The 113,976-nt window shown below is 31.9% G+C and overlaps 1 protein-coding gene across 4 annotated transcripts; it reads right to left on the bottom strand.

The window, feature by feature from the left end:
• Window positions 1-527: 527 nt before the first annotated feature.
• On the bottom strand, window positions 528-75,143 carry LOC128203428 (transmembrane protein 26-like). 4 transcript variants are annotated; one of them, XM_052904837.1, is made up of 5 exons: window positions 75,060-75,143; window positions 4,966-5,171; window positions 4,108-4,306; window positions 1,831-2,040; window positions 528-1,474 (listed from the first exon to the last, which is right to left on the bottom strand). In XM_052904837.1, the coding sequence occupies exons 2-5, from the start codon at window positions 5,154-5,156 to the stop codon at window positions 884-886; spliced, it is 1,191 nt and encodes a 396-aa protein (XP_052760797.1). In that variant the 5' UTR covers window positions 5,157-5,171; window positions 75,060-75,143; the 3' UTR covers window positions 528-883. The 4 variants fall into 4 exon arrangements, with proteins under 4 accessions (XP_052760797.1, XP_052760800.1, XP_052760798.1 ...); XM_052904840.1 differs by lacking the exon at window positions 75,060-75,143 and adding an exon at window positions 53,014-53,034 and having other exon boundaries at window positions 4,966-5,168; XM_052904838.1 differs by lacking the exon at window positions 75,060-75,143 and adding an exon at window positions 27,310-27,447 and having other exon boundaries at window positions 4,966-5,168.
• Window positions 75,144-113,976: the final 38,833 nt, after the last annotated feature.

Below are 113,976 nucleotides of genomic sequence, written 5' to 3'. Positions count from 1 at the left end.
TAAGAGTTCAGCGGATTAGAACGAATTTAATTAATTAGTTAGCATTCAGTTGATTAGGTAGGATTCATTTGAATACATATATATTCATTTGAGTAGTTAAAGTTCAGTGGAGTAGTTAGAGTTAAGTAAAGTAGTTTGAGTTCAGTAGAGCGGTTAGAGATGTGTTGATTAGTTAAATATCAGAAAAAAGTTAGAGTTAAGTGGATACTTTACAATTAAGTGAATGATATTTTTCAGGATACTAGTAAGAATTGAGTGGACTAGTTAGTATTGAGTGGACTAGTAGGCACTGGATGGACTAGTTAGAATCAAGTGGACTAGATAGAATCGAGTGGACTAGTTAGCATTGAGTGAACTATTAAGCATTGAGTGGACTAGTTAGAATTGAGTGGACTAGTTAGAATTGAGTGGACTAGTTAGCATTGAGTGGACTATTAAGCATTGAGTGGATTAGTTAGCATTGAGTGGACTAGTTAGCATTGAGTGGACTAGATAGAATTCAAGAGTATTTTCTATCAATTTAATGTAAATGAAATGCAGATAAAACACACACTTTATAAAGAAATTTACATTGCATACGATACATATTAATACCGAACATAAGAAAACCGAGACGTAACTGTGTTTAATCACACTATACAATTTATTTGATTAAGTGCATAAAATCAAACCCAGACAAATTATCTTTTTAAAGTCACGACAAAGCATTATCAATCTGCGATACATTGGTAATTCAAAATATAAAAGGCATGTATAAAAATCGTTTCAATCGTATACATAATAAACAACGTCAGCATTGTGGTTTGGAAAGCAATTTCCGGTCTCTGAGAATTGTGTCTATTCTGTAAACCGGCGTCCCATTAAATCAATACAAAACTCATTATCAACTTTCCATCATTTCAAAATAATAGGCCTTGCCATATTTATGTTTTTCCTCTTTCAGCATAAATATTTTCGAGTCACGATTACAATTGTAGTCCGTATGATTCATGTGATGAGACGTTTGTAATTCATACGCTTTCAGGAGAGTTTCCCGTATTTTTGAGGTTCTCCGAAATACATCAGGCTCCTGGATGGTATTAATCGGAATTTGATCGATTGCATTGTGGGTAACTGTATCATCTTCATGACGTTTACGTTCTAAAAATAGAACTATTAATCTATACATCATTAAAGCAATAACAACACTGTTTTTTGATGTGAAAAACATATTTGTGTAACTTAACACATTGAAATGAAAAATAAGCATCATCCGAAGCACGAGAAATGGTAAATCTTGCAGCAATATTGAAACGATTATCCCAAAAACGTCTGTGTGGCCAACCCCAGTGTTGACACCTTTAATTGGTCTCACGAGATGATATCTCAGGGACTCTCGCCTCCTACGAGACGCGGTGAGAACTAACGAGAACTGTACTAGGCTCAACGACCAGATGCCAAGGATAACAAGGCACAACACCTTGTGGTACTGTACCTGTAAGAAATAAGACAAACGAATCATTTCAGTACATATTGCTAGTTTCTACAACGGACTATTAAATCAGCCATTTCGGACAATATACGAATAAAACAGTTCCAGAATTAAAGCCAGTGTAGAAGGATGAAAAAGTATGACACAGTTGTTAATGCGCCATTTAAACATCATATAGTAAGTAACTGTCAAACATTTATTTAGAATATAAGAGACTGATTGGTGAATGTATTTTTGAACATATCAAATATTTGGACATTCTCAGAAAAAAAACGTAAGTATACACAATGATTTGTAGAAGCCTGAACACGCGCTAAATCATGACTTTAGCTTTGATTTATGAATTATACGGGCCGTACCTCTTGTTCATTAAATGCTTCAAAGAACTCCACAATGTCAGCTGCAGTGCCAATGTACACCAACAGCAACTGTGACAGCTGGTCATGCGTCAGTTTGCCTTTTGGTAAGAGCCAGCGACCCAGGATCAGAACAAGAAGAAGCATCTGTTCAAGCATTCGAATCCACTGGTCTGACGTCAACATGATGGGGATCCTCACCTCAAATCGAATCTAGGGTTCAAAAATAATTGCTCATTCAAATGTGAAAAACTTCTAAGTTCACAAGCTAACTTTAGGGGAATTAAAGTTATTTATCTATCTTTCGATCTGCTCAAGCATTCGAATCCATGGTCTGACGTCAGCGGATTATTGGAATCCTCACCTTAAATCAAATCTTGAGTTCCAAATTAATTACTGATTATCGGAGATGTAAGTATAGTTAAAGCGAAGTTGATCGGATTTCAAAGGATTCATCTATATGATTTATGCTTAAATATTAATAGAGAGATTATTATAGATAATTCTAAGACGAGCGGATTTTAAAGGATTTATTTATAGTATTTGATTTAGGCTTAAAGACTATTGGAGAAATATGTATAGCTATTGTGGAGCTATGAAGATTTTATGGAATTATGTATATGATTTATGCTTGAGGATTATTTTGAGGATTATTATAATAAGTGCGAAGAGGATCGTACTTCAAAGGATGCATGTATATGATGTAAGGTGAAGATTATTGGAGGGCTTATAACAGTTAGTGCGAAAATGAACGGAATTCAAAGGATTCATATATTTGATAAAAGTTTAAAGATTATTGGAGATATAAGTAAAGTTTGTGCGAAGATAAGCGTATTTCAAAGGAATCATCTACATTATATAAGCTTAAATAATATTGTATTGATTATTATAGTTAGTGCGAAGATAAGCGGATTCTAAATGATACATTTATATGATGTAAATGGTATGATTATTGGAAATATATAACTGACGTTAGGAAGATTGGATTCCACCTAATATGTGACAACAGTTGGTAATCCATGCCAGAGTGTTACGAGAAACTGACGCTAGGACATTATAGTTCGACATTATTTACTGTCAAAACATAACGAATAGCTCGCGATGGCAATGTGTAAAAATGTTTTTTGCAATAAGCATTGCCTACAGATTAACGATGGTTTTATAATACAAACATAATAAGAAGCATTTCTAGCACACCGGATAGGCATTTCCGGTGAATTCAGCCGTGCTGGAAAACTCAATCTGGCATCCCCCCCATGCCAGATGAGTCACGCGCTGTGACGTAATAATTTCAATTTCTTTTATAATACACTTTATGTAACCATGATTATGAGATTTAAATAGATGAGTTCCATTTGCATTTACTTTAAAAAAATAACATTTAAAAAACAAAACAAAATAACCTTTAAAAGACGTGATGTCGAAGGAACTTATTGACGTATGCAGTGAATACAAATTACTGCGCGCCATGACGTCAGTAAACATCATCGCACGCGCTTTTTGGTGATATGTACAAAAATGCGCTTTTTTATGTATTTTGTTCACAAAAAATGTAATTCAATGTATGCTAAAAAAATATCTATCGTGTGTGTCCGTTCCGGATAGAAATATCCGACCCTCGGGCACGCTGCGTAGCCAGTAACTCGGCAAGCCTCGTTACCTGGCAACGCAGGTGCCCTCGGGTCGAATGTTTCTATCCGGAACGGGAACACATGACAGATATTATTAATCATGTTTTGAGATATAAATAATTTTGAACAATTGCACTGCAAGCAACGTACAATTCTAGTTTTGCAAAAACGGCATGCTGCTTTAAAGCTGCACTTTCACAGGTAAATAGTTTTGTCATTTTTTGTCTAAGAAGCAGCCGATTTGGGCACCAATGTCTTTAATTCAGTCATAAAATATACCACACAATAGCAAGATAGGTCTCTGCCGCCTGGTCTGACGTAAACATGATGGGGATCCTCACCTCAAATCGAATCTAGGGTTCTAGATCTCAATTGTTAGAAAAACGTCTTAAGATTGCAATTTTCTTAAAGCGTTGGTAACGCGTTTAGCCATAAAACATCAATTGTCGATCATAAATATAAAAACTGCGATTTAATCTGTCAGCCTTCTAATATCACTGGTTTCGAGACATTTACTTAAAAATTGGCTCATTCAAAGACAAAAAACAACAACAAAAAAACGTCAAAACGGTCAGTATACAGTCAAGGTTGTTTTTTGTAATAGTGCAGCTTTAACATACTTATCAAAGGAGAAAAGAGTGATACCCACGCCTAGTACAGATCCGAGTGATGCACTCAGGTCCTCTAACCCATCTGGAGGGGTATCCGGGCCAATGGTGTCATTGTTCATCCGGGCTACTCGTACAGCACGTGTAAGGCGGCGCGCGCGCTTGTCGAACTCGTGTAGCTCAAGGAACCAAATGGCGGGAACTGACGTCAGCAAGTAGATGAACACACTCGGGCAAAATCTGAATAACACAATATAACGCAGAGATTCATGCTAGGTACAGGATAGTGTATTTATAGATTGACTTGAATATATTAAAGATGCACTCTTACTCCCTAATACAATTGTTTTAATCTACCACAAAGGATGAATAAATGTCGAAAGCAATGGTTCTTTTAAAGGATACCGAGTTTAATTTGAAAGAAAGGTGCAGAAACACGGTATTTTCACCTTACGAGACAATAGTAGATCACAGTAAATCACTCACCAACCATTTGTGCGTTTTCAGCTATGAACCAGACGGTAACAATCTTGTTATCAGTAATTAATATTTTCCATAAATGCATTATTTAGTAAGTAGTTAAAGGTTTATCACTCAATATTATGTTTGTTATACATGCGTATGTATTGCTTTTGAATAAGAGTGTCACTTTAAGAATGGCTTCACATAACGAACGCATGTCTTAACATAACAAGTGACTCCGGAACTAATTAATTGACATTTGTTCACTATCAGTCTGTGATATGCAATGTTATATTTAAAATCTACAGTAAGCCAATGCTACACACAGCAAGTGTGTTTAACTCACTGAACAACTTTATTTGAACTGTGTTGAAATATAATTAATAAGATGTCACAAGCATTGTATCAGACAAATCATCCGCACAAACTACATGTACCTTTTCCATTCCTTTCCTTGTCTTTTCACAACAATCACCATTGTTTCCAAAAATAGTAACACAAGCGTGGAAGACAAGTACCAATATCGGCGTTCCTTTGTGACGTCAGCAAGCCGCCATATTGAAATAACGCCGTGTGACGCAAATAGCAGTCGAACAGACAGAGCTCGTGATATGGAAATATATCCCATCTGACGTCACTTCTGCTGAAATTAAAGAAAGCATAAGAAACCATTTGCAAAACGTTTCTAACGGTTTAAACCATAAAACATTAAATTTGGAATGGTGATATGGAAATCTGCGATCTGATCTTTTGGTCAGCAGTCTTTCATGACTGTTTTTCAGATATTTCGCAAAAATTTGCTAATTCCAAGACAAAAAAGTAAAAAAAGCTGAACACCGGTAAATCTGTGAGAGTGCAGCTTTAAGGCATCTATCTCGATTTTTTTTCCATTAAAAAACCATGGATAAGACCGAACAATAAAAAAATATACACACAAAGTCACAAAACAACTAACAAGATAAAGACATATCAACACATGCCTCTAAATAAATGTTCGTGATTTCCTTTTTGCAATGTTATTTGTTGGAAAGAAATAAGTTCAGTTGCTACTACTGTATACATAAATTATGTAACTTATGATGAATAGAGGAATTTGAGAAAAAATAACTAAAACATTTTATCAGTATGCAGTGCAATGTGGTTTGTTTCAACCCAAATGCAAGGTTTAAAGGCAATCAAAGATGCATTGTAAGCAAACTATAAAAAAAACATGCTTTAATGCACCGGTGCGCAATAAAACTCCCTATGGAATGTATGTACGTTTACATGTTCCGTGTATTTATTTTCAGAAATGAAAGAATACTTGCATATTTATTATAACTAAAACAGTTTTCGGGATTAAGTTTGACGCTGCGTGTCTGTTTCAAGTATTATTTTCTTTTTATAGCTTAATTCCGTTAATTAGTTCTAAAAAGAATGAATAATTAATTGCTGGAAATCTCTAAGCATCATGTGAGAACTGTTACGTTTTAAAAGTTTTGCCGCAATAAATTGGAAAGATCTATCAGAAACAAACAGGAATAAAGAATTGTGACTACATTACCTATTTTTATATAAAGAAAGCATAGACAAAGTTGTATTTAATATAAATGGTTTGGAGTCTTATTTAAGGGGCACACTATATGTTGGACACGTAGCTTCTAATTAAAAATACACATTGAAAATATTAATATATTTTAATATGTACTAAAAACTTATGTTTTTTGTTTGTTTTGATCATTGAAATCAAATGAGTTAAACATAATTATGCATGGTAATAAAGATAAAAACATATTTAACCCATATTGTAAAAGCACAACTGATGACGTACTTAGCTAAGGACTATGAAAGCTTCAGTCATTAAAAAGAACAGTCCGATTGTTATAAAACAATACTGATACCAAATCATGAACATAACATTTCTGAATGTGTGCTCAAGACTTAATCTTGTACTTAATATCTCTAATGTATTTTTCTGCGCACGTGCACTTGTTTACATGTTAAACAGTTAGAATATAATGAGAATATTTTGAGTGGCAATAATTTGCCCAACATTCATTGATTTAGAAGCCAGGGAAAGTAAACATATTTTATTTGTTTTTATTTCTATAACAAATTTTTGGGCTTTACTTTGAACTTATCAGTATCCCACAGAACCAAAATACATATGATTAAAATGATTGAAGAATGGTTTTGGGGTTCTTTTAAGAAGGAAAATTGGCTATATTAGTTTGAAATAAAGCATTTTGATGTATGATATTATCGCCGATAATGACATAAAGATGTTACCTTGGACAACTTTAAATCTGTTGGTACAAGCATAAGAAGCAGACGTCGATAAAATTCTCATATTTTGAACCTTTAACTGCAGTATGAAAGCTGGAAATTATACATTTTACATTTAAAACATGAAAACATTTTTGATCGGCAGCACGGATTCACTAAATTGCAAAACGAGCTCGTCACCGCTGAACCAATAAAGTTATGTAACAATATAAAAACATTATGTACAATTTATGATCATATGTTAATTGTCAATGTTGCACATTTCAGGGCAATATAACGGAATCATCTTTAGTTGAAATTTTACCTTTCCTTAAACTCGACACTTCCCTGAACTGATTTATTTATTTTAAAGAAAGTGTTTAGCTAATTGTGTATACGGACACTTCAGTTTTTTAAATTGAAAACTACAATTTAAAGAACTATTTTTTAAAGAAATATAACAAGTCCAAATTTTACACTTAAGTTAAAATATGTTAAAAATTCTTAAGATTCTTCTGTAATATGGACTCAGGATATACTTGCTTATGGATGCGTTCCACTGGTTAGGTGAACTTACTTTTGAAGAAGTCATTTTTGTTGATGACATATTTCGTTATCAGGCAGTAGGTAAAGTACGATGCGTTTAAGAATTCAAATGCAACGAGTGAACATCACATATTTCTTTTAATTAAATTTGAATTTTGCAAGAATATGTCAACTAGTAGATAAACATGTTAACAAGATCAATATTTACGGTAAATATCTCCAACTTATTAAAAATGGATAAGGTGAACAATATTTCTGCGTTTGAAAATTTAAATTTCGTGTAATATCGGCAAAGAACTCTTTCAGTAAAACCATCGGTCATATTGTGAGTGGATGTTAAGCCTCCAAATGATAGCTCGCTGAACAGACATAGAAAAACAAGCATACGCATAAAAATTATGTCATATGTGCCATTAATGCATTTTATGATACCATTACATATAATTGTCCTTCTTTCGCTGAAGCATCTATTTTGCCGGCATGTTAGAAATCCCACAAGGCGGTTACCCCAATAATTTTAAACACGACTGTCCAAAGGCATATGATTGTTAATTACTTTGTGACAAACGTGTTGTCTGGTCGCTTGATAAAATTGTAAAATAACTGAAAATTCTAATGGATGCAGATTTTTTAGTTTAACTTCAAAGCAAAATGATTATGTTTAGTTAATCAGTTTACTAGTTTTATTATTAAGAAACTATGAGGAGCGTACTTTAATGCAATGATGCGCAATAAAACACCCTAAGGTATGTATGCATAATCGTTTACATGTTCCGTGTATTTTTCAGAAGTAAAAGAATACTTGCATAAGTATTATAACAACAAGTATCTTCGGGATTAAGCTTAACTCTGCGTTTCTTTAGCATTTTCTTTTTATAGTTTTATTCCGTTTATTAGTGCTATAAGAGTTAGATTTTTAGTTGCTGGAATTCTCTAAGCATCATGTGGAAACTGTTACATTTTCAAAGTACTACATTAAGATCTTTCAGAAACAAACAGAAATAAAGATTTGTGACTACATTACCTATTTTTATATACAGTAAGCATAAACAAAGTTGTATTCAATATAAGTTTTTGGTCGTCTTGTTTAAGTGGCACACTTTATGCTGGACACGTAGCTTATTATTAAAAATACACATTTAAAAGGTTAAGATGTGTAAATCTAGACTAAAAACACTTGTTTGTTTTGATCATTAAAGTCAAATGAACTGAACATAATAATGCATGGTAATAGAATAAAAACATATTTTCTCTGCATCATTCAAGTGATAACCCAGAGAAAGTAAACATATTTTATTTCTTTTTTGAAACAAGTTTTGGGGCTATTTAGGATTCGGCTTTACTTTAACTCCGTCTCCCACAGAACCGAAATATATCTGGTTACAATGTTTGAAGGACGTTGTTTTGCGTTCTTCCAAGATGAAAATTGGCTATTTTAGTCTGAAATAAAGCATGTTGATGTATGTTAATATTTCTGATAATGACATAAATATGTTGCCTTGGACAACTTTAAATCTGTTGGTGCAAGTTTAAGAAGCACAAGTTAATGAAATTCTCACATTTCGAACTTTAAACTGATGTACGAGAGCTGGAAATTATACGTTTAAAGCATGAAAACATATTTGATCGGCAGCACGGGTCACAACTACATTGCTAGAGAAAGTCGTCAACGCTAGACAACTGAAGTTATGTAACAATATATGTATAAACAATTCATGATCATATGTGAATGTTCAATATTGCACTGAAACATGTAAGGATATAAATACTTATGGTTGCGTTAAGTGAACGTACATTTAAAAAAAAAAAAAAAAAATTGTTGAAGATATATTTTGTTATCAGACAGTAGGTTACGTACGATGCGTTCCAGATTCCCAATGCAACGAGTGAACATCACATATTTCTTTGAATTAAATTGGCATCTCGCATGAATTATGTCTACCAGTAGATAGATATTTTAACAAGATCAATATATACGGTAAGTATCTTCCACTCATTACAAATGGATAAGGTAAACAATATTTCTGCGTTTAAATATTTAAATTTCGTGTAGGTTTGACGTCTTATAGTTTCTGAGTAGAAAATTCTTCTATTTTCGTGTGTTACTGAGCAAGTTTAAGAAACATATGTCATAAACGTCGTGTACAAAGGATACGCTTATATAAGTTCATCAAACGTTTATTTTTTTAAATATTTGATTCCTTTTGTTTTGACGATTAACCTTAGACCAATATCGTTAAAATTCCTTTCCATACATTGTCTTTCCTATGCCTATAAATATTAGAAAATAATACTTTAAATACTTATGTGAAAAACTACAGAAACAAGCTCAGTAGCAGAAAGTTTAAACATAAACCCGGTTTAATGGCCCTGGGTAAACGCCAAAGACATTGAACACAAAAACAAAAAAAAATCAAAAACAAGAAACATGGAAGACCAGCACAAAACTCCACAAACAGCACAGTGCATACATACTTCTTATAAAAAACTAGGTATGTTTATCAAGGATTGTTATAATAATAGTTAAATTTCCGAAAATGTTTCATAACATACTGAGGATTGTTTTTTTTGCATTGTTGTATTGTTGTTAAATCTGTTCAGTGGTAGGAATGTGAAAACATATACACAATGTTTTAAATTTATTGTATATGATTAAAGAAAATTCTGAGCATTTAAGTGTATACTTGGTGACCAACATTATTATTAACATATAAAACACATTTTTCCTTGAGTCGATAAAGCTTAACATTATGATGTTATGTCATTCTTTCAACTATTTTACTATTAAATTTAATGCTTTTTTAACAAGTTTTAAATTAACAGGTATTATGCACTTATTCCTCAAGGGCTATAATTTTAAAATGCCCCATTTCCTCGGAACTCTTCAAAGAACAACATACAAAAAATGAGAACTCTTCAACACGAGAATAAGCATATTTCATAAGCATCTAATAATAATACATACCATTAGTAAAAGTTATAGAATTGTAACATCTCTTGGATACAGCTGTTTACATTAGTTCGGATGTGTATACACTTTTGGAATGGCGTGTCGATCAAGAGTCGAAACTATTTGCCTGACGTTGTGAGAGACCAAATGTAATATTGTTTGACATCTATAAGCCTCGGATGATTCTTTCCACGACAGAGAACAAGTGGTTTTGACTATTACTGACCAACACATCATTTAATATGTAAATTTTTACATAAAATTGCCTACCATTATAAAATAAGACAATAATTCAGGATTATGCAAATAACTATTTAAAATTTTGATGATCTGTGTTGTATTCACTCTTACCTTCGATGATAGAAGTTCCATGTTGGGGATATAAGTTAACCGAGCACCTGCATTTTGTACTGTGCATTTTATTTCTGAGTGATCTCTCTTGTCTCTTGGCAAACATGTAAACAAACAACTGTCTTTAACATAGAATATAAACTGCGATTTATTTTTAGGCCGTTTCTTTTTATTTATTTGATAACCGATCCACAGCCCATTTTTTTTTGAAAACTCAATAGATAAATCCGTTGTCCTTTTGTTTTTTTCTTCCTCCGACGTGGACATTTTTTATGTCTCAATGAAACTGAATGTGAAAACAGAATGTATCTAAATGTTTCTGCCACGCATTGATTGATCAGATGCCTTCACAAGTATTTGGTAATGACCACATTCCATATTCTAGGAATTGTTAAACGTTTTAATAAAGCTGAGATGTTTCGCAGCTTATCGATGAAGATGCGATTCACCATTAGTATAACATTTTAAAAACGCATTTAAAAGAAACATTTTTTTTTTATTTGAATTAATCAACAATCTAATGGCCAGTCGTGTTTTAAAACTATCGGGGTAGCATCCTAGGTGGGTTTTTATAAAGTAGCAAAAGAAGATGCTTCTATGCAAGAATAACAAATGTTGAATTATCCAAACAATGCTTTTATGGCACTTATGAAATATTGCGAGATTGACTAATAAACAAGATCAATATATATTATTTAAGTAGCTTCCCTAAGTTACAAATGGCTAAGGTAGACATTATTTCTGCGTTTAAATGTTTAAGGTCCGTGAAGGTTTGAGGTCTACTGAATTGTGAGTAGAGCATTCTTATATTTTCGTATGCTATCATATGGAGAAAGTAGTTAGAGGGATGTGTCATAAACGTCTTATTTAAAAGTAACACTTGCATAAGCACATCAAACGGAGTTTTAATATATATCCTTACTTTTATTTTGACGTTCAACGTTAGACCAACATAAAACAATGTCGGAAGAGTGATTATTCACAGAGGCTAAAGATAAACACACATTTCGAAAGTTTTATTGAAATACTTCATTGCCGATACTGTTTCATGGAACAATGTCTTTGTCCAGACCAACTGTACCACATATATATAGTGTATATCTAGACGCTCAACACCTAATGCCAGTCGTAGCAAGTAAAGTTCATGATATTGGCAAAACTCGTTTGGCCACTACTTTTATATAAATTGGTTTACAAAACCGGCGGGTCTATTTTTCCGAAAAGTACAAAAAAAATAAAAAATGAATTTCACTTTTTTTTCCAAATTATTTTCCCGACCGTATTGATTTTGGTGCGAAACGAAAGAAAACCGAACGGTAAGAGTACGAATGCAGTCGATTTTGACTGGTTTGTTGTTCCGTAGCCGTATTCGCCAATTTATGGTGATATTATGTGAGCCAGTCAACTGTTATGGCATCGCCGTTGGCAATGGCGGAATTGACGATAGCAGTCATTCTTTGTATGAAATAATTAATTAAAATATGCAGGAGCTGTTAAAATAACAATAGCAATAAACATTGGCAAATTTAACAGCCGACACAAACAATAGCTGTCACGTGATTGTTGTTTTTCCCCGCAAATTTAGGTCATGAAAATATTGTTGTTTATAGATAAAAAATAAAAGTGTCAGCGGCTGCCATCGAATTAGTAGACACAAATATCTGTAAATTATGTGTGAGAAAAACATTTTATAACATTTTATGGTTAAATATCAAATAAAAGTGCACTAAGTGGGAATGGTGAAATCGAAAGTTAATTTTCTAAGTTGACACCGGTGACCTAGATTCACAAGTTCGGTAGGTGGTGTTTATGGATTTTAAATCACAAAATGGTTTGGAAATACTTGTCATTGAGTCAATGTTAAGCTTGTGTTTATTTTAGATTACATGTTTATTCATGTTTGGGTTAATAGTAGAGTAAACACAATGAAAGAGTTGAACACATGTGTCAATGCCAGGAGTTTTGTGCAAAACCTTTAGATAAAACAACACGGAAAACTATTTTGAATAAGTCCATTTCAATTTGTAATGAACTTGATATTTCACTATAAATGAGATTTGTTGTTGTAACCAAGGAATACTCTTTAAAATGAAAAATAAACAAGCATGAAGTATAGATAGATGCACTGTGAACGCATGTTTACACAAAATGGCGGAGTTGGGAGAAGATGAAAATGTCCTATACATAATTATGGATTTCTCTGTTACTATCATTGGTACATAAAGTTAAGTCACATGCAAGATTTAATATTTTGCTATGTGTTTTTTTATGTACTGATGTGGTAATTTGCTGCAAGATTTGAATTCGAAATGGATTTGGTGAACATCCCATGGTAAATATCCCGGTCCGAAAATATCCGGACTTAGCATGGATCGGGTTACACACAACTAGGACCCCTCATGGTATAGGTTGTCTATACTCAAATCTAGGTCTAGTTTGGTTTTTAGTTTTTCAGGAATTGTTTTCGCAATATCAAAGCTCAAATGTCTTTATAAAATGCTACCTCCTTATTTACAAAATTGGTAATTATTTCACTTTATTGACAAAATCCAATATTAAAATAACTTAAACAATGTTTAGAAAATGTTATGTATTGTTTTAATACAGCGCAATTTTTGTGTATTTTAATGCGTTAAATTCGCCTCCTCTTTTTTTCGATTTAATATTGGTAAGTTTTTAAGTGTTCTGCATTCACTTTTGCTTTAGCATACTCTTAAAGCTAAACAAATGTCTTGCTGAGTGATATTCAATGTATCTTTGATTAAAAGTGTAGTTTATACATGTAAACATGTTTTATAGTCAATATCATTGATGTTTTATATGCACAGTATGTAAGATTTAAACTGTGTGTTTAATAAGAACTTTGAAACTTTGAGTGTATTAAAACATGCATTAATAGCAGTTTAAGGATTTAAAATGACAAGTAAATGATATAAATTTTGACTGTGTTTATGTTGTTTTCTGATTTTTACCCTTTAAGAGTATGTTTTGTGACTTTTTTCCTTTTTTTTTTTTTTTTTTTTTTTTTCGACCACCCAGTGGACATTTTTTCCAAAAATTCTTGTAAACCAAAAAATAAAAAAGGAGTGGCCTAAGGAGCTTTCCAAGATTTAGCTTCACTTAAGGGCGCTACTTGGTTATTATCCGCATCCGCGGGAGCCGAAATATATATGGTTAAAATGTTTAAAGGATGGTTTTTGGGTTCTTCTTTGATATAAACTTTTTTTTAGTTTGAAATGAAACATCTTCGTGTATGTTCAACTCTCTGATACTAACATAAAGTTGTTGCCTTGGACAACTTATGATCTACTTGTGAAAGTATAAGAAGAAAACGTTGATGAAATTTTCAGATATGATGATCTTTAAACTGCTGTATGATTGAAAGCTGGAAATTATAAACTAAACATTTACACACATGAAAATAGTTTTGATCGGCAGAGAGGGTCCATTACATTGCTAGACGAATTCGTTACCGCTGTACCATTTAAGTTATGAAGAATCATAAATAAAATTCATAATCATATCGGAACTGTTAATATTGCACCAACATCTGTAACGACATATTTGCTTTCACAGGTTAAGATAACTAACTTTCGAAAATTATATTTATTTATTTGTGATATTTTATCCGATAAATGTTTTACAAAATGTAACAAAACAAACATGCAATTAATCCACTATTTAAGCCCAAGAAAATATGAAAAGTTCAAGGAATACCGAACTTTTGATCGGCCATATTAAAAAAGACAGCAACAACATTTGATTGGTGATTGATATAAATTGCTAATCCATATAACACTATTTTATTGTAGTAACGCTCTATCAACTTCAGGTATATACTATTGGCAATGTCTACTCACATATTTACATTTCTAAACGTTATCCGGTTTTCATTATTTTGCTGAAATGCATCAAATAAGTAGAACACCTTTTAAATCCAGCAAAAAGTGCATGTGTTTTGCCAGACTATTTTCAAACACATTCTATTTTCCGAACAAACCTAATCATGTATGTTTGAATGAAGCAGAAAGTGAAAACTGGAAATATCTGAATGCGTCTGCCAAGAATTGATTTTCTATCAGATGCCTTCACAAGTTATTGGTAATGCCCGCATTCCCTATTCTAGGGATTGGATTCTTAAACGTTGTAATCAATTTTAGGTGTTTCACAGCTGATCGAAAAAAGGTACACCATTAATATAACATTTTATTGACAAATCTAAAATAAAAATATGTTTGCAATGTGTTTTGACAATTTAAAGAAAGAATATTGCTACAGTTGGCGTGAAGTGTTGAGTGGGGGCCGCAACAGGTCTTCCTACAGTCTAGATATACATTTTTGCATATGTAACAAGGTTTTAAATATTGAGTTATATTGAACAGTTGGTCTAGACGAAAACAGTATCTCATGTATAAATATCGGCCATGAAGTGTTGAAATATAAGCATTTGTCATATTCAAGATGGATGTTAAGCCTTTAAATGATAGCTTTTCCGATTTTGTTCTCAAAATCAATGGCACTGAAAGGTCGACGAAAAACAAGCAATATTTATATTCGTTAAGCATAAACAAAATTGTATTCAATATGGGGCGTTTGAGGGGCACACTAAGGTTGGCTACCAATATAATAATGATAATACATACATATTGATTAATGTTTTAATCTGTACTCAAATCTTCTGTTTTTATGTTTGTTTTGATAATTAAAGTCAATGAGTTAAACTTAATTATGGATTTAAAAGAAATATCAATGCTTCTGCATCTTTCAATTGAAAACGTATTTTATGGCCGTATTAAACACGATTGATGATTGTTTTTTGCTACAGACTGAAAGGCTTCTTTTATAGTAAAACTAGCAGCGCTGCATTTTACCTAAGTTACCAATAAATTCATTTATGGAACTCCGAAAGTACACTTTTCCTCTATGATCCTTTATGACAGCAAAACACTTAGTTTCCATACACATTTTCACACGAATCGTAGCTCGGTATCATTTAAGTAGTACCCTTATTTTTCGAAAACTTTCAGAAGATTCAATATTCAATATATATTGGGATGGACCTAAAAACCCCTACATGGATGATGCTAAAGTTTCTAAATTTTAACCAAAGTCTTGTTTAAAAGTGGAAAGTCTATATAAACACACAACTGAAATTAATCAACCTGAATGCCTTATTTTGTTTCACTCATTTGACTTTAAAGGTCAGACCAAAAAGCATATGATTTGTGCACTGATAAAAATATTAGCCGTTATAAATGTATTATTATTATTTAATTATTTGTGGATATAGCATGATTATGTGTGTTTTCTTGTTTTTATCATTAAAGTCAAATGAGTTGAATATAATAAGGCATCAAAACTAATGCGCTCCTTTTGTGCATCCAGTATTAAACTCCTTACGGAATGTATGCTCGTTTACATGTTCCGTGAATTTATTTTCAGAGGTGAAAGATTACTTGCATATTTTTTATAACTAAAACAGTTTTCGAGATAAAATTCGATTTTGCGTGTCTGTTTCAAGTAGCATTTTTTTATAGTTTAATTCCGTTAACAAGTGCAAAATGGAATATTTAATTACTTGCAGAAAATTTCTTAGAAGCACTCGCCATGTGGAAACTCTAACATTGTTGAAGGTTTTGCTGTAATGAATTCGGAAGAACAAACAGAAATAAAGATTTGTAACAAATTTACTTTCATCTATATATTTTTATATATTTATATGCGATAATCATAAACAAAGCTGTATTCTATATAACTGGGCTGGGTCATTTTTTAAGTGGCACACTTACCGGTTTGCCACGAATCTAATAAAACGCATTGATAGAGGTGCATATGTTTAAATCCCTACTCAAATCATGTTTTTTGGTTGTTTTTGATCATTTAAGTCAAATTAGTTAAACATAATAGTGCATTAGAATAAAAGAGTTTTCTGCACTATTTAAGTGATAACCTATATTGTGCAAAAAAACAACAATTGATGACGTATTCAGTTCAGGTGATAACCTATATTGTGCAAAAAAACAATTGATGACGTATTCAGTTCAGGTGATAACCTATATTGTGCAAAAAACCCAATTGATGACGTATTCAGTTCAGGTGATAACCTATATTGTGCAAAAAAACAATTGATGACGTATTCAGTTCAGGTGATAACCTATATTGTGCAAAAAAACACAATTGATGACGTATTCAGTTCAGGTGATAACCTTTATTGTGCAAAAAAACAATTGATGACGTATTCAGTTCAGGTGATAACCTATATTGTGCAAAAAAACCCCAATTGATGACGTATTCAGTTCAGGTGATAACCTATATTGTGCAAAAAAACAATTGATGACATATTTAGTTCAGGTGATAACCTATATTTTGCAAAAAAAACAATTGATGACGTATTCAGTTCAGGTGATAACCTATATTGTGCAAAAAAAAACAATTGATGACGTATTCAGTTCAGGTGATAACCTATATTGTGCAAAAAAATAATTGATGACGTATTCAGTTTAGGTGATAACCTATATTGTGCAAAAAATCAATTGATGACGTATTCAGTTCAGGTGATAACCTATATTGTGCAAAAATCAATTGATGACGTATTCAGTTCAGGTGATAACCTATATTGTGCAAAAAAAACAACAATTGATGACGTATTCAGTTCAGGTGATAACCTATATTGTGCAAAAAAAACAATTAATGACGTATTCAGTTCAGGACTATGAAAGCTGCAGTCATAAAAAGAAACAGGTCGATTGTTATAGAACGATACGAAATCATGAACATAACAATTTAGAAAGTGGGCTCAAGGACTTAATCACGAACGTAATCTCTATAATGTATTGTTTCTGCGCACGTGCACTTGTTTGCTATATTAAATAGTTTCAAAATAATGAGAACATCTTTAGTGCCGATAATATTGATTACGTTATTAAACTGTGGAACCTGGTGAAGTAAGCAATTTTTATTTTTATTCTAAAAACAAGTTTTTGGGCTATCCAGGATTCGGCTTTACTTTAAACTTAACGTATCAAACAGAACCGAAATACATGCGATTAAAATGTTTGAAGAATGGTTTTTGGCTCTTCCAAGAAGGAAAATTGGCTGTTTAGTTTGAAATAAAGCATGTTGATGTATGTTCGTCTCAACAAAAAAGACATAACAATGTTAAACATTTATAAATAGTAAAATTTTCAAAAATGTTTCATAACTAACGAAGGATGCTTTTCTTGCATTGATTTGTTGTTGTTAAATCTATTCAGTTAACTTTGTAGTATCTGATTTAATATTTTAATTTATACTTGGTGATCAACAATATAATATGTTTTAACACATTTTTTTTAATTTCCCTTGAGTCGATAAAGCATAACATTATGATGTTATGTCATTCCTTCAACTGGGAAAATGCTTAATTTAACTAGTTTCAAATCAACAGGTATTATGCACTCATTCCTCAAGGGCTATAATTTAAAAAAAAAGCTCCATTTCCCTTAAACCTTTCAAAGTACAAAATAAAATCATTTAGGAACTCGTCATTACGTCGAGTATAAGCATATGTCAAAGTGTCTAGGATAATATATACCATGAGTAAAAGTTATTTAATTTTAACACCTTTTGTAGACAGCTGTGTACAATAGTTCGGATGTGTATACACTTTCGGAGTGGCTTTCCGATCAAAGACGAAACTATTTCCCCGACGTTGGAAAAGACAAAATATAATATAAGAATATAATATTGTATAAGACCCAGAAGCCTCGGATGATTCAATCACCGGCAAAAAGGAAGTAGTTTTGAATATAACTGATCGACATGCCTTTTGATAGGTAAATTATTATATGACATTGCCTAAAAATGACATTGCCGGAATAATTCAGGGTGTTAACAAGAACATTCAATGTTTATTAACTGTTTTTATTAACTGTTTTTTCTTCACTCTAATCTTCTATGATAAAAGTTCCATGTTGAGGCTAAAACTTAACCGAGCACCGGTACTGTGCATTTCATTTCGGAGTGACCTCTCTTGTTTCTCGGCAATCATGTTAACAAACAACTATCTTATGAGATTAAAATTCATCCCCATTTTTTTCTTCGATCTTTACTAGTTTTTATTGAATAACGGATCCACCGCCCAATTATTTTGAAACTAAAAAAAATTCGTTATCCTTTTGTTTTTTCTTCCTCCTACGTGGACATTTTGGTCTACTCCTGTAAAAATGGTTGTCTGATCCTTTGTTACAGTAGGGTCTAGTTTAATATCTGTTTTCAAAATGGCGGCCTCAATAAAGCAAAGGCCGTTCATCAAATAAATTCTCGATTTCAAATCACCCTCTTCATCTTAATAAGAACTGACAACCAAAACTTTAAGTAATGTTATCGTTTCAGCTCCAGGTAAGGCAAAATTAGTCTCTATTTGAGCGTCAACCGATGAAAAAGACTAGACGGAGGCACCACTAAAAATGACCGGCCAAACGGTCCTTTATTTCGGAACCGGTTCCGCAAGGCCGATGTCTGTACCATTGGTAAGAATAAGTACCAATCAACTTAAAAGACACACTATTCATAATTAAAATGTTATGAAATCCTAGGTAGAATTGGCCAGATCCAGTGTTTAGCTTTAATGGACTTCAATGGTGATTTTTTATTGGCGAACCTGTAAACCAACGACCCATTTACTAGAACGCATGTTTCCCACTTGTAACACTCCTCCTCCTTTTAAACTAGGTATAAGTTTTTATAAATAATTATGATTTAATGGGCTTAAAGTGCGCCATCCCACGAATATGACGCAACAAACTAGAACTGAGCATTCCCAGCATCCACCAGTTATATAAAACTCTTAAAAATGTTTGAAATATTTAATTTTTAGAATTGTAGAGTCTAACGCTGGTGAAGCCAACGAGAATGAATCTATGAAGGCATCCATTGTGGAACATATACGGAGACCACCTTCTCTTCAAGTAATTATAGCAACGCGAGCATGCGATAAACAAGAAAACTATTTATTGTTAAAGGGATACGCAACTATTCGTCGACAAATAAACTTATAATTGGTGATTGATATATATATTGTGGAGCTCTGCTATAATACTTTATTACAGTACGCTCTAACAAAGTCACGTATTTACATAGTTTTCATTCTTTGCAGAAATTCCTCAAATGCGAAACACACGTTCATCATCATTATGTCCAACAAAATGCCCATGTAATTTGCCACAAAATGTTCAAGGTTAGTTTCAAACACATTCTTGTTTATAACTTAATCATGTATGTCCCAATGAAATTAAATCTAAAAACTGAAAGTTTCGAAATGCTTCTGCATAGATTTTCTATCAAATGCTTTTACAAAAAAATGTAAATGGCCGCATTCCCTATTCTAGGGATTGTTTTTGAACGTTTTAATAAAGCTGAAGTGTTTCGCAGCTTGCCAGTGAAGATCCACCATTAGTATAACATTTTAATAACGCATTTAAAACAAAAGCGTTTTTGAAACGTATTTTGCCAATTTCATGAACGGTAATTGCTACAGTTTGCATGAAGTATTGAGCGGAGGCCGCAAAACGTCTACAGTCTAGATAATACCATTGCATATGTGTAAGGTTTAAATAATGAGTTCAATTTAACAATTTGGACAAAGATAATGTTCCATGAAACAGTATCGTCAATAAAGTGTTCCATGAAACAGTATCGTCAATGAAGTGTTCCATGAAACAGTATCGTCAATGAAGTGTTCCATGAAACAGTATCGTCAATGAAGTGTTCCATGAAACAGTATCGTCAATGAAGTGTTCCATGAAACAGTATCGTCAATGAAGTGTTCCATGAAACAGTATCGTCAATAAAGTGTTCCATGAAACAGTATCGTCAATGAAGTGTTCCATGAAACAGTATCGTCAATGAAGTGTTTCAATATAAGTTTTGGTCATATTTTTAGTGTCTCAGTCCTCTGAATACTCAATCTTCCGACTTTGTTTTAGTTTGATCATAAGAAATGCATATATATATTAAAACTTCGTTTGAGGTACTTATGCAAGTGTTCTTTTTAAAAAGACGTTTATGACATATCTCGCTTACAACTTTCTCAATTCGATAGCGTATGAAAATATAAGAATGATCTACTAGTAGACCTCAATCCTACAGGGAACCTAATGCTAGATAATGTATATCTTACACATTTGTAACGTGGGGAAGCTACTTTAAAAATATATATTGATCTTGTTTGATAGTCAAATATGTTATATGTGCCATACAAAGCAATGTTTGAATAAGTAAACAATAAATTGTCTTTCTTGCATAAAAGCATCTTCTTTTTGTCCTTATTAACAATCCCACAAGATTGCTGTCCCGATCGTCTTAGAACACGACTGACCATAAGGTGGTTTATTACTTTGTGACGAATGTATTGTAGTATGGCTTGGTAAGATATAACTGATTATTCTAATGAGACCAGTATGTATGTTATGAATACTATTTTACTTGTTCCGTTTACATATTTCCAGACGTGAAAGAATCCTTGTATATTTAGTATAGCTACAACAGTTTTCTGCATTAATTTTGACTCTCCGTGTCGTTTTCAAAAAGCATTTTCTTTTATAGCTTAACTCCAATAATTAATGCAAAAAGGAATGAGTAATAAATTGCAGAAATTCTTTGTAAAGCACGCTTCATGTGGGAACCCTTATTCTTCCAAAGTGTTGCTGTAATAAATTGGGAAAATCTTTACGAAATAAACAGATATAAAGTTTTGTAACTATTTTACTACATTATCTCTATTTATAGAAGTATAAACAAAGTTGTATTCAATATGGGGAGTTTGCGTCTTTCTTTACAGGAACACAGGTTATTTTTGCATGATTATGTTAAATTTATAAGACTCTTAAGATCACAACAAAAAAGATCTGTGTACTGGTAAAAAACAATAATATAGCTATATTTTGGCATTTGTTTTTTACTGGAAATGTTTGACCTAGTAGGTATTAGCCATATGAATTGCTTTTATAAAGGCTTGTAAATTTTATCACACATCATTTTCTTATTGTTTTTAAATCATGAGTGTCAAACGAGATTAACACAAAAATGCATTCAAATAAAAACATTCTTTTTCGTTGATCAGGTGGGTTTTCTACCTAGATTATGCTAGTTTTGACAAATTTTTGATACCGTTTATAGCGAGAGACTATGACCTTGTTCACTAAACAAGGATAACTCCATGCATGGATACTTATACATTTAGTCAGACCGATACTAAACTAGCAGAGCTTTCGGAACAACGAATGTACGCATTCAGTCATAAAAAGGTACAAGCCGAATGTTATAGCACAAAATAATCAAAATCATGATTTTGCCCATGGACTAAATCTTAAACTTAATCTCCCTAATGTTCTCATTTTGCACACGTCCACTTGTTTTTTTGAATGCCGATAATTTGCTGCACATTGATACTACAATATGGCAAAGTAAAAATTTGATTCAAATAAATAGAATATTCTATTATTATGGCAACCAAGTAGGAATTAAAATGCTGAATACATTTTTTATGACACATATTTCTTAAATCTTGCTCGATAAAATAACATATTGAAACATAAAAAAACTCTGCTTACAAACTCTTTTACCTAAAACCAACACGAAACTCAAATATTTAAACGCAGAAATAATATCTACCTTAATAATTTGTAATGTTGGGATAGCTTTCTAAAATGTAATCTTATTTACTGGTCAATTTCGCAAAACGTCATTTGAGTCATAAAAGTAGTGTGTGATCATATAAATCATGTCAATTCCCTGCAAATTATGTGCGAAATGAGCCAATGGAGACAAACATTATGATGTTATGTCGTAATTCTTTCATCTCTCTTACTTTTAAAGAAAATGCTCAATTGAAATAGTTTTAAAAGAAAAAAAAGGTCTTATGCACTTATTACTCAAGGGCTGTACTATATTTTCCCCAAATGATTTAAAATGTAAAATAAAGTTCATTTGAGAACTCTAAATTACAAGTATAAGCATATGTTTTGAGCATATTCGTGTAGCAAGGGTAAACGTTATGACTTGTACTACATCTCGTGAATTCAGCTGTGTACAATAGCTCTGATGAGTATTCACTTTCGGAATAGGGGGTCTGTAAAAAATCAAAACTATTTGCCCCATATTGGGAAAGAACTAAAAACATATAATATGAGTCCCATCAGCCTCGGATAATTCATTCCACGACCAAAAAGCAAGTGGTTTTGACTATAACTGACCAACACGCAATTTAATAAGAAAATCATTGCATGCCATTGCATGACATTATACAATGAAGTAATAATTCGGGTTTTTAACAAGAATTTGTTTATTATCTGTTTTGTATTTACTCCAATATTTGATGCAAGAAGTTCCATTTTGGAGGCTAAAAGTAAACTAACACCGGAAATTTCTTCTGTACATTTTAGATTTGGATGGGCTCTCTTGTTATTAGGCAAAATGTAAACAAACTCATGTCAGATAACTTTGTGTATGAACCGCGTTTGAATTGTTACATATACAAAATACATTATCAACCATATACAAAAACTATTTATTAATGGTTGATATACATTGCTGATCCATCCAATAATGTATTATATAAGTAACTATCAAATTCCCGTATTTAAATATAATATTGACAATGTATATTGACATCTAAATACGATATCCAGTTTTCATTATTTTGTTGAAATTCATCAAATGCCCAAAACACGTTTTAAACAATCAGCTCTAACAAATAGCGCTTGTAGTTTGCCACAAACGTTCAAGGAAACTTTCCAAACACATTCTATTTTTCGAACATGTACGTCTCAATGAAGCTGAAAGAGACAACTTTACAAATTATATGAATGCGTTTGCCACGCATTTATTTTCTATCAGATGCCTACACAGGTAATTCGTTTGACAGCATCCTAACTTCTAGGGATTGGGATCTCTTATATGTTTTAATAAAAATAAGGTGATTCGAGTTAACCGATTAGGATGCACCATTAATATAACATTATAACAAATTAAGAATTAAAAATATAAGAAACGTGTTTGCTAATTTTATGAATAAGAATTGCTTCAGCTGGCGTGAAGTGTTGAGTGGGCGCCGCAAATCGTAAACAGTCTAGATATATACTACTGCATATGAAGCAAGTTTTAAAATTGAGCAATAAGAAACAGCTTGTCTGGACGAAAACAGTGTTTCACGTGAAAAAAATCGGCAAAGATATGTTTCAGTAAAACCATCTGTCATATTGGGAGTGTTTGTTAAGCCTCCAAATGATCGCTGTCCAGATGATGTTTTCAAAAGCAATGGTACTGAACAGACAAGTAAACAAGGATACGCATATGTCATATGTGCCATAAAAGCATTTTTGGGATAACAAAACAACAAAAAACAGTTAATTATCTGGAAAGCCACCAGCCCATGCAAACATCACACAAAACATACATGAAAACTACTTGTGCAAATTAATGAGCATTGATTAAATAATAGTATCTGTCAAACCATAGATAAAACACATTTTGATACAATGACATTGATAACTTATATATACAATACGATATACTAACAGTCAAAACTTGTAACGAGTATGTAATGTTTATTCCTGGAAAAGTGAATTTCTCTTTTCAAAAGCTGAGTACGAATAGTGTGCAGTTTTTTTCACAACATGCTCAATATTACAAGACATCAATATATTAAACTTAATTATATTTGGGTTCTCATAATATTTAACATTCATATATATTCTTGTCTAATAGTATCATATAAAGGACATGCCAAAAGAAAACGATATTCTGTCTCTACAACATCTTTACAACGAGGACAAAATCTTAACTGCCTTTCAACATTCGTATAACGGCCACGTTCGATTGCTAGCGTATGAGTTGAAGCTCGAAAACGAGCATACACGGGATAACATAACATATAGTTGTCCTTATTCCGCTGAAGCATCTGTTTTGCCGGCTTGTTAGAAACGCCACAAGGTCATTTCCTCAATAGTTTTAATAAGATTTACCTTTTGCGTTTTATCTTTATTAAGGATTGTTGGGATAAGAGTGAGCTTTGTGCACATAAAATGGTTTAAACCCCCAGTAAATTTACATTTTACTGACCGTTACAAGGCGGTACCAACAATTTTTGATAAAAATACCTATCTTTTATAAATAGTATGTATGCACTGTGCTGTTTGTGGAGTTTTGTGCTGTTCTTCTATGTTTCTTGTTTGTGTTTAATTTTTTTGCTACTGAGCTTGTTTCTGTAGCTTTTTGCTAAATATTTAACTGCAATGGCATATAATTGTTTATTTCTGTGTGACAAATTTGTTTCCAGGTCGATTGACAAAATAGTAATGGAACTGTAATTCCCATTGGAAGCAGTTTTTCAGTTTAACATCATAGCACAATGAATGTGTAATGTATATTCGTTTAAAAGTTCCATCATTAGAAAACTATGAAAAGCATACTTTTATGCAATGATGTGTTATAAAACAGCCTACTGTATCTATGTATAATCGTTAACATGTTCCGTGTAAATTTCTTTAGAAGTGAAAGAATACTTGCATATGTATTATAACTACAAGATTTTTCGGGATTAAGTCGAATAATTAGTGGAGAAAAGAATGAACAATTAGTTGGAGGAATTCTCATAAGAAGCACGCTGTTGAAACTCTTTCATTTTCAAACGTTTTGCTGTAATAAATTGGGAAGATCTTTCAGAAACAAACAGAAATAAAGGTGTGAAAAACATTATTTTGATTTATATTTGTTTAGCATAAACAAAATTGTTTTTATTTTAAGTGATTTTGGGTCTTATTTAATTGGCACACGTTGCTAATGATAAAAATACAAATGTTAAAAGTAAATATGGTTTAATGCGTGCTCAAAAATCTATTTATTCTTTTTGTTTGTTGTGATCATGAAAGTCAATTGAGTTCACCATAATAATGCATTAAAAACATTACTTTTTTGCATCATTTAGTAATAACATTCATTGTAAAAACACAATTAATGATATATTCAGCTAAGAGCTATGAAAGCTTCAGTCATTAAAAGGAAAACAAGCCGATTGTTATAGAACAAAACTGATACCAAAGCACGCACATAATAATATTTAAAGTGTGCTCAAGAACTTAATCTTGATCTTAATCTCTAAAATGTAATGTTTATTTGCACGTGCACTTGTTTGTAATATTAAATAGTTTGAAAAAAATGAGAACAATATGCCCTACATTCCTTGATTTTGAAGCGAGGGAAAGTAAACATAATTTATTTTTTATTTCTAGAAACAAGTTTTGTGTTTATCCAGGATTCGGCTTTTCTTTGAACTTATCCACACTGAACCGAAATACATACTGTTAAAATTTTTGAAAAATTATTTTTGTGGTTTACCTAGAAGAAAAATAGGCTGTTTTAGTTTGAAATAAAAGTATTTTTTCAAATAATTAATTCATTTTGTTTTGACGCTTAACATTAGATCAAAGACGTTAAAATTCCTTATTATACAATGTCTTTCCTATGCCTTAAATATATTTTCGTTATAAGAAAGTAATGCTCTGAAAACCTTGTTATAATAATTAAATTTCCGAAAATGTTTCATAACTAACATTCTGAGCATTTACATGTATACTTGGTGACCAACGTGATAACATGTTTTAACATATAAAACACATTTTTCCCTTAAATCGATAAAGTCTAAAATTATTATATTATTAACTGTTTTACTTTTAAATGCCAGGGTTCGTTTCACTAGTTTTAAATAAACAAGTGCACTTATTCCTCAAGTGCTATAATTTTTAAATGCCTTATTTCCCCAAAACTTTTCAAAGAACAAAAAAGAATCATTAATTTTGAGAACTTTTCATCAAGAGTATAAGGCATAATCAAAAACTTTATATAAAATAATCATAATATTTATCCATCAGTAAAAGTTAAAGAATTGTTACAACTCTTGGATACAGCTGTGTGCACTAGTTGGTATGTGTATACACTTTAAGAATGGCGTGTCGATCAAGAGTCGAATTGTTTTCTCCGATGTTGGTAAAAAACAAATATTTTATTGTTTGAGACCCATAAGCCTCTGATGATTCCTTCCACGACAAAACGAAAGTGGTTTGACTATAACTTATCGACACGCAATTTAATAAGTAAATTATTACCATACATTTTATGACATAATTAAGGTATTTTACAATTATATTTGATATGTTAAAAAAGATTTTCACTCGGTTCTTCGTAAATAGAGAAAACAAACATTTTTGGGCTAAAAATTAACGAGCACTTGCAATTTATACTGTACATTCATTTCGCATGACCTTTTTTGTTTTAGAGGAAAAATGTAATCAAACACCTGCAGAATATCGTAATGTTCGAACCGTGTTGGTATTGTTATATATACGATTTTCTTTAATTTTCGATCATATGTTTTAATGAACTGAATATAAATTATATATTCTTATTGTAACATTATCAGATAAATGAACTGCGAAACATAGCAAAATGAACTCGCAATTAATCAACTACAAAGCCAAAAGAAAACGATAAATTGTTAGACCTATACCGTATATATATATGTATCATCGGTCATATACAAAAAAAACTATTAAGTAGTAATTGCTATATTGCTGAGTCATGTAACAAAGTTTTGTGATGGTAACGCTTCATCAAAATCAGTTATTTATATATAATGCTGGCACCGTCTACTCACATTTTCACATTTCAATACGTTATCCGGTTTTCATTATTTTGCTGAAATTCATCAAAAGTGCAACACTCGTTTTAAATCATTATGTCCAATAAAATGTGCTTGTAAGTTGCCACAAAGTTTTCCACACTAAATTTTAACCACATTCTATTTGCCGAGCAAACCAAATTATAAATGTTTCAATGAAGCTGAATGAGAAAACTGGAAATATCTGAATGCATCTGCCAAGCATTGATTTTCTATCAGATACCTACACAAGTATTTGGTAACGACAGCATTTCCTATTCCAAGGATAGGGATCTTAAATGTTTAAACACCGAGAAGATGTTTCGAGTTTATTGATAAAGATGCATCCTTAATATTACATTTTAATAACAAACTTAGAAACTTATAAGAAGATGGTTTTGGTAATTTATGTTAAATGCTTCAGCTTGCGTGAAGTGTTGAGTGGGTGCCGAAAAAAAACGTGATTCTACAGTTTATATATATGATATTGCATAGAGAGCAAGTTATAAAAAGGGACTTACATTAAACAGCTGGTCTAGACGAAGACAACAGTACGTGTGACAGTTTTGGAAATAAACTGTTTCACTGAAACCATCGGTCATTTTGTGAGTGTATGTTAAACTGATCGCTCATTCGATTTTGTTTTCAAATCAATGGCGCTGAACAGACATAGAAAATCAAGCATACGCCATGTGTCATATGTGCCATGAATGCAGGTTGGGGAAAACATAACGAATTGTTTTCCGTCCCAATTATTTTAAAATACAACTTTCAATATGATGTTCCATTACTTTATTACGAATGTGTTGTATGGTCGACGGATAGTACAGTAAAATATGTATATTATAATGAAATCAGATTTTCCGTTTAAGCAAAATCATTATCGTATGTATATAAGTTTACTTATTCCGTTTATTATCTTTTTAAAGTGAAATAATACTTGCATATTTATTATAACTACAATGGTTCCGGATTAAGTTCGGCTCTGCTAGTCTGTTTCAAGTAGCTTTTTTCTTTTATAGTTTAATTCCAATTGATGAACCTTCAGCTACTTTAAGCTAAATTATGGATTTATGGAAAATATAACCTAATGATAACACTATTATAATCGTGTATTTAATAGCTGAAAACGCAAATATTAAAAGATTGGTAAGTGATAAAATATTTACTGAGATCTACTTTTGTCTCATGGGGTAGAAATACCGTGTTTTCTGCACGCTTCTTTTAAATTAATCTCGATATCCTTCATAATAACCATTGTTTTCGACATTTATTCTTCCTTTTTGGTATATAACATTCGATTTAATTGTGGTAAATCCTATTGTGGAGTAAGAGAGCATATATAAGCATTAACATAATAGTTTTTCAATATGATAGCGTTGGAGTCTTTTGTGAAAGCTGAACACTATACGTTGATGCGAATTTTCAATGCATGATTATGCTTAACTCATAAGACTCTAATGTTAAAAATAAAACATAATGTGATTTGTGGACTATAAAAATAAAAGTAGTGCTGTTTTGGCGAACTTGTGACCACACAGCTATTAATTAAAAAACAAAACATTGATACAGGTAAATATTTTATATCTGTTCTAAAAAAATATGTTTATTGTTTGTATTCATTCTTAGAGTGATATAATTTGTTTGTATTCATTATTAAAGTGATATAATTCAACATAATAATGCATTAAAAACTAAACAAACACACACGTAAACATTTATTGTTTGCAATTTTGAACCTTTAAAACACTATTGATGACTATGACGTTGTTCATTGAGCAAACCCAGCTTTATTCAAACAGCACCGACATACCTATATAATCAGGCAAACCAATAGCCAGGGATGTCTTGTTTTAAAACACACAGCGCCGCATTTTTACATTTATGTAATATTTAATATGAATTTGGAACGACGACAATTCACCTTCAGTCATAAAAAGGATCAGGGCTATTTTTTTTAAACAAAAATCATAAACATAAGAGAACCAATAGTAAACGTTATAGTACTATATCATTTCGTGAATTCAGCTTTGTACCAAAGTATGGATGTTTATACACTTAAATAATGAATTGTCGATCAAGAGTCAGAACTATTTGCCCGACGTTGGGAAAGAACCAATACAATATTGTCTGAGGCCCATAAGCCTTTGGTTATATCCTCCACGACCAAAATGCAGATGGTTTTGCCTATAACTGACCGACAAGCCATTCACACAGTAAAATAATAAAACTCAGCATGACTATACATGACATTAGAAAATGAAGTATTAACAATTCTTTTTAACAAAAATATTTAATTTGTTTAATTTGTTTTATAGTCACTTTATTCTTCAATGATAGAAGATCCATGTTCAGGCGAAATGATAACCGAGCACCGGCAATTAGTACTGTGAATTGTATTTCGGAGTGACCTTTCTTGTTTCTAGGCAATATGTAATTTTTGACACCGAACTGTTCATTGGCCATATACAAGTTGACAGATGATCTATACATTGCTAAGCAATGGAACCCTAGTTCATAAAAGTACTCCCTATCGAAACCACGTATTTACATATAATATTGACAATTCCTATTCACATTTTGACATTTACATACGTTATCCGGTTTTTATTGAAATTCATCAAATGCGCACGAGACGTTTTAAAACATAAGGTCTTACAAATGGCGCATGTAGTTTGTCACCGAATGTTCAAGGAAACTTTCCAAACACATTTTATTTTTTGGAAAAAAAACAACAACACACTTATCATGTACGTCTCAATGAAGCTAAACGAGAAAACTTGAAGTATATGAATGCGTCTGCCACGCATTGATTTTCTATCAGATGCCTACACAAGTATATGGTACTAACAGCATTCTAACTTCTAGGGATTGTATGTTTTAATAAAGCTAAGGTGTTTCAAATTTACCGATTAAGATGCACCATTAATATACATATAAATAACAAATGTAGAATTAAATATTTAAGAAACGTGTTTGCTAATTTCATGAAAGTTTATTGTTTCAGTGGCGTGAAGTGTTCTGTGGGGGCCGCAAAACGTCGTTCTTGAGTCTAGATATCTACTATTGCCTTTGCAGCAAGTTTTAAAAATTGAGTTATATTAAACAGTTGGTCTGGACGTTGACAGTATCGGCAAAAATGTTTCAGTAAAACCATCGGTCATATTGGGAGTGTTTGTTAAGCCTCCGAATGATCGCTGTTCCGGTGATGTTTGCAAAACCAATGGCGCTGAACAGACAAAGAAAAACAAGCATACTCATATGTCATATGTGCCATAAAAGCATTTTTGGGATTACATAACATATAGTTGTGCTTCTTCCGCTGAAGCATCCTTTTTGAGATTCCTAATTAGAAAAATCCCACAATATCATTTCCTCAATAGTTTTAAACACGACTGTCCAATGGCATAAAATTGTATATAACTGTGTGACAAATTCCTTGTCTGGTCGCTTGAAAAAAATGGTAAAGGAACTGTAATTTCTAAACAGCCTACTGTATGCATGCTTACTCGTAAACATGTTCCGTTTACATTTCTCCAGAAGTGAAACAATACTTGCTTATTTATTAAAACTACATCAGTTTTTGGGATTAAGTTCGACTCTGCGTCTGTTTAAAGTAGCATTTTTACAGTCTAATTCCGCTGATTAGTGGAGGAAAGAATAAATAATTAGTTTCAGGAATTCTCTAAAGAAGCATGCGTCATGTTGAAACTCTTTCATTTGTAAATGTGATGCTGTAATAAAATTAAAATACCTTGCAGAAACAAACAGAAATAAAGATGTCTAACAATTTTACAACATTATCTTCATTTATTTGCGTTAAGCATAAACACTGTTGTATTCATTATAAGTGTTTTGGAGTCTTTTGTTAAGTGGCACTCTAAAGGTTGGAAATGTAGCTTATAATAAAATTACACATTTATAATTTTGTACTAAAAAAAGAGAAGTGTTTTTGTTTATTTTGAGCATTAAAGTCAAATGAGTAAAGCATATTAATGCATTAAATATAATCAGAAAAAACATCATTTTTTTCTACATCTCTTAAAAACTTATTATGTGGCCCTTTTAAACGCAAATGATGACGTATTTAGCGAAGAACTATAAGAGTTCACCTTCAGTCATAAATTGGAACAGGCCGATTGTTATAGAACAAATTGATAACAAATCATGAACACAACCATTTAGTGTGCTGAACGACATAATCTGGAACTTAAACTCTATAACGTTCATGCGCACGTGCACTTGTTTGCAATTTAAAATAGTTTAAAATAATGGAAAAAAAATTAGTGCCGATAATAGGCCATTCATTCCTTGATTTTGAAGCCTGGGAAAGTAAACATATTTTTTCTATAAAAAAACGTTTTTTGGCTATCCAGGATTCGAAATATATATAGTTAAAATGTTAGAATGATGGTATTTTGGTTCTTCCTAGATGGAAAATTGGCTATTTTATTTTGAATAACAGCATGTATGTTCATCTCTCCGATAATGACATAAAGCTTTTGGAGTGGACTACTTTAAATCTGCTGGTGCAAGCATAAAATGCTAACGTGGATTTAATTATCTTTGATTTGTTACCCAGTTTTCATTACTTCGTTGGAATTGCGCAAATGCGCAACACACGTTTTACATATTTGTGTCCAGCACATAGTGCATGCAATTTGCTATATAATGTCCAAGACTATATTTAAAACACCAATTTATTTTTCGAGCAATCCTAATCATGTATGTCGCAAAGAAGTTAAAAAAAAAAAATGAAGTATCTTAATGCGTCTGCCACGCTTTGATTTTCTATCAGGTACCTACACAAATATTTGGTTATAACCGCATTCCCGATTCTAAGGATTATGATCTGATGTTTTAATAAAGCTAAGGTGTTTCTAGATTATCGATAAAGATGCGCCATTTTTATTACATTTTAATAACAAATTTAAAATTAAAGATGTTTGAAACGCATTTCGCCAATTTCATGAATGTTAATAGATACAGCTGGCGTAAAGTGTTGAGTGGTTTGGTGGGGGTGTAAAACATCGTTATACAGTGTATATATACACCATGCTATATGTTGCAAGTTTTAAATATTGGATCCTATCAAACAGTTTGGTCTGGACGAATATAGTGTTCCATGCTATAACATCGGCAATTTCAATAAAAGCAATGGTCAAATTGAGAGTGTATCTAAAGCCACCAAATAATTGCTTTTATTTTTAAAATCAATGGAACTGAACGGACGAAAACAAACGTATAGCATACGATATTACGTTATCATTTGTTTGTTTGTGTCATAAATACCATAAAACCAGTCATGCAAAATTATGAAAAAAAATTGTTCTTCTTGAGCTGAAGCATCTTATGTTGGACCTTGTTAAAATGCCCACAAGATGGTAACCCCAATAGTTTTTTTTACATCACTATTCACTTGAATGTTCTACAATTAAAGACATATGCGTTGTATGGTCGCTTGTCAAAATGGTGAAATAATTGTACATTATTATGTAATCAGTATTTCAAATTAATATAAAAGCAGAATAAACATGTTATGTTTCTTAGTTTACTAATTCCGTCTATATATTATCAGAAGAGAAAGAATACTTGGCAATGCATATATATTTATCATAACACCAACAGTTTTTGGGATAAAGTTCGACTCTGCGTGTCTGTTTCAAGTAGCATTCTCTTTTGTAGTTTAATTCCAATAATTCGCGCAAAAATGTAATGTTTAATTAATTGCAGTAATTCTCTAAGAAGTACGCGTCATGTGGGAACCCTTACATTTTTTTGCTGTAATAAATAGGGAAGATCTCTCATAAATAAACAGATATGAAGATTTGTAAAAAATAAATACTACATTATACATTTATATATTATATTTTTTTTACGCAAAAACAAAGTTGTATTCAATAAAAGTGGGTTGGAGACTTTTGTTTAAGGGGCACTCTGTAAGTTGGCCAAGTAGCAAATATTTATAAATGTATATTGGTAAATGGTAATATGTTTAATCTGACCTCAAAACTCTAATTTCTGTTTGTTTTGATCATTAAAGTCAAATGAGTTGTACATGAAAATGCATTAGAATAATAAAATAAACCCCATCATTTTTGACTTCATCATTAAATTGATAACCCAAAGACCAGTCAGATGGTTAAGGAACAAAACTGGTACTAAATCATGAACATGAAAGTGTGCTCAAGGACTTAATCTTTAATTTAATCAGTATTATACGACTCAACCCTCAATATAGCTTTCTTAAAAGTGTCTTTTGTAAGAGGACCGTGCACGAGAATTTTGAGTAATCCCACAATGTATTTAGGAAGCCATGATAAAAATCTAATGTGTATCTTTCGGAAAAATGTGACATAAAGATGTTGACTTGGGCGAATTAAGAGCTGCTTGTGCAAATACAAAAACAAACGTTGATGAAATACTCATATATTGAACTTTAAAAACTAATGTATGAAAGTTGGATTTTATACAATACTGTACAGTATTATACATTTACAAACATTAAAACAGTTTTGATCGGCCGCACGGGACCACTACATTGCTAGACGAAGTCGTTTCTGCTGGACCACTGAAGTTATGTCAAAATAAATATACTGTAAATCATCATATCGGAATATATTTTCAATGATTAACCGACATGTGTAAGGATATAAATGCTAATGGTTACTATTTTATTTGTTGTTTCTGTTGTTGTTTGTTTTGTTGACACATTTTTCTATATGGCGGTAGGTTATGTACAAAGCGTTCACGATGACTAATGCAACAAGTGAACATCAAGATTAATGAAACACACTTTTATCAAACCATATTACAGATAATACCGTAATAACATTTTCTTACTTCAATGCAATTTAAAGTTTAGACTTCCATACTTATATGTTTAAACTAGCATTTTTCAAATAATGTGTTAACCAACTTAGGTCTCTTATTAAGAGGCTTAAGCTAAGCTAACTATTTTTGTTATACATGTAAATAGCATAACATTGAATTTCTTAAGAGTTTTTGTACTTTAGATGGGAATTATCTTCATGTAAATTACAATAACTTACTCGTTTTTGATTTAACAAAATCCATTTAAAATACATTTTTTTGACTTTTGAAATAAGCTACTTAAGTCTGTAAAGCTTAAGAAGTTTCGAGAAATCGGGGCCAACAGATTGACATGTTTAAAAGTTTAAAACTTGTTACTGAGCTTTTTAATTTTTACTTGTCGACTAACATTAGAATATGTTTTGACGTATAAAACAACACACTCTCTATTTTCCTTGAGTCGATAAAGATAAACCTTATGATGTTATAATGTCAGAAAAGTTTCAGAAAAGGTTATATGCACTTATTCCTCAAGGGCTATAACATATGTTTATTGTAGGCGCTGGTCCGTGCTGCAGAAGAATTAAGTTATTCGTGTGGAGTTGCCCTTTTCTCAGACCCAAGCCCATACATTGACACGGTGTTTGTCCGAGAAGGCATTAATAACGGAGACCGTCCAGTAATCAACTAGGTCTATCATATATTGCTTAGAATGGAGAAAAATATCTTAACATCAAAGAAGCATTGCTAAATATAATTTTATTTCAAGATTAAAAACTAAGATATTTCCTTATTCAATTTAACAACAAAAATGAACTTGGGTGCAAAGAAATGTTTATATTTTATGCGTTTCTTTCAATATGAAGAAATAGTGCACAACAATGTGGAGCCAATTACTCATCTGACACAGGCATATTTGATCTTAGGCCGATATGTGGCAACTGTGTTGCAAATGGAAAACCTCCTGCGGTCAGGAATGTTTTAAAATTAGCAACAACAAAATGTGATACAAAACCTTGAATTTTGTAACAGCAATAATTTTATGTGACATAAATTCAACATGAAGTGAGAAATGCTTCATTCGTGATAAGAATAATTAAAAATTGAAATTGATAAAAGGAAACATCGGACTGTAAAGCCAAGCCATTCAAATGGCAATACGAGAATTTATATATTAATATTGGGGCCTTGCAAAATAGTGTTACATGATTAACAAAACACATTTCAGCATCATTCATATGTTTTATAAGTATGTTTACATTTTGAAATTGGATTTGTGGGATTTTCCACCGACACTATGAAAATTACATATATTTAAAAAAATATGACATGAGTGGATTCCTTTTTTTCTCACAACCCATCCAACAGTTTTTAAAAAAAAAAAAAATGTCAGCCAATTAGTAATATATTAAATATTTAGAGGATATTAGTTTTTTTCAGTGTTGGAACGTATACACCACTCATGAAAATATGTTTTTCTAAGACATTCGTTAAACAAACGATCTTTCACTGAAATCAACAAATTTCAGTTTCTTTTATGCTTATTTTTGAAGTTTTATTATATTTTTTTTTCTTTCTAATAACCCCCTTTTTTATAAGGGTGGTTTCTACGCTGCTACCCGTGGGACGCCCCCAACACATAATTATAGCTGATGACGTAGCTTTCAATTCTTTATGTCCGGTTCTAGGACTTTTTGCTCGATGAAATTTTCTTCCAAAAGTTTATTATAAACACGTTTTATTATAAATACACATTTTATGAGCAATAATCATTCCACTTTTATTAAGGCATCGTTGTTCCAAATGATAACAGTTAATGTACGAAAGCACTTTTTATGAAAGAGGACATGAATACATACAGAATTACTAAGCCGCTTTTTATTGAATGAAAATTTGAAAGGTCAAACGTTTTAGCAAAACAAATGCGGATATCCATTGGATTAAACATTGTTGTTAGTTTGTTTAATGATACATTGGTATTCAGTCATACGTCAATGGCAGTGAATACATGTCATGAAATATCTGAATGCGTTTGCCACGCATTGATTTTCTATCAGATATCAACACAAGCATTTGACAATGCCCGCATTAGGGATTGAGATCTCATATGTTTAAATAAAGCTAAGGTGTTTCGCAGTTTGTTTATAAAGATGAACCAATAATCTAACATTTTAAAAACACATTTAAAATTAAAAATTTTGAAATGTGTTTTGCCATATTCATGATCGTAAATTGCTACAGCTGGTGTGAAGTGTTGAGTGGGATGCATACTTTTGGATGTTTTACAAATGTTTAATATTGAGTTCTATCGCACAATTACTCAAGTTTTTCATGTAACAGTATTAGCAATGAACTGTTTCAATAAGATGACTGGTTGTACTCATGCATGTGTTTCATTTCAAGAATATGTTTATGACATATTCTCATTAAAAATTGCTTAATATCAAATCATATGAAAATAAAAAAATGTATTAGAATGCGCTGCTCACAAACTATTAGACCTCAATCATACACGACACAATTAATATTCAAACAAAGAAATAATGTCTACCAACACTATTATATTATTGGCAATGTTTACTCACATTTTAAAATATCAATGCGTTATCTGCCTTTTATCATTTTGCTGAAATTCATCAAACGCCCAAGACATTGTTTTAATCACAATGACCAAGACAAAGGGCATGTTATTGGTAATCATACCTTAAAGCTATTTCTCAAACATATTCTATACTGCTTACACATCTCTCAGTATATGTCCCACTCAGGCTGTAAGAGAACTACTGGAAATGTCTGAATGCGCTTGCTATACAATGATTTTCTATCAGATTCCTACTCAAATATTTGGTAATGATTGAATTGTCTATTTTAGGGATTGCGTTTTTGGCTGTTTAAATAAAAAAATAATTAGATTCTGAGGTAAAGGAAATTGATGCTCTATTGAAAGTAAATTAAACAACAAAAATAAATTCACATAAATCCCAATCAAACTGTAAGAGAAATACTGAGAATATCTTTTTGCGCCTGCTTCGATTTGGTATTCTTTTGGATGCCTACACAAATATTTAGTAATAACGGCATTCCAAGGATTGCGTTCTTACCTGCTTTGATAACGCTAAATTTATCGAAAAACAACAACTGATTATTCCATTTATAATACATTTAATAACAGTATAAAAAGAAGATATCAAACGTGTTTACCAATTTCATAAATGATATTTCCTACAGCTGGCGTGAAGTGCTAAGTCGAGGCCTTCATCGTTCAAAATATATATTATTGCACTTTATTTAGCAAGTTTTCAGAATCAATGGCACTTCAATAATTAAAGCAAAGTCAATTCGCATAGTTGTTCGTTGTCTTTTAAAGTAGTTCTCTGAATATTTATTATTCACAAAACATATTTGCAGCATCTCAACTTCAACAGTGACTAAAATTATGTTATTGCTATCAAGGGATCGATTTGGCACTATAAAATAGACGGATGCTACATATTGTTAATTACGAGAGTGACACACGACTCTTGCACCGACCTACTTAATAACCAGCTTGACATGTAACTATCGAACTTTAGAAATACGGACCTATTTCTTTTTTGTTATCATAGTCTCAAAATATGTTTATTTTGTGACATTACATTTACAAAAATGATTGCGTTACTTATTTGCAAAAAAACCCTATCCTATTTCGACATTGACGCCAAGGCTATGACTCTATCTCTACTTTTCCCCAGAAGTGAAAGAATACGTGCATGGCTATTATAATTACGACATGTCGGAAATAAAATTGTATGTGCGTGCTTAATGCAAGTGGTAATTTCTTTTATAGTTCAATTCCATTAATAAGCGCCAAACAGAACAAAAAGAGCTGCATGAACTATTTTAGAATTCAGTGTCATTGTTCAACCCCATACCAAACGTTCTGCTGTGATGAATTTTGAAGCTCTTTCAAAAACAAACAAACACACATAAACTTGTGTACCAATTGTACCACAATATCTATACTTACCCACGTTATGCATAGGCAAATTGTTTAAAGAAGGTAGGTTTTGAGTTTTTAATCATATAAATCTGTGGAAAAATACGTTTTAGGTTAGATATATTAACAATCCATGACATATTTTATTCAAAGTCTTGATTGCGTTTGTATTGTCAAAACATTTACAAAAACACCTTCATGCGGATATACAATACCATTGGCCATATAGGCAGACACATTCATATAAAACTAGCAGTGCCGCTGCCTCACCCTAAGATTACAATAGAAACCATATTTTTAATTTGGAACTGGATAATGTTTAAATTTAGTCGTTAACAGGTATACACCCATCGTTATAAGGCAAAATTGGTACCAAATCATGAAGATTATCATTTAGAAGGTATGTTCAAGAACTTATTATCTTACTCCTTTTAAAAGTTTGGTTCTGCGCACGTGCACTTGTTCGCTTATTTAATATAACAGGAATGGATTAAGTGCAGGTAAATGGCCACACTTTCTTTGATTTTGAAATCTAGTAAAGAAAACTGATGAATTTTTTTTCAAATAAGCAATAGTGGCAAATTTATTACAGTTCTCAGATATTCAATTAGGAACAGCTCGCTGAAAACCTATCGAATTACCATGCACCAACACATTTAGTGCCTAAGGAAATAATATGTCTCGTATAAATGTGAGGCAATGATGGTGTTTCGTGTATCTAAGAATATAAGAATATTTTTGATTCTTGGGCTATTAAGAACTCAAACCATTCCAGTTCAAAGGATTCTATATTTCGGTATATATGTAATCAATCAATTTCGAAAATTATATAAGCTTAGAATAAATTAAATTCTCTAAAATACAAAAACAAATCAAAATAAATATTTATTTTTGTATTTTGGCAGCATGTTTCGATCACTGAATATTTAAATGGTCATGTTTGTGTTTCGCAAGTTAAGTGAATTAAAAATTGAAAATATTTTTGTCGACACCTTTCGCAATCAGACAGAGGGTTTCTACAAAGCGTTCAGATGGTCTAATGCAAAAAGTTAACATCAAGTTTATCTAAAACTTAAAAACACTTGGAAAACAGTAACACGATAAAAAACTACTTTTTGCAATATAAAGTTTAAACTTGCAGAGAAATAGCTTTACTCGAGTAGGCGACTACTCTGTCAGAAAGTAGTTTGATATGTAAATAAGGGAATTTAAATTAAGTTAGTTTCCTGACATAAAAAATGGGCTGGGAGGGCAAGTTTTAAAAATTAAATTTCGTGTTGGTTTGTATTATATTTTTGTAAGCCGAGCATATTATATATGATATTGGATAATTAGATATGCAATAGCAGGTTTTAAGATAAGTATTTGATAACAAATCTTTGTACTTAGCTAAGGATACTTAAGGACAAATGTTTGTCAAAGACTTTTCATATTATCGTTTTTAGTACCAAGGGAAAATAATTATAATTCTATTTATGTTTTGGCAAGAAATATTTTGAATTATACCAGTTGTAATCAGAGCGCATACGTTATGTATGATAACTAATGGAATTACACAATAGACTCCACAATTTGTTAAATATGAACTTTATGTAAACGTGTTCCAAAGGATACCGCAATACAAACATGAGGCGGCCATTAGACATTTCTACGCGGAAATGAAATGCATAAAGTAAGAAGGACCTTGAATATTAATAAACACAATATACTATGTCTCTGACGGTAATTCGGCATGTTGAAAAGATTTTCATGCATCCATGTCCAAAACAATGACCTAAAACATTAAGTAAAACGTATTACAAATTGTAAATATAATCATGAAAATACTGAATGTTTTATGAATATCTGCAATGAATATTTACATACAAAAGATTCAGATTGTTCACCTTTAAAACATGGTCAGCAAATACACACTAACACAATAACTTTCGGCAAAACAACTACGCAAGATAAGGAAATTGTTTGTTTGTTATTGTTAATAGACACATTATTATTTTATTTTGCATAATTAGCTGTAACCATAAGTAGCATGAAACAAAAACAAACCTTGTTGAACTATTTTGCTTTCAAACATTCTTGAGATGCTTGGAGATTTAGACACATTGAATTGCATTATTTGATAAAGAAACATTCAGTAAATATCCGGGATAATAATTTATTAGATTGCTCTGAACGAAGGAGTAATAAATTTGTAAGGTAACCTTGCTATTGTAAACGTTTAATGCCAGATAACGTAACGGAAGCAGTCAAAATATTTCATATTTGCTGCTTTGTTCTGTTGTTAATAATATTCAAATGTAGATATTTGGAACGACAGCAAGACAAGTTTAAGCGTTCTAACATTATAGAAATTAATATGGGAAATTTTCGATATAATATTTGGTTAGAAGTTTGTTCATGAATGATTTGAACTAAGGAATACTCAGTGTGTAAATTGTTTCCGAAAATGTCCAATATTACTTTAAATCTAACGATTTGTTTATTTCTTGCTACTTATACCGTTGTCCAATGTGTGCAGTTTGAACTTTTGTTTTTTAGCATGTTAGTTCCCACTTGATGGCCAAAAAAGGTAATATTTTAATAACTTACTTGAAAAAGAAGCATAGCAGCGATAACGACTTCTTAAAATGAAACAGTCGAGTAAACATAAAAAACACGACAAGTTTCTGCATGACAATTAAGGGCTCATTATCAAGCAAATTTTATATAATGCAATACTATACGTTTCCGACAAAACACAAACTAAACAGAAAAAAAATATCGAGGTGATTAGGTAAGTCATGGAAATAATTTTATATAAATGAATTATTAGAAAATAACAGGGAAAAATAATGATTAGTAAAATATTATAAAGGCCAGAAGTATTCCATGATTTTTTCGAACTCCGGACAGGCAACATCGGTCATAGATTATTCCAAATTACAATGTCACATATCAACAACATTTATAATGTGGAGGTCTTTGTCAAAATCACAAAAGTTTTGAAATTAACACACTTAAGAACAAAGCTCACGCTTTGTCGTAAGTTTATTTTCAAAGCGTGTTGATGTAAGAGGCGTTTTGTCGTTTATTGCTTTATTCGCAAATATAGACAAATACACAGGCCAGGACTAAGCGTGGGGTTTATTACAAAAGAAAATCGATGTTTTCACATCCCTTACGTTCAATGAGTCGATTAAGTTAAACCTTATAATTACTTTCTTCCAAATACTGAATATGAATGTGAATGATAGATTGAAAAGGTTTTAAAAGAAAAAAAAAACATGTTAACTCATGTCATAAGACTATTATCAATAAATGACCATTTCAAAATGATTTTTCCGAACATTTTCAAATAATAACCAGCTCATGTATATAGCTGCTTTCCATTATGTATTCCCTTTTTAAAGGCTTATGGTTCACAGTGTATTATTGTCATTCAAAGGTCCGAGATTGGGAAATGGTAAGGGAACATTTGCCCGAGACCTAGATCAAATTCTCTTGACTGTAATTGACCGCCAAGCCTTTAAACCATGTTTTATTACATGTGATCAGAAAGTAATATTTGCTAATATATTTGGTTTTACTTCACACTTACATTCGATCATAAACGTTCTGATTTGCGTCCATTATTATATCCGAAAAACTTTGCTCGTTACCGGCTTCCGAACTGGTGACCGGCTATATACAAAAAAACTTAGGAGAGGTGATTGCTGAAACATGTCAAAATATTTAAAGATAGTAACACTCTTCAAATGTTTAAATAGTTTATATATTTGGCAATGTCAATTCACATGTTTATATATCAATACGTAATTTTTGAAAATGCATTTTTCTTGTGTCTTGTAAAACGTTCCTCTTGCTTGATTTGCCTTTGTGGATTTTCAAGGCGCACCATGAACAATCATTGGATATTCAAAAGTTCTTATTTCAAATAGAGATTTACTTTAAAAAATATACTTATCCGTACACATCTTCGTTATCAAGTTTGAATAAAAAATATCATCATCAAATATAAGTCGAAAGCTTAGAGTAATATTTCGTGTTTACAGTTGTACAAATATATTCCGGAGTAAACATACTAAATAAATATACCATGTGTATCTATTTATTGATGGACAGGCCGTCAACAGTAAAATAGAGTATTAAGTATACAAGACGTAGGATTATTCCAGAAACAAGACATTAACCCTAATGGTTTTGAAAAGTGATATCAGTAACCTCAATATTAAAAAAAAACTGTTCTCATTATGATCACTATTTTGTTTTGTGATATAAACAGTTATTCCAAGGCTAATTGAATCAATAATAACTTGAAAACCTGTCTAAAGTTTGATACATAACATTACCTAACTCTTCTCACGACACCAGCAGTATGTAATATCCATGATATTCAAAGATACATGACGATGATGAGCACGAAGCTAAGAACACTTCAGAGATATGTAGTCAACTGTTAGCCAATTCAAAGATGAAGTATGTTAACATAACCATTACCATGAGCAGCTCGCAAATACGAAATGGCAAACGAATTCGCTTCATCGATAGTAATAGCAATTAACTCATGAACTCCGCTCAGTTCTGCATATAATGAGCGTCAAACAGTCCTACAAACATTCACTTTCCACCATTTTGTTAGAAGTTGCCGCGTTACGTCTTCAGGAAATAAAAATATGTGTATCTGCATATAATGATCGTCAAAACATCCTATGAACCTTCACTATCGACCGTATTGTTAAAAGTGACGCGTTTCGTTTTCGGGAAACTTGTTCAGTACCGTTAAAAAGATAGTGACGTTTATGGTAATTTTGTGCTATGACATTTAACAGTTGTTTTCTTATCATTTGGTGTGAAATTTCTTGTTATTTTGTTCACAAAATGAATTCTGTAACTGCTTACTTGTTTTGCTGCAGTGGCTTCCAATGATTTCAATACACTAAAGTACATAACATATTCAATTGCGCCAGCTATTCCATATATATAAAGTAAATTCAAATCAAATTGAATCCGAAAAATACAAAGGAATAAATAAAAAAAGTATATGATAAATAAACTTTACGAAAGGATGATTTTCTGTTGACCTGCATCACATCTCGTTCGGTGAAATCGAACCTATGCCATAGTTCGTTAAGTGGTACTCAGATAATAATTAGACGATCCGAACTATCAATAGCAAAAATATATTTGCACCATTTTAACTTCTAAATTGTTTCAAGTCATGCTATTGATTTGAAGGTACATATAGTCAGATGCATTGTTGTCAATTCATTCTTTTAGAAAAAGAAAAAAAAACTAGAAGTCATATTGTCCAAAATTATTTTTCTATTCTAACTGTCTGACACGACTTAGATTTATTCTGTGATTTGCCATACTAAGCAACCCGTCTGGTCTGAATTGCCTCGGTGGATTTAGAAGGTCAATGACCATCAACAATCCAGCTACGGCAGATGGGTATATTACACGTAATATGCAAATGATATATCGAATTTAGAATTTCCTTCTCATTTCAACTGTGTTTTTCAGATATATTGGTTATATTTTATGAACATACTATATGAATGTAGAGTACAATTATATAAAATAGTACAGATTAGAACAGCTTTTGGCGACAACACACCTTAAAAGAATGTTGCTGTCGACAAGGCGATGGTAGATGAAGATGAGCGATAATGGTTTCAGTGTTCACACACGGGGATCGACAACGAAACAAAGGCTATGACAATACCGTTCGTTTCGTTAAAAATGAAAAAAAAATACATAGAGTTTATCTTTAACAGTTCGGAAATATATTTGGCTGTGCATGCCTGTTGCAAGTATATTCTTTTTTAAATAACAAATTACCAATAATTAGCACCAAAGAGAATACATAATAAGCTGCAGGAATTATCGTAGAAGCAACGTCATGTGGAAACGCTTAGAATTTCAAAATATTTGCTGTAATAAATTGTTATTATTATGATCTTTTTGAAGCATCAATTAATAAAGATGCGGAACAATTTTACCATATTATCTATATTTATCAACATTAGGAACAAACAAGTTGTATTTAGTTCGAATAAGTTAAAATTCTTTACACAATGTATTACAAAATTAAAAATACATCCATGTGCATTAGGATGTTTATAACGACGTGCGAATAACCAGTAGTAAAAACGCACATTATTCCAGCTAAAAGGCCCAAATGTTGCGGTATTTAAGTAATTGCATATAAAATATTTTGGAAAATTATATAATCGTAAGAATTAAAATAAATTCTAAAAAAAACCTTAAAATAGCAATGAGTAAGATATACAAAAAAATAATCGGCATTAAGTAACGTACACTAGACCTCCGCATGGCTAGACGAAGTCTTTACAACTGGAACACACGTTATGTACAAGTATAAACACACTTCATTCACAGTTACATCGGAATTATCCACCTTGCACCGAAAACTGTCAAGATTATGATGTCTATGTTTGTGATTAACAGGATCGCTTGAAGTAAGGTCTATACAAATATCAATGCACATCGACTATGGATATATTCGTAACTGTTACAGTTACTTTTTCAATATTATTAAATTTTTCAGATTGTTTTCCTTAAAAGCGTGGTAAGCAAAATAACAAACACTTACACCATATTTGGTTAAAAAAATCGCAAGATCAGATAATTGTTTGATAACGGTTTTCCAAACACACACTTTTATTTTTCACGTAATTTGTTTTTATTATTATATTTTTATTATAATTATTTGTTACCATAAGTTACATTGAACTTAAACAAACCTTGCGATAATCTTGTCTTGTATGTATCAGACGAAGTTTATTGTTAAATAGTTCGTTTATTATGAAGGAAAAGTTTAGACCAACATCTTTTAATTCGCTTTCATACGTTTTCACGTTAAAGGGGCTAGGCACCAGATGGTCCCAAAATCGGCAAATACATTATCTCAACAAAAGCGCCTAGAATTGTCAATACGAGCTAATGTGAGCCCTTTAATATTTTTATTTTCATCTTGGTGAAAAAGGTAATATTTAATGGCAAACATGAATATTCGTCGGCATCCTTTCAACAACAAAATCTCTTTGTTTGTATTATGTTTTCGACTTTGAACTTTTCCAGATTCTTCTAGTAGCTCACTCAAGGTAGAAATATACTTACGAAAACGATTTGTTTTATTGACACATTCTGGTAAAAATAAAAAAGTATAACAAGTAAGTGCTTGACTATTAAAGGCCATTTAATTAGCTGACTTATTACATTGACATTAAACAATATTTCGAAAAAGATAACAAAAACAACAAGCCAGTTGATAAGGTAAATTCATGAAATTTGTATTCAAATTTATATTGAATAAAAGATACACACCTTTTTAGATTCTTTCTTAGATCACTAAGGGCATGATCATGCCTGAGGCAACTCTGTGCAAAATTATAATGACGCAATTCACGTATGTACATATAATATGTCTACTCACATTTTTACATATCAATCTATTTTCTGGCTTACATCATTTCCCTGAAATTCCTTAAACATTCTACATACTTTCTGAATCATGATTTCCAATAAAGAGTGCATGTTATAGGCAACAACTCTTTCAAGTTCTCTTACAAACTCATTTAACTTCATTAACTAAGTCCCAATTAATCTGTTAGGGAAATACTGGGAATATCTGATTACGCCTACCACGAATTGGTTTTCTATCTAATGCCTACACAAATATTTGGCGCTTTTCGCTTTTCTTATTGGAGGGATGGTGCTTTACGTGCTTTAAAAACTCTCAAGGCGTTTCTCATTCGATCGAAAAAAAATGTATCATTAATTATTCGTTTAAATAACTAAAATGAAATTAAAAAACAAACAAACACTGAACACCCTTTCAATATCATGAATGTTAATCCTAACAGATGGAGTGAAGTGTTGAGTGCAGGCAGCAACATGTTCTACAGTTCGTGAAAATACTTACCTGTACTTTTGGATTCTTTTATATTACTTTGTAAATTACAATTATTCTATCCGTGTGAACAGGTTGTACGGTTGTTGACAGTGCTCTTTTTACAAGTATCGTAAATGACCGGATTTAAGGTATGCTGCAAAACGTAGGATGTAACTGTTACCTCCGACTGATTTCCTTTCGATTAGGATTTTAAGATCAATGGAAATTGCGAGGGTAAAACAAAAGCAAACGCATAGATGTCACTTTACATTTTTGTCTTATATATGCCATGTGCCTCATACGCATTGTGGTTAAGCATAATATATTGGCGTCTAACTCTCCTTGTTTCGCTTAAGCAATGTGTACGATGTCATACAATTCATCAGATCAATGACAAGGCATACGATTATTCGAGAAATTTTGTTAGCCCTATAAAGTAACAATTTCTAGTCTAAAATGGTGCATTTTGGGCGTATTAATTTTTTCTTCCATATTGAAATAAAAAGTATATTTTTATTCGTAAAGTGTGTGGGGGGTGGGGTGGCGGTGGGAGGCGCTATTGGCATGTTGCAGAAATCGATGTTAGAGAAGGTATTACTTATAGGCACTTTTCTTTGGAACATGCCTCCATCCTGAAACCAAAACTGATATGGCTACGAATTCGAGCATTTTGGTGTTTTAAAAACTTTTCCCCTGTCATATACACAAGGATATTATCCTCTACGATGATTAAACTTAACTAACTGGTCAATTAGGGGCAGGGTGGTTGTTGTTCCTACGTGTCCCTCTCCCGATAAATCCACCACTCAAAGACAAGACTTATAGTAGCTTTAGCAACTGACAATGGAAGAATCAGCCTACAAGAGCGAATACATTAAGCTGATGTATTAGATGTATTCTTTGAGACAGAATTATTTGTGTCACATAAAATTTAGTAGTAAAATTATACAACAATTTAGAATGTTAATAATAGACCTAATGCTTATTCAGTATTGGGTTGTCTGCTAGACCTCCTTTTGCAAACTGTGTCATTAAGTTTTTATACATTGCTTTCTTGATCACAAATAGCGTTTTATCATGTTTGTTCTATTAACCGAAGTATTACCTTTTTAATTAATTTAAATCCATTTATCTACAATGGTAATTCTATTGAATAGAAGACTTTGTGCATAATTCAACTATTACAATCAACTTATATATCATTTATCTTGAACTGTGGCCTATTCCGTCCAAAATCTTTTCCTTGCAATTTAAAAAAAATCATGAGCACGAAAAATATAAAAGAAAATACACGTGGATAAAAGGAAAGTTTTATCTAGATTTTAACACTGTGTTATGGATATGGTGAAAGGTACAATCATCACCAGATATTCAGATATTCTATTGTAAAGGGTACTCTTTTTGCATAACATATACATACGGTACTGTTTTTCAAGTCATTACATAGATCAAGAATCGCAATTTTTCAATTCAACTGCTGCACTTCTCTGTAACCTTGATAATACGAAAGTATTCCGTTGGTTAAATTTTACATTTAGAAAGTACACCATATCTGATTGTAAATATAACCAGAATTAATACAAAGGGTTAATGGAAGATCCATGTGTGTGATGCTTTAACTTCAAATTGTGTGGGATATAGATTGGGTGAGGACAAAATTAAAAGTAGATCTCATTAATATATTGTTATCTTGGCCAAGATATCTGTAAATGCCATTAATCGCACATGGTATCTACCGTGAATTGCGTCCATTAATTATTTTTATTTATCTTCCGGACAAAACTGCTCAGATGAATGATTACAATAACACTCAAATATTGTAAGCTTTGGTAATACTATGATATATATTTCCCCCTTCATAGAACGGAGTTTCAAAACAATGATATGTTACCTTTGATAACAACTTAAACGAAAATGTAATGGGTCTGCTTCATGTGTAACTGGGTCAGACATCTTTGTTTTATAAATGTGAGCAAAGAGCTAATGGTAAAACAGTATTGAAATTTCAAAAAAGAGCACTGATACTATTCTAAATGCACATTTTTATGTGACATAAAAAACTATTCGCGCAAATAAAACGTTACACCATTGCTACCGATGAATAAATTATTATTGGTTAAATATTACACAAGTCTGCATAAATTAGTATGTGCCTGTAACTTTTTGTGTCAGTTAATTAAAGTATGTAAAATACATCAATACATTTTTTAAATGGAAGGAGATGCAAGCAGTTTGTTTTCTATCATAGTTAAATTTCAACAAATAGCGCAATAAAGTTTATCTGTTGTAAGAACTATTTTAGAAGCACTTATTATATGCGAATCCTTTGTTTTTCAAACGTTTTACAATAATAAATTTGAATAATCTTTCCGAAACAAAAATCAATGAAGAGAACAACAATTTTACCACAATATCTATATTTATCTACTTTAACTGTGAAAGTGTTGTTTTTGACATGAGTGGTTTTGATAGGTTTAAAGCATGCATTTCTTATATGAACATTTTGATATCTGAAAATATAGCATCATTAGTTATAGACAAAATGTTGGTGGTTTAGGATTTTCCTTCTACCAATATGGTCGAAATTGACGGGGGCTTAACCAATTGTAACCGCTTAAAATATTTGAGTTAAAAGACAAAAAAGGTAGTGGGGTTTTAAAACAAAACAAATATATGTTTTTTTTTGCATAATGTCAGAAAAGTTAAATTTATAATTTATTCATCCAATTATTTTATGATACCAAAATGCTCAATTTAGATAGTTTTAAGATAAACAGGCATCATATTCACCGCTAAAGATTTATTGTTATTAAGTTCTCAATTCATATTGTATTTGATTTCTTTTCCAACCTTTCGCTATGCAAGATAAAATCGTTAAAGAACTCCTCATCATGAGTATACATGCATACAGCTTATTGATATAATATATATCAAGCCTGCGGATTTATTGAATATTAATGATTTAGTAAGTGTTAAACGAATAGTTGGTACGGACTTTTGCAGTGCTCCAAGTCACAGTAACGTCAATGAACTGTCATATTATGGTCGTATCTCGTGCCTTCGAATGATCTCTATTCTTACTGTTCGTTTCTTCTTGAAAACCAATAGCACGGCAAGGGCTAGCCCAAACAAGTACACGCAAAGACGTCATTTTTCGCGTTGGTGTCAGATTTGCCAAAAACATAGTGGGTGTCCTCGGCCTTTTACGCTGAAGCATATGCTGCTTCGGATTTATTTTTATTATTCGGATGAGTAAGTATACCAGGGTTTGGATATTTCCAGAAACGGACATAAGCCAATGTAGCAACGCCAACAGTTTTTATGATATTATGTTGTCATTGTGCGTTGTCTTTTCATTTGTATATAAATATTACGCAGAACATCAGAACATTCATTTTTCCTAAAATATATGTGGCAATGATTCAAGTTATGCTTTTGCAATCGAGGAAACAATTTGACACTTTAATATTGACAGACGCAATGTTATCAATTATTCACCGAGAGTGACAAACGACCCTTTTACCGGCCTCATTGACAACCTCAGTGGAAAAATCGGGGAACTCGAAACTTACGAGCTATAAACACATTTACCATTATTCTTTTGTTTGTTTTCATGGTTTAAAAGTAAGATTGATTTTATAAGATGAACTAATAAAATGTTTGCGTTATATCAGAAGTTGACATATTTTTATTTCTTTTGCGATGTTTTATTTACAATATCAACCTTGTTTGACTTGTTTAATTGGATTTAGATGGTGAACAATGAACAATCCAACCATTGGTGCTCAACTCAAATTGTGCTCGATTTCTTGTCCACCAAAATCAAACACATTATAAAAAGCATTTGTATAAGCCTACCATTAGCCTGTTGGTATATCATATAAATAAAGGTTGAAGGTTCGAAGTAACATATCGTGTAAAGAGCTGTTTAAAAAAATCGATATTAACAAACTGTTTTTTTATAAAATAACATATTGAATAACCTTTCGGTCAATAATACAAAAGTAAGTATTCTAGTAAAAAATATTTGAACGAGACATTAACCCAATCATTTTCGAAAATTCATATCAGTTAAACATAAATATTTTTAAAACAAGAACGTCCTAATGCCTGTTCATTACTTTGTCATGCTATTCAACAATTATATTGTATATGGCGAAAAGCAACAGCAGTTCCGTGTTTGTTAATTAGGATAGGAAGATTTTAAGTTGTCATTCGTGTTCGTTATCTTTTAAGTAGTACTTTTATTTTACGTAGACGTTCCGAACAATATCTGACAACAACATTTAGTTGCAACAGAGCAACTACTATATTGATCCAGGAATAGCTAATGCTATCGAGGTAACTATTTGACACTTTGATATAGACTAATTAAAATTTGTCAATTCATAACTGAGAAAATGACACATCGCTGTTGCATGGACATCATTGACAACCTGCTTGAAAATAAAGAACTATAAATCATTTTGCTCCATATTCTTTTCTATCTACATGTATAGCCTTAAATATATATTTTTTTCAACATAACCTGACACCATTTGCGCTTTGTCATGTTAAACGTATATATATATATATATATATATATATATATATATATATATGGAACGCCTCAACCGTATTATGTTGTAATATCTAATCTACGTTTTGTCTAACGCACTTATTATGAAGTAAAACAGACATTTGATAAAGGCTAAATTAAAAGTTGTCATATCTAGCCGACATGTGATTATTTCTTACTGACATGTTATTCTCTTTAACGTACATGTTAGTATGTTTAATGAGTTTTTGTATGACTAGTATGCTTTTATGTCTAAATGAAGTTAAATAATGTCTAATGGTGTTGTGGATCGGTGTCTAAATCTTTAATCGATTAATCGGAGGAAATTTCTGACTAAATAACAATGTGGCCATGAAAGGAAATTATAACTGTATACAGATCTAATTAACTAAATAACACATAATTCATTCTATTGAATTCCTTAATACATAAAATGAAAACTTTACATAAAATCTGATTCTAAGTAATAACCTTATCCCACTCTTTGTCAGTAATTTATTTAAAGCTGAATAACTTTCACAATTCTACAACAAATTAGTAGTACAAAGCTTACAATAACACGGTAACAAAACTACTGGATACTTCCAAGTCTAAAACATTTTAATTGTCAACAAAAAACTGTTAAAACTTCAACAATTACTCATAATGTTTTTAAGAAAGCACTCAAAATACACAAATTCTTGATCAATAGTGTTGGCATCTGCAATTAATTTTGGGGTTTAAACAAACAGAATAGTGTCGCCAATTTGTTTTTGCTTTTTTTACGTTTTGCCTGGAATTGGCACCATTGTGTAATTACTTGCGGAGGCTGCCATTTTGAACAGCAAAACGAACGTAATTTTTGAATAGGCTATTGAATGGCCGAGCGAATGCTGTTGTCAAATCAGATAGCACGTAACTAATAGTTGTTTTAAATTAAGGGGAAGTCACTGTTGTACAATTATTTGACGAATTGTTTTTTTCGTCAACGAAAAGTTTTGCCGATATCGTCAACGATTAACTGACGCTCTGATTAATCAGCTCACCACTTATGTCTAACTGACATACTATTTTGTCAGACTGACGTGCTATTATATCTAATTAGCATGATATTATGTCTAACCGAAATGTGATTATGTCTAACGGACATGTTGGTAGGTCAGATCGACTTGTTTTAGTATATTTGACATGTTATTATGCCTTTGTGATATGTTACTATGTCTTAATGACATGCTTTTATATTAATCAGATTCGTTTTTTTCGATTTTTGATTCATCATGTTAAAAAACGATTTGTTGTTTTGAAAAAATACCAATTATGACTCATCGATATTCTTTTATGTCGGATTACCATGCTGACTGATCTGATTGGTATGGGAACTTGTCAAATTGATAACATCATAGTTAAAAATTTAGAAAAAAACATTTTTTAGACAAATTTTAGAAAGCACAAGTCATATCTGTTATGTTTTATATAAGTAGTTGAAGTATGGGCTTAGGCCTTTTTTTCAAAGTTGAAACTTGAAACTTTTTATTAATGCTCGTCTTGAATTGACAAGATATTATTATTTAAAAAAAAATGAAACAATAGCAATTGTAGTTTAACCCGCAAGTTACAATACAATGTACGGTAATTCAGCGAAAAGTTCATGCCTGTTGCAGGTAGTTTTATTTCTTTTATCATTCAACTCCAATAATGTTCATCAAATGGGGTAAATGTTTACTCTCGCTAAACTCATATAACATATAAACACTATCATGATTATGTCAACATTGCGCCGATAATACTGATCATTGAATGACTAACGTTTGATTGTCACAGTCTAAAGGAGCATATCTTGCTTGTCCACAATGTTTGCTATCAGGCAGAATGGTAATATGAGACGTCCAAGAAGCCCAATGCAGCAACTACACATCACGTTCAATGCAACACATTTATGTCGAAACATTTTGGAATGGTTATACGGTAATAACTATTTGTTTGTTTTTAAAACATTCGTATTATCGATTGTGCTTAATAGAGTTTTTGCGAACTACATGTAAACAAGAGAAACTGAAAATAAAGCAGCTTCCTCATATTCAAATTGTGTGAGAATGAAACAGTCTGAGTCTAAAAAAAATGTTTCCTGTAGGTTTGAGGTATTTACATTGATTTCAATTTTGATAATAACACTCTTCCTATAAAGAACACAAAAAATACAACAAAAATACATGAAACTATTTGTTTAGGTTATACTAAGAAAAAAGTGAAAAGACAATAAAACAATGTTTTCAAAGTAATTTGAAAACAGATTTTGTATTATCATTTGGAATAAGGGCCAAATGTTGGTCCGAAATAGGTACGATAAGTAAACACAATATCCTAGATTATTCTAATTATTCGGTAAAGGTAGAAAAATGCCAGTGACAAAGAAGGGTATGACTTACACGTATGATTATCCCGTAATATGTACATATAATATTTGCAATGTTTACTCACATCTTTACGTATCAAAACATTTTCAGGCTTTCATCAATTCGCTGAAATTCTTTAAACATCCAACACACTTTTTAAATCATGATTTTCAATACATAGTGCATGTCGAACCGCAATACTTTAAAGTCCCTTTTTAAACACATTCTTCTTTATCATCTAAGTCCCAATCAATCTGTAACGGAACTACTGGGAATATCTGAATGCGCCTACCACGCATTGATTAATCTATCAAATGCCTACACAAATATTTGGCAATGACCGAATTGCTAATTGGTTAGATTGGGATTTTACGTGCTTTTTAACACTCAAGGCGTTTCTATTTTATCGAAAAAAAGTAAGATTAATAATATATTTTAATATCCAAAATGAAATTAAAACAAAATCAAATTAATAACATCCTTCCCATTTCATGAATGTTAAACCCAACAGATGAAGCGAATTGGTGAGTATCAAGGCATCAATGAGTTCTTGCACTTAATACTGTCCACTTACAGTCATTAAAAGAAACACATGAATTCTTATAGAGCAAAGCTGATACCAAATCATGAGCATTACAGTTGTAAAAGTATGCTTAATTACCTTATGGACTTACTTACCCTTAATATTGGTTCTGCACACGTGCACTTATTCATTAATTTAATATATTGAGATAATTTTACACGCAGATAATTGGCCACATTTTCTTTGATTTTGAAAGCTGGTAAAGTAAACACATGATTTTAATTTCATGCAACAAGTATTAGAAGCGAATGATGTTGGAATTTACAGATATTGAACATGGATCAGCTTGGTGAAAGCAGGATATCTGGCTACCATAAGTCAACGGATTTACTGCCTTTGGAAATAATCTGTCATGTTTTAATGTGACGATTTGATGGTGATCTGTGTATCCATGGTGACTAAAATGAATGGAACTGCAATAGCTATATCAGCCTTAACACCTTTTAAGGGGAAACACTGCGGTATTAAAGTAATCATTGTGAAGTAATAGTAAATGTTATTTCATACGTTTGCTATATATGTCCATATGTAGAAATTTGAAAGTTGGAACGCAAGCGATTTAACTATATTGTTTCATTTTCAAGAACACTTTGAGCATTTTATTTCCTATTTGGCGACCAAAATAGTAATAATGTATTGTAAGACATGAACATTCATCGACAACATAAACTGTTTGTTTGCTTGATGTCAACGATTCTATACTTGTTAACACAATAAAAACACATTTTTTCTTCTTATTTCACTCTTAAATTTAGAATTATACAAGTGACGTCGACGTCGACGTGCATAAATTATACAGTCGATGAAATTTGTGGAGAACTTCGTGTTTGTGCATGACTATTCAAGGCCCATTTATCAGCTGATTTCACGGCGAAAAGAATTCGAACTTTGATATTCTTGATCTGAAGTCACAGATCTCACAGATCACGTAGTAAGTCCAAAGTTACCCATAATTTACAGTTATAATTGGAGCGGCTCTGACAACGTAGCTTCTTAACAATAAAATAGTACGTGTGTATGTTATAGTTATAGCGAACGCACTTTTAGAACAAAGGAAACATTGTTCGACGGTTGATGTCTCCAGCTAGTAAGTAAATGTGAATCCGTTCAAAAGGGGTCAGTATTCAAACTGTTGTTTATTTCCTTATTCGTTAATATAAACAAACACACAGGCCAACTCAGAGAATGTCGTTTTAATACAACTTTTATACAACATTTTCACATATAAAACAAGCATTACTTCCATTAAGTCGATAAAGTTCATTCTTATGAATTATAACTAAAGTAATATTATTCAAAAATGCCTATTCGAATTGAGTTCAGTTTCATTTCCAACCTTTTGCAATGTAGCTGTGTAAAAAGTTTGGTATTAACCAAATCTTTGAGCATACATTTGTCGAATGGCTTGTTGGACAGTTGTCAAACTATTTTCCCGATTTTGGGAAATAAACAGTTAACTATTGCCCAAAGCCCAAAGGCCGATGACAATAACTTTCTTAGCCTTACGCGAAGAGATACGTTAATGGAGGTCGAAAAAGGCCGTTCTCCAGTTGATATATAAATATATATTCTCGTTCTTCCTGATCATTGAATATTATTTATCAAGTTAAATATTTCAAGTAAAATCGTGTCCATTTGAACAGTATAGTTGGTCTGGTACGTAGACAGTGTTCAAAGTAACTTTATCGTCAATGACCTGTTTTAATAAAACCATTCTGGCAAACGGTGTCTCTTACCTCCGAAAGATCGCTCATCCGAATCAATGACAATGCACGAGCAAACAAAAACGAGCACACGCTGAGTTGTCGTTTCCTGTTTTTGTCATATGTGCCATAAAGGTTGTGTGGTATTACTCTGATATACTGTTTTCTAGACGCTTAAGCATACTCTTTGGCGGCTTGCGACTGTTTAATTATTATCCGAATGAGTTAGTATATTAATAGGAGAAATGAGAAATAAACTACTTTTTTCAAAGAGCAAAGCCAGTAACTTTTACATTACTTTGTCTTTTGACATATTATTATCATTATTTCTTTCGTTACTAATGGCATCAGTTTTTCCATTGAATCTCAAATCTGTAATCTCTCTTCCATTATGATATGAAAGTTTCATTGTTAATTGTCTTTGAAGGTGGGACACGTATATTACGTAGACGTTCAGAACATTCATTGTCCACAAAATACATTTGCAGAAGCGCAACTACCACATTATTACATGTTCTGATATTGCTATCAAGGGAATTTCCTACACATTGATATAAGCAGATGTAAAGCTGCCAATGAATTACCTAGAATGACAAAGGACTCTTGTACTGACCTCTTTGACATCTTGCATGGAAACATCGAAGAACACGTAACTTACGAACTGGAAGGCATACTTTCCGATACTCTTATTTACAATTATTGTCCCAAATTGGTTAATTATTCACAATGGGTGACAATATTTTTGCGGGGTTTTCTTGTAAATGCCACATATTATATTTTTTGCGCAGTGCCATTTAAGGCATTCGTCTGGTACAACACGTCAATCTGTCATTCACAAAACTAGTGTACTTCAAAGGTATATGTAAACAGTTTATACATTTTTACAAAGATTGTGAGAATAGTTATTACAACATTATATTAATCACTCTCGTTGGCACGATTTTACGCGAGAGTGTGGCCTTGCGTTGTAAGGGAAACTAGAGTACCCGAAGGAAACCCACTCGTCAAGCTGACCACAAAATAAATTCACATGCGGCTAGGCCGGGTATTGAACCAAGGTCGCCTAGTTGAGAAGCGAGTTCGCTAGCCGGACTAACTTAATATGTATTTAAGAAATAATATTCAATACAATTCAATTTGCCATTTTTCTTCAAAGAATATATACAGACATATTGCTTATGTTTAACTTACATGAAATTTGTAGATATAATACATGATGTTTTTATAGGTTTTTTTTAATGCAAAACATATGAGTTACATTGATTTATTTCCTATAGAATACATGTACTTTTGATACATGATATTGGTCCTGATCAACTACTGCTGCATTACTCTGTCACCTTGATAAAAAGAGAGTATTCCAATGGTTTAGTTTTTACATGTAGAAAGTACACCGTTGTAAACTACTTCCAAGCTTTATTTAGCTGTTTGAACCACATATATGTTTGTAAATAGAACCAGCATTAATAAAAATGGTTAATGGAAGATCCATGTGTGTGATGCTTAAACTTGAAATTTTGTGGGATATAGCTTAGGTGTGGACACAATTACTAGTAGATCTCATTAAGATATTTTTTCTTGGCCAATATATCTGTAAATATCATTTATCTTACATGGTATCTACCGTGAATTGCGTCCATTAATTATTTTTATTTATCTTCCTAACAATACTGCTCAGACGAATGATTACAATTACACTCAAATATTACAAAGTTTGGGAATACTATGAACGGTGTTTCGTAACAATGATATGTTATCTTTGATAACATTTTAAACTTAAAATTAAAGGGACTCCTTCATGTGTCAGACAACAAGGATTAAAATTCGACATGTTGTTCATTGGGGTATGGTATGCAATGGGGCTGTTCAAAATGGGTGGAGTCCGAACTTCACCAACATTTTGAACTGCGCCATTGCATACCATACCCCCAATGAAATGCAACATGTCGAATTCTAATACTTATATTTACATTTATTTAAATCTACATTTCTGCTAAAATAAATTGATCATTCAAGAGCATGTTCTCTTTTTTCTTTCTCTCGTCGTTCTCAACGGTGGGTAAATTAGAACAGCTATCGTAACCTAATTTTATTCGACAATGAATGCACAGATAAAATAGTTCCTTATTTATATGTTTATTTTCTATTCGTTCATGGTCAAGAATATCATAAATACGTATTATTGCATAAAATGTGTGTTTTCGGTCCGTTATCGTGGTGTATTAAAACGTAAAAACCCGGGCGTTATCGGTAGAAAACGTGCATTATTTAGTAAATTCACGTGCCGTTAATGCCCGGTTTTTTGTTTTACATATGCGCTTTCAGGGCCCGCATCATAACAATGAAGGCTGAGCGACCTGGTTTCTGACCGAAAGTTGGTCAACGATGCAAACTTTTGCACAAAAACATACTTTAGAATATATAATGTAGCTGCATACAAATACCAAAACATGAAATAAACCACATATAACTTACATATTTTCTGCTGAGTTGTCTTTTCCTGGCAAGCTGATGTGTTTACTAAATAGTTTTTTCTGCAGTTGTTTTAACTATTAAAAGCACTAAATTATGTCTAAAACGACTAACTCCTCCGAACTTAAGTTATTTCTGTCGATTTTATTCAGAAGATACGACTTATATGGACATGATTCCATTACGTCGTATGCAACGAACAAAGAAATTTCAAATATTTTTTTCTCTGATGCTGAAAATGCTGTACATTTTATCAAGAACATGTTTACAACATTTTCAGGCTTAAATAAGTTATCAAAACAAATAATGGTTAAAGTAGGACTGTATAGGTAATAAGTTGATTACTGTATTGTGTGTAAATAATCCCAGTAATCCAGTCAATTTTCGAAAAAAAACAACACTTTAAAAACGAATAAACACTTCAAATAATGGCGTCGAAACAAAAATGCAGCTGCCGAGTTATGTTGCGGTCCGAATCGAGCTTAATGTAAAACTTTTTAAATGACATCACTCATGACGTCATACAAGCACCCGTTATTTAGGTTATTTTGAACTAACTGTTTTTGCATTTTCGTGACATTTAACAGCATTTTAAAACACAAACGTTTCGATTGTTCCATCCATCATGAAATTATCTACATTAAAATCAATCAAATTATCGTTGCTTATTTTGTTTTAACTGCTTTACTGCAGATTACAGTTGCATGTTGCCAATAATTTTACTACGATTTCATTGAAAAAAAAATAGTTTCGTAGTAAATTTGCCCCGCCCCTTGGTATTATTACGCCCAATGACAGGACAGAAGTATCGAACAAACGCACGCTATATCGATGGGAAATGCCATTGCACTTTATACAGAAATAAAGTGCAATTGATAAACAACAACCATCGTTAAGGAATGAAGTGTGAATGTAAATATTTATAAATGTGAGCAAAGAGCTTGTGACAATGTGAATGGTAAAACAGTATTGCAAGTTCAAAAAAAAAAGTTATAGTATTCTAAATTCACATTTATATGTGACATAAAAAACTATTTGCGCAAACAAAACGATACAGCATTGGTTACGATGAATAAATTATAATTAGATTAATATTACACAAGTCTTTATGAATTAGTATTTGCCTGTTGCTATGTGTCATTTGAAGTAAAGTATGTAAAATACATCAGTACATTGTTTGAAATATTAAAAACTGCAAGTACGGCAAATGTGGACTAGTCCATTTAAAGGAATCGTTTATAGCTTGTAAAATGCACTTTTTTATTACGAACATAAGTGTGGTAAATCATAACGAGTGTTGGAACAACAAAGATATTGACAGCTGGAACCCTTCAACAAATGTTGATATTTGCTCAACTATTTGCTCACCACACTATTTAAAAACATTCCTCATATCAAAAGATATCATTTTTCGACAAACTTTCGTTTGTAAAATCTTTAAAAAATGCATTGTGTAATGTCCGTATCCATAAACGTTCGCTTTCCGTGTAAATGAGTAATCTACAGAAAATGAGGGGCATTTTGAAGTAGAAGTTGAAGTATTTGGTCATTTTAGACGGAATACTGGCAACATTTCCTCAAATTAAGTAAATTTGATCATGTTTTTCTCATTGATATCTATTTATAATACTTACGTACTTATGAAGTTCCAGCTAGCAATAAGACTAATTTCTGCTTGGTGACCAAAAAGGTTAAAAGTAATTGTAAACATGAACATTCTTCAGCTGCCTTTAAACAACATAAACTTGTTGTTTGTTTGATGTTAACGACTTTGAATTTTTATCACGAAGTAAATACAGTTTTCCAGATTCTTCCAGTAACTCACTAAAAGTAAAAATATGCTTGCGAAAACGATTTGAATAGATAAAATCTTTTGGTAAATTTAAAGAGTAGAACAAGAAAGTGACTATTAAAGACCCTTTAATAAGCTGACTTAAAACAATGACCTGAAAAAGAAAAAGATAAAAAAAACTAGCAAGGTGATAAGGTAAATTCATGAAATTAGTTTTATTAATTATATTGATAAAAAAATAAGTAAAAAGGTAATATAAAAATGCTGGGAAAATTGTTTTGTAATAGCATTGAAAATTGGTCCAAAATTAAAACGAGTCTGATCAAAAACTAAACTTTTTTTAAGTTATTCTTATATTTCACTTCAGGCAGAAATATGCCAGTGAGACCGACATGTATAAATTAATTATATTCAAGTCATGTATGTACATATTATATTCGCATTGTCTATCCACATATTTACATATCAAAACTTTTTGTGGCTTGCATCATTTCTCTGATTTTTTTTAAACATCCAAAACACTCTTTAAATCATGATTTCCAATATGGCAACAATACTTTCAAGCCCTTTTATCGACTCATTTTAATTTATCATCTAAGTCTCAATAAATCTGTAAGGGAACTACTGGGAAAATCTGAACACGCCTACCACGCATTAGTTTATCAACAAATGCCTACACAAATATTTGGCGCTGGCCGCATTTCTTATTGGAGAGATTGCGTTTAACGTTCTTTAATAACTATCAAGGCATTTCTCAGTTTATCAAAAAAAAAAAAAAAAACATAAATAATACCTTTTAATAACTAATTAAAAATAGAATTTAAAGAAAAAAAAATCAACACCCTTTCAATGTCATGCATGTTAATCACAGCAGCTTGAGTGAAGTCTAGAGTGCAAGCCGAAACATGTTCTACAGTTCGTGGAAATATTTTCTCGTTCTTCTGAATTAATTCATATTACTTTATAAGCTTTAGATATTCTTTTATAGCGGACAGGTTGTACGGTTGTTGACAGTGTTCCATTTAGTAGTATCGTCAATGACCAGTTTTAAGGTCTACTGCAAAACGTAGGGTGTATCTGTTACCTCGGACTGATCGCTTTCCGATTAGGTTTTTAAAATCAATGGAAATAGCAAACGCATATGTGTTATTTTACGTTTTTGTTCTATATATGCCATGTAAGCATTGTGGTTAAGTATAATATATTGTCGTCTAACTCTCCTTGTTGCGAGTAGTAGTTTAGGGTGTCATACAAATCATCGGATCAATGACTAGGCTTAACATCATTTGAGAAAAGTAAGCTTAGTTTCATGAAGCCATATAATAAGCAATATTTTAACACAGGACAATTGCCATGCTTGTTCATTACTGTTCGTGACATATATTTGTTATATGGAAGATTAGTCAAATACCATACGTCGTTGTTGCTAATTTTCGCTTTGCCTTTTACTATCAAAGCAGAATACTTTCATAAGGATATTATCAATGCCCGGTGTCTTTTCAAATATAGTTCTTTTTATTATTTTGTTGACGGCCAGGACATTCGATATCCATAAAATATATTTGCATCAGTGTAGCTGTACAAAAGGTACTATCAATGGAAATATTTGACACCTTGACAAATGCGCATTTCTCAAAAAAAAATGAGTGAATGTAAAACGGCTTTTGCACCATACGCCATGAAAATCAACATTTTGAAAATCGTGACTAAAAAACTAAACTGACATTGTCCAGTTGTCATCATAAAATAATTTTCTTAAGAGATTTTTTTTTTTAATCTAGAATGACTAAATATTGCATTATTGTGGCAAATGACGCCACTTAGATTACTTTTGCGCTAAGGCATTTAAAGCATCCGTCTATTTTGATTTGCCATTATGGATTTAGAAAGCCCACTACCATCAATAATACAAATAAAACTTGAGGATAATTTACACATTATGTTTAAATCACATTCCGATTTTTTTATTTTATAATTTTTATTAAAGATTGCATTGGCACATGTTGGCCAGGTTTGATTTATAAAATGCTGTTCAAGTTTTCAAGATAATTAATGGTTTTTGCGGCAAAACACAATGGCCTGTACAAGATATCTGCGTCTTGGATAGATATGCTAGTAGTGTGCTTTAGCTAATAGTTTGTTTTCTTTTATAGTTAAATTGCAATAATTAACGCAACAAAGTTTATCAGCTGCAGAAAATGTTTTTGAAGCACGCGCCATTTGTAAACCCTTTGATTTTCAAATATTTTACTATAATAAATTTGAATGATCTTTATGTAAAAAACATCAATGAAGAGACGTAACAATTAACCACAATATCTATATTTATATACTTCAAGTATTAACCAAATGTATTTGATTTGAGTGGGTTTGGATGATTTTAAGCATGCATTTCTTGTATTTATATTTTGATATCTCACCATTTGGCATAATTATTTATATACTGTACTGTTCTTTTTTTAAAAGGCGTTCAAAGACATTCTTCATGCATATATTACCAATAAAACAACCCTCAGAGAGCCAGGAACATTCTTTTGAAACAGGCAATGAAACTTACTCAAATTACCGTATCAATAAAACACTTAGTTTAAATTTGAAACCGAGTTATACTCAGTCATAAAAAGAAACACATCAATCTCGATAGAGAAAAACTGATACCAAATCGTAAACATCGTAAAAAAGAAGGTGTGCTGACGAACATACTGAACGTACTCTCCTTGAAATATTACGTATGTGTATGTGCACTTGTTTGCGAATTTAAGTGTACACTTTAAGTGTAGTAAATTGGCCGCACTTGCTTTGGTTTTTTAATCTTGTAAAACATATGCTTTCTATTTCTTTATACAAGTATTAGAAAAAAAGCTGTTGAAATCCTCAGATATTGAACATGGAACTGATGATTGAAAGGTTGAAATATAGCTACAATTCATCATCAGATGAAGTGTCTTATATTTTTTATATACTCTTTGAAGGTCGGATCGTCTTGTGTGTAGAAATGTTTGTGGTTTGTGATATTCCATGTAGTAGTATAGTCGAAACAACTAAGGCTTAACCAATTGTTACTGCTTTGACACTTGGAGTTAAAAGGTACATAAGCTGCGATATTGAAGTCATCAAATATAGAACATTTTCTTAAGGTATTGCATTATACATTAACAAGCAAAAAAGTAAAACGAACCAAATACCATATCCTTCAAATAAATGTTTCAAATGTTAAGTCATAATATATTTTTGTCCATACTTAGGTCGCTATCAGGCATTGTGTAAATACGAAGCGTCCAAGAAACTCAATGCAACAAAATACTTATCAAGTTCAATAAAACAACTTGTCATCAACATATTTAGCACGATTGACCCGTTATAACGAATGGCGTCTTAACTGCAATATATTGACTGTCCAAACTTCCGAAATAGTTGGGATCTATAATCATTGAAGTACTTGGGGTTTACCTTTTCGTTTTTTATTATTATTTGTTTTATTGATAAGTTTCTTCAAGTTAATGCATACTTTGATAAGATTTACCTTTTGCGTTTTATCTTAAGAATTGTTGGGATAAGAGTGAGGTTTGTGCACATAAACTGGTTTAAACCCCCAGTAAATTTACATTTTACTGACCGTTCCAAGGCGGTACCTAACAATTCTTGATAAACATACCAATTATATATATATATATAGTATTTATGCACTGTGCTGTTTGTAGAGTTTTGTGCTGTTCTATGTTTCTTGTTTGTGAATTTGTGTTCTATGTCTTTGGCGTTTGCCCATTGCCACTAAACCGGGTTTATGTTTAAATATTTTGCTACTGAGCATGTTTCTGTAGCTTTTTGCATATACATTGGGCAAGGAATCATATATTTAACAATATGTAAACGAGAAAAAAGAATGAAACATTTTTTAAAATAACAGATGAGAGGGGATGCACTATTTATTCGTTTTAAAATTTAGGTTTGAGGTACAATTGTTTGCAGACAGAGCACATCAAAATGACCACATGTTATGAATGATTTCTTAAAAGGAATCTCCAAAAGTAACAATTACATACATACATACATACATACATACATACATACAAAACAAAATGTCGGCGGCTTAACGTTTTCATATAGTTTTTGCCAAATGCGTTCAAAGTAAGATGCATAGCATTGGATTCATGTATGTGTATATAATATAATAAAAAAACGGGAATTATTCGGTGTAATATTAAGATAAAAACAATTGTATTCATAATTTTAGAATAAACTAAGAAGTGATCCATATGTCAGATAAACTTGTTTTTGCATCCGTCAATTCCCAACAATATAAAAAATGTGTTTACTACTACTTTGTGAACCAAAAAAGTATTATTGTAAAATATTGGCGGACTGTCAGCAACAAAAACAGTTTGTCTGTTTGAAGTCCAGGATTCTGAACACTTGTAAATACTTAGGTAAATACAAGTGTTCATATTCGTCTCAAATAAGGTAGAAATATGCCAGTAACAACGACTTTTATCAATGACACACTGGTAAATGTAATCACGACATGTTTTAATATGACCATAAAAGGCTCATTTATTAGCTAATTTGATATAATTAGATAAAAGACTCTACCAAAAGAAACGAAAAATCAAGGCGATGAGTTAAAGTCATATTGTCATTTAAACCGCGGTTTACAATACCAAAATTAACTATAATTATCGTCAAAACATAACCATAATTAAACGTTGTGCAAAATTAGAGGACATGATTCTCCTGCAATGTCTTGATTTTACTAGATATAACAAACATGTTTTTTTTTCTCAATGAACGCATATTTGTGTATGTACGTATGCACATATTGACCTCATATCATTTGTTATCATAAAATGAGTTTGTCTTGTTATTACTTTCTAATGACTTAAAAATGCATGTTCATGTGTTCAAAATGTCCCAGTGTGAAAAAGGTATAAAAGTATAAATAATTGTTTTAATATTTCAGGAATAAAACTTAATAGCCGATATATCAGATTGTCAACCATCTTATCAAATACAATATCACTGAATGAGTTGAGATAATGTAATATCATTATCCTTATAATACTTGATTAAATGAAAATAATATTTAATTCTATTATTTTTTTAATATGAAATGATAAAAGAGAAAGTGGAATTGCTTCACTGTAGCAAATTCTTAAATACATTTGTTTGCAATGTACAATAGTATAGAACATATTGGTTTTACCAGAAAGGATGATAATTTCTCTATCCCTACAATTTGTAAAATGAATTGTTTTCTATCAGTTAGATGAATACGTTTTATATCATACATAGTTATTCTGTGCAATGTTCATTGAATTATTTACAGGCTGTTAATAATGAGGAACAAGAGGCAATACGTCATCCTTATGACACAACGAAGGCATCCATGTGGAATGTGGGAAGGAGTGGCATCGGATGTATCCCATTCACTTAACGTGCAAATTGCCTTTCTAAGTGAACTATTGATGTTTGTATTTAGAGAAAAGACTTGAAACCACTTTAAAAAAATGTTTTGTTTTCTGGAAATAATAATTGCACTCCTATCTAGGTTTGACCATTTTAAGTTGCTGGCAGCAAAATTTGATAAAATATATCATGTAAATTATACACAGCGTAGGATCCTTGAATGGGGCTGGGGGCAAGTTGAACACTTGGTTTTACTGAATTAATTTAATGACACGTTTGTTCATATCAACCAATTCGAGAATACTCTTTGATACATTATATATTAGACAAACTAGCATCATATTTGGTTTTAAATCTATGTTTGAATTGTTTCTTTTTGAATTTGAGCAGCAAATTCGCAAAATAGTAGATTCAACATGGTGGAAGTGACATATGGTGAATCTCACTCAATTAAGGGGGTTTCCGAGGGCGGATCCAATATTTGACGTTCGGGGGTGGGGCGTAACATTTTTATATTTCTATTCTGAAATGGTGCATTTTAGTGGGCGTATTACTTTTTTCTTATATTGAAATAAATAGTTACTTGGATTCGTTTTTTTGTTGGGGGGGGGGGGCGCCACTATTTGCATGTTGGCAGAAATCGATGAAAGAGGAGGAATAACTTACAAGCACAGCTCTTTGGAAGAAAACCCCGCCCTTTAACAAAAATTGGTGTTTTTCGAACTTTTTCCCTGTCATATCGACAAAGATATTCACCTCTAATATAATTTACCTTTACCTGCCGGTCAATTAGGGGCGGGTGTAGTCTCTACGTGTACCGGACCCGATAAATACGCCAATCAAAGACTTTCAGTAGCTTCAGGTAACTAAAAATTAGATAATCAGCCAGCAAGAGCGAAAACGTTAGGCTGTTGTTTTGTGTTGGTTTCTTTGGGACAATTTTTTTGGTGTCACATGAAATTTAATAGTAAAATTCTAAATCAACCTAGAAAGTTTTACATATAGGCCTAATGCTTATTGAGTATTGGGTTGTCTGCTGTACCTCCTTTTGTAAACTGTATCATTAAGTTTTAGTACATTGTTTTCCTGATCACAAAGAACACGTTTTGCCATTTTTATTCTGTTAATTGAAGTATTACCTTTTTGATAATTTTAAATCCATATATCTACTTTATTTATTCTTTTGAATAGAAGTGTATTATTCAAATATCTTACTCAACTGATAGATCATTTACCTTGAACTTTGTTCTTTTTCAGTCCAAAATCTTGGCCTTACAATTTAAAAAGAACAAGAAAATACACGTGAATAAAAAGACAGTGTTATCTAGATTTTTACACTGTGTTATGGATATGATGAAAAGTGCAGTCATTACCAGACATTCAGATATTCTATTGAAAAAAGGTACACTTTTAGCATAACCATAAACATACAGTACTGTTTTCAAGTCATTGCATCGTTCAAGAATTGCAATTATTAAAAGATATTTTTAGAACATATTTATCATACATTTACACGAGTGTACACCATACAATGCCAGAGGGAGAACTCCGCCTCTCATCCAATATCTCGTAGGTTCGAACCCAACCAGGAGTATTTTCTCATAACCCCTCTTTAAAATGGTCTATAAAGCAGGAATTAGATATGAGAGTAATTGATATCAGCTTTTAGCTGTCTTCTCTATGAAACTGTCTGTCAAAATGCATTATTATTATATCATAGATATACATATTAAAGTTTAAGCCCAACAATGCTGTAAATCCTTTTTGCAGTGTTAGTGACAACCATCTGGCAACGACTATTCATATACATGATGTTTTATTATGGGTTTCTTTTATGTAATACATATGAATTATTTCCAGTAGAATACATGTATTTTTTGCATGATTTTGGTCCTGATTAACTACTTGGTCGTCTTCATCAAACAATCTAAAATGATCCAAATCAAAACACTCAAGTCAACTGCTGCACTACTCTGTTACCTTGATTATATGAGAGCATTCCGATAGTTTAAATTTTACATTTAGAAAGTACACCATATCTGATTGTAAATATAACCTGCATTAATACAAATGGTTAATGGAAGATCCATGTGTGTGATGCTTGAACTTCAAATTGTGTGGGATATAGATTGGGTGTGGACAAAATTACAAGTAGATCTCATTAAGATATTGTTATCTTGGCCAAGATATCTGTAAATGCCATAATTCGTACATGGTATCTACCGTGAATTGCGTCCATTAATTATTTTTATTTATCTTCCTAACAAAACTGCTCAGATGAATGATTACAATAACACTCAAATATTGTAAACTTTGGTTATAGTATAATATATATTTCTCCCTTCATAGAACGGAGTTTCATACCAATGATATATTATTTTTGATAACATCTTAAACGTAAATTCAAAGGGTCTCCTTCATGTGTCACTGTGTCGGACATCTTTGTTATATAAATGTGAGCAAAGATCTTGTAACAATGTGAATGGTAAAACAGTATTGCAAGTTCAGATAAGAAAACTTATATTATTCTAAATGCACATTTATATGTGACATAAAAACTTTTTGTGCAAATAAAACGCTACAGCGTTGGTACCGATGAATAGACTATTATTGGCTAAATAATACACTTTATAGTCTGTATAAATTAGTTTTTTGCCGGTACCTGTCTGTGTCAGTTTATTAAAGTATGTAAAATACATCAAAACTTTTTATTAAATATTAAAAAATGCAAGTGGAGCATATGTGGACTAGTCCATTAAAAGGGAATCGTTCATAGTAAAATGCACTTTTTTACGAAAACATGTATGTTCATGTTATATTAACAATGTCTACTCACATATTTACATATCAAAATGTTTTCTGGCTTTCATCATTTCTCTGAAAATCCTTAAACATGCAACACACTTTCTATATCATGATTTATAATAAATAGAGCAAAACTCTTTCAATTCTCTATAATAACTCATTTTACTTTATCATCTTAGTCCCAATTAGCATGCAAAGGAAATACTGAAAATATCTAAATACGCCTACCACGAATTGGTTTTCTATCAAATGCCGACACAAATAGTTGGCGCCTTTCTTTTTGGAGGAATTGTGCTTTACGTGCTTTAATAACTCTCAATGCGTTTCTCATTTGATCGAAAAAATGTACGATTAATAATTCATTTAAATAACTAAAATGAAATTTAAAAAAAACATCAAATCCTTACATCCTTTCAATTTCATGAATGTTAATCGCAACAGCTGGCGTGAAGTGCTGAGTACAGGCCGCAACATGTTCAACAGTTCGTGGAAATATTTTACTCGTTCTTTTGGATTATTGCATATTATTTTGTAAACTTTGAATATTCTATCCGACCTAACAGGTTGTACGTTTGTTGACAATGTTCCATTTACCACTATCGTAAATGACCTGTTTCAATAGAGTCTACTGCACAATTTAGGGTGTATCTGGTACCTCCGATTGATAGCTCTTCGATTAGGTTTTTAAAATCAATGGAAATTGCGAGGTTAAAAAGGGCAAGCCTTTGCACAAAACGCCTTAAAAACCTGTTTGATAACATCTTCGAAATCGTGACAAAAGAACTAAACTGACCTTGTCCATGTTTTTCGTACACTAATTTTCTTAAGGTAGGTTTATTTAAAATTTAGTATGAATAAATGTTTTAAATATTCGGCAAAAAACGCCACTAAGATTTCTTTTGCACTATGCCATTTAAAGCATCCGTCTATTTTTATTTGCTATGGTGAATTAAGAAACCCCACTGCCATCAATAATTTAAATAATACAGGAATATAATGTACAAATTACGTTGAATTGACATTCCGAATTTAAATTTGCCATTTAACTTTGATGATTTTATTGACACATATTGGTCAGATTTAATTAATATATTGCTTCTGAAGTATTCAAGATAAGCACGGTTATGTAAGGCACAAACACCATTACCTGTACAGGATATTAGCGTCTAGGAAGGAGATGCTAGAAGTAACATCATGCCAGTAGTTTGTTTTCTTTTATATCTAAAGTGACACTCTTATTCAAAATCAGTACATACACATGCATAACAAACATCAATTTTGACTAATAAAACTTTAAATACTTACTAAATAATGCATTTATGGAAAATATTAATTTATGATAACAAGATTGTAGCCGTGTATTTAATAGCAGAAAGCGCAAAAATATTAAATGATTGGTGAATGCTAAAAGATTTACTGTGGTGTAATATAGTCTCATAAGGTATGAATACCGTGTTTTATGCTAATTTCTTTCAAATTAAGCTCAGTTTCCCTCATAAGAACCACTGTTTTCGACATTTATTCATCCTTTTTGGAATATTAAAACAATAACATTAATTGTGGTAATCTTATCTGGGAGTAAGAGTGCATCTTTAAATTTCAACAATTAGCGCAAAAAAGTTTATCAGCTGCAAGAACTGTTTTAGAAGCACGTGTTATATACAAACATCAATGAAGAGGCGTAAAAATTTTACCACAACATCTATATTTATCTGCTTTAAGTATGAACATGTTGTTTTTGATGTGAGTGGTTTTGATTAATTGAAAGCATGCATTTCTTATATAGATATATTGATCTTAACATATGGCATAATTAGTTACAGACTTTACTGTTCTTATTTTAGGAAGCGTATGTTCAAAGATAGCTTCATGCATATATTACCAATATAACAGCAGCCAGATAGCTAGGAACAATCATTTGAATCAGGCAATACAACATACTCAAATTAACGTATCAATACAACATGTAGTATAAATTTGAAACCGAGCTATATGCACCTAGACTCAGTCATAACAAGAAACGCATCAATTTTAATATAGCAAAACTGATATCAAACCCTGAACATTATAATATTGAAGGAGTGCTGAAAAACATTCTAACTTACTCTCCTTGGAATATTGCTTCTGTGCATGAGCACTTGTTTACTAATTTAATATAATGAGACCACTTTAAGTGTAGTAGATTGGCCGCACTTGCTTTCAATTTTAAATATGGTAAAAACATATTATTTCTGTTTCTTGAAATAAGCATAAGAAACAATGTTGTTGGAATCCTAAGATATTGAACATGGAACTGATGATAATTATATGGTTAAAATGCATCATCCAATGAACTCTCTAATAGAACAATATTTGTTATAATGTGGCAAACTGGTTTGGGAATTTCCATCAACTAGTATGGTCGAAAAAAACTGGCGTTTAACCAATTGTAACCGTTTAAAATATTTGAGTTAAAAGGTCCACAAACTGCGACATTGAAGTTATAAGATATAGAACATTTTCTATAACTACTGCATTATACATAAACAAGCAAGAAAGTAAAAAAAAAAATCAAATTGAATAACCAAACTTAAAGAAATCAAAGTCAAAGGTTATTTAGTCAGAATATATTTATGCCCATAAATTTCACTATCAGGCCTTTTGTAAATACAAAGCGTGCAAGAAACATATTTGGGAATGGTTATACGGTAATAACGATTGGCATCTGAACTGCAATATATAGTCTAAACTTCCAAAATATTAAAGTTCCCTTATGACTGGAGATGCATTTTTTATTCGTTTGAATTCTTATGTAAAAGATACAACTGCTTACAAACAGAGTACATCAAAATGTTCATGTGTGTTAAGGATATTTCATAAAAGACTTGTAATAATTACAAACGCATACATACATCACAAAAGGGTCATTTAGACTTTATTCTTAACGTGTTTATAAATTATTTGACGACTTATGCTTTGGGATTAAAATACATCACATAAGGTTTTTTATGAATACTCTGAACGAAGAAACGATAAAAAAAATGTGTCATATAAATTTGTTGTTGCATCCGTTAATCAATATTTGATTTGTTGCTGCTATTTGTAAAACGTATTAAATTTTGTTTTCTTTCAACTTTGTGAACAGACATGTATTTTTTTTTGTTTTTGTAAAATTTGCACAATCCTGAAAACTGTTTGTCTGTTTGTCGGTTTGATTTCCACAGTTCTGATATTTGTTAACACAGAAATGAAACACCCAGTAACTAGGACTTGTATACATGACACAGTCTGGTAAACATAAAGAGTACGACATACTTTTAAATGACTATAAAAGTCTCACTAATTAGCTGATCTGATGCCTAGCAATATAATACCCTAGCGTAAAACAAATGATATTAATAACAGTTTAGCTTCAGTCCAAAGGATTCGAACCAGGATTGTCTTGATCTCAGGTCATCCGATGCATCATGCTTCAAATATATCCTTAAGTTTCAATTTAAATAAAACATACAATTGCCTCAACATTGAAGCGGAGGTTATCTCTTTTTAAATTTAAACTTTTTTGTGTTGTTTCTGTCGTAAATAGGAACAAATACACAGGTCAAAAGAGGTAGTGGGATTAAAACAAAACAAATAGGTGTTTTCTCATACAATACACATGGCATATTTACATGATTTTTTCATCCAAAAAAATAATATTAGAATAATGCGTCTTTTGAATAGTTTTAAAATAAACAGGCATAATATACTCACCGCTAAAGGTTCATTACCAAAACGTTCTCAATTCTTATTGTTTTTGGTTTCTGTTCTAACCTTACGATAGTCAAGATAAAATCGTTGGAGAACTCCTCATGAAGAGTATACATGCATAGTCATTAGTTTAATGATGCAATATATATAAAGCCTTAATGTAAAATAGTTAAGAAATCACATGTCGAGAAACATATTACATTTTTCTGCGGATTTATTAAATATTAATGATATAATAAGTTTTTAATGCTAAGTCCGACTGCATAGGTTGTAGGGACTTTGGCAGTGCTCTATGTAACTATAACGTAAATGAACTGTTATAATATGGTCGTATCTTGTGCCTTCGAATGATCGCTCTTCCGACTGTTCGTTTCTTCTTAAAAAAAATGATAAAACGGAATGGGCTAATCCACGAAGCAAACGCAAAAGCGTAATCTTTTGTGTTGGTGTCAAATATGCCAAAACATAGCGGGTGTCCTTGGCCTTAAACGCTGAAGCATATGCTGCCTTTGTTTTTTTATTTGGATGAGTTAGTAGACTAGATTTTGGATTTTTCCAGAAACCGACATAAGCCAATACTTATTAAACACGACTATCCTTATCGTGTTTTATTGTTTCATTACTTTGTCCTTTGATTCATTTGCTTTATGGTCACTTTATCATACAACTTAAAATTTGTTTTACGAAAATAAATCAGTATTTGCGTTTAATATAAAACAAGAATTTTCAGTTTCATTCTGATATTATGTTGTAATTGTGCGTTGTCTTTTCATCTGTATATACAAATTACGTAGAACATCAGAACATTCATTTTTCCTAAAATATATGTGGCATTGATTCAAGTTATGCTTTTGCAACCGAGAAAACAATTTGACACTTTAATATTGACAGACGCAATGTTATCAATTATTTACAGCGAGTGACAAATTACCCTTTTACCGACCTCATTGACAACCTCAGTGGAAAAATCGGGGAACTCGAAACTTACGAACTAAAAATAACATTTACCACTATTGTTTTGTTTGTTTTCATGGTTTAAAAGTAAGATTAATTTTATAAGATGACCTTATAAAATGTTTTCGTTATATCAGAAGTTTTTATTTCTTTTGCGATGTCTCATTTTCAATTTCAACCTTGTTTGACTTGTTTTATTGAGTTTAGATGGTGAACAATGAACAATCCAACCATTGGTGCTCACTTCAAATAGTTCTCGATTTATTGTCCACCCAATTCAAATACATAAAAAAGCATGCATATAAGCCTATCATTAGCCTGCTGGTATATCATTTAAATCAAGCTTGAATGTTCAAAGTAACATATCGTGTAAACAGCTGTGTAAAATTGGAATTAACATACTTTTTTTTATAAAAAAAACTTATTGAATAACCTTTCGGTCCATAATAAAAAAGTAAGTATTCTAGTAAAAACATATTAGAAATGAGACATTAACCCTATCATTTTCGAAATTCATATCAGTTAAACATAACTATTTTTGAAACAAGAACGTCCTAATGCCTGTTCATTACATTGTTATGTAATATAACAATTATATCTCAAATGTCGAAAAGCAACAGTAGTTCCGTTTAGTTACAATGATCACTACTCAGTTTCATTAGAATTCAAAGTTCGTTATCTTTTAAGCAGTACTCATGTTTAACGTAGACGTTCCGAACAATCTCTGACAACATTTAGTTGTAGCAGCGCAAATACTATACCGTTTCAAGTAATGCTCCTGCCATCGAGGGAACTATTTGACACTTTGAAAGAGACTGATTAAAGTAAGGAACTATAAATATGTTGTCCAGGCTTCTTTTCAATCTACATTTTTTGCCTTGAAATAGATTTTTGACATGACATGACACCATTTGCGATTTGCCATGATAAACGTACAAAAGTCTGGAACGCCTTAACTTTATTATGGTGTGACATATAATGCCTTTTTGTCTAACTGACATGCTATGAAGTCTAACAGACAATCAATAAAGGATAAATGAAATTTTCTCATATCTAGCTAGCCGACATGTGATTATGTCTAACTGACATGTTATTTTGTTTTATATACATGTAAGTATGTATAAATATAATGCGATTTTGTCTTACTAGCATGCTTTTATGTCAAAATGAAATGATATTATGTTTAACTTACGCAAACTTATGTAAAAAATCGTGTTACTATGTCTAACTAACATGTTATCATGTTCATATCGAAGAAATGTGATAAATGTCGTACTGACATACTATTTTGTCAGACTGACGTTCTATTGTTTCTATTTAGCATGTAATTAAGTCTAACCGTTATGTGATTTCGTCAAACAGACATATTGTTATTTCAGATCGACATGTTTTTAGTCTATTTGACATAATAGTATGCCTTTGTGAAAAGTTATGTCTAAGTGGCATGCTACTATATCAATCCGACGTTTTTTTTTCTATTTCTGATTCATCATGTAAAAAGACAATATGATGTTGTTGAAAGATACCAATTATGTCTCATCAATATTATATATAGTCCGATTACCATGTTGACTTTTCTCATGGATACGTGAACTTGTCAATTTGATAACATCCTAGTACGGAATGAAGACATTGTATTAAGACAAAGTTTAGAAAGCACAACACATATTTGATTACGTTTTATATAGTTATGATGAAGTATGGGACGGAGGCCTTTTGTACAAAGTTAAATCTTGAAACTTTTGGTTCATGTTCGTCTTTAAATGAAAACATCACCATTTGAAAAATAAAACAATACCAGTAGTAGATTGACAAACCAAATTACAATACAATGCACAAAAGGTAAGCGAAAAATTCGTGAGAGCAAGTTCGTAGGTTCGCTGTTGCAAGTAGTTTTATTTCTTTTATAGTAAATTCCAATAATTTGCACCAAATGGACTAAGTTATTACACTGAACTTATGTAACTCTATAAACACTACAATGATAAATTCATTATTGCACCGATAATAATCATCATTGAATGTCTAACGTTTAGTTGTCACAGGATACGGAGCATAACTTTTTTGTCCACATTTTTCACTATAGGACAGAATGGTATTATAAAACGTTCAAGAAGTCAAAATGCAGCAAATACACATCAGGTTCAATGCAACACCAAATTGTCAAAACATTTTGATATTGTTATACGGTAATAACGCTTATAAAAAAAACTACATCCGTATTATTAATTGTGCTCAATAAAAAATTTGCGAACTACATGTAAACGAGAGAAACTGAAAGTAAAGCAGCTTTCTCGTATTCAAATTGTGCGGGAATGAAAAAATCTGAGTCTGATAAAAAAAGGTTTCTGTAGGTTCAGGTATTAACATTGATTTGAATTATGATATAACAATCTTTCAATGAAGAACATGAAAATTACAAAAAAATACATGAAACTATTTGTTTAAGTTATACTAAGAAAAAGGTAAAAAGACAATAAAACAAGTAATTTGTGAAAAACAATTTTGCATAAGCATTTGGAATAGAGGCCAAATGTTGGTCCGAAACAGGTCCGATAAGTAACCACAATGTCCTAGATTATTCTAATTATTTGGTAAAGGTAGAAAAATGTCAGTGACAAAGAAGCGTTTGAATTACACGTATTCAATTCCTGTAATATGTACATATATTATTTGCAATGTTTACTCACATCTTTACGTATCAAAACATTTTCAGGCTTTCATCATTTCGCTAAAATTCCTCAAACATCCAACACTTTTTAAATCATGATGTTCAATAAATAGTTCATGTCGAAGTCCACAATACTGTCAAGTCCTTTTTCACACACATTCTTCTTAATCATCTAAGTCTCAATCAATCTGTTACGGAACTACTGGGAATATCCTCTACCACGCATTGATTATTATATCAAATGCCTACACAAATATTTGGCAATGACCGAATTGCTAATTGGTGGGATCGGGATATTGCGGGCTTCAATAATACTCAAGGCATTTCTCATTTATCGAAAAAATATAGGATTAATAATACATTTTAATAACTAAAATGAAATTATACAATATCAAATTCATAACATCCTTCCAACTTAATGAATGTTAAACCCAACAGATGAAGCGAAGTGGTGAGTATCAAGGTATCAATGAGTTCTTACACTTAAAACTGTCCACTTACAGTCATTCAAAGAAACACATAAATTCTTATAGAGCAAAATCTATACCAAATCATGAACACTATAATTTAAAGATGTGCTTAAGAACCTGGACTTACTCACCCTTAATATTGGTTCTGCGCACGTGCACTTGTTCAGTAATTTAATATAATGAAAGAAGCTTACATGCAGGTAATTGGCCACATTTTCTTTGATTTTGAAATCTGGTAAAGTAAACACACGATTTTAATTTCTTGCAACAAGTATTTGAAGCCAATGTTGATGGAAAGTACAGATATTGAACCTGGATCAGCTTGGTGAAAGCAGGATATCTGGCTATAACATGAACTGTTTGTTTGCTTTATGTCCACGATTCTGATACTTGTTAACACAATAATAATACAATGTTCCAGATTCTTTTTATATCACACTTAAGTTTAGAATTATGCAAGTGACGTCGACGTGCATAAATTATACAGTCTATGAAATTTGTAGGGAAATACACGTTTGTGCATGACTATTAAAGACCCTTTTATCAGCTGATTTCACCGCCAAAAGAATTCGAACTTTGATATTCTTGATCTGAAGCCACAGATCTCACAGTTAACGCAGTAAATACAAAGTTACCCATAATTTACAGTTTTTATTGGGGCGGCTCTGGCATCAATGAAACGTAGCTTCTTAACATTCAAATCGTGTTTGTGTTTGTAATAGTTATAGCAAACGCACTTTAGAACAAAGGAAACATTGTTGGACAGTTCATGACTCCAGTTAGTAAGTGAATGAGAATCCGTTCAGAAGGGGGTCGTATTCAAAGTGTTGTATATTTCCTAATTCGTAAATACAAACAAAAATACAGGCCAAATCAGAGAATGCCGTTTTAATACAATTGTAATACAGTGTGTTCACATATAAAACACGCATAAATTTCATTGTATCAATAAAGTTTAATCTTATGATTTAATTTATTCAACTATATTAAACTAAAGATAAAGTTGATACTCGATTTAAACAGTTAATTAAAATACCTAATTCACTCAATGCTAAAGTACTATTATTCAAAAATGACTAAATTCAAATTGCGTTCATTTCCAACATTTTAAAGTATAGCTGTGTAAAAAGTTAGCTATTAACAAATTTAAATCTTTGAGCATACATTTGTCGAAAGGCTTGTTGGACAGTTGTCAAACCATTTTCCCGATTTTGGGAAATAAACAGTTAACTGTTGCCCAAAGCCCGATGACAATAGCTTTCTTAGCCTGACGTGAAGAGCTAAGTCCATGGAAGTCGAAACATGCCGCTCTACAGTTGATATATAAATTTGTTTTCTCGTTCTTCCTGATCATTGAATGTCATTTATTAAGTATAATATTTCAAATAAAATCGAGTCCCATCGAACAGATTAGTCGGTCTCGGTTGTAGAAAGTAATATTATTATCAATAACCTGTTTTATTAAAACCATACTCTCAAACGGTGTCTCCTACCTTCGAATGATCGGTCATCTAAAACAATTTCCATGCACGAGCAAACAAAACAAAAGCAAGCACACACAGAGTTGTCGTTTCCTGTTTTTGTCATATGTGCCATAAAGGCGGTGTGGGATTACTATGATTATACAGTTTTCTAGATGCTGAAGCATACATAATGGCGGCTTAAGACTTTTTATTCATTATCCAAATGAGTTAGTATATTACAAGGAGAAACGAGAAAAAAGCCTATTGTTTTCAAAGAGCAAAGGTAGAAACCTTTTCATTACTTTGTTTTTTGACATATTATTATCGTTATGTCTTTCGTGACTAATGGAATCAGTATTTCCGTTGCATCTGAAAGCTGAACTCTATCTTCCATCATCATTATAAAATGAAAGTTCCATTTTTCATGGTCTTTGAAGGTGGTACTCTAATATAACTTTGACGTTCAGAACATTTAATGTCCACAAAATACATTTGCAGAAGCGCAACTACTACATTATTTCATGTTCTGATATTGCTATCAAGGGAACTTCCTACACTTTGATAAAAGCAGATGTAAAGTTTCCAATTAATTACTGAGAGTGACAAACGACTCTTGCACCGACCTCTTTGACAACCCGCATGAACACATCGAGGAACTCGTAACTTACGAACTATAATTCATACTTTCCGATACACTTTTCAACAAAGTCACAAATTGGTTTATTATTCAAAATGGCATAACAAAATGTTTGTGGTGTTTTCTTTGAAAGGACACGATTTATTGTTTTTCCGCATTACCATTTAAAGCATTCTACTGGTACAGCAAGTCAATATGTCATTCACAAAACAAGTGTAGGTATATGTATACAGTTTAAACTCTTACATTTTAACACATATTGTGAAACAAGTTATTACATTGTATTAACATTATATTAATCACTCTCTTTGGTAAGATTTTACGCGGGTGTGTGGTCGTGTGTTTAAAGAGAAACCGGAGTACCCGGAGAAAACCCACTCGTCAAGCTGCTTTGTGACCGCCAACCAAACTCAGATGCGGCTAGGCCGGGTATTGAACCCATGTCGCCTAGTAGAGAAGCGAGTTCGCTAACTGGAAAACCTTAATACATATGTAAGAAATGAAATACAATAGTATTCAATTTGCCATTTTTCTTCAAAGAATATATTCAGACATATTGGTTATGTTTAAGACATGAAACTTATGCAAAAAGAAATGAGTAACATTGAGTTATTTCCAATAAAATACATGTATTTGTCCATTATATTGGTCCAAATCAACTCATTTGTCTTCTTTATAAAACAATCTTAAATGATCCAAATCCAAACACTATGAAATCAACTGCTGCACTACAATGCCACCTTGATAAAAAGATAGTAATAAAATGGTTAAAACTTTACATGTAGAAAGTACATTCATTTGGCTGTTTGAACCACGTGTGTTTGTAAATAGAACTAGCATTTATTAAAATGGTTAATGGAAGAGCCATGTGTTTGATGGCTGAACTTGAAATTGTGTGGGATATAGTTTAGGTGTGGACACAATTTCAAGTAGATCTCATTAAGATAGTGTTATCTTGGCCAAGATATCTGTAAATGTCATTAATCTAACATGGTATCTACCGAAAATTGCGTCCATTAATACTTTTATTTATCTTTCTAACAAAACTGCTCAGATGAATGATTACAATAACACTCAAATATTGTAAACTTTGGTAATATTATGATATACATTTCCCCTTTCATAGAACGGAGTTTCATAACAATGATATGTTATTTTTGATAACATCTTAAACGTAAATTTAAAGGGACTCCTTCATGTGTCACTGTGTCTGACAACTTTGTTTTATAAATGTGAACAGAGAGCTTGTAACAATGTAAATGGTTAAACAGTATTGCAAGTTCAAATAAGAGCACTTATAGTATTCTAAATGCACATTTTATGTGACATAAAAAACTGTTTGCACAAACAAAAAGTTAAACCATTGGTACCGACATATAAATTATTATTGGCTAAATATTACACAAGTCTGTAAAATTAGTTTTTGCCATTAACTGTTTGTGTCAGTTAATTAAAATTTGTAAAATATATCAATACATTTTTTTTAATATTGAAAAGTATTATGTGGACTAGTCCACATTAAATGGACATGTTCATATTTTGTAAAATGCACTTTGTTATTACGCACACAAGTTTGTCAAATCATAACGAGTTTTTCAACAATTAAGATACTGACAGCTGGAACCCTTCCACTATGTTGATATTTGCTCAAATATTGTCTTTGAAAAACACACTTTTAAAAAACATTTCTCATATCATTAGATATCATTTTTCGACAAATTTTCGTTTGTAAAAGCTTTAAAAATGCATAATGGAAAGTATGTGTCCATGAATGCTCGCTTTCCGTGTACATGTGGCGTTTTACATTCCAGCATCTCGGTATATATTATGCAAATGAGTAAACTGCTGAGAGTGGAGAGCGTTTTGTAATAGAAGTTATTGGTCATCCTAGTATCAGAGAACAATGATTTTTGGCGAAATATTGGCAACTTTTTTTCAAATAAAGTAAAAGTAACCATGTTTCTTCCCCATTGACTTCAATGTATACTACTAAACGTACTTAAGAAGTTCCCGCTGGCAATATGAATTTCCCGCTGGCAATATGACAAATGTTTTACTTGTTGACCAAAAAGGTTATAATATATTGTTTTCTCCAGCTGCCTTTCAACAACATAAATTTTTTTGATGTTTACGACTGTGAATGATTATCAGGAAGTGAATACAGTTTTCAGAATTCTTCTAGTAACTCACTAAAATCGATATCGTAAAAATATATTTTGATCAGCGCAACTGCTAGCATGATTCAAATGATACTATTGGTATCATTAGAAATAGTTGACACTTTGAGACGGATAAATGCACAGTTCTGTTGCAAATTGGAAATGAAAAACGGCTTTTGCATGAAACACCTTGAAAATCTGTATGATAACATCATGGTCATCAAGTTTGACTAATGTCTTAAACCGACATTGTCCGGTTTTCTTCGTAAAATACTATTCTTAATATATGATTATTTTAAAATCTAGTGTGACTAAATTTTTTTCATTTTTGTGGCAAATAAGCGACTCTTAGAATTATTTTGCACTATGGCATTTAAAGCATCCGTCTACTTTGATATATGTTGGATTTAGAAAGCCCACTACCATCAATAATCCAAATAAAACAGGATGATAATTTACACGTTATGTTTAAATGACATTCTGTATTTAAATTTGCCATTTTACTCCGATGATGTTATTGACACATATTGGGGTCAGGTTTTATGAATATAAATATTGCTTTTCAAGTATTAAAGATAAGCTCTGTTAGGTAAGGCACAAACACCATTGCCTGTAAAGGATTTTCATATGCGTCTGGGAAGGAGATGCTAGGAGTAACCTCATGCTAGTAGTCTGTTCCTTATTAGAGTTAAATTTCAACAATAAGCGCAAGAAAGTTTATCAGCTACAAGAACTGTTTCAAAAGCATTTGTCATATGTAAATCCTTTGCTACTGAAACGTTTTCCTAAAATAATTTTGAATGATTTTTCCGGAACAAACATCAATGAAGAGGTGTAACAATTTTTCTAAAGTATCTATATTTATCTACTTAAAATGCATTATCCGACGAACTGTCAAATGACAAATTTTTTGTTATAGCGTGACAAAATGTTTGTGTTTTGGGATTTTCCATCTACCAATAAAGTCAAATTTAGCTCAGACTTAACCGCTTTAACTATATTTAATACTTGAGTTTAAAGGCCAAAACACATGGCATATTTTCATTATCCAATTATTTGACTTAAAGTAATGCTCAATTTAAATAGTTTTAAAATAAACAGGCATAACGAACTCATTCGTAAAAGGTAAAAGGTAAAAGGTAAAGGTAAAAATAAATCTGAATTCATATTGTTTTTGATTTTTTTTCTAATCTTTTGATAGTCAAGTCAGAATCATTGGAGAACTCTTCATCATGAGTATATTTCCCTTAAATGTATATGGCATTGATTCAATTTATGTTTTTGCAACCGAGAGAACAATTTGACACTTTAATATTGACAGACGCAATCTTATCAATTATTTATCAAGAGTGACAAATGACCCTTTTACCGACCTCCTTGACAACCTCAGTGGAAAAATCGGGGAACTCGAAACTTACTTATAAGTAAAATTGATTTTATAAGATGACCTAAATAAAATGTTTGCGTTGTATCAGAAGTTGACATATTTTTATTTCTTTTGCGATGTTTCAGTTACAATGTCAGTCTTGTTTGATTTGTTACATTGGCTTTAGATGGTGAACCATGAACAATCCAACCTAAAGTGCTCACTTCAAATTGTGCTCGATTTTTGTCCACCCATTTCAAATACAAAATAAAAGCATGCGTATAAGCCTATCATTAGCCTGCTGGTATAACATATACATCAAGGTTAAAGCTTTAAAGTAACAGATGTGTAAAAAATCGGAATTAACATACTTTTTTTATAAAAATACTTATTGAATTACCTTTCGGTCCATAATAAAAAAGCAAGGAATCTAGTAAAATAATATTCGCAACGAGACATTAACCGTATCATTTTCGAAAATTCATATCAGTTCAACATAGATATTTTTAAAACAAGAACGTCCTAATGCCTGTTCATTGCTTTGTGAAGCTATTCAATAATCACATGGTATATGGCGAAAAAGCAACAGTAGTTCCGTTTAGTTACAAGAATCACTACTCAGTTTCATTAGGATTCTAAGTTGTCATACGTGTTTGTTATCTTTTAAGCAGTACTCATTTTTAACGTAGACGTTCCGAACAATCTCTGACAGCATTAAGTTGAAGCAGCGCAAATACTATATCGATTCAAGTAATGTTCCTGCTATCGAGGGAACTATTTGACACTTTGATATAAACTGATTAAAAGTTGTCAATTCATTACTGAGAAAATGACACATCGCTCCTGCACGGATCTCATTGACATATTGCTTGTAAATAAGGAACTATAAATATGTTGTCCATACTTCTTTTCAATCTATCTTTTTTCCAACATGACATGACACCATTTGCGATTTGCCATGATAAACGTACAAAAGTCTGGAACGCCTCAACTTTATTATGACATCTAATGCCTGATTTGTCTAACTGACATGCAATGAAGTCTAACAGACATTTGATAAAGGATAAATGTTTTCATATCCAGCTGGCATGTAATTATGTCTAACTCACATGTTCTTTTGTTTTATATATATCTGAGTATGTATAAATATAATGTCATTTTGTCTTACTAACATGCTTTTATGTCTAAATGAAATTTATTAAGTCTAACATACGCGAACTTATGTCAAACAATCGTGTTACTATGTCTAACTAACATGTTATCATGTTCATATCGAAATGTGATAACGCCTTACTGACAAACTATTTTGTCAGACTGACGTTCAATAGTTTCTCATTAGCATTTAATAAAGTCTAACCGACATTCGATTATGTCTAACAGACATGTTGATATTTCAGATCGACATGATTTTAGTCTATTTGACATATCATTATGCATTTGTGATATGTAATTATGTCTAAGTGGCATGCTATAATATAAAGCCGAGGTTTGTTTTTATATTTCTGATACAACAAGCATTCATGAAACTATTTGTTTAAGTTATACTAAGAAAAAAGTGAAAAGTCAATAAAACAAGGTTTTCAAAGTAATTTGTGCAAAACGATTTTGCATTAGCATTTTGAATATGGGCCAACTGTTGGTCCGAAACAGGTCCGATAAGTAAACACAATGTCCTAGATTATTCCAATTATTCGGTAAAAGTAGAACATGAATGACAAAGAAACGTATGAATTACACGTATTCGTATCCCGTAATATGTACATATAATATTATCAATGTTTACTCACATCTTTACGTATCAAAATATTTTCGGGCTTTCATCATTTTGCTGAAATTCCTCAAACATTCAACACACTTTTTAAATCATGATGTTCAATAAATAGTGCATGTCGAAGTCCACAATACTTTCAACTCCTTTTGTCACACACATTCTTCTTTATCATCTAAGTCCAAATCAATCTGTAACGGAACTACTGGGAATATCTAAATGCGCCTACCTTGCATTGGTTATTCTATCAAATGCCTACACAAATATTTGGCAATGACCGAATTGCTAATTGGTGGTATCGGGATTTTACATGCTTAAATAACTCTCAAGGCGTTTCTCAATTATCGAAAAAATGTAGGCTTAATAAAACATTTCAATAACCTAAATGAAATTAAAACAAAATCAAATTCATAACATCCTTCCCATTTCATGAATGTTAAACCCAACAGATGGAGCGAAGTGGTGAGTATCATGGTATCATTGAGTTTTTGCACTTAATACTGTTCACTTACAGTCATTAAAAGAAACACATAAATTCTTATAGAGCAAAGCTGATACCAAATCATGAGAATTATATAGGTGTGCTTTAGTACCTTTGAACTTACTCACCCTTAATATATTGGTTCTGCACTTGTTCACTAATTTAATATAATGAGAGAAGTTTATATGCAGGTAATTGGCCACATTTTCTTTGATTTTGAAATCTGGTAAACACATGATTTTAATTTCTTGCAACAAGTATTAGAAGCGAATGATGTTGGAATTTACAGATATTGAACCTGGATCAGCTTGGTGAAAGCCGGATATCTGGCTACCATAAGTCAACGGGTTTACTGCCTTTGGAAATAATCTGTCACGTTTAATGTGGCAATCGATGGTAATCTGTGTATCCATGGTGACTAGAATGATAGAAACTGCAATAGCTATATCAGTATTAACACCTTTAAATGAGAAAACACTGCAGTAATGAAGTAATCATTGTGAAATTATATTAAATGATTTTGTATATATATCCAGATGTAGAGATTTGAAAGCTGGAACGTAAGCGAATTAGCTATATTGTTTCTTGCAAAATAGTGATAATTTATTATAAGACATGAATATCCATCGGCAACATAGACTTTTTGTTTGCTTGTTGTTCACGATTCTAATATTTGTAAACACAATTATAACACAATTTTTCAGATTCTTCTTATATCACAATTAAGTTTAGAATTAAAAAAAGTGACGTCGACGTGCATAAATTATACAGTCGATGAAATTTGTGGAGAACTACGTGTTTGTGCATGACTATTCAAGGCCCATTTATCAGCTGATTTCACGGCCAAAAGAATTCGAGCTTTGATATTCTTGATCTGAATTCATAGATCTCACAGATCACGTAGTAAGTCCAAAGTTACCCATAGTTCACAATTATAATTGGAGCGGCTCCGGCAACATTGAAACAAAGCTTCTTAACATTCAAATAGTTTTTTGTGTTTGTTATGGTTATAGCTAACGCACTTTAGAACAAAGGAAACATTGTTTTACAAGTTTTATTCTCCATTTTATTCTCCAGCTAGTAAGTGAATGAGAATCCGATCAAAAGGGGGCCCTATACAAAGTGTTGTTTATTTCCTAATTCGTAAATACAAACAAACCGTTTTAATACAATTGTTATACTTCTGATTTAATTTATCCATATTTTTAAAATAGAAGTTAATACTCCGTTTAAACAATAAATTAAAATGCCTAATTAAGTCATTGCTAAAGTAACATTATTCAAAAATGCCTAATTCAAATTGCGTTCAAAATCATTTCCAACCTTTTAAAATATAGCTGTGTAATAAGTTAGGTATAAACAAAATCTTTGAGCATACATTTGTCGAATGGCTTGTCTGACAGTTGTCAAGCCTTTTATCTTATTTTGGGAAATAACTAGTAAACTATTGCCTAATGCCCAAAGGCCGATGGCATTACCTTTCTAAGCCTAACATGAAGAGCTGAGTCCATGGAGGTCGAAAAAAGCCGTTCTACAGTTGATATATAAATATATATTCTCGTTCTTCCTGATCATTGAATGATATATATTAAGTTTTATATTTCAAGTACAATTGAGTCCGATCGAACAGTTTAGTTGGTCTAGGACGTATACAGTAATCAAAGTAACATTATCGACAATGACCTGTTTTTAAAAAAAAGCCAAACTGTCAAACAGTGTATCTTATCTCCGAATAATCGCACATCGAAATCAATGACAATGCACTAGCAAACAAAAACAAGCACACGCAGAGTTGTCGTTTTCTGTTTCTGTCATAAAGGCGTTGTAAGACTACTATTATTATATACTGTTTTTAGACGCAAAAGCATACTCTATGGCGGCTTAAGACTTTTTATTCCTTATCCGAATGAGTTCGTTTACTACCAGGAGAAACGAGAAAAAAACACTATTGTTTTCCAAGAGCAAAGCCAGAAACTTTTCATTTCTTTGTCTGTTGATATATTATTATCATTATTTCTTTCGTGACTAATGGAAAAAGTTTTTCCATTGAATCTCAAATCTGTACTCTCTCTTCCATTATGATATGAAAGTTTCATTGTTCATTGTCTTTGAAGGTGATACTCGTATATTACGTAGACGTTCAGAGCATTCAATGTCCACAAAATACATTTGCAGAAGCGCAACTACCACATTATTACATGTTCTGATATTGCTATCAAGGGAACTTCCTACACTTTGATATAACCAGATGTAAAGTTTCCAATCAATTACCGAGATTGACAAACGACTCTTGCACTGACCTCTTTGACAACCTGCATGGAAACATCGAGGAACACGTAACTTATGAACTAGAAGGCATTCTTTTCGATACTCTTTTCTACAATTATTGTCCCAAATTGGTCAATTATTCAAAATGGCATGACAAAATGTTTGTGGGGTTTTCTTGCAAATGAAACATTTGATAGTTTTTGTGCATTGCCATTCAAAGCATTGTACTGGTACAGCAAGTCAATCTGTCATTTACAAAACGAGTGTTGTCCAAAGGTATAAGTAAACAGTTTAATTTACAAAGATAGTGAAAAAGTGAAAATTATTACAACATTATATTAATCACTCTCGTTGGCAAGACTTTACGCGAAAGTGTGTTCAAGTGTTGTAAGGGGAACCGGAGTACCCGGTTGAAACCCACTCGTCAAGCTGCTTTGGGACCACAAACCAAACTCACATGCGCCCAGGCAGGATATTGGACCCAGGTCGCCTAGTTGAGAAGCGAGTTCGCGTAAAGGACACTCTAAATGTAAATGATTTTCAATACAATTTAATTTGCCTTTTTTTCAAAGAATATAGTCAGAGATATTGGTTATGTTTAATGTACATGAAATTTGTAGGTAAGTTTAAGAGATGTTTAAGTTTTTAATCTGACCACGTAATTGACGGTTAAAACGCTTTGAATGTGACCAACGTTGCTGATGTGCAATTATAATGGTTGACAAAGATGGACGTCAAATTGTTCGAGATATTTACGTAAACAAATACAGAAACAAGTCGAATGGTCGAAAGCGTTAACTTCAATCCCGTTTAATAACACAAGGGCAAAGTGCGACACACAGAAAACGCACATCCACAAGGACAGTATATAAATTGTAAAAAAATAGGGAGGGTGGTGTTATGAAGGATTTTCGGGGTAACGCTTATGAGCGTTCAGCAAAATGTATTTTTAAGTGTTTTTAACCACGTTTCCATGCACAACTTGTAAATGTTAACTCCAATCTTAGTATGAAAAAACAACAACTTAAAATGATTTTCTCGTTGTTGTAATCACGTAAGGGTTGACGCTGGTGAAATAAAACAAGACGTTGTCCATATAGAGCACAAATCCACAGTTTTAAGCATCATTGTTAAGTACTTATTTTGTGAAACAAATTTTACAAAGAGAGAGAAATAAACAGGAAGTGCAGTTGTTCGAAAGTATATTCAAACTCAATATTGAATACAATGTTGTTTACAATGGTTACATATTTATACACTGCTTGCGCTAAATATTTTACCGATGGAAAAACCATGCTCAATAATACTCCCTGGGCAATACATCTCGTTTCGTTTATTGTTCATTTGGCGTTTTAAACCTGTTAGAATAAATGTTTTAACGTCTTTGTGTTTTATTTTATTTGATTATGTTAAATATGTTACAACAGTGAAATAAATGAGATATTAAAGCGATTAAAATTCAATAAAAGTACGGTCAGGTATTATAGGAAAATAATTCATACGTGCCTTACTCCATTTAATACTGAGGAGATTTTACCTGATAAAATCAAAACGCGTTTAAGAAGTGGGCTTTTAAAGAAAACACTAAAACCATGAACAGTTCACTTGCTTAAACCCTTCCCACACATTTTCAGAGATGCTTATTTTTTCTGAATCGTACAACTACATCCAGATCTCACTTTGATAGAAGTCCATCCAATTTCATTGTTTTGAACAACTCGAGCGTAGGTAAAACTGTACGTGGTTTCGCACGAAGATTTGAACATGTCTGCTTGAATCCCGACACAGTGACATTTTTCTATGACACAGTATGATTCATAAAAGTACTGAGGGATATTGATTCTTCCGATTTGAATTTCTGGATGAATGCGAACTGTATGTCCAAATATATCTTTTGCTTCCGTTTTAAGTTCGAACGTATTTTGTGTAGGGCAGATTTTCCTTTTATACCTTCGAGCTAATCCTCTGCTGAGTCGGAAACGACCTTGACCCTTGTAACGATGTTGGGGATTTGATTTTTTTGAAGCAAATATCGAAGAATGCATAGCGACAACATCGGACGTATTGTCTGTAATATCGGCTTCGTTTGGGTCAGCAATTAGCAAATCGTCTTTAGTTGCCTCAAATAAGGTTTTGGTCTCAAACTTTGCATCGTGCAGCCCAATCACATCGCAAAACGTCGATATAACTGTCACAAGGAAGAAAACTCTTAAAACTATGTTAACCATTGTCGAAGGAGTCTTCGATTGAACCTGAAAATTTGGAACTTTATATCAGTTCATGTTTTCTTGAAGATTTTATTCTATATAAATATAATGTCAATCAGAAAACTAAATAAACATAATTGAGAAACTTTAAATCGATTACGAGTTATACCTTACAAATACACCGCTTTTTCCATAGTATTATAAACACTCATCTGCTTCTAATGTTTCGCTTATAAGTATATATAAGTATAATGGATATGAATCACATACTGAAATAAAACAATACTGTCTCTTAGTATTGAATGTACATAACAGTAGTCGCACATTTATATAACTATACTTTTTTTACCAAAATAAGTTTCAGTTGGATTGCGCATGTGCGTTTATTCCTTGTTAATACTCGCTGTTACAGTGGTAATTAATAAATTATATTGACGCAGGTACTGTGCGATTTTAATAATTCGATGAACGAGGAGTGTAGTGTAATCTCTTTGTTGATATAAAGTATAGTGTTATCATCGATGTTAATTACATTCCAACAGGTTTAAGCTTACTTTACCTGTTTGTAATATCAAAAGCTTTATTAGCCTGGCAAAAATAAACAGGATAATTACATTTTCGTGGGCTGACTACATGCATAAGTGTCAGTATTGTTCAGGGGTGTAGAACATAAAAATATAAGACAATTGTTTAATTCAGGGTAAGTTTGCAATATTGTTCACCGAGTGACCACAAAAAGGTATATTTCACGAGTTGCGTAACCAAGAGTGAAATTACATATGATATTCACAAGAAGAAACATATTGCGATCTTACTCTGAAATAAAACATTTTCTGTTGTTTTTTTGCACATAAGTGCGTTAATTTATATGCGAACAAAACGTCTTTTCCGTGATTACGTCGTTGAAGTTGTGTCTCAGCACCGTGAGCGCTGACGTTCGATTTGGAAAGAGAGCCGGCTAAATTTTCAAAACAGTGAAACGTAGCAAATTGCTTGAAAAAGTGAAATACCATTTTTATTTCACTGATTCAATAATTATAAGCTACATAAAACATTAAAAGAAATACTTCTTGTATATGATCATTTCGAAACGTGCCCAATAAACCGGATACTTTTGAATAATAAAACAAAGTCAATGAGATTAAAAATGCTATTGTACTTACAAGCACAAGCACTTACGAACTCAGTGTTTAATTAAATAGATGAATGTTTTTTTTGGTGGAGCTCTTATCCAATTGATGGCCAATTGGTATGTGTTTTACTTGACAACAGGTGATAACATAAGAACTGAAATAATTTTATCATATATATTTTTTTCATTATCCCAGATCAAAGATGTCGCTTAGTGCAATGACGCACAGTAGTGAGTGTTTGTACTTATATTTGTATATATCCTTGTTTTGTTGTCGGGATTAATTTGTATCCCAGACTGATGCCGTCATCCATAACAGCATGACTAATTTCATAATAATAATTATAATAGTAATTATAGTAATAATAGTAATAATAATAATAATAACAATAATAATAATAATAATGATAAAAATATTGATAAATAATTGTCGTGTTTAAACGTGTTATTTATATCACCCATTTCAAATGGAATACCTTTGAAGTGTATAATTGTATAAAGATTAATGGAATTAGTCCCAAGCTTAACTGCTTTATTGAAATTACTATGCGATTTTCTTTTTGCGAAGTCAATATTACTTGCATTGTTAAACGTCCATATACATTCGAAATTAAATTCGATAGAAAATGACCGAGGGTTTTCGATTGTACTATTACAACAAAGACGAAACTTGTTGTCGCTTTAACACAAAGCAGGGAGATTATAAGTATCTTCCATGGCTGCTCGTGTAAGATAGGTTCATTCCGACCCGAGCGTAGGGTGTTTTGCGGTAAACCTCGTTTCCGCAAAACACCCTGAGCGAGGGTCGGGATGAACCTATCTTACACGAGCGGCTATGGTGGATGCTTTTTCTCCCACCTCAGTTAAACAAAATCAAGTAAAAATGTATTTTTTTGCCGGAACTCTTTTGTGCTTAGTGAAAATAATTGCGTACGGATATGCAATAATTCGTGGTTGTCATGGATATTCGCGCAGTGATTCAGAGTATGCAAATGGTCTGATCGGTCTTTAAATAGTTCTAAGAAGAGTGAAGCATTTTTCCTGAAAGGTGCGTGAAAACTGTTTTCTGGTGACATTCGAAGCGAGAAGTAATTAACTCGCGTTCTAAATATTGCCACCAGACAAGATTTCCATGATGCGCTACAGACGACAGTCTTCAACAAGGGAGGTAATTACAATGTGGTGACCATTAAAAGAAGTTCCATACGGGCATTTTATCTTCGCCCGTGGGCAAGATAAGAATTTCTAGCATGGTTAAATTAATGGATCTACTTATCTGAGGTGGGAGAAAAATCTATCTCATGTCAAGGATGTAAATTGTCTTCGTATGTACATGAAATCTTAAAATCGATTAAGTGCAATAAAAAGAGCAAACGCAATTTTTTTTTTTTTACGAACGTATATGTCATCATTTTTGTATGTTCTGAGAAGAATTTTTCACTAACATGTGTCACCAAAAATGAGCGAGATTATTAAACATGGCATAGAAGTGTATGGAGGTGTACGCTTACGTTCAAATATTAACCAAAAATGCATTACAGATAACTGTACATTACCTGGAACATGCAAAATATCTCTTAAACAGGCGTATTTGTTTGTCAATTTATGCGTTGCATGTTTCGTGATGTTAGTACATGATTTTTAACAATTTTGCATTATTTTGTAGGGGCGGGAATGGAAACATCAAATACGTCTATCGTGACATCACGATCACATGTAGACAGAATACTAGCAATAGAAATGCTATGCATGTCAAATGCTGTCTTACTTTAGAAGTAACTATTGTACGAGCATGAGCTTTAATAGGGATATGTCTTTTCAAAGCGAAACCACGTCATTAACATGATTAGATAAAAATTAAAATAACGGTTGCATCTAGAAATACGGCCGAAATTGAAATTTTGCTTTTCTGATTATATTTTAATTAGTTTTAATTTAATAGAGGATATTTTTACAAGGATTGCGAAATAAGCTATAACAACATTATAATTATCACTCTTTTTGGCACCATGGTATAAAATCTTTAAAGAAGGTAATATTTATGTGTAAAAAGTATTTGATTACTTTTAAATGAAAAAACAATATTAACTTTTGTAAAAAAATGTTAGCTAATGAAAACAAAGAAGAAAAAAATAAAACAAATATTTGTGCTTCTGGCTGGATTCGAACCTCAACTTTAAAATCCTCAAAAGAGTCGTAGTCCTGTGCTTAACAATATAGGCTAAAGCATTGAAATGGAAGAGTTTCAAGTGGGTGTGCTACCTAAAGCCTGAGTGCGGTCCTGTTTTTGGTGAAAACCAGAGTACCCGAACAAAAACAATAAATCCGGTTTGGTGTCCACGAACTAAAATCACATGCTGGATATCGAGCCCAGCATGACTAAGTGGAAAGCGAGTGCGCCAAACTCTGCGCTCTTCGGACAAATTCTTTGATTAATGTTGACGGTTTTAAAGATAACCATATCAAATAACGAGGAATATCTCAAACATTGACTTAGACTGACATTTAAGTAACATGATGTTGAAACAATCCTCATACATCTTTCGCGTAAGTTAAGTCAAGTCAACAGTTTATTAAGTTGTAACAGGCCACCAGTCCAACATAATAACATACAACTTGAACAAAAAAGTATAATTACGGTAATCTATCCATATGTACAGAGTATATTTATCCTAACATGATTACTTCCCTTATTGATAGGATATTTTATACATAATAAGATTGTTTGCGTAGATCTTCTGATTGAGTTGTGTTTAATGAGGTGTACATTTTTTCCAAATATAAGTTTAATATTTTTCAAGGCAGAATATCATTTTTTTGGCATTTCTCGAGGCAAATTGGGTACAGTTGCCACTGTATTAACCTCCAGCCCCCACTCGACCAAAAAAGACCAAACTGGCCTCCCTCACAATTACTCAAGAACACAATATTTACAATTTGATTTTTAGTTTAGTTTCGATTAATGTATAAATGTTTCTGGTTATAGGTTTGATGTTTTAATAGTGGTCAATAAAAAGCATGTATCTGTAATGTTAGGTACCCCATTAAGATTAAAAGGTTAAGTTTTCCTCACAAAGGTACAGGTACCCCTTCCCTTTTCTTATTCTATATTAAACTTATTTCAGAATATTTTCTGATGAATATTTACTTACAAAATAAGCGTTTCCTTTACTTCAACACCATTTCAATCTAATGATAGTCACAATTTGTTAAAATTTAGGACGGACAATGCTCAAACGACTGCTGTTAAAACTTCAGGAAAGAGTGGTAAAGGGCATCCCAAAAAGGCTGCTATAGTTTCAGAGACTTTTCGATATGTTTTCTGATTTTTAAGCACATGTTTCCCAATCGGTAATCAATACAAACCAAGCAGTGAGTGATCGATCGCTATTGCTAGTATTACTTCTGAAAAAGTCAGAAAAAATAACATAATGATTTTGTCCTCCATTATAATCTCAAGTGAGAGGTAATTACAACTAATTATTAATAGTGGAATTTTAGATTTTTCGTTCTACTACACGATAATTGCTTAAGATTGTTTGTAGGATGAATATTATTTTGGACAGTACAATTTTACAAATTATTATGATTATGAAACTTAGACGTTTTGTTTCCTGATTTGGCAAAATATTGACAAATATTCCAGATGGGGAAAATTGAAGGAGGTTTAGCGATATCTTGGTGCTTTTCTAAAGGTCGAATTTGTGACCACATAGCTTTTACATGAAAAACCACATTGATAAAGGCTAATATCCTTTTTTTGTTCACAAATCATATGCCTTTATTTAATGTTTTGATCATTAAATCCAGACGAGTTCTATTATAAAAAAAGTATTAAGCTATGGTGTGCATTGTTCAAGAATTTGTGTTTTATCAACCCCAATACATACCCAATTAAACATTACATCAAAACGACATTTATAAGATCCATTGATACATCAATATTCTATTATTCGCAAACCAAAAGCGTACATTTCTAATAATGTGATCAACTGGTATTCTCTTGTACAAGGATGAACCAAGGGAAATGAAAAACACAATAAACAGACCCTTTCCCTGAACAAGTTATTTCCCTTTTAATTAATTAATGTATAAAAGGGAACATATTAACAGAAAAGATAGAAAGAACATAAGGTCACAGTTCTATGTTTGCACTTACATCTCCAAAGAACAGGGTAGGAAGGTATGTAAGCATTGTTCTGTACCAAACAGTCCATCACTATTGTAAACATCGTCGGCAACCTATGTACATTTTCCGTTACACTTCATACTGATACACATAGCCTAGTATCGTATCAGGGTAGTCTAAAATAATAAACGTGTTATACGGGATTCTTTCAATGCCTAACGTCTAAACACATGATCTATCTTTCCAATAAAACGAAACTTGACTGACAGAGACAACAATTATGGCAAGCGGAACAACTCGACCCAATCGTAATAACTCGCCCACCTCCGACAAGCTTCGTGATAGACCTCGTAAATACAATCGTAACAACTCGGCCATGACCGAAGTGCTCCGATTGTTGTTAAACTGTGAACTGCAGCCTTGCGTTATGTTTTTACAGAATGAAATGAAGAAAACCCCATCAAACTCATAATTATTCGTTGGATATTTATTTTTTGTTTACGGAGCTAATATAAAATAACATTATCTAATAATATTTCTTGTTTTTATGATATTTTATGGACGCAATATGCTTTAACCCGGAATCCCGATCGGAACAACTACCCACTTTTGGTACAAAACAATGTGTACGTGAAAGATTTGCCATATCAAAAATCGTAAAAAAAATCCGTCAACATACAATTATTTAGACTACGTATCAGGGGTATCCAACGATGTATTGCTAAAAGCTTTTGATATAAAAATGATTAACTTTTAACATGTTCAAAATGCTCATTTCTTACGAAATTACGATAGTAATATCCACAATACGGAAAAATGTAGGGTTTAGAGGGGAAAATGAGATCGATCGGGTTTGAGGAATTAAACATTTTTAACGCCTAATTGACGTGGTCAACGAAAATAATACATGTGTAGGTCAACGTGGTATTTCTTTTTTTTGAACAAGGTTTCGTTCCTCATAAGCAGGCAGCCTTAAAAAATCCATAATTTGTACAATTTGTTTTAAGTATTAAACACTCTTACAATCTTTCCTTTACCTAGAATTCGGTCATACACTGTCTTAAAACATAATTTCCTGGTCGTATAAATCAATGTAATATAAAATATAAATAGACAAGCCATAAAGTGTAAGTGAAATAAAATGGCTTAAGTGTATTTTAGGAAAAGCAAAACGTATCTGTTTTCGCATTAATGTGAATAATGGTCAATTTACCCATTACATCGTACTTAAAGAAACACGTTCAATGATTTTTGTCGGCAACGATGTTTTTTTAATACCTAATTTATTTCCTTACTTGTATGAAAACACCAAACAGCGACAGGCAGATGAATATTTGAACAAAACATAAAGCTTTTAATCGTTCAGTTAGCAAAAGCGTTATCAACGCGCTGAACTATCAAAGAGAAATGGACGAACAATACGATTTCTGTGATTAAAGATTGCTAAAGTATCATTCAAGAGAGACGATTTGAATTTGTCTCAGCATTTCAATAAATAATCGTCAATGTTCATTGTACTTAAATGAAAATCATCCACCGATGATTTAAAATTATAAATGCACCGTGGAAAAATAGGGTATTTTCTGTCGGACTTGGGGATGTTTTATCATTGAAAAAAGAATTGTGTCAACATTAAACACGATAACTATGTGTTGGGATATCTGACCAAGCAAAACGTGAACGAGACCCTTTAAGAACATGCTAAGGTCAGTAACACCAAAGAAAACAAATGATTATCCTTACGTTTGACATGAACCGATATGTGCCGATTTTATGTTCCCGAGTTCAAACGCTCGCAACTTAACACAGAAAGTGGGACACTGTAACAGGGTAATTATACGGAATCCTGTTTCCGCTATTAGGGTTTCGCTGTCTAACAGGACGCGAAAATGTTACAATGACAAGTTTAATTCACAACTTTGCTTAAGGCAATTGTATCTAAACACGGCATTAGGACAAGAGCTATCGCCTAAGTATATTAAGAATTCCTCGTTCGTTTCCCCAGATTTGCAAATTGCAAAATCGGCAAGTATAATTATTCGAAATCTTTTTGTCAAGGAATTTTCATCCCGCTAAGAAATAAATCCGGAGAGGCAACTAGAACTGTTCAATAATAGATTTTTCGTATTTTCTTTTTTTTTAAAAAACAACATATTTAAGAGTCACTGTGCTTTAAGTTCACATGACAGACTTTAACAATTACACTTGCTAGGTCATACTACTTTTGAAACTGCGTTATTGTCCATTTATGTCGAAGTCAATTTATAGTTGAATGTTTGGGGATGTTACAATGTGTTTCCAGAGTCAATCGACTTAAATTATAAAAACAAAAACAAAATGAATCAACCTATGTTGTTAATTTATAAAAGGTTTGTGTATTATCAACGCAAATCATCAACATATCAACATACCCCATCAAACACTACGTCAACGCGACATTCAGAAGAACCATTGATATATCATTATGCTATTACTCGTGAAACAATAACTGTACATTTCTTATACTTTGATCAACTGGTCTTCTCTTGTACAAGGATGAACGTTTTAAACCAAGGGAAATGAGAAACACAATAAACAGACCCTTTCCATAAAAAAAGTTATTTCCCTTTGAATTCATTATTGAATAACAGAGAACAGAAAAGAGTTCATAGAAACGGAAAAAAAACATTAGGGAAAAATCTATTTGCTCTAACATCTCCAAAAGAATAGGGTATATAGGTAGGTAAGCATTGTTCTGTACCAAACAGTCCATCACTGTTGTAAAAACTTTTGATATAAAATGGTCGAATTTAAACATGTTCATTAAAAATGTACATTTCTTACGAAAGTTTAAACAAATATCCAAAATACGTAATAAAATGAAGGGTTGGGAGGAAAAGTGAGATAGGTCGAGTTTGTGGGAACAACATTTGTGACGCCTAATTGACGTGGTAAGCGAAAATAAGACAGGGGGAGGTCAACGTGGTATTTCTTTTTTTCAACAAGGTTTCTTGCCTCATAAATAGGCAACCATAAAAAAAACCTATATTTTGTCCAATTTGTTTTAAGTATTCCACACTCTTACAATCTTTCCTTTACCTAGAATTCGGTCATACCACTGTCTTAAAACATAATGTCGACAACGATGTGTTTTCATACCTAGCTTATTTACTTACTTTTATGAAAACACACCAAACAGCAACAGGCAGATGAACATTTGAACAAATATAGAGCTTTTAATCGCCCAGTTAGCAACGCGCTTTGGTATAAAAGGGCATTTATGTCTGACATATAGCTCAGTGATTAAGTACATAGTCTTTGCTATACACAAATGTGCAATACCAGACGAGTTGTTTATTAGATGACGACGTGCAGCCAGGTTAAGTAAGTATAAAACGAGGACATGTATTTATGTAGAGCACAGCACAATGAAATTCACTGGCTAATAAAGTCCTATGCAGTGCAACCGACTGGCCAGGCAAAACCAGAGACGGTTAACTCTAGAAACCTGTGTTCGTTTGCCAAGTGTCGATCCACAAAGTATGAATGTCGAACCTCATTCATTTGTCTGGTTTCAAATATGGATATAAAACAGTGAAACAAAATCACTAAAAATATTAAAGTGAAAATTTAGGTTACGAAATGAGCTGAGTGAAGTCGACTGGTAGAATGACTCTACACGGTAATATACTAATATAGCACGAAATCCTCGTACAAGACTGACCACTACTGTATTAAAATACTATCGTTTCGCCAAGACAAATATTTTACGCTATACTAACAATACGCGTGAAATGAATTATCTTGTTCGTAAATGAACTATCAAAGAAAAATGGCCGAGAAATACGATTTCTGTGTTAAAGATTGCTAGAGCGTGATCTAAAAGAGACGATATGAATCTGTCTCAGCATTTAAATGAATAATCGTCAATTTATTGTACTTAAATGAACTAATTCACTGATGTTTTGAAATTATAAATGCAACGTGATGAAATCGAGTACTTTCTGTCAAACTCGTAAATAAATATTAACAATAGAAATCGTAATTAAGATCTTTAGGATGTTTTATCATTGAAACAAGATTTGTGTCAACATTACACACGATAACTATGTTTTGGGATGTCTGACCAAGTAAAACCTAAACGAGACCATTTAAGAACATGCTAAGGTCAGTAAAACTAAATAAAACAACATATCATGCTTACGTTTGACATTAACCGATTTGTACCGATTTTATGTTCCCGAATTTAAAAGCTTGCAAATTAACACAGAAAGTTGGAATACTGTAACAGGGTAATTATACGGAATCCTGTTTCCGCTATTAGGTTTTCGCTGTCTAACAGGACGCGAAAATGTGACAATGACATGTTTATTCACATCTTCGCTTAAGGCAATTGTATCTCAACAAGGCATTAGGACAAGAGCTATCGCATAAATGTATTAAGAATTCCTCGTTTCCGCGAATTTGCAAATTGCAAAATCAGCAAGTATAATTATTCGAAATCTCCTTTTCAAGGAAATTTCATTCCACAAAGCAAAAAAAACAAAACAGAGTGACAACGAGAACTGTTCAATTACATTGTTTTCATAAATTTATACAAAATACAAACTATATAAGACTCACTGTGCTTTTAGCTGACTTGACAGACTTTAACAATTACACTTGCTAGTCCATACTACTTTTGAAACTGCGTTATTGTCCATTTATGTCGAAGTCAATTTATAGTGAGCGTGATGCCAATCATTCTTTAAAAAAATTGATGTATATTCCGATGGATTCATTTTTCTTTAGGTAACAATTTAGCGATATTTTTCAGTGTAGGATTATAACATATTTCACCAAATAGCATTGAAAATTATGCTGAAATTATTTACCTTGTTGGCACATTTCGGAAAATTTACGAGGATGGATTTTTCATTTCACTTATTTATTTATTTATTTATTTATTTATTTATTTATTTATTTATTTATTTATTTATTTATTTATTTATTTATTTATTTATTTATTTATGATTTTGGCAATAAGATACGTGCAGTGCCTGAGAAACGTATCTGCACTTGTCTTGAAGGACTGGGATGAATAAACACTTTAGTGAAACGTCTAAGCATAGATGCAATTGACGTTTTGTAAACCTTTTAAACAGATAAAATTGGTTGCAAAGTTGGCTTTTACGCAAAACGTATGAAATATTAAACATTGTTTTCGCGGAAAAGCTTTTGCAACAGAACTTATCAAAACATTATTTAGGTTGTTTTTTAATTATTCTGTGTTATTTCCTCGAATGGGGGGATTTTCTTATTTATGTTCATGATTATATCATTTATTTTCACCATCACTTGTAGATTCGTCGTTATGCTTCTTAGGTTTCTATTGTCCATTTATGTTCACATTGTGGGTTTGTGCAGGAAGCTACGTCAATTGTGTTTAGATAACTACGAACCTCAGGCCATTTAAATAAGGATATAAGTCGATATAAGTCGTAAATTTAGCTGACTTACATCCTTTATTGAATAGGCCCCTGGAGAATATATGTGTCTTTCATATCGCAACTAATACCAAACGATGTGTTTTAGCATTTACAAAAAACAATATAAGACACGCAACTTGTCACACGACAGAAAACATGGAAATCACACAATAGTCGGGAACATTGGTAAAGACTTGTCTATTATTGACCCATTATTTTAGTTATCGCGTGATCAATGACAATTTTCCTAATATTCAGCTTCGATGCTCATTATATTTAATAGCATATTTAATTCAATAGAAACACCACTTTTTGTATAACTTAACATGTTAGTGACGTTCCCTTGCCTTGATTGTACTCTATGTACGTCATATTTAGTGTAACTAACTTTGTAGTTTACTTAATGTTTTTCGTTTTAAGAGCGAATATTCCAATGAACATTCAGTGTTCAAGTAATGGACATTTAGTAGACAACGCTTAACTATGCAATGATTTGTTATAACTTGAGTACAAACAAATGGATTGTGATGGCGTCACTATCGACGTTTGATGATTCGCGAGAAAATGGAATAATCTCTTAAAATGTTGTTGTTTTTCTTGATATGTATTACTGTATAAGCTAAATTTTAAAATTGATGTTAAACATGTGCGGCCGCTCTTTTTTACTCAATCAATTTCAATTAAACTTATGATAAAGAAATATCAAACATACAATTCAAGGCAAACACGGTAAACGATATTGAGCAACATTGACCTAAAATGAATTTCGGTACAAATCTTCATGGGAATATAAATATAGGCGAATCATCAAATTTACAGTCTTTTTAAAGATGTAGGTAGCTGGCCGCCTTTTTGAAATAAGGTCAAAACTACCATATCATTTTTTGTTCGAAAATATTATATTTTTGCATCTGACTCTCCTTTTTTTCTGACAAAAAACATTTTTGATATTTAACACTAATAAAAAAGTGGGTAATAAATTTATATTTTAAAACAAACATATGACTGGACAGGGTAGAACAATTGTTGTTCTCTTTTGATTACATAATACCAGGGCGAAGCTTCCTATAGGCCAGTCAAGCCGTGGCATCGATTGTCTTTCCGAAAAATCGGAAAGAAAGCCACATATATAATTTTTAGGTTCAAAATTTAGATAGAAAGAAATCGGTGTAGATATATTTTCAGTAGGAAAAACACATCAACATGTACATCCAACAATATGGCCTTAAATACCCAAGGGACATGCTAAACAACTCATATAAACCCAAGTAGATCCATTCGATAACGTAGACAATGTACTGAAATAAAAAACGTCAATACGTGTCATAATTATGCTTCGGAGAATCTTGAAAAAGAATAGTCAGGATCCGTAAAATGTTCCTCCATAAAACATTAAAAATGTCTTTTGACGGTTGATAGCACGAACCACACGTTTTCGATATTGGCGCCGCAATGATTACACAAATTACCTATGTTCTTGAATTATATGTTTTATGCATTAAACAGAATTGAATTGAGTTGAGTTTACTTGAGTAGAGTTGATTTGAGTTAAACAGAACAAGGACTAAATCTAAAAATAAGGAAACAGAAAATTTGTCACATGAATACAGCCACATATTGCAAAAACAAATCAGTATGTGTTTCGTCTCGTTGCCCGTTTTTCTCAGGATTAACAATTGATTATCATTCAACGGGTATTTCTTTCACATCTTATTGATCCGCGGGCATCATTATTACAATGGATATCATACAAGAGATACTGTTCAAATCTAAATAAATTTCACTTACTGATATAAGAAAGTATTCATGTTCTTTCCAATAATTATTGTTTTATCTACTAGGTGAATATTTCTATATGTGGCTATCATTATCTATATTTACTAGCAACGTTCCCACTCGTCAATCGTGCTTTATAATTAATATCTCTTTGTTTTCCGATAACTGCACTTTTTTGGAATATTCACATATGCTTTGATTCTTGTTTTTTGTCTTTAGAAAAAACACATGTCATAACTTTGCCTTATGGCTAGTTAAACGTTAGGAGTCATGACAAGTCAAGTTCAATATTTATTTGCTAAAGGCCACCGGCCCAAGACAACAAATATGTATATTACAAATGTGCAAAAGCAACAATGGTAACATCAGTTGAACAATGTAAAATATTATACAAACAACATGAGAATGGAAAAAAAGAACAAAAGAAAAAACAACAAAAAACACGAAAGCTAAAGAGTTAAGAAATAAAGAAATGCAAGTCGGAATACAGATTCGAATGTGTAGCATTCATTAAATACCTTTTCGAAACGAAATAGAAGAGATCTAAAGAGTACACATTGTAATCATTGTAGGTGTCATGACAGAAGTATCTAAACTGAACTGAGGTCAGTGTCCATAAGCTTCATCGTTTAATTTAAATTTGTACAAGGCAGACATATTCAGGAATTGGCAGACCAATGTATGACTTCAACAAAAGCGACGAATATTAAGACACGCTTTATAGTACTTGATCCGTGTTTAAAGCAACAAAATGCACAATCATGTCAATGAACAAAATCACAATATTTACGATATTTACGTATTTGTAATAACCATTATAAGACAACTTACAAAATGAATAAAAAAATGCTGAAACTGAAAGTGTTAACTTTCTTTTGTCTCTGAGTTAAGCAATTCCCAAGCATTTTTATATTGACAAACCCGGCGTAAACAATAACTGTAATGTAATTATTTAAATATTCTTATAAAAGTAGAAACTTTTTTCAATTCCAATCCCCATCAAGTATTCCAACGAAACTGCAATACCAGACAAGTAAAACAATATTTAACTCTTTAAACAGTTCAAAACACAATGAAGAGATCGGTTGTTTTCTTTGTAAAAAAGACATATTGCGTGCGCGCAGGAATTCAATATGACGTCCTTACTTTCAAACGTCAAATCAGGCGCCTGTTTAATATACTGTTGTGTGAATAACAGAAATGCCGGCCTCACAAATAACTCAGATTTTCTGTTTTATTAAGATCAATGTCAAATATATGGCTTTCAAAGCGATCTGTTATAGTTTATATTCATCTGATATTCCAAAAGCTCTAAAATTATGAATACTAATACAGTTGAAACCACAAGGAGCCAGCAGTCCACAAAAGGTGAAATAAACATATTTCAACAGGCACTTCGTCAACTAAACATTATCACACTTCAACAAACGTTTCAAAGTGGCCAAAGATCAACAAAACAATACAATGAAAACAGGTACAGGCCCAGTCGACAAGAAACCCTATGTAGGGGCAAAAAAACAAGGGCGCAATCGACACATTAATTAAGCAGAGAAATAATAATACTACAATACAATGTACAGTCAAGGAGACAAACATCACCACATGGCAACATACACACAAACAGTCACACACCACCAAAATACGACATACACTCAAGCAGACAAACGACACCGTAAGACAGCATACACTCAAGCCGAGGAACAACACCACAAGCAACATACACTCAAGCAGACAAACAACACCACAAATTAAAAGATACTCCATCATCAGTCGGAAACAGACACTCAAAAAGTACAACACAAACTATTAATAATACAGTGAAAACTCTAAGTATTCATCCATGTGCGAACCGACCCTAGGGAATTTAAAACATTGGAATCAATCATACCTCACGTTGTGTCTTAATGCCAGGCCATACGTTTGGACAGAACAAACAATGTAGTAATATGTTTTTGCATGTTGTTAAAATTCTTTGCTGATGTTTCTCAATTTAACTTAATAACCCATTGGACTTCGACCTTTTTTCACAGCGTCCTTCGATGCTTTGCTTTAATCATTTCTCAGTACAAGTTAAGGAGTGCCATGTTAAATTGCACATACAAAGTGAATTATGTGAGTTTACTCGATACAAGTTTAAGAGTTTAAACCAACTTAAGAACATCTGAGTTTTACAAATCTTTTGAGTAAAAAAACCCCAGAACATTTGTATATAGATAGTATTCCACATCGAGGAGAGATATGACAATTGTAATCCCTTGAAGTGTATTTTACAAAAGACGTTTGCATTAACAGACGCATACGTCCAATACAAGTACACGTTATGTTACACAATTAAACGACTGCAATGTGGCACACATATGTTTTAGTTGACATACTGACATTAAAACTACCGTCTGTTGGTGACGTTTTTGTTTTCGATTCGCATGTTCGATAAGCACATCTGTATAAACTGACTTCGATAATGAAACCAATTACATCAATTCGCAGCCAGCTGTTCTTTATTTGTAAAAGGTTTCTCTTAAAGGTCTATTCATTCGAATAACGACGGGTGACATTTGTCATCGAAATGATGCTAATGTTCTTTCATGACGTCTAGTAGCTAAGGTTATCAGAGGTTTATACTTGATCTGATTTCAAACTATTGACCATCGCGTCGTCTACAACAATTAATAAAGGTATCAGGAAATATCAGAGGATTTTAATCAAATGCTGATCTAGTAGGTTTGAGAAAAATATATACAACAAGGAAATATATAGCAGGAAAAAGTTGTTAATATTTTGATGAACTGATTATGATCATATTTGACCACCATACCTCTTTGCATGCAACTTTGTTTAACTATTGCAAATGTTACGTGAAAGAATAAATAAGAATATGCAAAGTTTCAAACATTTAAAGTCACGTCTTGGAGTGAAAAAGAATAGCCCAAATTGGGACAGTGTTTGACAGGGAATATATACCTACATCACGCTATGCCCAACCTGAACGCAGTGTGTTATGGGAAACTATGCTATGGATACAAATTCTGCACTTTTGAAACTTATCTCAAAACCGACTTACATGTCGGTTTACTGATGTATATCTTTAAAAAACACAACATACCTATAGTCGTGTAGATACAAACATACCAAAATCTTACAACTTGTTTCAAATATGTTATTCAAGCTATTTTCAGTCCCTTTGTTGCTAATGTATATAATTGCACGAACATTTATGCATATGTGATTTTCATTAAGATTATTTAGGATTTTTCAGTTTCCATAAAAGCAGTACTGATACTTTTCCTCAAAAATCGATTTTTATAACATCCGATTTCGGTGACAGTTATTATCATTAATGCATGTGAACATTTTTATCCCAGCTTTTAAGATCGTTTTATTACTCATCTGACAACCCATGTATTTTAATACGCACATTCAAGACGATATAAGAATTTGCGATTTCATTTTTAGAAATCTCTAAACGTACTTCCCCATGACCTTAAATGAAATACTGTTTAATATAAAAATTTGCTTTAACCAATGGCTAGTCATCATTGGAAGTATAAAACGTCCAATCTAAATATTTGAGAACCATAAACAAATATACAAAAAAATCGTTACTAACGTTATTCATAATTGGATGATTTGGGTCTAACATATAAAATATGTCTGTTCAAATAAGTATTTTGGTGTGTATTCATGATAATAAATAGGTTTTTAATATTAAAAAAAGCCTTTATCATGATGCTCAAAGTAGTACTGTTCAAATAAGTATTTTGGTGTGTATTCATGATAATAAATAGGCTTTTGATTATTAAAAAAAGCCTTTATCATGATGCTCATAGTAGTACACAATTTTAGTTTCTGAGCTTGTAAAGTATTTCAACTGGTTTAAACCTTTGGACCACTTTTTCCAGAATGACGTGACGCCGTTGGTAATAAATAAATATACATGACATTGTTTGTGGCTTATATGAATTTAAATATGCATAACATGTCTTGCAACAAGGGATACAACTGAAACATGTGTTTATTTTCAAATTTGATAATTAATTGCATTATATTATATTATTGTTATTCTTTGCCAGTTTCTCTGCTAATTAATTCAAATGATTGATTTGATATTACTCACCTCTCTTTTTCTCTTAAAACAGTGGTGGCATAAGAATTGTCACAAAAAACATTTCTGTACGATTCCCCGTGTATTGCCTACTCAAGACGAAACTGTTGAATAGTTTAATGTTTAATAATAAATAGTAAATAAGCACTTGGACAATGTTTTATCACAAACACGCGTGCGACGCCAACATCCGTCATCCATTCTAATCAAAGATAAATGCAATATATATTTTCACTAATTACCATTCAAAAAATGCATACATCTGCCTTTGACTGGCATGTTTATAACGAAGGTATAACTCCTGTGACACAATGACCAATATACATATACATATCTATCGACTACTATAACAAGGTTTTTATGGCAATTGAAATTATCATACAGAGGAAATTATTTCTCACCAAGTTCATTATATTCAAACGTAGGAATATATCTTTTCTTGTGTTGTTCCAAACAATGCTTCATATAAATTACACGAAATGTCATTCAGGTGAATTATCCCAGCTTCCCTTTTCGAACAAACTCCATTACGATTTTTGAAAAACTACACTACACTATGTGCAACAGCAGGATTGATTTTATATAAGGATACGTCTTTTGACCAACACTAGAATTGAAGACATGGTTACATATGAAAACTATTGGACTTGCATTGGAATATGCAATGTACTGTAGAACTAAAGTGTAGCCGACTCAGAATACCAAAATGCAATAGTGCATGTATATTGTAGCCAGCAAACCACAGGAAAAAAAGTCAAATGTTAAACAATGCTGGACTGGATGAGTTTATTTAACATATAAATATTTGTTTCATTTTCTGAAATCAGACGAGTAAGAACGTGTTGAAAACTGTTGCAGGGAAAATGTCGCAGTTATAGTAAAAAAGACATCACTATTTTAAATCACGCCTGCAAGTTTGAAATTTGTTTTGAATAAATCAACATTATTCAAAACATGTTAAAATTTAAGACATTATGAAGAAAATCTTTGTTCGTTTTAGACGTGTAATATGATTGTGTGCTCTCCTTTTTAAATATTAACAAAAACAGCTGACACAGCTGTTACAAATATAGTTCTAAATACATCAGATCTGAAGTGTATCATTTAATTTAAAACGTCCAGTGAATTAACGATTTCAAAGTTAACAACGATTATATTAACAACGTTTCTAACTTTATCAAAGATGGTCAACTGGCAGTAGTAGAACTATTAAGAAATGTATAAAAGCATGCTATATTCATCACACTCCTGTCTTTGCTAAATACCAATTTGCAAAACGTAATGATACCGTTTTATTGTCATAATTAAAAGGAAATGAACAAGTATTTTATAACGTTCGTTTATTAATTACAATTGACAAAAATATATATGTTGTTGATGAACATAATAAAATATAACAATATAACAGAACATTTAATTAAGAAACCAAACCCCTAATTTTCCGAAGTATTTTTATGACTCTTTGTTACCGGTACCGCTACACGTGATTTATATTTTCACGCTTCCGTCGCTCGAAAAAGGTTTGTGTATTTTACCCTATACACTTGGTTTGCTTCCAAATTATAGACCAAAACATCAAAATAGTTATTTAATTGCCGTTGAAGTAATCAAATAAAACATTAAATATCAACTAGAATTGGTAGGATTTACATTGCATGACATACTTTGAAGAACATCACTAAATTAATTACTTTAACGCTTTTTAGCCAAGTCATTTTAAAAGTTGAAAATCAACGCATGCTAACAGATGCAGTGTCAACGATTGAATAAAGCTACATATATTATAAACCAAGAAATGTTTCTGCACAAATATAAGCATAATTCTTGCCGCATTCATTGCTGAATAGAGGTTTGAGTGTTATCGCCTGTTTGGATTGTTATGAAAGTGTGAACAAAACGAAGTCTCTTTTACTATCTTCATTATGATAACTCTAAAACGTTGTTTTTTTAAAATACTAACTAGATGAAGCAATGACGAACCAGGTGGTGTCAGACTTTCTTAAGAGACACACTACTGTGTGTGTTTGAATTGATGTATAAAATATTAGACAACTGTTAATTGATTAAGTGTTTGCAACAATCCTATTCTCCGGCCTATTTTCCCGATAAGATAATTGTACTCGTACTTATAACTTCTGTGTCGTATAATTCTTCAAAGCTCTGTTTAAAGACAACTCTCAACAGCTTGCACTATAGTAAAGTCATTAAGTACATCCTTCCTTACAAACCTTATCATTTGGGCAGTCGTTTTTAATACTATATTACACTAATATAGTTGTTTGTATTTATTAATTATGTAGAAAAATAAATTGTATTGAACGAATCTTATTTCCGTACGGAGTTAAACGATTGCCTTCGGAAGTTGAGCGAAACCTGCAGACATCAAACGAAATTGGCTGTAAACCCAAGTTCTAATGAAGTCAACATTGCGTCACAATTGCTGTAAACGACGGCACAAATCAAACACGAAAATTCTAAGACAGGTTTTCTTGAAGTTGATTGAATATATGTAAAGGTAATTGTTAATCAGAAAATGTTAATCGATTGGACACTACAGTGCAAGATAGGCCTGGAAATTTCACCTGATTGGCAATTATCTGGGGGACGGGCAATAACAAAAGATATTAAGCTAAACTATCAAAACCGCTGTCAGAACAGTCTTTACCAAACGCAGATACAACATGGTTTTAAATGGTGGCGTTTCATGCTTTATAAATTGATTTCTCCTCAAAAACTCTAGTTCCGTATTTATTGCTATATACCAAAAAACAAACTGGCAAGTATTGTCTGGTATTGAGACGTATACGAGACTTTTCATACTGTCTAGCACGGAATATGGAACACATTTATCTTATAATAACACATTTTTAGCCAGTTTTGAGACTTGCAAGATTGTTAATCACAAAACAATAACTATACTGGGCGCCTTTTTTGACGTTTGTAGAACAAAAAGGCTGACTAATTTCCTCCTTAACACCCAATAGGTCACATTTTGGGAAATGTAAAAACTGGTCTGGCTCATATCAAAACGAATATTAGCTGTTAATCAATTGGAGATTTTATCCTAACGGTACTATATTTTTACTTATTTATCCTTTAACGATAATAGTATTATTTTTTGAAAAACTGACATCGAGAGATCGTAAATGCATTTCAAAAATTAAAAACTTAGTGTAAGCTTATGAAAAAGCATGTCTTAATCTTTAAACATTTATTGCATGAACATTTCGATAGTCGCATACTCTTTACAACAAGTACAGAAAAACAAATTCTATACGCGACAGCTGTACACAAAATCGGGCGGTGCCTGATAAACTTAACATTAATCTGCTGGCCTTACTGTAAGCACATGTCCACACTTATCCTGTAGGATTCGGATTTCGCGAATACCTTTTGAAATAAACAACAATTATTTCGCGGAAGAGTTATTGCAACAAAGCTCATCACAGCAATGGTAGGTGTTGTTTAATTCTGTTTTAATTTCAAAAAGTGTTGTTAAAACGGGCTTCTGTATTTCCTTAATTGCTATATGATTATATATTTTCACAATTGCTTACTAATGCGTCGGTATTTTACTAAATTTAAAATCGTCTTTCATTCATGTTTATTTATCACTTTCGATTAAAATATCCAAAGGACATACACCAAAACATTACTTTGGGGATAATAAATAAATGTTTTTAAGAATATTGAAAACATCTGCAGACTGATGTAACAACTGGACGACATACAAATACTGATAATTTATAATGATATGTCAACTAACGTAACTTTTATAAATATTTGTTTTAGCATTCAAAATGATATCATTATATTCGCACACAACTTGGATACACTAATAGGATAACTGGCGCTGCCGAATTTCGAGTATGGCTCTCAGAGTAACAGTTCGTTTCTGTTGTAGTGCATATATATATATGGTCGTGTATGATAAGAACTCTGTCTTCCATACGGTCTTTCCCCACCATTAAACATGCTATGTGGTCGTAAATGATACGTTAACTGCCCAAGAAGGCAGACAATATCATTGTATTTTAGGCTAAGGACTGGTTTAAAATGTTTATGATTAAACAAAATATTGAAGAACCCTGACTTTACAGTAAATTCAGATGTATTTATTTTTATATCCGTATACTACTCTGAACCATTTTCAATTCCAATACCGTCGAATATTCAAATTAAAAACAATACAATACCAGACAAGTTAAAAAAAATGAAATCTTAAACAGTTCATATCAAAATGATGTGATCGGTTGTTTTCCTTGAAATACGACGTATTGCTTACGCGGAGAAATTCAGTATACCGTTCTTACTTTAACATGTCAAATCAGGCGCCTGCTTAAGTTGTTTTGTGGAATACAGTAGTGCAAACATCACAAATAGCACAGATGTTATGTATTAAGATCAATGCCAATGCTATGGCAATTTAGTGATCTGTTATAAATAAGATTCATTTGAAACTCTTAAAGTTCTTAAATGATGAATGATAGTACAATTTAAACCACACCAGGTGCCTGACGTCTTTAACGGAAACATTAGCATATTCAAATAGCATCAGAACAACATACATTTAAGCTGAAAAACAACACCACACGGCAACATACACTTAAGCTGACAAACAACACCACATGGCAACATACACTCAAGCTGACAAACAACACCACAGGGCAACATACTCTAACGCTGACAAGCAACACCACATATCAACAAACACTAACGCTGACAAACAACACCACATGGCAACATGCACTTAAGCTGACAAACAACACCACATGGCAACATACACTAAACCTGACAAACAACACCACAAGGCAAAATACACTAAAGCTGGCAAACAACACCACATGGCAACATACACTTAAGCTGACAATCAACACCAAAGGGAAAAATACACTCAAGCTGACAAACAACAACACTGGGCAACATACACTAAAGCTGACAAACAACACCACATGGCAATATACACTAACGCTGACAAACAACAACCCAGAACAACATGCAATAAAGCTGACAAACAACACCACATGGCAACATACATTAAAGCTGACAAACAACACCACAAGGCAACATACACTAAAGCTGAAAAACAACAACACAGGGCAACATACTCTTACGCTGACAAACAACAACACAGGGCAACATACACTCAAGCTGACAAACAACAACACAGGGGAACATAGTCTAACGCTGACAAACAACAACACAGGGCAACATACACTAAAGCTGACAAACAACACCACGTGGCAACATACACTTAAGCTGACAAACAACACCACAGGGCAACATACACTAACGCTGACAAACAACACCACATGGCAACATACACTAAAGCTGACAAACAACACCAAAGGACAAAATACACTCAAGCTGACAAACAACACCACATGGCAACATACACTTAAGCTGACAAACAACAACAAAGGGAAAAATACACTCAAGCTGATAAACATAACCACAGGGCAAAATACACTCAAGCTGACAAAAACAACATTGGGCAACATACACTAAAGCTGACAAACAACACCACATGGCAATATACACTAACGCTGACAAACAACAACCCAGAACAACATGCAATAAAGCTGACAAACAACACAGGGCAACTATAAAAAATATAAAAATTCGTGACAAAGCTTTTCATAATTGGATGATTTGGGTCTAGGATGTACGCATACTTCCCCAAATAATTTTTGTTCGGTGTGTATTCATTATAATAAAAAAGCAATTAATTAATAAAAAAGTAGCATACTAGTGTATTATAATGCGCAAAAATAGTAGGCGATTATACTTTACTGAGCTATAAATTATTTCAACCGAATTAAACCTTTAGACTCAACTTCAAGAATGACGAAACGCCGTTGGTAGGAAACAACATAATGCCATTTTGTGTCGCTCATTTGAGCATTATGAATAAATGGTTCACTGTCAGTAATTTGAAATTTTGAGAAATGTATAAAACATGTTATATTTATCAAACTCTTTAATTTGCTAAACACGAATCTGCGAAACGCCATTATTACAAGGAAATGAACAAGTATTTCATAAAGTTCGTTTATTAATTATAATTGTCAAAACTATATGTTGTTGATGAAAATAATAAAATAATAATAACAATAAAACAGACCATTTGATTAATAAAATGTTCCCTCAATTTTCCGTAGTATTTTTATGACACTATTTTACAGGCTCGTTACACGCGATATAGATTTTCACGCTTCGGTCGCACGAAAGAGGTTAGTGTTTTTTTATCTTATAAACTTGGTTTCCTTCCGAAATAAAAACATCATATTATATATAATTGCTGTTACAGTAAACAAAATAAAACATAAAAAGGTAACTAGAAGTTGGAATTGCATTGAATTATAGACTTTGAAGAACCTCCCTTAAAATAATCACTTTTCACTCAATTCTTTTGGTCCTTTTAAAAGATGAAAATCAACACCTGCTAGCAATTTCAGCTTTTACTGTGTCAAAGATTGAATATAGCTACATACACTATTAACCAAGCCTTGTTTTGCGCAAACATAAGTACAACCTCTTCCGCATTCAGGGATAAACAGCTATTAGAGTGATATCTCCCTAAGTTTGGCTTGGATGGATTGTTGTTCAAGTACAAACAGACCAGAGTCACTTTCATTGTCAATACAATTATATCTAAAAAATGTGACTTTTGAAAATACTTAGATGAAACATTTGATACATTTTGAACGGGGTGGCGGCAGACTTTCTTCAGAGACACACTGTTGAATGTTTGAATTGAATACAATATTAGTTTATAGTCATTTGACTTAGTGTTTGCAACAATCCTATTTCCCGGCACATTTTCCCCATAATTAATTTGTAGTCGTGCTGATTACGACTACAACACTTACTCCTTGAAAGCCCTGTTGTAAGAAATTCTTAACAATTTGCACTATATTTAAGTCATCTATTTGTATGTAGAGAACACCCTTTTAGACAAAACCTACTCATATGGGGAGCCATTTAGGAAGAACCAAGATTTAATTGATTTCCCAAAAAGAACGTTTACAAAATCACCTTCTGTCTACTCGAAATTAGCATGATACAGATCTAATTCATAAACCAAAACACTATTTTATTTTGAATTAATTAATTACGCAGTACAATTTAATTGTATTGAACAACTAAACTAAACTAAAGTATGGAGTTAAACAATTGAGTTCGGAAGATAAGCGAAAATTGCCGACGTCGAACGAAATTGGCTGGAAAATTATGATCTAATTTTGACAATACTACGTCATAATTGCTGTAGGCGACGTGAAAATATGCCACGAAAATTTAAAGATATGTTTTCTGGAACTTGATGAAGTATTTGTATAGATAATTGTTTAAAACATTCTATGTTCCATCAGGAAATGTTAATCAATTGACAACTTCAGTTCAATATAGGTCCGGTCGTATCACTCAGTTTTCTCATTAATGGGCTTTGAAAAGACAAACATTCTTTTAAAATATACAATTAAATTATCAAAGTCACTGTCTAAACACTCTCTACCAAACACAGATACAACATGGCTTTAAAGGTTGCATTTTTTTTATCAGAAATCGTAGATGCTTCAGAAATTGCCTAATCTTCAAAAACACATTCACGTACTTCGTATTTATTGCAGTATACCAAAAGCAAATTGGCAGGTTTTTACTAATATTGAGACTTATAGAAGCCATTACTGACCGTCTAGCATGCAATATGGAACTCTTTTATCTGATAATAACATAATTTCCAGCCAATTATGTTTGTAAGATTGTGAGTCTCAAAACAATAACTACAAGAGGCGCCTTTTTGACGTTTGTATAATACAAAGGCTGACTTATTTTCTCCCTTACACGCAATATGTTGCATTTTGGGTAAAGCACAAACTGTTTGGGCGAATATCAAAAGAAATATAACTTACATCATTTTGAGTTGTATTATATCGGTATTGATATCCATTTCGATTAATGGAACCTTTTCTCTAGAGGTTATTAACCGAACAGAAATAATGTATGTACAAGCAAATTCTCATATAATGGTTCAATTACGAAATATGAACAATTATGTTTGAACACAGTATGTTATACCCAATTATTATGTATGAGGAAAAGCTCCTTCAGATGCAAGTTGTGAAACTAAATTAAAAAGTAGCTCCTTACAGGAAAATGCTAATATTACATTGAGACACTTAAAAATGCAATACTTCAAAAGCTATTTTTGATAATCAAAAGGTTACTCAGTACATTCCTTGTGAATTTATAACCAGGGATATGGGTCATAATGATTATACTGACATCATAGTTTGGCAATCCACAAGTATAGAGCTCCAAAATCCTTTTATTAAAAAACAAACCGAAGCATATCGTTTTAAAATATTTCAGTTGTGTACAAACTATAATGAAATGGAATTTTAATTAGTGAGCCACTATGGTCTTGAAAGGTTCACAAGTTGGTTCATCTAAGCCCTTGTCACAAATACATGACAAAACGATGAATGAGAACATATTATTTCATATATAAATATTGAGGCATTGCAAACATTATTCATACTGAACATGAACATAAATAACAATATGTTTGATTTACTTAAATGTATAAGTATGTGTTACATTAAGATAATTACATACGCCAACTTACTTTTACAGTATATATACATCCAAACAAATTAGTAATTGTCTGTTGAATAAGTAAATCATATCGAATTTGTAAAGTATGATGGATTCGGAAAATAACAGTATATCGATGGTAAAAGCACATGCATGGCATAATTGTCATTTTATTAATAATGGACTTTTCTATTTTGAGAAGCAATGGCAACACGGAAAACTTGTAATAAAACATACCATTATTGGTTATATCACTTCTTTGATATTCGTTTTTAATATTCATTAATTAAAAATATAGCTACATAAAGAGTTCTTCATCTGAAATTAGATAATCGTCATGTGTTTGAAATCTGAGTATTTTTTGATTTCTCAATAATGGATTGAAATGTGATGCGTAAACTGGTTTAAACCCCCAGTAAATTCACATTTTACTGACCGTTCCAAGGCGGTACCTAGCAATCCTTGATTGCATAACATTCCTAGTTTTCTATATATATATATATAGTACGTATGCATTGTGCTGTTTTTCCATGTTTCTTGTTTGTGATTTTTTTGTTTTTGTGATCTATGTCTTTGACGTTTACCAGTGCCATAAAACCGGTTTTATGTTTAAACCTTCATTCATGTAGGTGGTACAATCCTTTGCAATGGTAAAAGTTAGACGGCCATTTAGCTAGATGAACCGGTTAAAATTACATACGAGAATGACGGGTCACATTGATTGAACAGATATAAATGTACTCAAAACCTCGTGTACCATCGTACAATCAATATTGATATTTGTATTAAAATTTACAGAAACAAGCGCGGTAGCTAAAAGTTCTAATTACTAAATAACTATAATTCAAAAGTTTCCAACCAATGTATCAACAAAGCAAAAAAAGTTAAATATTCACTCAAAAATATAAACTTTCTTGTGAAGTTGTACTTCAT

The sequence above is a fragment of the Mya arenaria genome, chromosome 9 (genome assembly GCF_026914265.1).
Source record: "Mya arenaria isolate MELC-2E11 chromosome 9, ASM2691426v1".
NCBI lineage: Eukaryota > Metazoa > Mollusca > Bivalvia > Myida > Myidae > Mya > Mya arenaria.
This window is presented reverse-complemented; position numbering and strand designations above follow the sequence as displayed.

What these genes read in the sequence shown, in the direction of transcription:
- LOC128203428 (XM_052904837.1), bottom strand. Translation starts at nt 5,156, where the DNA reads ATGGGATATATTTCCATATCACGAGCTCTGTCTGTTCGACTGCTATTT. An exon ending in CAAGGAAAGGAATGGAAAAG is followed by an intron (nt 4,307 to 4,965) that starts GTACATGTAGTT and finishes TGTGTTATTCAG; the next exon opens with ATTTTGCCCGAGTGTGTTCA. An exon ending in AAGCATTTAATGAACAAGAG is followed by an intron (nt 1,475 to 1,830) that starts GTACGGCCCGTA and finishes TATTTCTTACAG; the next exon opens with GTACAGTACCACAAGGTGTT.